Source organism: Myxocyprinus asiaticus, chromosome 36, assembly GCF_019703515.2.
Source record: "Myxocyprinus asiaticus isolate MX2 ecotype Aquarium Trade chromosome 36, UBuf_Myxa_2, whole genome shotgun sequence".
In the NCBI taxonomy this organism is placed as follows: Eukaryota; Metazoa; Chordata; class Actinopteri; order Cypriniformes; family Catostomidae; genus Myxocyprinus; species Myxocyprinus asiaticus.
The window spans coordinates 15361365-15505543 of record NC_059379.1 but is presented as its reverse complement, the minus strand read 5'-3'; the positions used below and the strand labels follow the sequence as shown (position 1 = coordinate 15505543).

Here is a 144179-nt window from a genome sequence, read left to right as displayed (position 1 = left end):
GGTCTGTCACTGCAGTGCATTGCTTCCTTTAGATTAGTATGCTGTCAGTGTTGATCCTGATGCCAAAGAGCTAGTGCTTCGCTATCTTGTCCTTATAATATTTGTTAAAAAAAATAAATAAATAAAATTAAAAAAAGAGATCATTTGTTCTAATTATTCTAGATCAGTTTATGCACTCTCTCTAAATGCTAAATTCTGTATTCATCAGACATTTTAAAACTGTCATCTCAGCATGTAAATGAACTCAAGATGTCCCTCACATTTACAATGACTCTGTTAGTGTAAAATAATTTTGCAATTAGATAGTGAGCCTCAAATACAGTCTAAAAATTAGAGTTTCAAAATGTTTTTCAGGAGTTTGTATTGTACGATACTTTATGTGTCACTATGCATGTAAAATGTATGTTTTAGGGTAATAAAATATTTTTCGATAAAGCTGAATATTTTATGTCTGATGTCAGTGAATTTGTCTGACTTCAATACCGCCTATCAAGTAACATTAGTTTATTTGCTTATAAGCCATACCACATGGTGGCGCTCTAATGTCAACTTCACTGTATAAGAGTGCGATTAAAGTAGACACAGTAGTTCTTATTGATCTCTCTCTCTCTCTCTCTCTCTCTCTCTCTCTCTCTCTCTCTCTCTCTTTCTTTCTCTTCTTCTTCTTCATCTTGAGTTCCAAGTACCTATTGTCTCAGTCTAAAACCTGTTAATCAGCTTCCTTTTAAAGGAATAGTTCACCCCCAAAATGAAAATTCTCTCATCATTTATTCATTCTCATACCATCCCAGATGTGTATGACTTTCTCTCTTCTGCAGAACAAAAATGAAGATTTGTAGAAGAATTTCTCAGCTCTGTAGGCCCATACAATGCAAGTAAATGGTGGACATGAATTTAACAACTGAAGTCATATGGATTACATTTACTTACATTGAATGGACCTACAGAGGTGAGATATTCTTCTAAAAATCTTCATTTGTGTTCAGCAGAAGAAAGAACGTCATATGAATCTGGGATGGCATGAGGGTGAGTAAATAATAAGAGAAACATTTTGGGTGAACTATCTCTTTATTGCTGAAGCTACTGTATAGATGTGATTTTGGGCTATTGGATGATACAAATTGTGAAATAATAAAGTCAAAATTATTAAATGTTGCAAATCAATTCATTTCATTTGATGTATGTTTCCATGAATGTGGCAGAAAAAAGTTATAGGTAGCCTACTACACCAGGTAACAACTTTTTCTGACCAAAACATTATCAAAACAGTACACAAAATAATTTTAAGTACCAAAAAAAGCAGCATGACATTACAATGGCTTGACATTACTTGTTCTGTGATAGTACTAAGGTACTCTTTGAAGTAGGCTACCTCAGAGTGTAAATACCATAGTATATGAAAATGGTAATAATTCAGTACCAAGGTATAAGTACCATGGTACCAACTAATATGATCACTGTACCATGTTATTATTAATGCCAAAGAAGGCAACTTTTTATTTTTTTAAAGCAAAGAGACCAACTACTGTGAATGACAGTATTTTTGATATGACATGAAGAATCGTTATCCTTTGCCGTTGGTGTTTTCAGCTTTCGAAACCCTTGCAGGTTGGATCAAAGCAATGCTTATCACCTTGTTCAGATTAGGGAAGGGGATGAGTGGAAGACGTGCTTCGGTACATGGTCGACTGATTTGTGTTTGTTTACTTAGATGATATTCTGATCTTCCTCCAGAATATCAAGGACCATGTCCAGCAAGTCAGGCGGGTGCTTCAGTGAATGCCAGAGAACCGGCTGTTTGTAAAGACGGAGAAGTGTGCTTTTCATGCACAATTGGTTCCGTTCCTGGGGTTCTTCGTCTTGTCCGAAGGAGTGCGTATGAATCTGCTTAAGGTCAGAGCAGTTTCCGATTGGCCAACCCCAGATTCCTGCAAATCCTTGCAAAGGTTTCTGGGGTTTGCACATTTTTATCGCTGTTTCATTAGAAAATACGGATCTGACGGATCTCACCTTCACCCGTAGTGACTTTTGCTGGTCCCCCTGGGCTGAAGCCGCGTATTCTAAATTGTACTGTCACGGTCTCGGTGAGTCCGCCGGTTTGTTCCATTTGGTTTATGTTCTCTTCATGTGTTTCAGGTGCCGTTGGCTGGCGGAATCAGCGTTCCCACTCTGTTTCGTGTTCATTGCTAGATTGTTGTTGTGTGTTTAGTTACACACCACTCTCTCTCTGCCCTAGTTGGTCCTGTTGCATGTTTTCTATATTGGTTGCCAGTCTTCGCTGTAGTGCCTGGATTGTGGTTACCATCCTGTTGATCGCTTCGCATGCCTTGACGCTTCACCTGAGTATTCCTTATTGGTTACCTCTCTACACTGGATCGGCTCTTCACACAACCCTAAAAACACACTATCCTCCAGAGGATTTCATGGATCTGCTCTTCACACTACCATGATGCACACAGACCTATGAACACACTATCCTCCAGAGGATTCCTCGCAGATCTGCGCTGCACACTACCACAATGCACACAAGCTTACGAACACACTCTCCATCTCCATTCTGCAGTCGGTGCTGGGTTCCCCTCACGCTTTGCCAGCTCTGCTGTGTTTTATTATCAATAAAATCTGTTACTTTGCCTCCACACTTGGATCTCTGGTCTCATCCTTCTGACAAACACACTACAGCATCTCTGCTTGGGAGTGGCAACAGGTGGTCGCACACGCTCCATTTCTCTCTCTCTCTCTCTCTCTCTCTCTCTCTCTCTCCACACACACACACACACACACACACACACACACACACACACACACAGACACACAGACACACATCCATCCTTGTTTCTCCAATAACCTGTTAAAAACAGCCCAAGCTGTGATACTAGTTCTAAAGTGACGTTTTTGAGAGGCTTGGACACATTGTTTGGTTTGAACTAGCAACGACAGATTCTGATCCATCGCATAAGAAAGTAGTTCCATGCACAAATGCGTTTTTTATGACCATACTCAGTTTTTCCTAATTTTTTTTAAATGTATTTGTTTATTCATCTGTTGTATATAAGCAATATCACACTCATAATCATGCTATATGGCACTAAATCAGCACTGCTGTGATTACCTATGGCACTTGGCCTGCAGCCTCGTGCTAATGCAGTGCTGATATAGGGCCATATCACACTCTTGCTCGTGTGATATTGCTTAAAATATATATATATATATATATATATATTGGAGTGGGACGTGGTCGTGTGTCTGTCAGTGGGGAGAGAGGAAGCGGTAAGAGCCATCACCTGGTGATTATTGATGCTAAACACCTGTGTCTCATTTCAGTGACGGCGGAGACGGACTTCTTCGAAAGAATTGGTATGGACCTCGTGTATTACTGCCCACTTTGAGCTCGAAATTACTCTGGCAATGACCCTTTGAGGTTACATGGCGAGTCGGGGATCTCGATTATGAGGTTACATGAACAGATAGAGGCGGAGTACATAAAATTTTCCACCTCAGCCTTATTAAATTGTGAAGAGAAGCGGTCCCCATGTCCATGGCGACGGTAGTTCCGGAGAGGGCGGAGCTCGGGCCGTAGGTGAAGTTCAAAGCCGATCAATTTACCCCGGTCCTTTGTGGAGACCACCTCTCACTGTCCCAGCTCATGGAGGTGGCCAAGTTGCAAAAGGAATTTGCGGACGTGTTCTCTCCTCTTCCCGGTCGTACGAACCTCATACAACATCATATCGAGACTCCACCGGGAGTGGTAGTATGTAGTCAGCTGTACCACTTGCCCGAACACAAGAAAAAAGTGAATCGTGACGAATTAGAGACAATGCTCGAGATGGGGGTAATAGAAGAATCGCACAGCGATTGGGCCAACCCTGTTGTTCTCATACCTTAGAGTGATGGGTCAGTCTGGTTCTGTGTAGATTATCGAAAAGTCAACACGGTGTCTAAATTTGACGCATACCCAATGCACCAAATTGACGAACTGCTCGATAGGTTGGGTTCGGCTCAATTTTCTTTGACACTGGATTTAACAAAGGGGTATTGGCAGATCCCCTTAACTCCATTATCCTGAGAAAAAAACAGCATTTTCCACACTGTTCGGATTACACCAATTAATCACTCTTCCGTTTGGTTTGTTCAAGATTCTCCGGCCGCACGCTGCATATGCCGCTGCTTATTTAGATGACATTATTATATACAGTAATGACTGGCAGAGGCATATGCAGTATCTGAGAGCTGTCCTGAGGTCGCTGAGGTGGGTGGGGCTCATGGCAAACCCGAAAAAGTGCACAATTGGACGGGTGAAGCACGGTATCTGGGCTTCCACTTGGGTCATGGGCAGATATGGCCCTAAGTTGATAAGAACGCAGCGATAGCGGCCTGCCCACGACCCAAGACCAAAAAGGAGGTGAGACAGCTTATAGGGCTGGCTGGCTACTACCGAAGGTTTGTGCCTAGTTTCTCTGATGTCACCAGCCCCTTGACTGATCTCACTAAAAGGGGGTGCCAGATCCGTTCCAGTGGACGGAGGCGGGCCAACAGGCTTTCACAAGAGTGAAACCTGCAGTCTGTGGCCGGCCGCTTTTACATGCTCCAAACTTCTCTCTCCCCTTCATTTTGCAGATGGATGCATTAGAAAGGGGGTTGGGGGCCGTGCTCTCACAGGAGGTGGAGGGGGTGGAGCGGCCTGTGCTGCACATTAATCGTAAGCTCTCTTCGAGGGAGACTAAATACAGCATGATCGAGAAATAATGCCTGGCCATCAAATGGGCTGTCCTAACCCTCCGCTATTACCTGCTGGGGTGGGCCTTCATCCTCTGCTCGGATCACGCCCCGCTTCAGTGGCTCCACAGCATTAAGGATACCAACACGTGGATCACTCATTGGTACCTGGCACTTCAGCCGTTCAAATATAATGTGGTCCACAGGCTGGGGCTGCAGATGGTTGTGGCTGATTTCCTATCTAGGAATGGGGGGCGGGGTTAGCAGGCCGGACAGGGCCCAGGCCTGAATCGGGCGGATCAAGACATCACCTGGTGATTATTGATGCTAAACACCTGAGTCTCATTTCAGTGATGGCAGAGACGGGCTTTAAAAAGGCCGCTGGATCACCAGAGAGAGTCCGAGCCACACACACATCCTGAAGTTCCACGCTGAAAAGCCGTTCATTGAGTGACTGAAGTTTGTATTGACTGTTATCATTGAAGCTGTGTGTGCCAAGTAAAAAGACTTGCTGGAAAGCATCTTGAGTTCAGTTCTGAAAACAAAATTAGACTTACGTGGACTGTACTGCCGACTCCTGCGTCCTCCTTTCCCCCGATCTCTGAAGAACGTTTTATATATATATATATACATATATAATGTAGTAGCTTTTGTGCAGTGTATGTACTTTTTCCATATTGCTTGTAGTATAACTACTTTTTCTAAAGTGTAGCTTTCATCTTAGCTTGGCTAATTTGTCTGTAGAGTAGTTGGTAGATTAGCTAGCTTTATTTATTGATATGTCACTTTTTTGTTCTGAAAGCAGTAGTGGAAATATAAAATGAGACTGGTTAGTATACAATGAAATAAAATACACTGTTAATATTAATCATATTATTGGGGCTAGATGTGGGGAAGGGTAAATGTGCATGTACCAGGATGCATATTTAGCCTAAGCATGCGTATTCAGCAGTTAGACAAAGCGTTGATTGTTTTACTTTACATTTAGTCATCTGGCTGTGCCTTACACCCTAATTGTCATCACCCTGTGTGCTATGATTTAAATATATCAATACTTTTATAGTCGACATGATGTCTGTCATCCCACCCCCTCCCACCTTTTTGCCCACCCGGATCATATCACTCTCTGGTACTATGTTTGGTTGCCATTTGATGACCAATGTAAAATCTGGGTCCTGAAACAAAACCAGATATATTGATATACAAGCAGTGCAACCTTCATAAACAATAGCAAAAGACTGGTTTCATAGATTACAAATCATCCAGAGGGAATTTGTGAAGTACATACTGTATAACTTTTGTCGTAATATATTTATTTTTCTCAGCGGCGCACTGAGAGGTGCAGCCATGGTCCAGGACGTTCTGTCTGCACCTGGAGCAATAAGGGCCAGGTGGGATGCATGTGATTCAGGAAGGTCAAATGCTGTACAACATGGATGATTGTCCTCTTTTGTCTTTTTTACCCATTCATTAAGGCTAAAAACCTTGCCCCTGCACTCTATTTTCAGATCACATGAGCACCAGTCATTTTATATTCTGTCTTCATAGAGATGCAAAGGAATGTGCTAGTTATGCAAAACGTCCAGCATTTGTATGCAGGAGTGAATCATATACAGTATATCCAGGGATGTGGGTGTGTGAGATATCTGGAGAGTACAAAAGAGAAAAAAAAATGTTGATGAGGTCACATACTCCAGCAAAGTTTGTACATATACAATGTTTTATTATTGACTTGCCAGCAAGACAATACTCTAACGGTTCTAATGGTTGATGTGTAAAAGTGGATAAAGTTGACTAAATCTGCTTTTACATGCCTGAGTTTTTGTCCTTGTGTGATAAAGTTGTTCAGTCACACCTTGAGAGAAACTTTCTCAACTCTGGGCACATTTTTGATCAATATTTTGATAGACGGCCTTAATTCACAGCTTTAAACCAATGCACATTGAAGCAGTTGAACTGTTTTGCTGAGTTGATATCTGAGACAGATAAGAAAACTTTATGAGATAATTTATTGAAGGCATAAGGAGCAAGAGATTTGCTGAAAACAATGCATTAAAGACCAAAGGTATTTGCTTGTCGAGCTAGTTGGTTGCAGGTGGTATTAAGGGACATTCTCATTCTAGAGACATTTATTCTTTTATCCAGAGCAACTTACAAAAAGAGGAAGAATACAACATAAGCGATTTATCTTAAAGATGAAGTGTGTACCTTTTTTGATGTCAAAAAACTTTCTATTATCCCAGTGTATTGTTCATTGAAAACTTGTAAGTATCTGTGGGTTTACCTCCCCTAAAAGTGTAAACACTGAGCCTCCCAGGCACTATCAAAACATTGATGTTTATATTTTGAGTGGGCGCTCAGCTCCACCCATCCCTTTCTATCTTAATATATAGCATGAGCTTGGGGCATGGCTGCTTGTAGTAAAATGTTCAACCGGGAGAATATGAACATCCATGGCAGACGTGTTACAGAGGAAATTAAACTTAGCTTCCCCAAAATTCGAAGACTTGCTAAAAGACAAAGAGACAGAGAACGGAGTAAAACCAGAGTGAACATTTACAAGGTAGAGACTTTGAGGGAATTTTTGGGATTCGATTCTTGCCGAGTAGCTTCTCGACAGGTACAGTAAGCTACACTCTGGTATTGCCACACAAGTTAGCTCATTACTGTCGAGCGTCAAATAAATTTGTAAGATACTCAGAGTATGTATCGTTATGCTTACTAGTAACCTAGAACTATCTACCACTTGTGCTAGATCGCCCCGCACACCAGCTGCAGTTCAATCAGGCGATGTTATTGGACGAGCTGATTCCTCTGCAATGCTTTCTGTCTGTTGTGTTTATGTTATAGTGGTCTTTTACATTACGACGATATACGTATATCACCTTTTATTTAGTATGGCCTATTTGTTCATAGGGAATTAAAGAGTGTGAAAGGTGTGATGAGTCTGAGGGGTGTTGGCAAAGGCTGTTTGAAAACATATTTTATTTTTGTAATTCCGTTTGGTGCCACAAGTAGGGTAGAAATTACACACTTCACCATTAAGGAGACAGTAGTATGAAAAGTGCTGCATTAAAAAGTTTCAGTTGCATCAGAAAAATACTCTCCAAGACAGAGATTAGAGTGCAACAAGAATAATATATATATATATATATATATATATATATATATATATATATATATATATATATATATATATATATATATATATATATTATATTATATTATATTTTGAGATCATAGGGGTCTTAAAAGAAATATAGCCATTATTTCCATCTAGGCAAAATTAAGCAAGATAAGTGCCAGTAAATACTGACAGATATATGCAATCTGTTTTATGGATTCTGAGGTGTAGATATGTAAGAATGTGAAATGTGATTGTTCACGATGGTGTGTTCCAACACTGCCATAGCATACATGGTTCAAATGAGGTGAAGGACTCACATTTGTATCTTTTTCATTTTCATTTTATTTTTCAAACACGCAGCACAGCAGCGATCTATCCCTACGGGTCTTCATGAATATTCAGCTCCTAGTTTTTATGAGAACAGATGCAAAAGAATAACTATTATACATGTACATTCTCGGAAGCTTTTATATACGTAACTGCAATGCATCACAAATGTCTATTGTAGAATAGGCTACAGGGGCTGTAAAAGTCACATAGCTCACATTTTTCTTTACATTTGAAATGGAATGCATTGTAAATGTTAGGCCACAGCTGAATGTGAGACCCGCATACTGTAACAGTGCCTCAAATTCGATGAACGAATAGAAATTAAGAGAGCATGATGGAATAGGGTTAAAGAGATAGTTTACCCAAGAGTGAAAATTTTGTTATCATTTACCCTTTACGTACTTTGTTCTGTGGAGCACAAAAGGAGATGTTAGGTAGAATGACAGCCTCAGTCACTATACACTTTCATTGTATGCAGACGCAAAGGTGGCTGTCATTTTGCCAAACATCTCTTTTTGTGCATAGACAATGGAAGAAAGTCTTACAGGTTTGGAATAACATTAGGGTGAGTATTTTTGGGTTGTTTTGGGTGAATATCCATTTAATGAATTTGTTTTTTTACTACTTTATTACTTTATGTATTACTACATCGACCTCTTTCAAATCAATCACATGTTCATAAATGCAAAATAAGGCACTTAAAAGATGACCATGATTCAAGAAAAGAAGGAACAGCAAGGGGTAGAGAGCAATGTGTGTGAATTATGAAAGACATGGTGCGGTTCTCAGGGCTAGTACACTTCAGAACACACTGCTCCCACACAGGGAGTGGTGTTCTTTGGCACGCTGTAAATCTAGGGCATCTACTCGGCTGTCCGGCAAAAGCACATATATATGCACATGCAGATTTAAACACTCTCAGCAGCTCCATGGACAGCAAATGCATATATGAAGGGCCAGGGGGCCCAAACATGGAGGCCCTGTTTCCATGGATATATCTCGCTCTGTCATTCTAGCCGGTGGGGTATGTTAAGAGCGTTCTCTGGAGGGGGGAAGGGCAGTATAGAGTAGGACACTACTCATTAGATGGATGTCAGCATACATCAACACTGCAAATTTTATTTATATGAGGATGGATATCTGACTAGGTTATAAAATGTCACTCAAAAGCCGTGTCTGAAGCTTGGGCAAGCTGCCTAGTCAGTCAGTAACATCACAGGCTATGTTTTGTGTATGAAGGAAACTTGTAAAGAAACTGGTTTCAGCCAGACTTCCAAGACACCATAATGTCATGTCTAATGATCTAAAACAAATTCAAGGGAGCTTTAGGCATAACTATAACCATAATTAGGGACTACCAACTTGAAATTTACAGCTTGCAAAAGTTAATGTACCCCAAAAACAACCTCATTTGCCAAATTACTGACTAATGCCACCCCCCATCAGAAATGTTTGCATCAATTCTAGAGTAAACAAGCAACCTCCAAGACATGGGTTCTGGTCCCGTGGGAAATATGATGTAATCACGTACTCGTAAACAATGGTAAACACGATTCACTCAGAAATTATGCTTTTAATCCACTAATGGGTTAAGTTTAGGCTTGGGTTTTGTGTTAGGTCGTATAGGTTTACTAAAATATGCTTTTCCTGTCAATGTTATTATGTCATCTACAACTAAAAATACTATTCGCTTTTGGCACAACTCTGTGGACATTTAATTTGGAAACTGATGTTCACACGTGCCTATATGTTCAACAACACTTTCAGCTTCAGCCACTGGGGGGCACTGATTCAAATTTCGGTAAGCACATACTGATTTCAGCAGCAAAACAGTTCAACCTACTGTTGCTGAATCCACAGTATGATCAGTCTGGTGACTAAAAGGCTTATTTCTCAGCATAAATTGAGTTATACATTGAAAACAATGAACATTTCTAAACAAATTTACTCCTTTCAAGTACTCCTTCAAACACAATTTTATTCTTTCCACCAACGGTCGAACCACACACAGGGTTGTGGAATACCATAGGAATATCATATATTGCCTTCAAAAACCAACCAGATGAAGGCATCTTGGCAGACAGGATGTTATGCAACCATTGGATTCGAGCATGCCTTGACGCCTTCCTACCTCTATGTACTGCCTGCCAATGGCAGCATTTACAGCTTTCAGACACAGCTGAAGGGTATCAAAGGACATGATCTATTCACACCAAACAGATAGATTGAGCACTGGTGGCCATTGGCTCATGATAAATTTCTCTGTGTTAACGGGCACAAGGACGACCCTCTTAAATACTGAGCTATAGCATTGAACATGTTTTAATATTTCCTTAGTATTACCTTATTGGAACCATGAGCATGGGCTGTGAAACACTGATTTAATAGATGTTTGGATTCCTTACATCTGATTTTTTTACCCTAAAACATCATCATGCTTTAGGGGTCCACACCTTTCAACTTTGTAGAATAAGTGTTGTATTGATTTTCAGTTATAATACGTGTTCTTGTCATATTGCAAGAACACTATGTCTTCCCCTGCTAAATGAACACTTTTCTGTTTCTCAGAGAAGCACCAGGGAATGAGTTAGACCTATATAAAGGGAAAGACATTGAGACTTTGACTTTGATTTTCTTTTTCTCCCCTTTCAACTCTCTACCACCCCATCCCTCTGCTGGAGAGAGTCAAAAAATAGAGAGAGCTGATGTTATTTCATGCATAAAATTACATATATGCCCACTCACACACTAAAGCTTACACAATCTGTCAAGGGGGCTGTGTGGTTATTATTTTCAAACCAGAACACAGACCAGATTTCGATAATGCTAATAATAATAGTGTCTAAGCACTTGCCCTCATTATGACTCTCTCTGCTGACCCAGAAATGTATTTATATTTACAAACAGCATATATATGTGCAGACAGGAGCAAGTGGATGCAGATAGGGAGCGATGGAGAGATTTATATGACTGATTTCGTATGACATGTCTAATGATAGATGCTGACAGCGGATCCCCTTTAACTACATGCCGGACTTGCAAAGGTAACTAGCTGAGACATGTTTCTTGCATCGGATGAATTGAACCAAGTTGATGGGCACATACGGAACACAGTGGGTACTACCAGAGAGCAAGAAGTAATGTGGGTAAACTTACAGAAGTGCACCTCTCTATGGACTGACCTCATGTTTGCACAGCTACACTTCTTGTGCCTAGTGAAATCAGGTAATTCCCTGAATAATCTAATGATTGGCAATCCTGATCTGTGACTCATCACATCTAGTGCTGCTGATGATAAAAATGCGAGCTGATGACACATTGTAAATGTCAGCTGACCCTCCTGTTGTATCTGTCAAAAACAAAGTTAAAAACAACAGATTTTTGTTCACTCTCTCCATCGTCCAATTAAAACACTAGGGAAAGTCAGGAGGGGGAGGCATAAAGATAAAATAACAAATGTTCTCTTATTGCCTCACTGCATGCTCTGAAGTTGAGACTAATTGAATTAGCTGAGCTGAGCTGAAGGCTTTCGACACAGGCTCTAAACTGAGGCCAGTATATTTTGTGTTGGAATGATTGCCCAAAACTGACATGATCCCAATTATTAGAAAGACAGGAAATCCATCCAATGCATGTGGAATATTGTACATATGCCAACTTCTGCAACTTTTACTTGTGCATATTTTGTTTGTGCAGGTATTTCATTACATTTTTGGCCTACACTGTAAATGTGAAAATGTACCGGTATGTACTGGTTTTGTTGGTGTAACCCTTTATAGTCAGGTTTATATACTTTTTTATAAAACATTTTTGACTTCATTAATTTGTAAATTAAGTCAAAAAGTTAATTTCAAGCTCTTTTTTGGGTTACCTGACAAAACATTGTGTCATTGTATTATTGAGTTCAAATACATTAAAAATCTCCCTAATTATGGTAACTGAACATGCTACAGTATACAGTATGGTGGAGAAGCATTATTATAATTAAAGATTCCAACAAAAACAATGACTGTCTCTGCTTTTCAGCACAGGCCTCACTCAAATGATGTGAATGTCCAATGTTGTTATGTACATTGCATGTCCTCCAATATATTTTGAGCATTTCTGAAATGCACTTAAGTATTCTGCATTAATTTCTTAAACTCTCTCTTTCTGTAACAATCTGATGTTTTTAAGACCGCACCTGAAAATCAGGGATAATGTCACAAACTTTTAGCACCTTTGTGCTCTGTTGAGCTTTAACTAACGCCACAGATTTTACTGGATGTTGACCTCATAACAACAGAAACAGATGCTGTTCTTTAATTACCAAGCTGCTGCCAACTGCATGTTTAAAGAAAAACTATCGCCTCATACTGTAGTTAAGTGGACTAACTAGGCTATTCTTAATATAAGTGCTGTGTTTCCCACCCCCCCCCCAAAAAAAGGAAGGTTTCTCTAAGAGTTGTGATATTTTGTGGGCAAGAGAGCCATATAGTGATGCCAAAAACTATTTTGATACCTAATCCACACTTAAAAAATGTATGAATTTCGTTGCATTAGAAACAAAATATCAAACCAAATGGCATCTGAAAATGAATAATGCTAGACCTTTGTTTTCTTATCTCCCATTTTTGCATTACTTTAACCAACTTGGCATTTTAAGAGAATGTATGAACTCTGTTCATCTCAAGTTCACATGGGTGTTGCAGAATAACCACATGTAGTTCATTGCATTAACTTTGTTCCACTAAGTTTGATAACTAAAAAGTGTCCTGATAAGTTTTGTCTTAATTTTGAAAACTTTGTTTAATGTTTTATCTAAATGTATTTAAATTTTAAATTTTATTTAAAACCTAACAAACTTTTTTGAAACATTTTGATTGAAAAGTGTGAGTGTGCTATCTTTCTTTAAAATAAATCCCTAAAAATCTAATGCATTGCCATTTATACATATTTTTTTGTGGTGTGAATTAAGTGTCCAAATACTTTAAGAGGCTACTGTATAAATACACTCTGATAATGCTTTCACATTAAGCAATGTTTATGTTGATGCAAACTAGAATACTTCCCCAACATTTACGAGATAAATCCCACTGAGCCATCAGCTTTGCTCAGTAATATGGTTCAACTGGTTAATAAGCTCCTCACAAATCAATAGATTGATTCTGATGTGCTATTGTCACTGAAGTGGAGAGTGAGTGTTTAATAGATGCTAATGACCCATGTAATGTTCAACTCTCTTCTGTAGTGAGAAGAGGAGCCTGTCTGGCCACACCTTCACTATTCAACAACCTCACAATTACAACATACTGTACAGTTCACGAAGCTGATTGTTTGTTAATACTGCGAAACAACTATTGGTGTGTATTTTACTATTGCCCCAGGAAAGCAATTCCCTACTGTTCTGTTCTAGTTTCATGTCTCCCATATCAATACGCAGTCTGTTTCTTCTTACATAATTATTATTATATTTTTGTCTCAAATCATTATTTCATGTCCGTATATTTATTATGTTTGTGGCAAGTAGATGTGTAACAAGCAGGATATAGTTCAGTCAGCCAGTCATTATCGCAACATAAACCCCTTAATGGTGATATGAGACCCCATTTTGTGCTGGGGTTCTGATCACACTTGTCTGGATATATTTTGCTATAATGACTAACATTATACTGTATTATAGTTTATTTGGCATTGGTAGCTTACTGGCAGCAATTCTGCTGAATAATTTTGACTGATTTTAAAAGGCTTAATACAGAACCTGACAGTAGCAATCAATGGAAACACAATACTTTTAAATATTGAACACATTATTTAATTTAATTTCTGCAGACATATCAGTTGCTATATTTTACTTCTGTATGTTGGAAAAGCCTTTTATTTGTGTTCTTTTTCCCCTTTCTTGCACCTCTTCTCAGGGGTTGCCTACTTTTACTATTCTCATTACATGATTAAGTAAAACTGTGCACAGCTATCATTGCACTTCAGCTGCCATCAGCACTGACACTTGCATGGTGATGTAAATTCTGCTCACAAGCACTCTTTCACTCTCTATGAAGAAAGTACATTCTAGCTTCTGTGCCAAAATGCAGGGTGTAAAACTATCTGCTGAATTATAACATTCTAATGCATCCAGAAATGTACAGATCATAAAGAGATTGAAAAACTGTCATCACTCATTCAACCTCAAGTTGATCCAAACCTGTCTTTCTTCAGTGGAACATAAAATGTTTTTTTTTTTTGGGCAGAATGTTAGCATCAGTCATCATTCATTTTCAGTGTATGGAGAAAAAAAGAAGAAGATGAAATTAAAGTGAACAGTGACTGAAGCTAACATTCTGCCTAACATATCTTGTTTGCAGTAAACATTCACGACTTCACTGGTTCATATAGTCCTTTAGCGCATTTAAGTAAACGGAGTTGGCGTGTTGTCCATAATGCAGGGACTCAAGCACGGGCCAGGGCTTGAGCTCTGAGATCCTCCCGGACTGTCTGACTAAAGCAAGAAACAGAAAGACAATTTTGAATAATAACTGGAATAGGCATTATAAAGATGGAAATGATGAGGTGGAGGGATGTCGGAAGAATCGTCTCTGGTGTGAGGGTGCCATGGAATATGATTGGCAGGCCTAGAACAAGCTCCTCCCGAACAAATGTTTGGAACTTCATTTATTATACCATTGTGTGTCTTCCAACTCCAAACTTAAAGAGTAGGTCAGATGCAAAATACATTTTAATTGACTTGCTTGCCTCAAAACCACACTACTCCATTCTTCACTTGGTAGTCAACATTTGAATTGAGTTCTTTAAATTAAATCTATGAGTCATCACTTCTTAACTGACCAAACAGTACATTATATTCCTCTAAAAATTAATACAGTCAGCCACAAAGAGCCTTTTTTAACATGGTCTCAAAACTCTTATGGTGTGCCAAGAGGGAAGGAAAGCATTACACATAGAATGTATTTAAAGAGCCCACTGCACTCTTTGAGAACTATTGTAATCAGTGAATCATTGTGAAATCTGTTAGGAACAAAAACTGTGGGAAGAAGTGGGTTAACTCTGATTATAAGCCAAGCAAATTGCCTCTGGCATGGAACAGATTTTTTTGCCTTCAATGTTTTAGTTTTGGAAGCTCTAATGACTTGGTTGAAACAGATAGAATTCCATAAATTTTGTTGAGAAACTACTTGTCTTAACTAGAGGTAAGGAATTGTTTTAGCCTTCTGACACTTTTACATGCATGATTACTGAGCTATCTCTTTGATTTAGATTCCATCATATCACAGCTGCAATGCTCATTCAAGCTTCATACGTCTTAAAAAATTAGAGTGAGGTCCATTTTCAAGGGTCTGTTTGCTTGCGAGAGTGAATGCGTTGGGGTGTACAAATGCACCATAGTTCTTGTGCCATCTGTGTCAGTGCATCTCCCAGCAGACATGTTCTCATACACAATTAATGACTCTTTAAATCACAGAGATGTGGCTACTGTACAACAAAAGCCCTCCATCACATGCTCTCTCCTAGATGCTCTATGAATGCTTGTGGAAGTTCTCACCCTCTGACCCGGTGCCCTTACATATCATGTTAACCTCTTTATCCTCTCAAACTTTGTTGACCTCTAACCTCATTTGACCCAGCCCTTTTGTGTGGTGGAACTGGTTTGTCTCTATAGTAACAAAGATGTGGGGCTGGCCCATGTAACAACATCAACTGTGATTCACTTGCCCAGGTGACATTGCCTGTCACTTAGCCAAATCATCATCTCTCAGTCACCCCTGTTGCCTTGCTATTTCACTGTTGCAGGACATGTTTTGCTCTTTAAAAGTTATTTGAATCATTTATGCGTTTTTCTTTTTAATTCTTCACATTCGTGATGCTCTTTTGGACTAGTAAAATGCTCTTCATATTCAGCCAGTAAGGACCCAAACACCACTTAGTCATTTATATATCTATATATATATATATATATATATATATATATATATATATATATATATATATATATATATATATATATATTAATTTGGCTGATCAGAAAGCATCTGATCCCACAGATTATGACTTGGAATCATATATTACTAATGCAACTTACATCAACATGCACTCGGTCAGTTGTGCACCTACTCTTTCCTATACATGTAGTGCTGCCACTGGTCTGTTGTACATTCACTGCTTTGGCTTACCATCTGACATTTAGCTCTTCCTTCTGCCAAAATCCTGAAATACCAATGTATCAAAATGCTGTTATGCTACTCATGCCAAACAAGACATCAACTATCTACAGTGTTATCTCTCTGTATTATCTCTCATACACTTGCATTTTTTTTTTACACAGTCTTCTTAACTTTACCACAACCTTATGCCTGAGCTGGTCATCTGGTCTTAGCTGCTGGTCTAAGGTCTCACAGCTTGATCAGGCTATTATTATTCCATTTATTTTGTGTGAATTTATTTCAGGTGGGTTCTGCTGTTCCGTATATATATATATATATATATATATATATATATATATATATATATATATATATATATATATATATATATATGTATGTATGTATGTATGTATGTATGTATATATACTTATTTTGTACCCCTTCCCAGTAAGCTTGCATAGTAATTTGTATACACAGCGTGATTTCATTCTGGGATCTGACATTCACAGAGCTGTGCTGAAAGCTTGATGCCCGATCCAACCTGTCGTCACATCAGTCTGCACCCTATTGTATTTTAACACTAGCACAATGGATGTTCCCCAGAGAACATTCATTGGTTCAGGCAGCTTCTCCAAATGGATGCTGACAAATATTTAACTGGACTGTATATCACATGTGACAGTTGACAGGCACTTCTTGTTTGAGACAATGCTGTCAGTCACCCTGAGCCTCGAGAGGAGGACCCGGACAAAGAAATATCAGACTGATGACAGACAAACCGTGTTGAATATTTCCCCACGTTTAAAGGGGTAATTCACTCAAAGTTCTGTCATTTACTCACCCTCATGTTGGTCCAAACCAAGGTCAGAAATGAAAGGAATAGTTCACCCAAAAATGAAAATTCCCTCATCATTTACTCACCCTCATGCCATCCCACATTCAGATGTGTATGGCTTTCTTTCTTCAGCAGAAAAGAAACAAAGATTTCTAGAAGAATATCTCTGCTCTGTAGGTCCACACAATGCAAGTGAATGTTGACCATAATTTTGAAGCTCCAAAAAGCACATAAAGGCCGCATAAAGGTTATCCATAAGACTCCCAAATGTTTAATCCATGTCTTCTGAAGCGATCCAATCAGGTTTGGGTGAGAACAGACCAAAATATAACTATATAACTTTTTCACTATATATCTTGGCATCAGCATTCTCATTGGTGATCATGATTTCAAGCACCCTCATGCCATCCCTGATTTGTTTTACTTTCTATCTTCTGCTGAACACAAATTAAGATTTTATGAAGAATATTTCAGCTCTGTAGGCCCATACAATGTAAGTGAATGGTGAATAAAACTTTGAAGCTCCAAAAAGCACATAAAGGCCGCATAATGGTTATCCAGCATTTAAGTAATCCATAAGACTCCAGTGGTTTAATCCATGTCTTCTTAAGTGATCTAATCGATTTTGGATGAGAGCAAACCAAAATATAACTCTTTTTTTCACTGTGCATCTTGCTATTACAGTCTCTAGGCATGATCATAATTTTAAGCTCAATTACACTTCCTCGTGCTTGACACATGCACAGAGTTCTAGAAAGTGTAATCGAGCTTGAAATCATGATCATCAATGAGAATGCCGATGCCAAGATATGTAGTGAAAAAGGAGTTATATTTTGGTCTGTTCTCACCCAAAACTGATAGGATCACTTCAGAAGACACGGATTAAACCATTGGGAGTCTTATGGATAACCTTTATGTGGCCTTTATGTGCTTTTTGGAGCTTCAGAATTATGGTCAACATTCACTTGCGTTGTATGGACCTACAGAGCTGAGATGTTCTTCTAAAAATCTTTGTTTGTGTTCTGCTGAAGAAAGAAAGCCATACACATCTGAATGTGGGATGGCATGAGGGTGAGTATATTAATTTTAATTTTTGGGTGAACTATCCCTTTAAGAGGGCTTGTAGCAAAAATGCCACCAAAAGTGACAAAAATGCTCTTGAAATTTTTATTGCTTTCTTTTTCTTTTTAAATAAAATCTTATTTAGTTCTTAATGTTCTATTCTAAGCCTAATTATACACATTATCACATAAAATATGATTTCATGTTGATTTCATGTTATGGGTAGGAGGTAATATATTATCAGTGTAATTATTTAGAACTTATGTAAATTAAATTGATTAAACATAAGTATTTTAATAAAAGAATGACAGTTTTTTAATTATTTATTTATTTATTTTTTTAGTTTATAAATGCCCCTTAAAATCAAATCCAGGGGGCAATTGTTGCCCTATTATGGAAAAGTTAATTTCTGACATTGGTCCAAACCCTTATGACTTTCTTTCTTTCGTGGAACACAGAATGTCAACATTCACTTTCATTATATGGAAAAAACAAGGTGCAATGAAAGTAAATTGACTAAGGCTAATATTCTTCCAAACATCTCTTTTAGTGTTCCATGGAATACAGTTAGTCATACAGGTTTAGAACATTAAGTGAGTAAGTGACAGATTTTTCATTTTTGGGTGAACTATCCCTTTAATTTGGATTTCTTTTAGTTAAATATGTACACTCATGGAAAGACATTCACCCTTCATCTTGTCGAGCATGACCTGACATGGCACTTATTGGTATTTCTTGCATTAAAGAATAAGCAGTCTGTGGTAGAGAAGAACGGGTACAACTCTATCCTAATCCAGCAATTCTATTTTATTTGCAGGCTCCTCGCCACATGTGACATCATTAATTATAAGTCAGTCTCCCTTTTAACTGATCCAAAGAATCTTGTGAGCTATTACGGTTAAAGGATCAGAGATCTTCCTGCCAATTTTTCCACTGTTTGACTAGTAAACATTTTGGATTTAATCTTCATTTAATCATTTCACAGTTCATTCAGTCAGTTGCACAGACTGTTTAACTCTATAGCCCCTTTCAAACATGCAACCTGGTAACTTGCAGTAAAATTGTTGCATTACTGGTAAATGTACCACATCTGCTATTCATGCAATGGTTTCTCTTTTTTCCATTTTTCGACCATTCACACATCAGCACAAAAATGGCATTAAACTCTGAGATACAGTTAAAATATGAACAGAAAAAATACTAAGTATCACACACTTACCAACTATGTTAATGTGTACAGACAAAAACTGTGCATTACAAACTAAACGGAGTGTCTATTTACATTAAGTACAAATAGTCCATCTTGTTGGCAGAGGCTATTTACACTAACTCCGCCCACCACTGCTCAGACCAAATTCAAGACAGCCACGACGGATTTATTTGGGGTCAACTGTGGGTGGGCATATTAGAATTTTTCGCAATGGGGCAGAGACATTAAACTGGTTAATGGGTTAGACATTTAGTGGATTGAGAGATTGGATAACTAAGTGACTATTTGCTTCTTATTGTAGTAACCATGTGTTTTGGTGGAAACTATATAGTTCTGATGTACTAACCATGGTGTTACTACAGTAACATGTTGTTAATAGTAGTTAATAGCAACCATGTTTCATTTTGTGGTTACTATGATTTTACTAGAAAAATACCATGGTGATACTATGGTTACTGTAGTAAAACCATGGTTAATTTTTGTAAGGTAGGGTTAGGGGTTGGTGTAGGGTGTCTATGGGACTCCAAATAAACACAATAAAAATGCTGCAGTGATGCCACTATAAAGTATGTTAGTATTTAAACAGGGGTGTAAGAGTATCTGCCACTATTTGCACTAGAGTGTACTATTTTAGCATCTAAAGCTATTTGCACTTTGTTGCTTTTTACACTTAGTGCAAATAGCCTTTGCCCAAGCTAAATGACTGAGGATCACTCCGTCTTTTAAGTCAATCCGATCACAAACTCATGTGGAAACACACGCCCCTGTTTATTATAATTATTATTATTATCATTATTTATTTATTTATTTATTTATTTTACCATGGTGATGAACCTTCCCTCAGTCCTTTCAATTTTAGCTTTACTGACTTACCTACATCAAGGCAGGAAGGCCTGACCCAAAGGGATGCATTCTGTTTTGATGTGTCTGAAAAAACTATTCACACAATCCAATACAACAGAATTTCTTAGAAATTTCCTAGGAGGAATTATTTCATCTAGCCATAAATTGAAACAGTTACAGGTTTAATTACGCTTGGCTAGTTATGCTTTTAATGCAACAACGACTGGATCAGGGACCTTTCAGCATTCTCCAGGGCAATTGCTTTATAAATTTCAATTAGCATGCTAATACATCCATATTGAATAGCATTGTAGTGTAACCGCATATAATGAGTCTCAGTGATAAAAAACAAAACAAAAACAAAACAACAACAGGCACAAGCACACTTCTGAAAAAACATAAGGGCATTGCATGAAAGCTAGCAGCTGTTCCACTGCTGATAAAACAAGCAAGTCTTTAGTTGCTTTCATTAAGCAAAGTAGGTGACAGAGTAAAAGTTTGTCCCACGGCATTACAATCCAGAGACCTAGCATGATGGTGATTAGTGGGTGGTCTGCTTGTAAAAATGTTAGCTCTTATAGTTTTAAGAGGAATTTAAGAGGGTGACAGACTTACAAGATAAACCACATATATTACATATCGGCCATACAGACATGCATATCTGTGCAGTGTATACATTCAGCTTCTAACCTTCTTTCTAACCTAGAAATATAAGAAAGCTCTTTATGGCATCACTGTCATTTTTGTTTGTTTTGGTTTCTCTGTTTAACCTAACTCATTTTTGTCGCAACAAAGTGGCAAAAAGGGATAGTTCACCCAAAAATTATAATTTTCTTATGATAATTTATTCACCCTTATGCCGTTTCAAACTTGTATGACTTTCCTTCTCCTGCGGAACACAAACAAAGATATTTTGAAGGCTACATGATGTGTTTTTGTCCATTTAATGCAAGTCAGTGGGGTCCAAAACTTTCTTGAGTGGTTTAATCCATACCTCCTGAAGCAATACGACTGTTTTTGGGTGAGAAACATACTTAAATGTAACTCCTTATTCACAATAAATCTTGACATCAGCCATGGGCAGCGCTATGGGTGGGCTACCGGGGCTTAAGGAACGAATGTTTTCATTAAAGTACCAAATGTTTTTTATCATCAGGTAGCGATGTCATAAGTACCAGTGCTATGTAAAAAGTATTATAATAAGTATATTTAAAGATTTACTATACTGTATAAATGACACCTCACAGATGTAACATTTAAACTTGTATTATTAAGTGTATTATATTCCAATATTTCATCAAAGGATGGCCCCATACATATTCACAAAGGTCTTGGCTGTATAATATTCACTGAAATAAAACTAGCCCTGACATCAGCAGCAATGTCGGTCCACCCTATAGGCAAACTAAGCAAGTTGCTTAAGGACCCCGATGCATCAGGGGGCCCCCACCCTATCAAAAACATTATCTTATGAACATAAGTGTATGTTGCGAACATACTGACGGGGGCCCCCACACAAATTTTTGCTTAGAGCCCCCAAAAGGGTAGGACCAGCACTGATCAGCAGTGTCCATGGCATGTTCATGAGAGAAGCTCGTTGACATTTCCTCGAGCTTGACATCTGGTTCTCACCAAAAACGATCATATCGCTTCAGAAGACATGGATTAAACCACTCGAGTCCTATGGATTACCATGCATATTCTGCCATTATATCCTTTTTGGAGCTTGAAAGATTGGGACCATATTGACTTGCATTGTATCCACCTTTTTCCTGAATGTGGAAGTATTCCACAATTTGACTGTTTTCAATTTCCGGTCTCCAGTGTTTTCACTCGAATCGGCGTATATTCTTAGTGGGTAATGTTATATTTAAGGTATTACATTTGTAAAAATTGTCAAAAAACATGTCGATACTTCACAGAGTCGATATGACCGTTTTTTTATAGACAGTGCCTCACCTGAGTGTGTAGATGACATGAAGCGATGCTCCGAGGTTAGTTACGTTGATATCATTAATTATTCTGAGTTGTTATGACAGCCAACAACAGCACAAGTTGAGCCTGAAATTAATTTTTACTCCAAGTAACACTTAAATGATTGTTGTTCTCCTCTGGATCGCTCATTTTGGCAGTTTTTACTTGCCCTCGAGACCAGAAATACAAAGCAGACAATTAGAATAATCATGGCACCGCCCAGTGGTTGCTAAGGAAAATTGTGGATAGAGATAAACACATACAGTATACAATGATCAGCCACAACATTAAAACCACCTGCCTATTATTGTGTAGGTCCCCCTCGTACCACCAAAACAGCACCAACCCGCATCTCAGAACAGCATTCTGAGATGCTTTTCTTCTCGCCACAGTAGTACAGAGCGGTTATCTAAGTTACCGTATACTTTGTCAGTTTGCAGTGGGATGTCATTCGCAGAACTGCCACTCACTGGATGTTTTTTGTTTTTGGCACCATTCTGAGTAAATTCTAGAGACTGCAGTGTGTGAAAATCCCAGGAGATCAGCAGTTACAGAAATACTCAAACCAGCCCGTCTGGCACCAACAATCATGCCATGCGATTATCTAATCAGCCAATCGTGTGGCAGCAATGCAGTGTATAAAATCATGCAGATACGGGTTAGGAGCTTCAGTTAATGCTCACATCAACCAACAGAATGGGGAAAAAATGTGATCTCAGTGATTTGGATCATGGCATGATTGTTGCTGCGAGATGGGCTGGTTTGAGTATTTCTGTAACTGCTGATCTCCTGAGTTTTCACTCTCTAGAATTTACTCCAAATGGTGCCAAAAACAAAAAACATCCAGTGAGCTGCAGTTCTGTGGACAGAAATGCCTTGTTGATGAGAGAGGTCAACACAAAATGGCCAGACTGGTTCGAACTGACAAAGTCTATGTTAACTCAGATAACAGCTCTGTACAATTGTGGTGAGAAGAATAGCATGTAAGAATGCTATTCTGAGATGTGGGTTGGCGCAGTTTTGACGGCACATGGGGGACCTATACAATATTAGGCAGGTGGTTTAAATGTGGCTGATCAGTAAAAAAAAAAAAAAAAAAAAAAACATTGTACGAGTTTGAGACGGCATACTGTAAGGGTGAGTAAATGAGAGAATTATAATTTTAGGGTGAACTATCCCTTTAAACATAATTTGAAAATGCTTTTAAACTCATTTGAGCCTAATTTTGGATTTGGAATAAATCTGCATTTGAATACTTTTATTTTTTTTGTCCTGGCATATTGAATTGCTGTTTCTCTGTGCCATGTGGCTTTCTAGTTTATATAGTAGTTGACTACTTTATATAGCTATTAAATAACTCTCCAGTATTTAAAATGAAATGTTGACCAAATAAATGATCAAAACTGACCCCTCTCTCTATGTCTCTCCTTCTTTGTCTCTCTCACACACGTGCATAAACATTCCCACAAACGCAGACATTAGGATGAGTAAGAAACGAACACTCTTTTCAGTATGGCTTTTAAGCAATAACAGAGTGGGGTGAAACCCCCTGATGTGATTCTCCAAAATGCGCTGTTTGCGAAGGGTAAAACCTGGTTGCATGTCTCTTTAAATGAACGCTGCAGCGGTGATGTGCCCGCGAGCTCAGCTGGTTACAACCATTTCCACCTCTGCAGTGGGGAGTCTCTACCGCGCGCTTAACAGCGCCTCTCACGCGACAAATGACATCCAGTTTTCTCTCTCACTCACTCACTCACTCACTCACTCTCACTCTCTCTCTCTCTCTCTCTCTCTCTCTCTCTCTCTCTCTCTCTCTCTCTCTCTCTCCTATCGCTTGGTAGATCCCACGTTAAAGTGAAAACTTATCAATCGCCTTCTGGGGGGACGGGAAAATGTACCAAGGATTCGGGCCGTGATGTTTTTGGTAACTTGTTTGCTTTCTTCCCCTCATATAGACTAATGTTGCATCAATAGGAGGTATCCTTAGACCGGTTGTTTGTCTTCCATAGAAATGGAGTATATTATTTGCGCTCACGCTTGTCAAGTCAATCAGACAATGGGAGGCAGAGATGGGGTACGACACCAGTTGCTCTTTTTAAAATAGGTAAGGATATATGCATTAAATGTAACGTTTTACTACATAGTAGCTATAGTGGCAGCAGAAATAGCATCATCTCGTTCCGTTGCTGCATGAAGTGAAATTCACAAAATAGGGAAGCTCGTGAATTCAGCCGCCTATAAACATTTGCCGATGAAAGTCTTGAGTGTGCCGCTTTGGTATAAGGTAAGGGGTGTTGGCTTCGTTTGCTCAGTCATATGGATTTTGGAGAAGGCAGTGGAGTGTGATGAGATGAACCGTTCTTCAGGCTCTCAAATCGAAGGAAGACTATATTTTATAATGATATTTAGTCTGCTCACGTCATCAAGAGGTCATCCTGTTGCTGTTGTTTTCCGGATGCTCTTACTTTATAATTCGCACAAGCGATATTTCCATAGTCTTTCTTACGTCACGGCGAGCGCGTGAAGAACGAGCGCACGTGCCCAACGGAAATCGCCGCACAAGACTGAAGTTTGTGAATTCCACACTGACTTTTAACGTTCACGGAGGAATGATTCGTAGTGATATTCGTTGTGTTTTTTCTTGGATGTTTCCAGGACCCGAGCACCGCAGCCTCGTGCTGGAGAATGACCCCTTCCCCCCCATCCCACTGCCTGTCGGAATGCCGTTTCTCTCCGCGTGCACAAGGGCCGCGCGCCAGATGGCAGCATCATAACCGACTGTGATACTTCATTGACACTATTGCACTAAAACTGGACCCTTACTTTGCAGATCTGATGGTGAGTGAACGATGAACTCCAATTCACCAAAGCACATCATTTATATATGTTGTTGTTACAGATAAAACTTAGCTCTCTCTTCATGGTTTATCCACAGCCATAAAACTTTTCAATGATGATATAACCCATTTGTTTCTCCTTTTAATGTTAGTGACAGATTTTTCCAAACAAGCTGGCGTTTACGGTGGGCATTAGCATTGATCTCGGACTATTGACAGGATGTGTTCCACAAAATTAAAGCGATGCCTCACAATGGCATAACACCATAGATTATCGCTACATTCCATCAGCGGCAGAGAGAGAATACATTTGATGTAGTGCCAGACTCTTGCTCAGTATCCCTGCACGGTGAAATTAAATTTATTCAATTACATAGAGTCGGTAAGCTTAAAGCATTTTGTCTTCGAATAACTGAAAACTGTTAGAGATGGTGTAGAAGGGATTTAGTCAGAGGGTAACTGCACTGGTGGCTCTGGAAGCTGGAGAGCGCGTGCAATGAATATCAATTGTCGTTGTCAACTAATCATCACAAGGGTCTGTTGCGTGTCCGTGGCCTTTGTTATTCCCTCGTCGATATTGTCTCTGAGTCAAAGGCTGTAGTGTATGAGCGGATGAGAGTGAATGAGCGGTTCTATGACGTGCATGGCGGTTTTAAATGTGTGCGGCTCGACGTTACCTGCTCAATGACGTCTGTATTGCTGTATGACGTATGTTGTCGCCGCTTCCTCTTTTCAGATATCCAGCCAATCAGGTCACTTGTGTCAGCCAACCAGGCAAAAGTCCCCCCCCCCCATCCCACCCCACCCCCACACCCACACCCCACCGACCAGCCAAGCACGTAAGATCATCACGGCACCATGGAGTACCTTTTAGCGCATTATCTGTTTTAAGCACCAAGGACAGAGACCCCGACACGAATCCAGTCAATTGCTGTGTTAGAGACTGCCATAATCTAATCATTTAAGAATAGAATCTCAGAATGCATTTAAATGTTGGCCTATGGGAAGCAACAAGTTGAGACAAAGACAGTGTTACACGTATTTTTAACCAAAAACTATTGGCCAAAACATAGATTTTGCCACTTTATTTTACCATCAGATACTGATTTGCTTAGGAATTATGCTTTAAATATGTATAAAGTTACAAAAACTATTTTGTTGTTCTAACAATCATTTCCATTGAACATTGGATTTGTTGAACATATGACAGGGCAAAATTTAAAGAGAGCCACAATGAAAGATAAATAATAAATAAAAAAAAATTGCACTTTAAAAAAATTGCCCTTCAGTTTTTGCTGTTCTTAATAATAGAACTCAGATTTTACATACAGTATTATGATAGACTTGATAGAACATTACAAATTCATACTGTGAATATTTCGATATGCTTTAATTTTTCTGATTTCATTTATTTTGGTGTTTTATTATATTACACACAGAACAAAATATTATACACATACATGTACAGAGCAGCTATTTGAAATGGCACACAAATGCACAAATGTTAGGATTATACTGAACATTATAGCTCCCCACCACCAACATTGCTGCTGAAAATTGAATTGCATGCTGAAGTCAGTTTAATTATAGATCATATGGTAATTCTTTTTAGTTGTTTATACGAAATTAAAATCTTGAATTTTAAACAGTAGTTGTGGAAAGAATACAGGCAGTTGTTATATAATAGGTGTTTTACTGCTTTTTGTTTTGTGCTCTGTATGAGAGTTAGAAAGAGAAGAGAAAGAGAGCATGCATGCATGCATGCAAGCCTGTGGGCCTTGTGAGTGCATCTGTGCATTACTTTTACATATCGTATATATTTGTAACATTTGTTTGTGTCCACATTCATGTGTAAATATGAGTGTGTGTACCATATATATTTATGAAAATATCTGCAAATGCCTGCAACAAATCCATGCAGTCATTTTCCTTTGGAAAGATGGGTCTGTTCACTGGAGCAGACTGACTGACCAAGTTCAGTCTCTTGATATGCCTGCGCACTGAGGCACACAGAGGGAGAAGCCAAGAACACTCTTAATGCTCAAGATGCATTAAAACCCTAAATATATCAATTTTATAACTTCATATTTGTAAGAATTGATTTTATTATATTGAACATTTTCAAGTTTGTAAAGGCGTTTTGTTGTTCAATCAATTTAAATGTCTCAATTTTATCACTTTGCTTATAGGACTGTGAGAAAAGACAAGTGTCAATCACAGTGTACTCAGAATATATGTTGTACCTGATGGAAGGGCCAATGTATCCTTTTCCTATTGTTCTGCTGCTTCCATTTGCTTCAGAATTGGATCTGTCAACTTTCATTTGATCACCCTTTAAAACCTCCCAACAATTCGTCTCTCGATGGCTCATGCTATAAAACTGATTTTAGTGGTCATGTTTGATAGAGCTATGGCATTCATATAATAGATTTAGTTTTTTCTGGCCAAAGTCCAAATGGCAGTATTATTTACACCTACAAAAATGTGGTTTCGAGACTGGTCTGGAATGTTAATCTGCAAGCAAAAAGAGGGTCAGTACACAGACTGATAGCAGTTCCTATTGAGTGAGCAATTATCCTCTTCCTCTCTGCATGCTCGTTGGCCGAGACCTGAAATGGCATTTCTTCAGAGCTCACTTTTTGTTCACTGACCTTTTTTCTACTCACATGGTGATTGGCTAAGACCAGGCTGGAGTTGGCAGAGGCCAGATCAAGAAGCGAGTTCAGCAGGTCCAGTCCTGCCGCAGAGACCGACCTGTGATCTACCAACATTCATTAGGGTGTCTTTTGAGGACATATCACAAAAAGAAGTGGCATGGTAGATGGGGCTAGGTATCAGCACTGACTTCTCGATTAGACTGCAGTCCGATTCACACACTTTCTAATTGATTTTATTCTATTTGATATGGATTTATTTAGCTTGGTCTCAAAGGATCATGTTACTTTACCTACATTTTTGCAAAACGATTTTTACTTGGCTCATTGAACGCATTGTGGCAGTTTCCTGGTGAAAACAGCAGATTATTAGTTCATAAACACTTACTTTTCACTCTGTTCCTATAAGCTTATTCAAGGACAATCAAGCTGCACGATAGCTCAACTGATAGAGTATTGCACTTGTAACGTGAAGGATCGGGATACAAGTCCAGAAGAGCATGCAAGTAGACTTCAGTGATTACGTTTTTCGCCTCACATTTGTTTTAATGACACTATCAGTTTAGTTTAGGTTCAAGGTTTAGGATAGGGAGGTAGGTTTTGTTGATTTAAAACTTGATAGAGCATTAACGTTAAAAGCCTCATCTGTTTGGGAGAACATTTAACACTCTTAGCGACAGAGATGGCAGAGTACTAATCCACTGTGAAGCGTGCAGCACATGTAGACAATACATTTGTATAATTAAATCAAAGCTCTTGTGCTTTAATGATCACACTGGACCATCTAGCGAATTGTTAATACGGAAAAGTGAAGCTTCTAGAGGTAGACCGATATATCGGTTTTACCGATTAATCAGTGTCTATAGTTGCTTTTTGGAACTATCAGTTATCAGCAAAAATCAATTCAGAAAGTTGCCGATAGTTTTTTTTTTAATTATTCCAACATGTTCCTCTGTTGCCAGCACTAGAGGATTTTACAGAACATGTTGGTTCTACAGTATAACAGTGGCCTCTAGAGGTGAAATATTGGGATTTTGGTTGGAAATATCTGGATTTTATTCATTTTGGACTCTTGCTGCCACTATGTGTCAGTCAAAGTAAGGAAAGATTAAGAAAATGTTTTAGCATTCTTTATATTTTTAAAATCTATCAGCCAATTAATCAGTTATGTGCCTTTCCCACCACCTTTTATCGTATCAGCAAAATCCACTATCGGTCAATCTCTAGAAGCATCCATCAAAAACACACGTCAAAATAAAAGATCACGTCAAAATAAAAGCACAATTCAAAATAAAAGCTAGACAAAAATTAAACTGAAGAAATTGCAACAGAAATATATTACAACTAGATAGTAAAATATTAAATTCACTATAGTAATATTAATAATAATAATGATCAATCAACAATAATAGTAAAAATAATAATAATAATTCAAATTAAGCAAGATATCACAAGCAAGAGTGCTGTTTTACTGAATAAAAATGTGTTAAAAAATGCATTGGTATGTTAGTAACTGTTTTATTTACACTTTTTAAAAGTTTTAGGAATTAATTTGATTAGACACCATTTTGAAAATAAATAAAACTTAAAACATGTAATTCTGGACAAAAAAAGAAAGAAAAGGAAAACAGGATTTGGGAAAAAATAAAACACATTTCAGAAGGGCCCTACTTAAAAACACTTAAGCAATGCATACTTAATTGAGAAACACGTGAAAGAAACATGCATTTCTTTTAATTTATTATTTAAATTGAAATTTAACTAGGCTAAAGGAGTGTGTTCAATAGCAGATTACCATATTAGCATATTTTTGCTGTGATGTGAAAATATCACCACAGTCACGTATTTTTCATGAGATAAGGCTGGATTTATCTGGGAATACTTGTTACAATGTCAACAAGTCTGTTTCAGTGATTGTATCAATAGCTTGATCGCGACATGCGGCACAATTCATAACATGCATTGTGAATGCATACCTTGGGTTCACTTTATTTTCAAGTTTGCGTATTTCCAAATATGTTTGGCAGCTACAGGTGGCCATACCAAGCCAATATCGTATAATGTAACAACATGGAGGGGATGACTGAGATGCCAACGTTTCTCCAGATTTAAAATGAGGAGCATATTAAAAGAATATTATCAACTACACACAGAAACACAAAGGTCTTCCTTACAAATAACAACAATAAAAATAATAACAAAGTATGTGCTTTGTTTAGGGATTCAGTGTTGGTAGAGTTACTGTGTTTTGCCTTTGCAGGGCAGATTCTGCTGGACAATAAAAATGTTATATTTTTACTGAGCCCTAATGTTAGATTGTAATTTGACCTGATTCTTTGAGGCTTCTTACAAGCAGATGTATTCATCTCTGTTTTAACTAAAAGAGATTTGGCTGGCTCCAATGATATTGATTAAATGTCCTACAATTTATACTAAAAGAGTGACCAACACTGCTTTCAATTAGGCCTACCCTGTACAGGCATTCAGTGAAATTACAAGCATATATTCGTAGATTTTCGTTAAGTGACTGATGAGATCTTTATTTTTAGATGTACAAGCTTTGACTAAAGTGTACTCCAAATCCTTGACAAAACAGTCATTTACTGATACACTGTTTGGGATTACTTCCTGTAGGATGCTTTGGGGCACTTATAGGAGCTGATATTAATCAGCATTAACTTTCTGTGCAACACTGGTTCGATGTCTTGGTCATTAAAAGGTACGGTATCTTTGCTCAAGAACCGAGGTCAAAAGATCAATAATGTGACACTGAGTGATGCTTTATGGGAAACTGATTAATGGGCAGCAATTGTGCTGATGCCACCTTGGATTGAAGCAGACATGCACTGTGGGAGATTAGGCACAAAGGTTCCAAGTGCAACAAATTTAGTCGTAATTACTATAAAGCTAAATCATTTAATTTATTTTGAATTAAGTAATTTTGTAATTATGTTTGATTCAAATATAACAAGGACATTAACATATAAAAATAGCCATTTTTATTGTTGAAAGGTTACGTTGATTTTGATTTCATTTTATACAACATTAAGATTTGTTCCTGTAATCTGACTGGATAAGTGGTGCCTCACTGTTTTTATAACTCCACTTGTCTGTGTTCATGCCTTTCCCAACATGCTGTCAGTCTGCATTGTTTGGCAATGGTTGATCATTCTTTTGTTTGGAACTATTTTCATTAGCAGAGCAAAGATAGACAAAATAACTGGCTGTATTTTGTCTGCAACGCAAGTTACTTGATATGAACGTCTTGTTTTTAGAACTGTTAAAAGCAAATAACACTCACAATTATGCTGTTGTACTGAATCTTTAGGCGGAATCACAACCATGCTGATATTTAGGTCAACAGCACTCTTGCTTATATCATATTAATTAAATTAAAGTTGCTTTTTTCCACAGCTAAAGCCTTCCTCGGCCCTAAACTGGCCCTCCAAAGGGCCTGGTTTTATCACAGCCCTGCAGATTTGCCAAATGTGTGAGCACAAGTCAAATGTATATGTCCTGGTGAAAGGATGTCTATTAATTTTTTTAATGGGCAATCTGTGCATTATAGCATACTGCTGATTGCCTTTCCTTGTAGTCAATTTCTTTTTTACAACCTAAGTCTAGATATATGTCAGACATTTCAGGATTAAGGGTAAAGTGAAATTGGCTGTTGTAGTATGGAGAGAGTATTCAGTCTGTCAGAGTGCAGAGACATGCATGCACATCTGTGGTGCTGGCTGCCAGAGGGGAAGGAACCCTTCAAGCACATAACAAAGGGGATCTTCCAGCTGGGTGATAAAACAGACATGCTGAAAGAGATTGATGCATATGGGGGCGTTGTCTTTGACTCACAGGGACAAAGGTCTCCTCTTCCATTGTTTTTCTTTCTCCCCGTCTCCCCCTTCCACTCACCCCTCATTTCTCCCTCTTATTTCACATCCAGAGATATAACTTGTTTTACAGGTCAGTTTCTCAAATCAAACTGAATTCAAGTCATGCATCTCTGCTGTCATGTATACTTTCTGTTCTGGGCACTGCATGGACAAGGCGGTACAAAGAGTCAGTTTGAAGTCTGGAAGTGTTATAATCATCTTCTCTGATTCTGATTCATGTGCAGGATTTGAAGAGGGTGCTGTCCTTCCCTCCATATCCAGGGGACTATTTGCACCCAGTGGTGTACGCCTGCACTGCAGTGATGTTGCTCTGCCTGCTGATTTCTATCATGACATACATAGTACACCACAGGTATGTTTCATCACCAGTTAAGCTGTGACATAAATTATTAAATACATTTAAACAGGACTGTGGTCCAGTGTATTTCTAATTTGTCAAATTTCAATGAAGTTTAACATTCAAATATACAGGATTCCCATAGTCCAGGGGAATTTTAACACTGTGATTCCCAGGCCTGTAAAAGTCATGGAAATTGATAGAATCTTTAACAGTAATCAGAAATCATGGACATTTCCATATTTAATATAGATTTATTTAGTTATGCTCAGCTATAAAATATTTAACTAAATATATCAATAAATCACTCTTTGTTAGGCTTGGGAAGTGAGATAATTAAAAAATATATATTTATGAGTATGATTTTTATGACTTTCGAATTGGTTAACAGTTCTCGAATGTGAATTCTTCCGCAAATGCGGTTACAACACCTTACTAAAATACTCTGTCTGACAGCAGTGCTTCCAGCTACCACTCAGTGGCACTTCAACAACGCTGCTATTGAATCAAAAGTGCAGAACAGGGGGTCACGTGACGCCATGCGAGGCTCGGATGTGTGAACAAAACAGGGGGTCACGTGACGCCATGCGAGGTTCAGATGTGTGAACGGCGAGCTCTGTGCACTTTGCAAGTTTTGATACTTTTAATGATATAAACCGGTGAGATTTGATACACCCTGATCCATAACTGTTCTAGCAAGACAACATGTTAAAGAATTCAAAATCTTCGGGCTCTGGAGACATTAAAAGACACTTACGTCCTCTGGAGGCCTCGGAGTGGATGGTTTCTGGACGGGCACTTTCCGAGTCTACTCGACATAACAGGCCATTAGCTGGAAATCAAGCGAGCTCACGGAGTTCCGGCTTGGCGATCCACTGAGGGAGACAAGCCCTGATCAGTTTCTGGCCAAATTTCTGAGATCATCCGATAAAGATCTTGTGTTACGTGAGGCGAGGAGTAAAGGAAGGCTTTCTTGGAAGAACCACATTTTCTTGTTCCCAGAGAAACGTGATCGATTCAAGGAATACAAGAAATTCTTACATCAATGGAAGGTCGCTTTTGCACTGATGTTCCTGGCCAAGTTGAGAATAGATGCTAAGGATGGCCGCAAAGTATTTACATGTCCCCAACAAGCATTGTCCTTCATAAAGTCAATGGAGTGAGTGGGTTTTTTGTGTGGTGCTCGCATTGCAGCCGAGTGGGCCTGACTCACTGAACATTCACTTGACCGTCTGAGGAAACTGGGCGCCTTTTTTGTTTCTTTGTGTTCTGGTTCCACCTAGCGGCTAGAGTTTGTTTTGTGTAGTAACACTCCTTCGGCACAGTGTTGTGGATGAATCTGCACGTTCTTTGTACTTATGCCTCCTATTGGTTGGAGTTTGTTTTGTGGAGTGTTTCTTGCAGGACATTGGAGTGATTGGGTCATCTGTTGCACTCACGTAACAGTCAAATGGGCCGGCTCACTGAACATTAGTTTGAATGCCTGAGGTAACTGAACGGCTTGTTTTGTGGAGGAACTCACCTTCGGCACAGTTATGTGGATTAATCTACATGTTCTTTATGTTTTTCTCACCTATTGGCTGGAGTTTGTTTAATAGATTTTCTTCTGTTGTGTAATTCTGTCTCACAAAATTTGTATAGAAACACCAGTCTTGAGCAATCCGACGGCAAGTTGTCACGGGGGCTCTCGTAGGAGTACATGGACTGTTTGAGTTTAGAGGGATGGACGCCGGTTGGCGCACATTTTTATTTTTTCTGTTTGTTTGGTTCTGGGTTTGATTGTTGCACTAATGTTGGAATTTGGTCTTTATAATTTTGTTTTTGACACACAATCTATTTTTCAAAATGTCAAATGTTAGTATGAGTGGACTGTCTCTCTCCACATGGAATGTGAGTGGTTGGGGCACCCCATAAAAAGAAGGAAGGTTATTTCTCTTCTTAAACGTAAGAAATATGATATAGTGTTTCTTCAAGAAACGCATTTTTCCCTGCAGGAAGCGGAAAAATTTGGGAAGATATGGGGTGGGCATGTTTTCTTTAGTGCTGGCTCAAGTAAGAGCAGAGGAGTCATTACACAAAAAAAATAAAGATAAATTAGGAAGAGTCATTATTATTTTCAAATTCAGGGGCAAAGGTTGATTTTGGCTAAAATTTACACACCTAACACTGATGATCAGGGCTTTTTTATAGATCTTGAAGGGATGTTTCAAGCCGCTGGCACCCCTCATGATATAATATTGGGAGGAGACTTTAATCTATTGATGGACTCAATTCTTGATCATAGTGAAGCAAAAGTGTGTAAGCCCCCAGAGCAACACTGACGCTTCACAGGATGTGTAAAAATCTTGGTCTTTCAGATATTTGGAGACTTTTGAACCCATCTGGTAGGGACTATACATTCTTTTCATCAGTCCATAAGATTTATTCTAAAATAGATTTTTTTTATTTTATATCGAAGTCCCTCATTTCATCAAGTTTAGAGATGTTGCCACATACGGAGAAAAAGAATGATATAGTTGGCACTTTAATGTGTCCCTTGAGCTAAATCCTGAATTCCAACAAATGTTAAAGGCTGAAATAAATGTTTATATGGAGACCAACTGGTCCTCAGTATCCTCTTTGGGCGTGGCTTGGGAGGCATTCAAGGTGGTTCTTAGGGGTCAGATCATACAGTATGCCTCATTCATCAAAAAATCCTAAGCACAAGAACTCATGGAGTTGGAAGGGAATATTAAAAGTGCCCAGGCAGATCTGAAGTGCCAAATGTCGTCTGATGGCCTCAGAGAATTGACCCGATTGAAATACAGATATAATACTATTTTGTTGCGGAAGGTGGAGTTTTGGCTATTCAGGGTAAGACAGTAATACTTTGAGTCGGGGGACAAAGCAGGGAAGCTTTTGGCTAAATATATAAAGCAGAGAGAGTCTTTTTCTATCATTCCCTCAGTGAAATCTGCTGGTGGTGAAATTTTTACCTTGGCCATTGATATTAATAATGCTTTTAAAGAATTCTATCTTGATCTTTATTGTTCCACATCTTCGTCTACTGATGAAGATATTAGAAACTTTGTGCATTAGAACTCCCTAAACTGACAACTGAGCAAAAAAATTATCTTGATTCTGAGATAACCTTGGAAGAGCTTGGCGAGGTAATTAAGGCCTTGCCTACAGGCAAGGCTCTGGGGCCAGATGGCTTTGCCGCTGAATTTTTTAGATCTTGTGCTACAGAACTGGCTCCACTTTTGTTAGAAGTTTATACGGAATCATTAAAGAATGGAAAGCTTCCGCCAACCATGACACAAGCCCGGATCAGTCTGATTCTTAAAAAGCACAAAGAGCCAAGCAAGTGTAGGAGATACCGTCCAATTTCCCTGATCCAGCTAGACGTTAAAATATTGTCAAAAATTCTGGCTAACGATTAAGTAAAGTTATGACATCTCTTATACATATAGATCAGGTGGGGTTTATTCAGGGCCTCAGCTCTTCTGATAACATTAGGCATTTCATCAATATCATGTGGTCAGTGGTGAATGATCAGACTCCGATCTCACTTGACGCTGAAAAGGTGTTTGATATGGTAGAATGGGATTATCTTTTTAAGATTTTGGAAATATATGGGTTCGGGAATACTTTTATTGGATGGATTAAGTTACTTTATAGACAGCCGATGGCAGCGGAACAAACAAATTGATTAATTTCAGAATATTTTACTCTGGATTTTACTTTCCCCATTATTGTTCTGTCTTGCCCTGGAACCATTAGCAGCCACGATAAGAAAGGACGATGATTTTTCAGGGGTGGTGGCGGGAGGAATGGCGCATAAGCTTTTGCTTTACGCTGATGATATTTTATTATTCGTCTCCGACCCCATTAGATTTATGCCTTGCCTCCACAGAATTATTAATTCCTTTTCTAAGTTCTCAGTATACAGAGTCAATTGGTCTAAATCCGAAGCTTTGTCTCTGACAGTGTACTGCCCAGTAACGGTTTTTTCAAGAAATGTGGGCAGGTGGGCTTTATTACATTTATTTATGATTGGGAAGGTTAATGTTATTAAATGAATTGTATTCCAGAATTTAACTACCTGCTACAATCTCTCCCTGTAGATGTCCCCCTCTCATATTTCAAGCAATTTGATAGCATAGTGAAGTACTTCATTTAGAATGGTAAGCGTCCCAGATTACATTTCAATAAGTTGCATAGGCCGATTGACAAAGGGGGGCTAGGTCTACCCAAGATTTTGTTTTATTATTATGCATTCGGTCTCATTGGTCGCGTCCACCTGAGAGAGCCCCTCCATGGGTTTGTATTGAACAGGAAGTTCTTGCCCCTATTTCGCCATTGAAAAGCCTTTCTATCAAACTAATCGGAGAAGTTAAGTTACACCCTGTTATCTCACTTTTGCACTCGGTATGGACAAAAGTGTCCAGAGCGTTTAATTCGGACATTTATTTAAATGTTGCCTCGAGCATATGGCAGAACCCAAAATTCTGTATTAATAAGTCCCCTTTCTGCTGGTCAGAGTGGATTGTGAGGGAGGTTAATACACTTGGTGACCTATATGAGAGTGGAGTGTTGAGATATTTAGGAAATATGGTTCAACATTTTGGGATTCCCAGGTCTCAGTTTTATAGGTATTTACAGCTGCACCACCTGCTCTGTACTATTTTGGGAGTAGCATACGCCCCCCTAAAGCGGCAGATACTCTGGGAATGGTGATTACTGCTTTTGGAAAAGGTCATGAGGCCTCAGTGTATTACTCCCTGATAATTCTGTCTGGGGGACATAGCTTTAACTTCTATTAAGAGATTATGGGAGAAAGATTTAAACTTGGTATTGGAGGAGGGAGTGTGGGCTAAGATTCTAAAAAACGTCAAGTCTGCAACTAGAGGTACATAGATTTTATTGGACCCCCTCTAGATTGTATAGGCTTGGTCTTAAAGACACACCCATCTGCTGGCGATGCCAATCGGAGGATGGAGACACAGCCCATGTTTTTTGGTGGTGTGTTGAGATCCAGGAATTTTGGTTGAAGGTTCAGAGTTTTGTGTGTGACGTGTTTAGTTTTGCCCCAGACTCTGTGTTTTGGACGATGGGGCGGTCATCAATGTGGGGAATAAACACATAAAGAATTGGGTTCTGACCAATGTAATGATCGTCAGGCAAATTATTTTAAGGGGATGGAGGTCGGCTGGGGCTCCCCCATTTCAGGAGTGGTGCACGGAGATAGGGAGGGCTTTTGAGGAAGTGTCATTTAGAAGATGGGGTAACTTAGATTTGTTTGTTGGGAAACGGGTCAACTATTTGGAGTTTTTGGAGGGCTCTGGAAGTGGCAGTGGAGAGAGCGGTAGAGGTATAAATGTGTATGATTATATATATATATATATATATATATATATATTTGTTTGTTTGTTGCTTCTTTTTTTTTTTCTGTATATACTCATGTGTGACCACAGGAATTTTCATTGAGGGTCAGGGCGAGGTTGGGGATTGGGAGGGGGAGGGGTAATTGCGGGGTTTAAATGTTGATTCTATGTATATATGTTTTGCTTTTCTTTATTTAGTGTAGAAATCAATAAAAATGTTAACAAACTGAGCGACTAGTAAAAACTGATTCCCGAACAAATGACTCTTATGAGCTAGTACATTTGAATCTACAGCGTGAAACATACAGTGCGACCAGTGTAGTCTGATTCCCAAAGGAATTACTCTTATGAGTAGGTTATTTTTAATCTTCACCACAAAACATACACAAACGCTTCCTACCAAACAAATAACTTTTTAATCTGTTCATTCACAGCTCGTGCCTTTTTTAAAAATAGCCAGTAGGTTTTAGTTTATATCGTAGCCCACACAAACATATTCCCCATGTCCACCGTACTGCTGCTAGAGAGTGAAATTGGTAAAGAATCTGAGGAGCCATCTCAATACCAAGTCCAACCGCTTTTCAACTGACTTGAGAATTGAAAGATGATCATATGGACCACGTTACTACATAACCAGCCCACAAACAAACACTGTGTATCCTGGTCTTTATGAACGACGTGGCTGGAGCCGGTGTTCAAGTCGATGAAGATTAATGAGAAACAAGCAAGTAAAAACATCACAATATATCAATGTTTTCAATCACAATACACTAAACATAAAGAAAAAAGATCACCTACTCATGCTGTACATCCCAAGAAGCCTCTTAAAAACGGCTGCATTAAAAATAAATTCCAGACATTTTCCTCACGTCTAACTCCTATGTGATTATTATTGGAAATTCTGTTTGGAACAACCCTACAACATGGATGTGCTACAGTGCTCCATTTGAAGTGCCCTGCAAAGGTATCATCAGCGCCTGTGAGAACACAGCCATATGTACTGAGATGTAGGGGGAGGGTGCGTTTTTGTTCTAACAAGTATTTGAATGGACAAGTTTTCTCAACCTCTATGTGATGTCATGGATGTTCCTGAGTCTTATTAACTGGAAGAGAGAGACTGCAGATTCCAAATGCTTATATCTTCTGAAAACAAATTTTGTCAACGTTTAGAAGCACACCAGCATATAGATGACCTTACAGCTAATAGATTTGGACTTAAAGCAGAAAAACTTTCATTATGATTTCATGGGGTCTTTAAAAAAATAAAAAATAATTATCCAGTATTAATATACAACTGGTAAAGTAATGAAATTGTAGAGATTAAAAGGTGTGGCATCCCTGAATGAAGTATTATATTACACAGTCCCTTTTTGTACTGTTAGACTGTATGGTTCAGTTTTAAGCAAATTTGCTTAAAACTTCCTTCCACTTCCAACTGGTATAAACATAGCCATTTGTAGTACAAGTACTCACACTGGAAGTTCACAGTAGGAAATATTTTTGGGACAAATTCAGATGAACCTGAGTCAGACCTCCAGTATTTATAGTATCATCCCCCTAACTGTCACAGCTATTCTCAGTGAGTAATGCTTGCACTGTGGAGATGGGGCCACTTCTATCCTTAGAGGGACAAGGCCAAATTTAGTGAGCCACACAAATCTGAGATACTTTGCAGATGGGGCCAGAAAGATTCTTTAGTCATAGTATTGTGCTTCAAAGGCACTTGCTTGTTTCATTCTTTCAGTTGTAAGCTGTTTATATATTACTCATGGCATGATTGTCTGTTCATCTAATATGAGTCTGTGTGTGTGTCTGCAGCATAATCCGAATCAGCAGGAAAGGATGGCACATGCTTCTTAACTTCCTCTTCCACACTGCCGTGACGTTTGGGGTGTTTGCGGGAGGCATCAACCAGATCAAATACCCTGTGATCTGTCAAGTGGTAATTCTCCCAGTTCCACACCTTGTTTCCTTGGCCTGAGTAAACCACATTATTCATTCCCTATGTCTGCGATACAAAGTCATTTACATATGGCCTCTTTGACTCCTGATCTGGCATAGCTGCCATTTACTGAGGCATGGAGGGCTCTGTTTGACAGGGATGCTCAGAGATGGGCAGCTAATGCAGTGGAGCACTAGGATTGGTGTAGCCTTTCAAAATGAAACACTTATTCCTTCATCACTCGCAATTGCCAGTCTAGACCAGCGAATTTGATTATGTTTATAGCTGCATGGTTATTAAACATATTTTGGTTAATGACAGCAGTCAGTTCACTGTCAGTTAAGCTTTAGATTTATAAACATCAGATTTATGACTAGATGCATACTGAACATGCATTTGAGATATTATACACAGTATATCCATGGCACTGAATGTAAAATACTGCATGTTTACAATGGAAGTGATCTCACCCCCCCAAATATTTTTTCTAATATTTATTTCTAAAATATTTACATTATCCTAAATGTATAAAATTTACAATATAAAACTATACAATTTTCAAGACATTCAGAGCCATGCTGGGGGAAAAAACCTTAAACAAGCTTAAACTGTTTTACTGAGTTTAGCTGGTTTGCCAGCCTGGTCAGATTGCTCTGTTTGCTGTTTTTATAGGGGTTTTAGGCACTTTTCAGATGGCCAGCCTGGGAGATCAGCTAAACCAGCTGAGCACCAGCTTAGCTTGGCAAGGCTCGGGGATCAGCTTAAACCATCTGAGACAAGCAAGCCAGCTCAGGCTGGTTTTATGATGTTTTTCAGTAGGAAGCAAATAATATTTTGCACCCCATATAAACCTCATATATATCATGTATGGATGAATGAGTGAGTTTGTTGGACACAGTGTGTTTGTTGGATGCAGTAAGTGTGCATTGGAGCAAAGAGGACAACAGCATGACCTCACTGTCTGAGGAGGATTACCTACACACATATGCACACACACAACAGAGCTGCTTCAGATTGATCAGTATGTTTCTGTGCCCACTCTGCTCTGTATGAGTGAGCTTTTAATGTGTAATGTTTCTTTTTGTTCGTTGGCAGGTTGGCATTATCTTGCACTACTCCTCCCTCTCTAGCATGCTATGGCTGCTGTTTACTGCCAGGAATATCTGCAATGAGGTGTCCAAGACCCCACCCATACCCTTGGACAGAGACCCTCCCAAACAGCCACGCCCTAAAGCCACCATTTTCAGGTAGACAGCAGGAATTCCCATGGGTTTGCTTACAAGCATAGGGTTTGGAATCAAGAATGGGTTGGGAATAAAATAAGAATTGTTTTCCAAACTTTGCCTATTCTTTCTTCCTTAAAATGACTAAAAGAACTATTAAGGAATTGTAATCAGAATCATGACCAGAATCATAAAAGGGGGATTTACCCAAAATAACTTTCTGTCATCATTTACTCACCATCATGTGATTCCAAACCTAAATGAGTTTCTTTCTTCCGTGGAACACAAAAAGAGATGTTAGCCTCAGTCATTTTTCACTTTCATTGTGTCTTTTTCCAAAACGATAAAAGTAAATGGCGACTGAGTCTAACATTCTGTCTAACATCTTGCATCTTTTTTTTCCATACAATGAAAGTGAATAGTGACTGAGGCTGTCATTCACCCAGAAACAACATGAGTAAATTATAACATAATTAGAATTTTTTGGGGAACTATCCCATTAAATTCCTTACGATTCCTATCCCTCGACAAGCGCATCATTCAGATAATATATTAAATATTTATAAAACGCATTCCTTGTGAGACCTGCTAGAAAACGTCATGGTTACTTGTGTAACCTCCGTTCCCTGATGGAGGGAACGAGACGTTGTGTCGATGTAGTGACACTAGGGGTCACGCTTGGGAGCCTGAGACAATTCTGGTCTTTGATAAAAGGCCAATGAAAATTGGCGAGTGGTATTTGCATGCCACTCCCCCGGACATACGGGTATAAAAGGAGCTGGTATGCAACCACTCATTCAGGTTTTATGCTGAGGAGCCGATATAAGGTCCAGCCATTTCAGCGGGTAGTTCAGCATTGTGGCAGGAGGGACCATCAGGGAATGGAGGTTACACGAGTAACCATGACGTTCCCTATCTGTCACTCACTCGACGTTGTGTCGATGTAGTGACACTAGGGGTCCCTATACGAAACGCCACAATTGGCTGAACTGTGTTATGTGAACTGGCAGTGTGTGGTGGGCAGACTACTGTGTGCCTCATAGCCAGCACACCAGGTTGACACGTAACCTCCCCCAACATAGTTATGAGTCTCGAACGGCCCTTTGGGGACAAGTCGACTACTCAAGAGATAGAGACAGGCTTAACCCAGTCATGGCCTCTTTTCCCCTTCTCTTTTTCCACTCCCTAACAAAGAAGGGGCATTATCCGACTGGGCCGCCAGGTCTAGTCGGGGGGGTGTCCCTCCCAAGGGGAAGACACCGTGGAGACCACACCTTGCCCAAAGAGAGGGGGGGATATTTAAGTGGAAGAATACATCACATGGTCTTTCCGACCATGTGGAGAGTCTTCAAGGTAGATCCTACCCAATGGGGGAGGAGTTACTACAAACATGGAGACTGGGGCAGAGAGGCTGTGCCCAAGGAAGATGCAGTTTGCCAACAGGGAAATGAATTAGCAGAAGATATATATCGCATGGGGTTAGCCTTACAGGGAACCGCCACATGCGGAGCACCTACCCCAGAACAGGGCTCTTAGTTAGCATGTGTACTGGGCCGGCAGCGAATCTCTCCGAAAATTCGACTGCCACAGGGCTCGGAGGAAGTCAACCAGGGAACAAACTTGTGAACACTACTGGGAATTAATGGCACACGTCTTCAGCTCAAAAGGAGGTGGAAGGCGCTATGTGCAAGTGATATACCCGGCCGGCTATCCCGGGCTTATCCACTTGTTGTGTGCCACTACCTGGGACGAAACCGGTTTCACCCGGAGGTTGTAGAACCTTGCAAAGGTGTTGGGTGTTGCCCAGCCTGCTGCTCTGCAAATGTCTGTTAGAGAGGCATCTCTGGCCAGGGCCCAGGAAGCCGCTACACCCCTGGTAGAATGGGCTCGTAGCCCTACCAGGGGCGGCATGTCCTGGGCGAGATATGCCATAGTTATGGTGTCAATGAGCCAGTGTGCGATCCTCTGCTTGGAGACAGCGCTTCCTTTCCGCTGTGCACCAAAGCAGACAAAAAGCTGCTCAGAGATTCTAAAGCTCTGCGTGCGATCCAAATAGATGCGTAAAGCACGCACCGGACACAGCAACGACAGGGCTGGGTCTGCCTCCTCCTGGGGCAGCGCTTGCAGGTTCACCACCTGGTCCCTAAAAGGGGTGGTGGGAACCTTGGGCACATAGCCCGGTCGGGGTCTCAGGATCACGTGAGAGTAACCCGGACCGAACTCCAGGCACATTTCGCTGACAGAGAACGCTTGCAGGTCACCTATCCTCTTGATGGAAGTGAGAGCAGTTAGGAGGGCAGTCTTCAAGGAGAGTGCCTTAAGCTCGGCTGACTGCAAAGGCTCAAAGGGGGCTCTCTGTAGACCCTGAAGAACTACAGAGAGCTCCCATGAGGGAACGAGGCGCGGTCTGGAGGGATTCAGCCTCCTGGCGACTCTTAGGAACCTGATGATCAGGTCGTGCTTCCCTAAGGACTTACCGTCGACTGCGTCGTGGTGTGCTGCTATGGCGGCACAAGGTGGAAGGGTGAGGAGCGGGGAGCGTGAGGTCCGAGAACCACATCTGGGTGGGCTAGTAGGGTGCTACCAGGACGACTTGCTCCTCGTCCTCCCTGACCTTGCACTGGGTCTGTGCAAGTAGGCTCACTGGGGGAAACGCATATTTGCGCATGCCAGGGGGCCAGCTGTGTGCCAGCGTGTTTATACCGAGGGGACCTCAGTCAGGGCATACCAGAGCGGGCAGTGGGGAGGATTCTTGGGAGGCGAACAGGTGCACCTGTGCTTGTCCGAATCGACTCCAAATCAGCTGGACCACCTGAGGGTGGAGCCTCCACTCTCCCCTGAGGGTAACCTGTTGTGACAGCGCGTCCACTGTAGTGTTGAGGTTGCCCGGGATGTGAGTGGCTCGCAGTGACTTGAAGTGCTGCTGACTCCACAGGAGGAGACGGCGGGCAAGTTGTGACATGCAACGAGAGCGCAGACTGCCTTGGCGGTTCACATATGCTACTGTTGCCGTGTTGTCTGTCTGAACTAACACGTGCTTGCCCTGGATCAACGGCCGAAACCTCCGCAGGGTTAGCAGAATTGTCAACAACTCGAGGCAGTTGATGTGCTAATGCAGTCACGGGCCCGTCCACAAGCCGGCGGCTGCGTGCCCGTTGCAAACAGCACCCCAGCCCGTTTTGGAGGCGTCTGTCTTGACCACGATGTGCCTGGAGACCAGTTCTAGGGGAACACCTGCCCGTAGAAACGAGGGGTCGGTCCAAGGGCTGAAAAGACGGTGACAGACTGGCGTGATGACCACGCGATGTGTCCTGCGGTGCCATGCCCATCTCAGGACTCGAGTCTGAAGCCAGTGCTGAAGCGGTCTCATATGCATCAACCCGAGCGGGGTGGCCACCGCTGAGGATGCCATATGCCCCAGGAGCCTCTGAAAAAGTCGCTCGGAGAGCGAGGTCGGTCGCCGAGCGCAGCTCCTGCATCAATCCCGGGCGGAACTACCCTCGTGCAGTTCCTTTAGCGCCTTGGCGGACTTGCAGGAGAGCCATGGCATGCAGGGGGAGGCGGCTTGTTCAGCGGCACCGTAGGCCTTTTACGGAGACGACGTAAACCTACAGGCCTTGGACGGAGGCTTTGGGCACCCACACCAAGTGGCGGCGCTCTGCGGGCATAGGTGCACCGCGAGCGCCTTTATCCACCGGGGGATTGCCGAATAGCCCTTGGCCGCCCCACCATCAAGGGTAGTGAGGGCGGGGAAGCTGAAAAGATTGGGACCGGACAGTAAAAAAGTGCCTCCCACAACCTTGTCAGCTCTTCATGCACTTCCGGGAAGAAAGGAACGGTGGTGGGGCGTGGCTTTGAGCGGCGCCGCGAGCCCAGGAACCAATCATCGAGCCGTGAGGGTTCAGGGAAGAGCGGAGGGTTCCACTCTAGCCAATGCTCGCGGCTGCCCGGGAAAGCATGTCGTCATCTCCGTGTCAGCTGGTGACTGGGCAATCGTCCCCGAAGGGAGGAGCCCAGCTGAGGCTTCCACATCCGACTGGATGAGCCTGCTCTCCGATGCTGCGCTCGAGAGCTCATCACTTTTGAGCCAGCGGACTCATCCGGAAGCCCGATCAGGGCAGACGAGCGTGCTGGGGAATGGGAGGTCCGCGGGGGGATACCCGGTGAGGCGGTCCCATTGGGGTCTGTCTGTTTTACCCATGGGTAAAAGGACTGAGGCGGGGAGCCTCTGGGGTGGCTTGCTTTCTTACGAAGGTGAGCCACGACCGCATCGTTGCCATGGACATGTCCTCGCATTCAGAACATGACCATCCACGAATGCTGTCTCGGCGTGAGCAGTGCCCAGACACAAAAGACAGTGATTGTGACCGTCAGAAGGCGAGAGATAACGAGCGCAACCAGGAATAACACACAATCGGAAAGTCATCTTTAAAAAGACGCGCCTTTAAAAAGATGTTCCGTGTGTGCAGCTCTTTTAGAGAAATATAATCTTTTAGAGAAATATACTCTTTTACTTCTGCCGAAGCACCCAGGGGCGTTCTCTGCAGTGCACCAGTGCAGAGGTGGGAGAAGCCGCTGAAATGCGCCGACAGATCCAGCAGAAGTGAATGAACAGTAGAATTCAGCTCAATGAGTATGACCGTTCAGCTCCGAAGAGAAAATCCTGAATGAGTGGTTGCATACCAGCTCCTTTTATACCCGTATGTCCGGGGGAGTGGCATGCAAATACCACTCGCCAATTTTCATTGGCCTTTTATCAAAGACCAGTGGTGTCTCAGGCTCCCAAGAGTGATCCCTTGTGTCACTGCATCGACACAACGTTGAGTGAGTGACAGATACCAGATTTTTTTTTTTTTTGTCATTTTTTCACCTCATTTTCTCCTCTTTGACCTCTTGTCAGGTTTTATCTAGTGAGTGGTGGAGTGCCCCTAATCATAGTGGGAGTTACAGCTGCTGTAAGCTTGGATAACTATGGTAGCAGAGATGATGCCCCTTAGTAAGTATCCTATTTGCTGATGATTCCAATTAGCTGCCAGTTGTATATGTTTACTTTTTAGTGAGCCTTTAAATATCACAATTGTCACTGATTCTGAGAGATGTATCTTAATTAATGGTATAAATTACCATGAGGTCTGTAATTAGATGGAGAATAAAAATGGCACTGTCAGTTTAATAAATGTCTCTGTTGCAGTTGCTGGATGGCCTGGGAACCCAGTCTGGGAGGCTTCTATGGTCCCATTGCCTTCTTGGTTTTGGTAATGTGCATCTATTTTCTATGCACATTTGTGCAGCTAAAGCAGCACCCGGAGCGCAAGTACGAGCTGAAACCCATGACTGAAGAACAGCAGCGTCTAGCCGTGGCTGAAATCGGCCACTGCCATACTGTCAGTGGAGAGCCAGGAGAGCACGGTGACCATTCAGGCTGCACAGCCATCACGGCCTCCATGTTGGCCAACGAGCACTCTTTTAAAGCTCAATTAAGGGCCACTGCCTTTACACTCTTCCTCTTCCTGGCCACTTGGGTGTTTGGAGCACTGGCTGTATCACAGGGCCATTTTCTGGACATGATCTTCAGCTGTCTATATGGAGCATTTTCAGTCACGTTGGGGCTTTTTCTGCTTATTCAGCACTGTGCAAAACGTGATGATGTCTGGCACCGGTGGTGGGCCTGTTGCCCCAACAAACTAAAGGTGGAGGTCAACGGGGAGGCAGCTGGGAATCCTGGCCACAGCCATACACCATCCCATGGGCAGAACCAAATCCACTGCCAGGTAGACACTTCCTGCACAGATAAACCACTGCTCTCCCCACACCTCCACTCTCCATCTCCGCACTGTAAATTGGGTACCTTACCCTCCACCCAGAACCACACAAGCACCTGCTGCGCCACCCTGCACAGTTCCTCACCCTTGCTTGGGAGCTGCCCACAGTCTCTCCCCGATGAACTGCCCCGCCCAACCCTGCCCCTGCAAAGCTGCCTAAAGGATAGGTCTAAGACTCGCTCCTTCAACCGTCCTCGGCCCTGCCTCAGGGACTATTCTTACCACATGACCTCCACCAGCATGGACGGCAGTGTGCACAGCTCCCACCTGGACAGCCCTCACAGCATGCACCTGGACAACTTGCTCACCTGCCATGCCTCACACTTGGATACTCAGCTGTCTTGTCACAGCCCCCACCCCGACAACCAGCTGCGCTGCCCCAGTCCCAGTCCTCACCTCGAGAGCCTGGCCTCTCACAGCCTGCACGACAGCATCTCCTGCCATAGTGCACACTTGGACAGTCAGCTCTCCTGCCACGATGGACACACCTGCCACAGACACATGTGCTGCGCCAAAGCAGACCCGTTTTCAAGCATATGCTGCCCCAAAACTGACCCCTTTACAGGGTCTTGCCAGGCACGGGACCCTGACACGGGACCACTGATGTATAGTTGTCCTAAGATGGCTGATAAAGAGGAGGATGTAATGCTGCATTTGGATATGACCCCTCCACAGGTGACTCTGTCATGCTCCCAGGCCACGCTCAGCAGGAAAGGCACCCTCAGCCGGAGAGGGACAATAAGCCGGAACAATAGTCAGCACGAGGACTACCTACTTACTTCTGATTCCACAGGTAACATTAGGACTGGACCTTGGAAAAATGAGACCACTGTGTAGGCCTGTGACTGAGAGCAGGCAACCTGTTTCTCGTCAGAGCTAAACTACTGTGTAGTCCCAGGGCTGTTACCCAAAGGCCCTCTCTCCTGTGAGCTAAGCTACTGTGTAGTCCCTCCGCTGTGACTTCCCTCTCTCATCTGTCGATACATTTTCTTCCCCTTCAAAGAGGAGTTAAATCCTCTGCTTACCTCTTTCAGATATCTTTTCACAATCAGCTCGGCTACATTTAGTTTTATCCTCTTGCCATTCTGAAATGGCAGCAAAGAACACATGACATGCATTTAATTGGGATGATCTTTTATAATCAAACTGGTTTTTGTACATGTATTTTTGGGTACGGTTACATAATGTGCAATTATGTCATTGTGGACTTACTGTATGTGTGTTAAGTGTGGGTGAGAAAACAAAGAGTGCATGTGTTTATATGTCTATTTGCATGTGACAACATGCTCGTGTGTATAAACCCGATAACAAGATTTCCAGTAGTGCAAGATGAGTTCTCTCTTTTGGAGCCAAAATCGCCCACATTTCCTGTTTGCATTTTAGTAAAACTCAAAATTTGTCACCAAGTGGGAAAACACCAGCACTTTTCACTAGTAGCAGATTTTCAATTTAAAAACAAAACAGAACAGAAATTGAGATTAGTCAATGAACATGGCTATTTTTAAGTTCAGGTCTCGATGTGATTTATATGTGCCAAACGTTAGAATAATTAAAACACAACCTTTAATCTACCCCAAAAGTACCAAGTAGTCTGTGATACGTGGATAATGTTTTGTGGCTGCCACAACTAAACTGTCATTTTTTCATCTTCAGCGATAAAACAGCAAACAAATATGCTCCCTGTGTTTCCATGGTGACAAATCACGAAAAGAGGTGCCCAGCAGAATGCATTTTGAACTGCACATGTGATGTATGCACACACAATATTTAGTTACTGACAATAAGGTGCAGAACAGTTGAAGTCAATGGCCTTATAATAATTATCAGTTATACATTGATCAAAAGTCTAAAGTTGCACTAAAGCATTTAAACATGTTCGCCATAAAGACAAATAATTTGCTACTCACCTAATGAGCTACATACAGTCTTATGATTGGCAACTTCATGGAAACACTGGAGCTTGTAGTAACCCCATGTGTCATTACTCATTTTTATACTGAGCCAATTACGGAGGGCTTCACTTTCCAAGTTTGGAGGAAGGAGACAGGTTCTCATTAACAGATTATATCTGTCTAGTCACTGTGCCAACTCACTTTGCACACAGGAATCAGCTGATTTACTGAACATACTGAAGCTTTTAAGATCTAATATTTTGCCTGGACTGGAAACTTATGTAGCTGTGAAACAGTGGGAACAGCAGTGGGTAAATTATGACAAACACATGGTCACAGAGGTATACATTTGTCTGCGCTCATTAATGTTGTGATCATATTTGTCACATTTTGTTTTTAATATATTGTGCCATTTAATGAATGAAAGTGGCAACAGAAGATACTGGAGTGATGTGAACTATTTGAAAGATTCCTTGTTTATGTTGTTTCTTTGTGAGCTCAGGGATCATGTTGCATCTTTCACTTGTAAAACCACACAAGAAATAAATCTGCATGGAATTTATATTGCTATTTACCCCAGAGTCTTTCACCAAATTAGAGTAAGGCCTTTTTTACTCAAATGCCCCTCAACAGAACCATGTGTTCTGGTGTAGTACATGGATACTAATAAGCCCTTCCTTGAAGTCCTGGAGGACATGAAATGTATCTACCTGCCTGATTTACCAAGTCTTGTGCTTTATCTTCACCCATCTGCCATTTACATGAAGAGAGCTGCAGCGTTTTTTGGTCAGTACATGTGATTTCTGCACTAACCTGACCCAAAGCCAGTTGTTGTTTCTTCTTTTTTCTTCTTTTTTTTTAATACATTTGTCACAATTTCCAATAAATGTATTTTATCACCAGATGCTGAGGTCCTGTTCTTTCTAGATCAAAGGCTCACCCAAAAATGAAAAGTCAGTCATTTACTCACCCTCATGTTGTTCCAAACCTGTATGACTTTACTCCATGAAACACAAAAGATATTAGGCAGAATGTTAGCCTCAGTCACTGTCATTGCATCTTTTTTCCTTGCAATGAAAGTGAATGGTGACTAGGGCTGCCAACTTTCTACCAGTCAATTACGGGACATTCCAGCTCTAAATAAGGGAGTTTCTTTTTTCAGTGGGGCTCCTGCGCTAGACGCTGCACAATGGTTAAAGAGGTCCACCTAGAGCTGCTGAAAAACAATTGAAAACAGCGCTGATAGATGCAAAAAAAAAAAAAAAAACAGTGAACGCCCCTAATACGCTTAAAATGAAAACTGCTTCAAAACAATGACCAGGAAGAACCAAATTTCTGTCAATCTTCATTTTTAATAAACAATTTTTACCAACAGAACAAAGCTGAAATCAGTAGAGAAACAATGTTTTTCTGTTTTAAACAACCACGCATTATAATGGATTTTTATGGGAGAGAAAAGGCATAACATGAAAATACTGTATTTATCCTTGGATTACAGTGTCATTGTTTTGTCAGTAAATAGTGTTTATCATGAGAAATTTTATAAAATTGCATTAAGCATTTTAACTAAACCTGTACTGTGCTAAAAGTACTGCAGTTTTTCTCATCGTCATTTAGCTAAGTCTCTCTTCCAGAATGAGCACTGACATATCCCATATATGTAATGTCAGGTCATGAATAGGTGCATTTACTGGTGTTCTGGAATCATAATGGTGAGAAACTTTAAGCACTTGAATGCTATATGCTCAATAAAATTAGTTTGCTTCTGACAGAAAACACGACAGAAAATGTGTGCTTATTGTCATTAATCTTACCCTTGGCTGCTTCTTTCAAGTGTGGCATCCGTGCAATGTAGCAACAGCCGATATCTGACACAATATATGCAAAAGGTTTGTATTTCAGGTTAATTTCTCTCAGTTTGTGAAACTTTCTCAGCAGCTTGGGTGGGAGACACTAAAATACGGGACAAATGTTGTGCCGAATGGGATTCATGCGGAATGCACTTTTGTTCCCTTAAATATGGTATGATTCCATATTATGGCGGTTGGCAGCCCTAATGGTGAGGCTAGCATTCTGGCTAACATCTCCTTTTGTGTTCCACAGAGGAAAGAAAGTCATATCGGTTTTGGAACAACACAAGGGTGAGTACATTTTGATAGAATTTTTATGTTTGAGTAAACTATCCCTTTAAGAGACATGAGTTGAAATAAATTGCAGCACAATGCCCAAAAGTTGCCAGAGTCGTATACTTAACTGAGTTTTACTGAGTTTTTTTTTTTTTTTTTTTTTGTAAACCTGCTTCCCTAACTAGATCTGTTTCTCACACGATCCTTTCATAGTGTTAAGTTAAGGCCAGTGTGTAATGTCAAACTCATCGCTAAATTCAGTAGGAAGAAAAGACACCACCTTGGCCTTGAGTCGGGCATGTGCTTATCGTGGCTGCATCTCAGCTCTCTTGCTGACAGTCTACAGAGCTGCAGGGCTTGGCCGATTGTTTATTCATCAGTCCTCCCCATTCTGCAGCTGATACCTTCTCACGCATTCTGTTGTCAAGGACATCAGCTCCGATCTGTAGGAACCAAGAGATGATGAATTACTGTCCTATGAAGGGCTTGCATATTTGGATTTGAGAACTTGTACAATAAATATTTGTACTTGTAAGTTGAAACTTACACTTACAGCACCGATGTGAAAACTTGTAAAATAAAAATTTTAAGTTGAATGTTGCAATCTGCACTCACAGACAATAATTCAAAACTTGTGTTCTGAATTCACAATTGCAGACAAGTAGTCACAAATGTGAAAAATGACATCCACATAAATACATCTACAGACACAAACTTGTATTACACATTAACTTTTGTAGTTTAATTAATTTTCGCAGTACAACCACAAATCGGCACTTACAACTTCTCAAATCTGGCGCTGCAACTTCAAATATTCATGCCTTGATTTTTGCAACTACTTTTGCGAAAAACCTGTAGCAAAACTCACTTGTGCACTTGTAAATCAAGATGTGAGAGAGAAAGACCAGTGTTTGGGTCAATTAAGTCATTTTATTGGTTGATGCCTAGCCAATGAATGCCACCGGTGTGGATCATGTTAACTGGGGATGTGCACATGCATGTGAATCATTTTGCTTACCTTTTCAGCAGATTTGTTCAATGTGAATTGTCAAGGAGCAAAGAAAATACATTTTGCACATTATAAAAACAATGCTGGTATCATTATCAACCCGCTTTGTTTCATTGATGTCTGTTCTAATGAATTTGACACAGTTTAAGAGCGATTTTAACAGCTTCACAGGGTAACATGGTTACCTATGTTAACGTGGGACATTGGTTTGAATGGGAACTGGCGTTTACACTTGTTAGAGCAGTAAATCGCAAATGGAATTATTTTATTTGCAAAAGTAAAGCATCATGGGCTGAAATGTCTCAATAATTGGCCTATACACTTAAATTACAATTATTTATTTATGAAAATAATATTTTGATAAAATGATTTTTTTATTTTTTATTATTGGTTCCATTGGTCTAGTGGTAGTGTGATTGCTAATCATGCATATGGACCTGGGTTGAAATCCCCAGTAAACATTTGTATTTTTATTTACATAATTTTATTACATTGTTATAACAGCATCCTTTACTTTTCAAAGGTTATGTGCATGACAGTGTTGTATGTTTATAACGACCCATGACACTGCCAAAAGCTCTTTTTTTTTTTTTGTGGAGAGCAAGTACAAATGCCAAATTGACCAATGGATGAGAATAAATGAGAATAAACTCTTGAGAAAACATGAGAAATTTCTTCAGAAATGTAATCATTTGTTAAACTATGTAATAATAGTTTGTTTGGCAAAATCTTAAGATTTTCAATCTTTTTTTAAGATTAACATTTTTATTTGAGTCATAGAAATGACAAAGAAAAACAAAACATATATACAATGAATTAACATTTAACTCCCACTACTACCCCTCCTCCTCCCCAATCAACAACCCCACCCGACCCCCTACGAACATCCTCGTGGTCTCACATAAGTACACACACACACACGCAAAAAAATTTATAAAATAAAATAAAATAAAAAATATATAATAATGATACACATCTCAAACTACGCCTCTCTCTCCACAATCCCTCCCTGAGAGTCCCCCAAAAATGTCAAATAACTGCCCCATTTCCCATCAAATGAATCAGATCCCCAGGCTTCTACATGACACCTCCTCGAAAGCTGCCACCCTGCCCATCGAAACGAGGGGGCTCCAGCTGACTTCCATCCTCTAAGGATAACCTGTCTACCCACCATAACAATGGCCAGGATCCAATTCTTCATGTACTTATCTCCTACATCAATGACCGCCCCGTCACCCAAAATACAGAGCCTAGGGAAAAAGGAGATCCGATTACCCAATACGTCGGCCATAAAATTCTGGACCCTCAACCAGAACTCCTGTATCTTACGACACCCCCAAAAAACATGGGTGGTGTCTCCATCTTCTAAATGGCATCGCCAGCAGGTGGGTGTGTCCTTAAGACCAAGCAAGATTTTCAATCTTAAATTGGTTTGACAATTTTTAAAAGACTCTTAACTATGTATGGAAACCGTAGTTCATATTTTTTTCTCAGTAATTCAAGCATTCTCAGGAAATTCAATAGATTATACTGTAATTGCTGACTGTCAGATTCAGTTACAATTTTACTGATGTATTTTAAACAATTTTATAAATTGTTTGTCTGTGCATGTGTGTTTTACAAAATTGTTTCATTATATCTGTTAAAAATACATCAAAATCTGCAACAAAGCTACAAATGCATCCAGCTTGACCTGGATTTGAAACCAGATCACTGAATGTACTGCCAGTATGCCTAACCACTGGACCGGCATCCCAGCCCTGTTTCAGCTGTCACTTTGTTCATTTTCAGCTTAATCAAGTCATTATTCATTATAAAGAAATAAAGGCAATTTAAAGTATATTATTGACACATATCAGCCTATGATGCTTTAATGTTGCAAATAAAATAATTCCACTTGTGATTTACTGCTCTGATAAGTGTAATCCAATTCCCTTTCAAACCAGTGTCCCATGTTAACATAGGTAACCACGTTATCCTGTGAAACCGTTCACACTGAACGCATTTTTGCGTCCGTCCACGCTGTTTTTCAATGTAAAGCAGCATCTCGAGAGGGAGCTTGTTAATAAGGCTCATTCCTATAATTCTGTGACATTTAAGTCACCAGTAAAAGTGTGTGTGGTACTTATATTGTTTAATTGTATTATTGTTAAAAAGAATAAACTATTTATAATGTTACACATGTCTGTGGGCTTAAAAGTTCAATTTTAAATAATTGAAATCCTTTGCAATTGTGTGTCCCTTGATTTATTGCCCACCCTGTTATGTCATGACACTATGACCTTTCATTGAAGATATACTGTATATTATGAAATGTCATCATACATACTGGAGATGGACATAAAAAAATATTTTGAGTTTTTTTTTAAGTTTGTAACTCTTTTGTGTTATTTATGTTTTCCTTTATTTTGTGGTATTAATCATATGTGGTGAAGCATAAAATTTCCACCATGTAATGGGAAGATAAATGAGAAAAAAATCTTAATTTTAAAATTTCAATTTACAGTATTTATGTTAACAAATAAAATCACCAATATAAGTTTACAAATATGTTTGCTAAATATCAGTCACAGACCTTGAAGTGGCTAATTTATCCACTGAATGTCCACCCTATTATTTTTCACCCTGACACTGCCCATTTAACTGGATGGACATCTGATTTTTTTTTTTTTTTTTTTTTGTCATTTAGCTTGACCAGTATGACTAATGCAGTCTTTAGCATGTCCCTGTAATTATGAAACATGAAGATAATTGTAAAAGTATATTTTATTTTTCAAAAGTTTCAAAGCCGGGGGAATAGCTCAGCGAATAAAGACGTGCTGAGTGACTCCAGCCAGGACTCCTAAGCAACCAAATTGGCCTGGTTGCTAGGGAGGGTAGAGTCACATGGGGTAACCTCCTCGTGGTCACTATAATGTGGTTCGCTCTCAGTGGGGCGCATGGTGAGTTGTGCATGGATGCCGCGTGAAGCCTCCACATGCGCACGGTAACGCACTCAACAAGCCACGTAATAAGATGCACAGATTGACAGTCTCAAATGCAGAGGCAACTGAGATTCATCCTCCACCACACGGATTTAAGGCAAGTCACTACGCCACCACAAGGACTAAGAGCACATTGGGAATTCCAAATTGGGGAGAAAAAGGGGAGAAAAAAAAAGTTTCAAAGCCAGAATGTCATCGAATTGTAGGAATGCACCATTTACGATATGTACAGAGTTGCAGTTCCGCCACTCCCAGAACCCCCCATTTTACACATTTGTTCCTACTTGTCTGCAATTGTGAATTCAAAACACAAGCTTTGAATTATTATCTGTGACTGCAGGTTGCAACATTCAACTTCAAATTTTATTTTACAAGTTTTCACATCGGTGCTGTGAGTGTAAATTTCAACTTACAAGTACACATATTTATTGTACAAGTTCTCAAATCTAAATATGCAAGCTTTCGAGTTTTGCTACTGATTTACCTTCATACTGGCCTGTCCCTATGGAGCCTCTCTTGGAAGTCTAGGAGAATTTGTAGCCTCCCAAATCAACAGCTGGGAGAGGTCACTACTGGTCGATGCTTGGAAACTTTTCAATGTTTTATACTGAACATTTGCAACAGTTCGTTGCCCGCAAGGTTTCCTGAGGTTTCCTCCTCATTATGAGACTTCATGAAATGCACCAAAACCCTTTTATGTTTAATTGAAGACCCCTTAAGTCGGATTAGATAAGAACAAGAATTCAGATCAAGAAGAATAGGAGAAGAACACGAGGGCAAACTAAGGGCATTCGTTAAAATGGGTGACAGACAGCAAAATCCATTCAAGCTGCACAACTAATTCACACGGCCTAATGGGGAAGAAGTAGAAGTAGTTTTGGGTTCACTGAGTGACCCATTGGATGCTGTCCTTAAAATGTTTCATGGAGATGAGCGCTTTCAGTTCCAATTGTATCAGAACTGCAGGGGCTCTGCTCCTCACTGCCATCTGCTGGCGGATATCCAAACTCTCAAACATAATATAGGCTTTACAGGCTGCAGTACAGGTAGTTGTTTGGGCTTCTGTGTCACAAGATGATTTGCTGTCTGAGCTGATGGTTTTGATGAGTCTGTATTTTGGCCTGAGACTGCCTTTGTGGTTATATGACAATATACAGTATGTCTTTCTCTGATCCAACTCTATACTAACATAAGGACACAACCTCTGAATTACTTCCTAATACACAAATTAGTTGTAAGATTATGGAAGAAATGATTGAGCCCACTAGCTTTGACACACCCAGTTGGTTCCCAGTTTTTGAGTACCACTAAAAGGATTACAATTGCTTCACCCTTTTACACATTACTTATTTAGTTTCATAGGGGCTGCATGACCTATTTATTTTGAGTCTTACATAGAGGCAGGCGGGCGGTTACTCGGAGTTTCTCTGGTGTGCTGTTTCTGCTTTGAGTGGTAATGGACAGAATGCACATCTCAGAGTGAGATGACATAAGCTATTAGAGAAAGAGAGGGGAGGGAGAAGAAGGTGCTGGAGAGAAAGAGAATAAATAGATCCATAGGAGGGGGGTGGCAGAGGATGGTAATAGCACAGCGTGGTGAGCTGGATAAGCTGGCAGGTGTCATATAAATAGCCCCCAATACTGCAAAGGGTGTTTCTTTTTTTGAAAATGTTGAATTCTTGACCATGTGATGTCAGACTTGTAGATGTCACAGATCCACTTTATCTTTCAAAAGGTCTCAACTAATGTTGCCGACTTGATATAAATTTGGTCAGTTATTTTATGAAATTACTTTCTAACATTAGTGAAACATTATTAACTAGAACATTCTGTCAATGTAAATCTATGGGATTTTTTCATATTTTTCACTGTCTGTGTGAAAACTGTAAATCCAACAACCTGAATGTCTGTACCAGGTTTGGTGGATGTAGCTTAAAAGGCCTAGGAGGAAATTTTAATCTCCGTTTATGGATTTTGGAAGAAAAAAAAACCTTGCTTGGGTTCCAAGGTACTTAAAGGAATAATAATACAAGTTAAGCTCAATTGACAGCATTTGAGACATAATGTTGATTACCACAAAAAAAAAAAAAATAAAACAAACAAAAAAAAATTTCTTTATTACTTTTCTTTAAAAAAAATATCGAGGTTACAGTGTGGCACTTACAATGAAAGTGAAAGTGGCCAATTTTTGGAGTGTTTAAGAGCAGAAATTTGAAGCTTATTATTTTATAAAAGCACTTGCATTAATTCTTCTGTAAAACCTCATATATTATTTGAGCTGTAAAGTTGTTTAAATTGTCATTTTCAATTGTCAATTGTCAACTGTCATTGTCATTTGGGCAAACCAAAATTAATTTTTGTGGTAATCAATATTATGCCACTAATGCGGTCAATTGAGCTTAACTTTTATTGAACCTGGAATATTCCTTTAATTATGTATTGGGGAAAAAACAAAAAACAAGATATCACTGCCACTACTAGTTAATTTGTTTAAAGTGCAACAAAATTTTATTTGATTACCCTATCCAATCACACACAAAAAAGACCTCAAATTTTGGGCTACTTAGCTTGTATGCTCTACAAATGCAAAAGCCGCAGTACTTATGTATTACGTAGCCCTCAATGAGCCATTCGGTTAAATATCTTAGTTAATTTATCCCTAATGAAATGTGCAACAAAATGGTACATGTATGACAATAGTTTAATCAGAAATGTCTATCTCTTTCTCATCTTGTTGCGTTAATGTTTCATTTCTCAAGGAATGGGCTGCCATCCCTCCTCCACGCAGTCCACTCCATGGCCTGCACCACTTTAATTGCAGGAAGTCAGAGGCAGTCTGCAGACAGCACTGGTACAAGCCTGACCTATTTAAATCCTGTCAGAGCAGGTGAACCTGTCTCTTACTTGTCTGCTCAGCACAGGTCCACAGGTTTACTTAAGCTTAGCTTTGAATAACAGCAAATACATTCGAACTTTGAATCAATCAGTCAGTATCTGTGATCCTTTTGATTGTGAATGTTATGTGATCCAGTCAGCCCATTTACTGTGTGTATCTCAAATATCCTCATCATAACATGGATACTCACAGCAAATCATAGCCTGGGTAGAGTTTCTGCCCTTAATTATCATGGAAGAGCCTTCACTCAAATGGAGGGTGAAAGCCAAACCAGAATTTGGTAAAGCCTATGTATGGAACAGTGTTATTTGAAAGTGTAATAAATAAATTCATCTTGAGTGCCCTGCAAACTTCATATGTACTGTATATTATGATATAAGCAAATGTAACACTAAATTATGAAATAGACATTAACTAGAGGCTGCTGTCCATATAAGAAGTGACTATTTGTGAGAACTAGTGAAGATTAGACACTTTCCGTGACTGCGAGCGATGAATGGATTATAAAAATGTTTCGATAAACTCACAAAAATAGCTGAAGTGGCTCATCTGTTATCCAGCTCAGCTTTGTTAAATCTCAATATAATAAAAGTAACAATTTGACATTCTTTTTAGAATATTCCTGAGTATTAGACTTGTCCACACACTGCAAATGATGCATATATTAACATACATTTGTTCTACTAGGAATGACTGGCTAGAAATATGTCTACACATATAAAATAAATAAATAAATAAATAAATTGTTCTTTCAAGAAAAAAATTACCCTTGTGTTTGATGCACTATACTGTTGAATACCAATGAAGGCAATCTTGTGGCATTGTGCCAATGTAGCAATTTCCAAAAGACCAGTACCAAATAACTAATCCAATGCAATACTGCCACCAAGAGTGAAAGATCCTAATAGCAACATTTCCCTGAGAAAAATGTCTATGTCTGTTCATTTCAGTAAATTTAAACACCAAAAACAAATACAATTGGCAATTCCCGATGTTAAAAGTGTCAAGCATTTTACAGTCATAAAAAAGTCATCTTCTTTAAAGGTATTTACATTTATTAAAGAAGGAACTGCAAGGAGGTAAATACAGTACAATATAGTGTCAACCTGGTGCATCACATTTTAGGCACTTAGCATAAAAAAATAAACTTGTCTCTCAGATCCCAATAAAACCTGTGTGACATGGACAATACAACCAGAAGGAAGGACGTTTTTTTTTTTTTTTTTTTTTTACCTCAGGACAATCATTATTTGGTTGACAGAAGAGGACTATATGTTTGCTCATTCATGGCATGACATTACTTTTTCAAGCAGAGCCATTTGAGCTGAATATTAGTCAACTGTCATGGTTTGCATAAAACTTTGACTACTTCACATGTATAACAGTGAATGTAATGTCACGTAGGGTGAGGGTGAAACAATTGTTTTCAGAGACAAAACTTTCTATGTTAACAACATAGTTCTCATGTAAACTAATTGTTTGATACCTATTTGTTAGGAAAAATAGATTTAAAACATGGAACGCTACTTAAATCAAGGATGGATTATTACCTCTCTGCCATCAAAGCTTCTTACACTGTAAAGCACCATGGACAGAGAACAATATGGACACAGACAAATGAATACATTGGTCATAAGAATTACAAAATTCTCTGTGAGATTTCAGTGTGGCAGAACAAATCAATTATGAGGTGTTCGTCCAGGTTAATAAGAAACAAATTGTATAAAAAAAGAACCTCTAAAATTTGCAGATTGACAGATCAATTTAAAAGGACCACCGAGCACACTTTATAGGTTCTCGACAGCATTAACGGAGTTGACCTTTTTAAAAAACAATGGTATCCAATTACCAGTAAAGCATGCTTTTAATGCAAAGTATATATACCGAATGCTTTAACTCTGTTTTAATGCTTTTTAACCAATTGTTTATTTGGATCCTTATTGTCAAATCTCATTGTAAACAACCATAGTGAAGAGGACTGATATTGGGGCAACCAACTGTTTAGGTGAAATATTCGCACGTCTGCTAAGCACACAAGAATCTTACAAATCTGGACTTTACTGTGAAAAGAAACAGACCCTCTGGTTAAAACTAAAAGGCAGAATGAGGCACTCATGTACAACAGAAAATGAACATACAGTTAGTGTTTGGTTGGCTATTTGAGGTTTGTTGGGTTGCATCTCTAAACATGCGGTCTTATCTTTTTTTAGGTAAAGCATAATTATACATTTACAGGTGCATTTCTTCATTTCAAAAGAAGAAAAGAACAGAAGATAAACAAAAGCACAGAAGCAATAACCAACAGATGTAGGTTTAGAACATCTTAACAGAGAAAAGTTTCAAACAATTATGAAGTCCATTATTGCTACTGAAATGACACCAGGTCTCATTTGAAGTAATGAAGGGAGATGCATAGCACCAGAGAAAAGTAATGTGACTCAAACAAACAGTATGAGAACTAATGCACCAAAATACAAAATACAGCATAATAATGGCAAACCACCTCAATGGACATAATCGTTTTAAAAGGATGGCTTCCACAGGAACCAGATGGTTTGTTTTTAGGTGAATTTGTTGTGTCTGCCACAATTCCTAAAATAACTCTTACAACTTGCAGGTATACCCACACACTTATTTCTCCATTCATTTTGAACATTTAATAAAATAGGAGGACATTAATGGGAAAATACATCGTGTTCACTAGGTTCCATGAACTCTTACAATGTAGGCATGACATGTAGCCAACTCAAACTGTACTTAAATGGTGCATAATATTTAGTTAGACAATCAAACACAGCTTCAGACTGAAAATAATTACTTTTTTATAAGCTGAACCATTAATTAAAAGATTATGGAATTACCTGAGAAATCTGTTCAATTGTCTGCATTAAAAGAGGTCTATAAGAGACAGCACCTTCTTTTCATACCAGTGATTTCCTGCGTGCACCATAAACATACAGTGTGTCCAGTTTTCACAGTTCCGTTCTATACAACTCAAGGGTTTCGATTTAAATATGCAAGGGTTAAAACTATTTACATACAAACTGGTTTCAAACAGGTATCAAACTCTATTCTATTACACTATACCCTTTAAAACTTCTGAAGAAAAATCTATGGAAAAATAATGTAGACAGGTTTACTGTGTCTTACTCTACTATTAAAAAAGGAAATAAATGTAAAAAATCTGTTTTCTACAATGACGGAGGGCATTTGGCCCAATCCAGGGGCTCTGTGTTGCATTAGAACAGCTTGTTCCAGTCTTTTGTTGCCTCCATAAGATGCCGTTGACCATGGCCAATCCAATCCTCTTGGTTGTTGAAAAGTCGCCCACAAAACCAGCAACAAAACCTTGACTGCTGCTCAAAACCAGCAGATGAGGACCTCACCACCTCATACTTATTTCTACTCGTCTTTTTTAACTTGAGTTTTAATATAAATCTCTCTTGAACAGTGACTCCTACTGGCCTGGATGTTGCACTGCCACTGCTGTTGGAAGCCTTCTGCTTTGAAAGTGTGTTTGAAGGATCAGTGAGGCTCAGCTCAGAGAGGGTTTTAACTGTACTCTGCGACAGCACCACTTTGAAAACTTCACCTCTGTACTTGTTCACTGACCTCATGATGCTAGCAACTTCAGGAATGTCGGCATCAGGGTGGTTCAGCACGACCACAGGCTGGTTTCGACGGGGACATTTGATTTCTTGAAGTGGACTAAAGGGACAGAGTCTCAGCCTTCTCTCGACATCTTTTGCAAAAGGCTCCCAAACTGAGGTAGCATCTTTCTTAGCTGATGTATTGCTTGAGATTCTCCTAGTTTTAGAAGAGCTCTCCTGCATTTCCTCAAACAAAGCCTTTCGCCGCCTCTTCCTTTGGCTTAGTGGACGGGTGAGACAAGGAACAAGTGGTGACTTCTGTAATGCTACATCCGGATCACCCCTGTTTTTGATTTGAACATTTGACTGGGGTAGAATAAGCTGTGCTGGAATCAGTTTATGAGCAAGACCCTGGGAACTGACAGATGTTTTCAGGCCTGCCGACACATTGCTCAAAGATTTACTTGAGGACATTAAGAAGCAAGGTGACTGTAAAGAACTTGTAGCAAGGTATAGAGGCTTTTTGGCTGAGGTGGTGGTGTATGGAGCACTAGAGAGAAATCTGGTGCCATTAGGACCTCTAAGAACCTTAAGGAAAACCCTGTTTTTGCCACCGTCATTTACTTGGTTGCCCTGGTTTGAAGCTTTTCCATTGGAATTATTCAAAAGTATACCTGACTTAGCTGGAGCAATGTATCTAACCAAGTAAGCTTGCCTCCCAGTCTGCAAGGGACTAGTTTTATCAGCTGTACTCACAGGCATTGCCAATACAGGACGGGTTGCAAGCACAGGCTTGGAACTTGCACCAATGGACTCACTGCTAACTTGGGTAACAGAGACTGGCCTCTGAACTAAATAACAAGTCTGTGGCATATCGGTTGCCTGTTCTCCTGATGAGGACTTCACGGCACTTGATAAGAGAAGAGAACCTTTAAGAGCAGCTGCGTTGACAAAGTAGCGATTTCCACTGCCGCTTGGTGCCATTTGAACAGTTGCTTGGCCTTTAGATTCCTCATTAGAACTTTGCGCAGACATTCCAATTCTGCCTCCGTTTAAAGTGAGAGCCAGTCCTGTAGTCTTGCTGTTCGTTTCAATGCCAGGTTTCACATAAGACACATTAATTTTGGGAGAACACGACTTAGTAATGAGCTTGAACCCAGCTCCACTTTTAAGCTGAACCGGCACACCATACGGAGTCTCTGCAGTTTGAAGGAACATCTGCTGTTTTCCTTCAGGTGTTTGCAAGATCCTAAGTGTTGTTCTGGTTGGCCTAACAGGTTCTTGTACTGTAGTCAAAGACTTCATCCTTTCTTTCTCAAGTTGCTGGCTAATGATGGCATCCGAGTGCTTTTCAAGTATTTTGCCCAAAACAGTGGCATTCTTCAAACTTGCTGGTGCCCTATCATCCTGTTTCTTCTCTGACAATGATGAGCAAGCTGTTTCTTGCATGCTATCAGGAAGCACCGGAACGACTGAATCGTCAACAGTAGCTATACACTCATCAACCTCAATATCGCTATCTGACACTCGTTCTAATGCATTTTCTCCACTATCTTCATTTGCCCCTGTCTGTTTGTTACCTTTTAAATCTTCTTCAGATTGTTCTGCTGGAAAAGGAGGAGATGCAGGCAAAGTTAAGCTCCAGTCTCCAAAATCTTCTTCACATTCCTCTTCCTCCATCCCCTCTGTTGGATCTTCCTCAGGCTGGAGGGAATCAGGTGAGCTGCCTGAGGTATCTTTAGAATAATTGTGAAAACTAAAGACTTTTTGACTCAGGGAACTGAGGGAGTTATTTTCAACCTCTGCGCAATATTCTTTGACATCAGTCGATTCACCTGTACTAATTTTATTTTGTAAACTAGAGTTTGACTCTGTGTTTTCATTTGTAGTTATTTTAGGGGAATTGCAATTTACAACTACACTATCCGAGTATGAGGTCTTACTTGTGTTAGGAGCACAGCTAACATTTGGGAGAAACTGAGAGCTCTCTTCAAACACTGTTTTAGAGGACAAGGCTTTAATTGCAGTTGTCTCAGATAATGTCTCAAATTTATCAGAATCATTCTCTTTTTCAGCCACTGAATCAGAGACCACATGACTTTCAGTAGGGGGGCTTTGTCCGGATTTAGTCTCGCATGGTTTACAATCTAAAGAGAAAACATTTCTGAAGCATTTATTGTTTTCTAATGTAGCTTTCTGGATAAGAGATTCCTCTGCAATTGTTTTAGATGGAAGTTTAGATTGCAGGATATTTGCACTTTGAGACGTGTCAACTACGGTCATTTCAGGGTTTGATTTTGCATGGGAAAGTGCATCAGAACATGTGGTTCCATCAGCAGCCAACTGTGATACTGGAAGTCCATCGATAACTGAAGACAACACTGTCATCTGGTCTTTAGATGATTCTATTTCAGCCATGGGCGATTCAGAAAGCGTGGTCTCGGAAATAGCTGAGGAAAGCTCTGAAGATGAAATAGAAAGTGTGACGGATGGATTTGCTGGCTTGATGTCCTCATTGGAGCTTCTTTCACAGAGCAAAGATATCTCATTAGGTGATGATCTACCATTGGACTGACTACTCTGACACTGGGATGGGGATGAATTTTGTAATGTTGAAGATGGTATGTCAACATTATGTGAGGCTGAAAGGTTGACTTTGTCTGTGTTTTCGGTATCTTCATTATAAACTTGCCCTATTTTCCATGCCCTCTCGAAACTAACTGCGTGCTCCTCTATCAAGGGGGGTTGGTTGCCAATGTGATTTTCAACTTCCTTTGACTTCTCTTTAATTGAAGACTTCACATAGTTTTTAACATCAGTCTCATTTGATTCTCCAGACTCTAAACTGAGGAGAGACCCTACACTTGGTGAGAATGAGGAGCAGGGGCTACTGATTTTATCTTCATCCTCACCACTGTGTGAATCAGAGACCTCATTGTCAGTGGAGTCCTCTTGTTTTGTTGGTATGACTTTAAGTACTAAATGTTTTTTACCATCTACCATCTTAAAGCCCATGACTTTAGTGGTGCAGTTAGGAGGAATGGAAATTTTATTTTTCACCATGAGAACGGTCAGTCCATTACTGTTGGTAGGATTCAAAAGTCCACTTCCAGGACTAAGCTCATGCTCTTGTAACTTTGGTTGAGGTGCTGTTGCTGGAATGGGGTGCAGACACTGCGGCTCAGTCTTTAGGGGAGACTTTGTCCATTTATTACTCTCTTTTTTAACCCCAACAGCTCTTTCGAGGAAGTGCTGGGTCTCCTCCAAGGTTTTTTCAGGATTAAACAACCTGCCGTTGTGATCAAGCAGTCCTACGGCAGGAAGAGAGTTAAGTTTTGACATCCACTGCATTTCTCTGGATCCTCCAACTGGAGGAGACTTTTTAAGCAACAGTTTTAGTCCAGGTGAATTAACTCCAGTATTGTCCTCAATTGCTTTCCGTTTGATTGTTCTATCCACCTCTTCACTATGAGCCACCGTAAGATGTTTGTTCAGGTACTCTCTGCGAGCTGCGCTATAGCCACATATCTGACAAGAAAAAGGAAAAATCCCTGAATGCACCAGATTATGCCTCTGAAGCTCCCCCTGTGTGGGGCTAACAAGTGGACATTTGACACATTTTTGATTAAGTTCATTGTGATGATGAATGTGTTGAACGAAGGTTCCTGCATCTCTGGTTGAAAACTCGCACTTTTTACAGCGGAAATGTCCATTATGACTGTGGCATGCTGTAAAGTGCCTTGTTAGCAAAAGAAGCGAATACTGCACCCCATCATTGCAGATCTCGCATGTGACCAAAGTGTTTCGATGTCCAATGCGATGTCGCTGGAGAGCAGAGAATTCATTGGTGACAAATGAGCACAGATCACAAGGATAAGTTGGAAGGGTTCCCTTGTGAACTCCTTGAAAATGTTTAAGCAAGTCGTTAGGGCTGTAAGTGGTGTCGTCTTTGCATTCGGAGCAACAAAAGCTCAGTATTTTTCCAGAGAAGATTGCACCCTGCAGTGTCTTACATGGAGACTTTCCAGAAGCTTTGCCATGTGTGTTGAGATTATCAGTGCCTGACTCCTCAGGGGGTGCTTCATCTTGGTCACAATTCTCATTGCAAGAGGCTGTCTCTGAAAGCTGATGTGCCAACTCAAGAGGCAAAGTGAGGTGGTCCAGTGAGGTGTCATCATCTTGGCCCTGGTCATGGCTTTTAGGGGGATCATCTGATGATGTCAGGTCAACCTCCATGCTTTAGAATAAAAGTTCCTGCAATATTTGGAAAACATAATTAACCTACAATATTTGATTAATAGCATTTTTGTACAGCATTGAATTAAATTGACTCCTTGTTAAAATAACAGGGTAGTCGATACAGAACATTTCCAGTTACTTTTTTTTTTTTAAATCAACATCAAGCTTTTAGGTAAAAATGTATATGAATATATATGGGAAAGCATTTATCTTAAGTCCAGTAACTGGTCACCATTTCTTTTAAGTTTTTCACCACTTTAATCAAACTTTTGCCTTCACTAGTTTATTTTAAATGGTCCTGGAGTGTGACAGATTAATTTTAACAGTACATATTTCATTTAGTATCTTAAATACCCTGAAGTCATAAAAGATGCATGCATAATAATTGTAAACGAATGAGCAAAATGGCTTTTAAAATAGTTTTAGATGGAGTACAGCATGTCACACCACAAAACACATATTTCCAAAAAATATTTCATGTCATCTACCCATCAAACAAAACAATAATAATAATAATAATAATATCCTTACTCATTTTTGGTCTCAACCATAGATGCAACATATTAAGTATATAGCTTAATTATTACACAAATAATTGAGTTTATCTTCAACTGGACAGCCCTACAGATAACTTTTCACATAGTAAGTATATACATGCTAAATATTCACTCCAGTGCAGTCAACAACTGATGTTATCAATTGTTTAAAAAAAACAAGCTATACTATCTTGCCTTGCATGATTGTTGTCTTAGTATTACAAGTTTGGGTCAAGACAACAGAAGAGAAACCTTTCAATATATTTGCAATACCACATCAATTTCTTGTTTGAAAAACTGACTGTCGCATTATGGCCTTTTACAGCCTAGTTGTAAATAACAGAATGAACAGTGTTAATAACTTTTTTGACCAATGAGTTTCCATGACCTATCCAGTGTTTGTGATTACTGCTAAAGGACATTTGCAAATAATTTTATAGAGATTTCTGTGGCTGATTTCAATTTGTATGTCTGATTCAAATCCCTGGAATGAATACAGTAAATTTAAATTAATTTATTCTACTTTTAAGTGTATAAATGTCTCCATCCTCAATAAGGTGAAAAAGTCCTACGATTGAAACGCAGCACAGTGGACAATCTGGCTTTCTTTCCTTAAGGAAAATCACTTTGTTTCTCATAGGAAACAGACAGTTATATTAGCTTGTAGCTAATATCTACAGACCAATGATGCATCACACAAAATAATGTGCAATTGCGTGTGAGGAAGTTTTACTCTACACAAGAACTCACAAAGAGCAATATATAGCCAATGAAATATTGCAAAGCATAACTAGAAAAAAAGCATATGCACTATAGAAATTTCCATTAATTTTAAGATTTTATTTACCTAATGACATTTTTTAATTCCCTGATATTTTCAGGTTTTGCATGAGCGTGGGAATTCTGTTTAAGCTCCTGTGAATGCTCAGATAAAAGCAATGCTTTGAAATATAGGCTTAATGGAAAATTTTATTTGGAGTCATATAATCTCATTCTCAACAACAATCATATCTGTGTTTCAGAGGCAAAGAAGCACACAGTGCTAAATAAGTATTATGGCAAACATCAAAACCCCAAGTAAGCTTTAAAAAGAAGTTCCAAACCTTGTTACACACACTTGCACCTGTGTGTTTTCAGTAGGAAATCAAACTGCAATGAGGAAAAATAAATAAATAAAATTGTAAGAGTGTTATCATGAAAAATGCTAATGTACTTAACAGTCTGTACAATCTAGGACTTTTAAAATTAATAGGTCTTAGCTTCCAAAATAATAATTAAAAAAAAAAAAACAACAACTACAACCTATTAATTTGTTAGATTTAACAAATGTGTTCAGTAATCATACAAAGATCAGTACTATTTCAAATTCACCATTTAATGTTTGTATAACAACCCCGAGTCCATGCATAAATGATTTTCTTTGGGTATACAATTTTGAAATTGAGAAACCATATTAAATTCCAGTCCAGCCAGAAAATAAGTCTCAAGTGATGCCTTAAAGAGGGTGCATGGCACATCACTTCGAAAGCAAACTCATGTGTTAGTGCAGTAAACTTTCATCAGAATGATCATAATCTCACACAGAATATATACATATTCATGTATTTAATGTGTGTCACAAACTGCCTTGATTTATGTTTATTAATTTTCCAGAACTGCTGCATATGACAAACTTTTGATCAGACTTAAATGCACATGCAACTTAAAATGCACTTCACAATCAATCAGTAGATGCACAAACAAACTTTTTTTAAACACACAACACAAATTAGCCATGCATCTACGAATGATTAAAGTCGGCTATTTGAATTGACTTGACATTCACCAACTTTGTGCAACGCGGACACGCACAATGCACTGTGCACAGCCAACTAAAGGAAGTGCAATGTCAATCGACTCAACACGACAATCATGGCCGTGCATTTTTGAATGCAAACCGACTATCCCGCGACTCCTTACCGAATACATCTGTACGTCACTGAAAGTAATTCACCATAACATTTATTTAAACAGATCAACAACAAATAAAGCAACTCGCCCCCACCCACGCGAGACATAATCAAACGATAAACAACAACGAAGAAGTCAAAGTAACAGCGCACTACTCACAAAAGTGACCGTTACAATAGTGTGCAATGTCAATACGTCCTAATTAAGACCGCCGCTTCAAATCTACGCGGTTTAGACAAATTTACCTCTCTTTTCTCTTTAGACTGGCAGGTCGCTGACGGCAGCCATGACCGTTCCATCCGGGTTCCGCTCCCTCCACTGCGCGTGAGACAGGAACACACAGCGGATGAATATGGATTACCTGAAAGACTCATTAGATTATCTTTTACTAACATGTATTTCTCTTTTTCTTTCAGAACAGATTCTCCAAGTGAAATAAAACGTCTCTTTGGCTAATTAATATATATTGCTGTTGAAATTATGTCCATTATACTAATGTCTATGTAGCTAAAATGGTCATGCATAGTGCTGCTTTGAAGACTCCAGAGACGCCATGACTCATGATCATAGCGCGCCATCTTGACCTACTATGTCATTACTCTAATGCACAGTTACAATAACGTTTATCAGGTTTTCCTTATTATAAATTACAGATATGCCGTAAAAAAGTGAATAAATCATTGAGATATTATGTTGTTGATGGTGATGATGATAGTTATTCCATGGTAGGTATCTTACAAACTTATGTAATGAATGTCCATAGCCCACAAGTAGACACACTAAATAAATATATGTACATATAGTATGTACTGTATATACCTATACAAAATATTACAACAATTGTTAGTGCAATAAAATTTGGTGTTAGCCACAACATAAAAAAGAAATTTAACGAAATGACAGATTCTAAAAACATGGCTTGAAGATCACATTAATAATATAGCATTGGCTATAATGTTTTACAGAAGTAACAGTTACTGTAACTATGGTATTTTGAATGAAACTATTCAAATTTTAAGGGGGGAAAAATGATAAAGTACTATAGGCCAAATGTGCTCTTATTTTCATGTGTGCAATTAAAAATATATATTTTTGTAAATTGCAAATCATAAATCACAATTTGCATTTTGTAAACCATACTAATAATAATAATAAAAAAGAAAATCCCTAAAAATAAATCACATAATTCCCCTCTGAAGACCACTCCTCATTCAGTGTAGTAAAGTATTGAGGTAAAACCCTCAATATGAACTAATAGTTAGTTCGTATTAAAGTACTGCATACTGTTAAGCCCTTTATATAGCCTATTTATGGAGAAATGCCTGAATTATAATATTGGAACTTGAGATACACAGAACATCCATCACAACAATGTCTTCATATATGTGAATATATGAATGTATATGTATGTGTGTGTGTGTATGTATGTGTGTATGTGTGTGTATATATATATATATATATATATATATATATATATATATATATACATATATTGTCTATCTATTTTTTATTCAATTTTAATTATGTTTTAAAAGTCTTGTTGCTGTTTTTGTATTGTTGTGTACTGGAAGCTCCTGTCACCAAGACAAATTCCTTGTATGTGTAAGCATACTTGGCAATAAAGCTCATTCTGATTCTGATTCTGGTTCTGACTGATCACACGGTATCAAATAAAAATTCAAGGAGGCCATTATAGATCATTGGTAGATACGAAATGTAGAATATGTACTATATTTAAGCAAGATCGAACAATGCACATAGGTGAATTGCTAGTTGTGTTTAAGATTACATTTTCACATTCATCTTAAAGCATATCAAAGAATTGTGAATTGTGATGCATTAAAATAAGAACTGTATGGACTACTATAAAAATTAGTCGGATTGTCATGCTCCATATAATAAATACAGATTTTAAACCCAACCTATACCAACTGGCTCTTGTCTCAGAGCAGTAGTGACTTAGTGGGATATACATGGAATATACATATAGCCATACAAAATACAAGATAAGTACCTCCTACATGTAAATGTTTGATAATAAGTAGATAATATACTATGAAATAAAATTAAGAGAAGAAGACAAGGATGACGTGAGTCTATAATCAGAAACACAGTTTGGCTTTATCATCAGTAACAGCAATTATAATGTGAGAGCTGTGTAAGCTTAATTATTGTATTCATTGTTTTAATAAGAACATTTCAGTGCTGTTTTCAAGTGGTCATAAGTAGCTTATGAAAAAATGAGAGTGCAATTAATCATAACACTTTTATTATTGTCAGAAGGGCTAAGTGACTGGGTCTATTCATATTTAGATAGGCATATTCAAAACAGCTGTTAAAAGGTATGAATCTGCACTATAGCATCCTTTGTATAAGTTGATGGGGACATATCAATCAAATGGCACATTCATCAAACCTGTTTGCACTCATCAGTAAAGCCATGTGAGCTTTCCCTTTGATTAAACAGAACATCACAAAATGTTGAAAGGTTAGTACAGACGAGGATATTCTCCTTTCCTGTATGGAATGAGACACAGACAATCTTATTTTATTTGTTATGCAAAAATTTATATACAACACAAATCCTTGTTTATGATTGAGAGAATGATGGAAGTGTTTTATATGATTGGCTGTACAAACATTGCTGTTTTTGGGCCACAGAATTAAGTACAAGCTACCTGGCTTTTAATTTAATGTATTGATGGAGCATAAGGAATAAATATATATATATATATATATATATAAATGGAACATTAGGCTACATGTTAAATGTAAAATTTCATTGCACCACAAGAGATGGAACATATTTTTGTACTTATACATTATTTTCCTTAACTCTCTGTAGTTTTTTCAGTATATTACTTACATTTTAAAATTTCAAAATGCATAATTCAGTTTTTCACTCATGATGAAATTAAAATATAGAATTTTCAAAATAAATTTGGATGCTAATTCACATTCATAAAAATACATGAATCAATCAGTATCAATTTTATTGACTGTATAATATTTATATTTTTAAGGTATGTCTTGTAAGGTTTAATAATTTATATTTCTCTTAAAAGTTTAGAAGTAGTAAGAAGGAAAACTAAATTAGTAATTTTAAATTAGTAATTTTACTAAGTATTAAACTAATAATTCATAGGAATATTTCTATAAACAGTCTTACAAATTGCCTTGACATGTCTGCAACTTGATAATGTGTTTATGATGACCAACAAAGGAGATGGATGAATGACCTGTGAATTAAGGTGTGGCATGTATGAAGGTGTGAATTTGCCATTAGAGATCATAGAGTTCACTTAATCTTTAAAGTTTAGAAGTGTTAGGACAGCCCACACTGGATCTAGGTGGGCGGGTAGAAATAGTGGCAGCCTTCAATTTTTGGTCAGTAGCACAAGGAGCAGTTACAAGTATCCAACTTGACCTACTCATATAGAATTATATTCTACAAGTGACAAACAAAAAATTACTTAACAGACATGTGGGCTGACTGCATTGGTAAGAATTTCTTTCCTTTTGTTAACTCTTTGTTTTGATGACTTGATGTTTTCAGAGATTTTTTAGAAACTTTTGGAAATGCAGTGTATCAGTAATAACACATTTTTTAACCCTTACAGTTCAAGATGGAAACTCACAGGCCAGTAAGATAGCAGGCCGCAGGAAAAGAACCTGTTTCACCAAAGAACACTTGGAACTTCTACGAATGGCTTTCAGTGTGGACCCATACCCTGGTATTAGTGTTAGAGAAAGTCTGTCTCAAGCCACTGGTCTGCCAGAGTCACGCATTCAGGTATGTCAATGTCGATGTATTAATGCATACCGACAACAACAATAAACATAGATATAAACAGCTTTTAATGTAATATAAATATTAATATGTAAATGTTTTGGTCTTCCAGGTGTGGTTCCAGAACAAGAGGGCCAGAACCCTAAAAAACAGAGCCACTCAGTCCTCACCACAGCTAGACACAACCTCTCCTCTGCCTAGCCCTTTCCTACCTCCTGAGAGAGGCATTCCAGAGGCATCATTCAAAATTCCTCAATCTCAGATGCCTCAAACATCTCCACAGCACTTTATCTTTCCACCAAGAGACTACAGCACACCTGCTATCAAGCCACGACAAAGCAGACTGATGGGAACCAGCTCTTGTTCTCCCACTATTCCCTCTGATCTACTAGCTTTGGCAGACAGCTGGAGCTCTGGAGGAAGCACCCAGTCATCTCCTGAGTCTACCTGGAGTCCACCAGCGCAGAGTTTTGGGAACTCCTACAAGGATGAGAGTCATATGTTTTTTTACCCACCACCTCCTTACCCCATTGGAAGTGCCAAGGTTGGGTGTGACCTGGAGTCACCACCAACCTCCCCGGCCTCTCCTGATTCTGCATTTTGGGACATTGGACAGGAAAAATGCTGTCCTTCTGTGCCATACTCTCACTTTAGCAGCCCATGGGACAGGCTTGTTGAGGAGCAGCCTGTGGCCCCACTCCCAGTTCTGTCCACTCAGTGTCTGGATAATGTCCTTGGGGAAATGGAGCCAGCCTGGTGGAACTTCAATGGCCAGATGGATCTACAGTAATTTTTAAATATCCAGAATGTAGGATTTGTCACCACTACTGATGACAGTTTTACACTGTTTTAGCATTAACAGGTAGGGTTGGGATTTAAGTTGTATCTTTTGAACTGTATTTATTTAAAATAATTATAAGGACAGCATGGTATTGTGGAAGTGCAGGTTACAGAGCAATATCAGACATCTACATTGGACAATAATTTAACAGACTTTATTTATCTAGAATTTCTACCAAGGAGTTGATTTGAAACAGTTCCTCTGTAGCACCAAAGTAATTCTGGGCTTATTTATTCTTAATGCTCTTTTTTAAAGTATTACAGTGCAGTTGAAATATTTATTTACATAAGGAAGCTTACACAGCCTTTACTGCCTTTACTTTTTAATCTATATTTATTTGAAATAAAATATTGTTGAAAGGAATTTGCAATCTCTGGATTTCTTTACACGTTCATCATATATATTTTTTTACTCTGTTAATTTTTCTAAATAATTTAACGAAAGACAAAAAACAATTCATACTCAAAATACGATGTATAGGCCACATTAATACTGAAAGGGATAGATCACCTAAAAAATAATATTCTCTCATCATTTACTCATCCTTATGCCATCCATGGTGTATATAAATATCTCAGTTCTGTTGGTCCATACAATGCAAGTGAATGGTGACCAAAACTTGGCAAAAAGCTCTAAAAATCACATAAAGGCCACATAAAAGTAATCCATAAGACTCCAGTAGTTTAATCAATGTCTTCAGAAGTGATGTGTTAGGTGTGGGTGAGAAACAGATCAATATTTAAGTCTTTTTTTATTTTTTCTTTCTTTTTTACTATAAATCTCCACTTTAACTTCCACTTTCACATTCTTCTTTTGTTTTTAGCAGTTCACATTCTTTGTGCATATTGCCTACTACTGGGCAGGGAGGAGAATTTATAGTAAAAATTACTACAATATTGATCTGTATCTCACCCACACCTATTAAATCTTTTCTGAAGACATGAATTTAACCACTGGAGTCATATGGATTATTTTTATGCAGCCTTTTTGTGCTTTTTGGACTTTTAAAGTTCTTGCCACCATTCACTTACATTGAATGGACCAACAGAGCAGAGATATTCTTCTAAACATCTTTGTTTGTGTTCAGCAGAAGAAAGTCATACACATCTGGGATGGCATGAGGGTGAGTAAATGATGAAATATTCTTTTTAGGTGAACTATCCATTAAAGAGTTAAAAAGTCCCATTTCATGCTAAACAAACAATGTAGGCCTTCTTTTTTAATAACTTAATTATATATGGAAGACCTGTTATCCATAAGATTGGTCAGAAAACCTCACAGAATTGCAAAAGTACTATTGTACTAAGACATGGTAGACTTCATGTGCCACTGCCCGAACCTTGACTCAGGATGGACTTCACTCAGGATGGACTTCACCAAAATTAACTGTCATAAGTTTCTGCAATGCCACTCACTGAATGTCGCCTGTATCATCTTGGAGGATGGACTACATGCTCTTAAAATGAAATACATATGTAATGGGAACCAGCTTGTACGTGATAGCTGTGCAGTATGTGTAAAACCTCACTCCCCTAGCCTCAAGAGGCACACTAGTGACTGACACTAGTGCCCATAGCCTTTAGCCTCCTTGTTAGCACGCCTCCTATGCCACAGACACCGGTTTGAATCCCGCTTGAAGTGGTTAGAGCAGGACTGGTTACACAGACAATAAATTAATTGCCAACTAAAGATCAGCCAAATAACAAAGAACAATGCATCTATGCGTATTTCCACAGTTAATTCAAGATGAACTTCAAAGACTTTTAGTACTTCATCATACGGTTCATACAAAATCTTTATTTTTTTTTAAACACTGGTCCCTTAAATTTACTCAGTTTACTAATATAATCCATGACTTGTTCTACACATAAATAACTATTGGCATTAAATTCATACTGTTTTAACCAGAAGGGTACTTTTTTCTCCCAAGGTTATTTTTCTCCATAAACCAGCCTCTTATGGAGTTTTTTTGTTCCTTGCCACAGTCGCATTTGGCTGGCTCACTGGGGGTCTAAACACAAATATTATTTACTTATTAAGGCACAATCTACAATCACATTTTTGATCAAATCAAACAATGATGACTCTTGAGGCATTACAACTTCATTTTATGTTAGCATTATTTCCTGTAAATCTGCTTTTAAATGACGTCTGTGGTGGAAAGCGCGCACAAATAAAAATGACTTGACAACTGGACGGAAGAAATCTGTAAAATCAATAAAGCAACGAGAATTGTTAATATTGGTTTGTATAATTTACCAGAAGGCAAACTTTCTTTTTTTCTTATTCGTTTCTTTTGTTACCCCTGGATATTTTTATCAGTGTATTCTGTTTATTGAACCTTGAACATTATAAATATGTTTGTTGTCAATACACAAATCCTTTTATCGGGAAAGTTCATTACAGAGGGTCCACGGTTTGACACCGACAGACTCTACGAACGTAACCACTTCCGCCTGTAACCGGAAGTGTACCACACATGTAAACAGTGGAGTGAGTCACGTTGTACGGCTAGCTGTGAGATGATAACATGAGTTTGGTGTTGAAGTTTGGTATCACATGTTCGACGGTTCTGAATAAAGTGTGAGCGCAGAAGGTGAGGCTCTATTTTCTATGTCTGTAAGTGCACAGTGTGGACGGCATTGGTGTTGATTTAGAACAAAACGACGAAATAATACAGTAGTTGTAGTTACCCTGTCAGTGATTTATGATAATGAAATAGTCAAGATCGTGAGATGCAGAGTGTCCGGAGCTTTTTTCCTTTTAGTTTCTAGTTGTTTAAATGCTACCAATGAGCTCGGTTGCAGCTAAACATTGTGTTAATGAAGTCTGAATATAAGGCATTTGATTGAACATTCACCGACATAGTTAATGACCAGAAAGTCATGCTGTTGCTGGATGTCCTAAAGATCTGGTTTGTCACAAGTTGTCAGACTTTATACAGGAGAATATGCGATGTAGAAAGTGCTTTGTGTAAAGAGTTATTCAGATGTGTTCCTTGGATCACTGGTAATTGACAACTCCTTTAAAGAGTTCATGACATGCCTTTTTATTATTTTAATATGTTTCTTTAGGTTCAGTTATAATATTAGTAAACATTCTTGAACATAAAAAAACAGTCATATTTTTTATAAAATATGATCATTTTCCACCCTTATTCTGACACTTAGTTTTGGTGCTTCTCTCCTTTAAAGGTGCAATATGTAAACATTTTTTTGCCAATGTGTGAACTGCTTGTAACGCAGCTTAAAAAATGAGCCCTTCTCGGGCTTCCCTTAAAGTCTGTTGACCGATTTTAATGCGAAGGGAGTGGGTCGCTTTTGCCAGGAAAATCCAAAGGATGTGACGTTTATGCGTGCTTCCGAGAGCCTTGCCTCAGACAGTAATAGCTTCTCTTCTGCTATTCAACAGCGACGACAAACTGCAACACTAGGTAACATTATCTTAGTGGTGGAATCCTGCAAACGTCCAGCTCCCAGCACAACACCTACTCCTACACAAACTCTGAGTAAGCCCAAAAATAAATAAAACATTTATCTACTGAATCCCTTCTGGCTAAGCGGAAATATGATTGTGGTCGAGTGAAAATTAGAGTGAACATCGACAGGGCATTTGATTCCTGGAGGGACCTTTGTTCGGTTTTGGGGATCAAATCCGACCCTGAATTGGAATTCTTCTTATTGGATAGGTAAGCTTACATAACTGCAAAGCATGTGAAATATAGTGCCACAAGGATTGATCTGTGTAATTTTAGCTAACTTAATCTTGCCTGCTGAGGAATTGCAAGCTACCTTGCTTCGTAACTTTCAAATAATATCAACTATCTTCTCTTTATACTAAAAGTCAGGTTAATGTCAATGTTAATCTGTGATTATTCAGCAAGGTAAACTACAATAACACATGAAATGAATGCTAGACAATGTTCAAGATAATGCAGAAAGACCCATTCATTAGTGTAACGTAACTTGGTTATACAGAAAATATATACAATCTGTTATTATAAAACAATAGCGCATCGATATATCAAAATGACAGTTGTGATGGAATCACATCAATACTGAATTGTGTCAACATATTTATAATGTACAGTCAATTTTATAAACAGCTACTGTCATCATCCACCAAATTTAGCTAACAGATATCGATAAAGCTGGCTAGCTAGCTAATGCCGACATAGGCTATCATATAAATGCAGTCAATGTATCATGCAAAGAAAAGTGATTACTTCAAACTACAGTCTCGCATAGTCAGACCTATATCCAAACTTTGTTTTAGTGCTGTTCCAGCAATGGAGAGTCAAATATAATATGCAGTCTCAAAGTTTGTAGTAAAACAATCATAACTGTGTAAATTTGATAATGCTACCTCGTCTGTCTGCATGATGACGGTGAATCACGTCTCTTTGTACGTTATGTCATTGTTTTGGTCAATGCTTGCTTGCTTGCTTGTGTCCCTATGGAGTGTGTGCGTGATCACGAGCAACAGGTAGCTGGCTGCAGTTCACTTAACGGCCACAGGTGTCATTAATAACAAGGGTTTCTGAATCTTACATACTGCACCTTTAAGACTTGACAGTAAACTCCCACTGTTATAATTGGCTCTCTGGGGCGTTAGCCTAAGTAACTCGTAGACCAAGGGCGCCTATGGTTTCTACGATCAACTTAAGCTTATGATGCTTTTGGGAAACGCAGCCCTGCTCTCTCCTTGCCATCTCACTACTCACTGCTACTGGGTGGGGTTATGGAATTAATAAGGTGAAGTAAGAGTTGATGTGTTATTGTGGAGATGTCTGATGCAGATGTCTACCACAGTGTGACTGTAACCAGTCCTACTCAACCCGCTCCGAGCGGGATTTATCATGATACATTTTGTCCGCCCGGATAATTGAGTCCCCATGGGGGTAACCATTTGTAATGCCTGAGCAAAAACTTATCATGTTATTGTGGTAGCATGTCATTGAAGTCTAGGCTAACTGAAAAACACAAACAACGACACATCTTTATTTTCACAATGTATAACTTCAGTTACATATTATTATGTGTAACATACGGTTTAAAAGACATTAAATGTTGTATTTACATAGTTAAAACTGCATATACCATAAAGTGAATTTCTAAGGTTTTTAATTGGGCTTTGAATAGAGTACCAGTTACTAGCTCTTTGAGCCAGTGGAATCGCTGTGATGTCATATGTGGACTCGATTTACCAGGCTGCAGCCTCTAGCATCAGTCGCTAGTGTGCCTCTTGAAGCCAGGGGAGTGAGGTTCCCTTATGACTCCGTACACTTGACATTGCGTTTGCTGACGCATATGGGAGTGTCCTTCCACATGACCTAGTTGAAACTTCTCTACAATAACACCAATATTCTAATATTGTCTATGGTGTTTGAGCCCCGCCCTTTAGGGGCAAAGCTGTCCGCTATAAAAGCAGGCATACAAACAACATTCTTCAGAATTTTCTTCCTTCAAGACAGCAATTCATCTCTCATCTAGAAGCCCTCTACTGCTTCACATCGACTACACGAGTCTTCACAGGATCTTCGCGGCAACAAGAAGACTCTCCGCTCCCCTGCAATGTTCCGGCGAACATCACTCCGCCTCGCCGCTTGACGCTTCACTGGTGAACAGGCCACTTCAGCATCCTGATTTTCAAAAGGCATAAAGTTAAAGATGAAACATTCTTTTCAACATTTTAAGAAAGATCAGTGTAGTATTTTGTTTTGTAAAATTTTAGAGTGAAAAAAAGGAAAGGAGCACCATGTAAAATTTTGGGCACCCCAAGACATTTTAGTTCTCAGATAACTTTTACCAAGGTCTCAGACCTTAATTAGCTTGTTCACAATCATTGTTTGGAAAGGCACGGTGATGCAAATTTCAAAGCTTTATAAATACTCTGACTCTTCAAACCTGGTCCCAACAATCTGCAGCCATGGGCTCCTCTAAACAGCTGCCTAGCACTAGAAAATTAAAATAATTGATGCCCACAAAGCAGGAGAAAGCTATAAAAAGATAGTAGTGTTGTTTAAGTACGAGTCTTTAAACAATTGAGTCAGAGTCATTTAATATAATATAATTAAATACATTTAATAAATGGTAATATTAAAACATTTACCGGGTACGGCTCGGGACCCATCTTTATGATGGTAGCCCGTGAAAGGAACAGTGGCACGCTCCTTCCCTCCGTAGTGCTAGGGTCGTCTCCTTGGGCAAGAGAGAACAACCCTCAAGTCCCCCACCCCCGCTAGGATTTCAGCAAAAAGTTTTTTCCATCACTCTCGTAAAGACCTGGAGTAAAATAGATCCTTATTTTCCCATTTCTATTATAAGAAATAAGGAAAAGGACGACTCGTTTGCCGTGAGTTGCGACCCGTGTCGGTGGAGGAAGAGATCCTGGTCCCTGAGAAATGTGGTTTGCTGCGGCTTCCACTATTTCAACACCGTACTTTGGCTCCTACTTCACCTAGGCGGAAGGTTGGAATGGCTCGATCCAATCAATCGGCTGGTCAAGACATGCCCTGGGAATACTCTGTGATAGCTGAACATCAAATATCTCTCAGATTCCCAGTAGGCGTTGGCTAAGGTTCAGTCAAGTAAATTGAGCAATTGTTGCTCATTTTGCATGAGCATATCATCCCTGTATCCCTGATGTATAATCTGGGAAAGATCCACAGCGCTGTGCATCCCTTACTTTTGGGCTCCAAGGTGGGTGGGGAGCAGAGATGACTAAACTTAAAAACCCAAAACATGGCTACAAAACACACCTCAAAAAAACGTTTCTTGGACCTGGATACCGACAATACCTCTGAAAATAGACGTGCTCTTGTGCTGGGTAATGATGACTGGCCAAAATTCATCATCATTGAAGCTGCTGCTCCAGATTCTCCAGTCATTAAGCTTTCCCCTTTCACTATACAAAAAAGGTATTGCAGGAATAGCGGGAACAGTAAAGGAAGTGAAAAAACTACGATCTGGACAGATTCTTGTGGAATGCAGTAAAAATGCCAATGCTGAAAATCTACTACATGCCAGCATGTTAGCTGGAGTTCAAATAAAGACATCTCCTCATCCAACTTTGAACTACAGTCAAAGAAGGAATCCGAACTAGAGTTGGATGATGTGGATGAAGAAGAAATAACGCATGAGCTCAAAACCCAAGGAGTAATGAACATCACAAGAATAATAATCAAGAGAGAAGAGCGAACGATTAAAACTGGTACGTACATCCTCACCTTTAATAAACTGCTAAACCCAGATAAACTTCGAATTGGATACTTAAGTGTTCCAGTGGACTTATTTGTACCCAACCCTCTGCGGTGTTTCAACTGTCAAAAATACGGCCATGGATCTAATGGCTGCAACAACAAACATACCTGTTGTAACTGTGGGGAGGTAGGCCACGACAAAGGAAGCTGTGAAAAACCATCAAAATGTTGTAATTGCTCAGGTGACCATTCAGCTGCATCAAAACAGTGTCCCATGTGGATCAAAGAAAAGGAAATACAGAAGATCAGGTGTACTAAGAGAATCAGTTACCTTGAAGCAAAGAAAATGGTGGATGTCGTCTCTGTTTTTACGCTGAATAAAACCTTCGCCACTGTTGCAAAAAAAAGCTGTGAGAACAATAGACTGCCAGACAGATATCACCTGGATGCATAAAGACAAACCCCAAACCGTTAACCATAGTAATATTCCCCCAAAAATGAAGAACACAGGAACACAGAGCGAAAATCTTCTAAATGACATTCACTCCAGTCAGAGCTCAAAACAGGAAACCAAAAGGCAAATAAAAACAACGTTAAGGCAAGTTCTTCATAATCAAAAGTATCCCAAGATGAAGCCTCAAAGACAAAACAAACAAAAGATGTGGAAATGAAAGAGAATGAATACCATAGTAGAAGTCCATCCCCTAAAGGCAGAACCAAGAAAACTGTCCCTATTCTCCCTAATAGGTAATGGAAAATTATATCATCCAATGGAACTGTCGTGGTATCAGGGCAAATTTTACGGAGCTGCAGCGTCTAACTGCAATTATTAACCCTCTAGCCATATGTCTTCAAGAAACACAATTACCACCAGATGGTACTCTCTCTTTTAAAATTTTTACAAGTTTTAACACTTTCGGTCCCAGTGATAAGCGGGCTTCCTGTGGTACAACCATTTTAATAAGAAAAGATGTGATCCATAGTCATATAAATATTAATAGCAACCTACAGGCAACAGCAGTATGCCTGACTTTTCAGAAAACCATTACAGTCGTACAGTCGTCTTATCTACATTCCTCCAAATTTTAACTTGACACACATGGACCTAGATCACCTTATCGCTCAGCTCCCATCTCCTTTTATTCTCATGGAAGATTTTAATAGTCGTAACACTTTGTGGGCCAGTAATCACTGTAACACATAAGGAAAAATGATTGAAGATTTTATAGATAACCACACCGTATGTCTTTTAAATAATGGATTGAATACCTATTTACATCCAGGACATGGAGACGTACTCTGCAATCGACCTAACAATTTGTCAGCCTGAATTATTTTTTAGACCTCGTGGAAAGTTTGGCATGACCTCTGTGGAAGTGATCTTTTCCCAATTGTAACCATCAAAGGCAGAGAGGAAGAAACAAATGTACAAAGAAGCAAATTGGTATCAATTTCAAACCCTCTGTCATGAGAAACTGACACGGTTTCCAGAAGACAGCCCAGATGCTATGCAAAATTTCACTGAAACGCTCATATCTATAGCTAATGATACAGTCCTAAGAACATCTTTAAACATAAAACATAGACGACTTCCATGGTTTGATGATACATGTAAGGAAGCTATAAAAGAGAGGAAAAAAACTGAAAGACTGTTCTTCAGACATCCATCCACTGAAAATCTTATCAAACTTAAGATGAGTAGAGCACGAGCAAGACAAATTATAAATGAATTAAAAAAGGAAAGCTGGAGAAGATTAGTTTCCAACATGACAACAAGTACTCCATCATACAAAATATGGAAACTGAAACGGAAAATGAAGGGAAAAAACACAATCAACACAGCACACTCTTGACTTCAAAACAAGAAATTGCCAACATTCTAGCAAAAACTTTCGAAAACAATTCATCTATTGAGAACTGCCTTCCTGCTTTTCGAACTTTTCTTGCTCAACAAGAAAAAGAAAAGATTAACTTCGGCTCCAGTAACACAGAGCCATACAGCCAACCTTATTCTTTGGAAGAACTACAGTGAGCCATTAAAAAATTCCACGACACAGCTGTTGGACCGGATAAAATCCACTAACTAGAATTTTTAACTCCATCTGGATATCGGGAAATATCCCATCTGCATGGCATGAAGCAGAAATAATGCCAATTCCAAAGCCAGGAAAAGACCATAATGACCCCATAAACTACCACCCTATAGCTTTAACCAGTTGTTTATGCAAAACAATGGAAGGATGGTCAATGATTGCCTGGTCTGGATACTGGAATCTAAACACCACATAAGTAACGCCCAATGGGGTTTCAGCAAAGGTCGAAGCACTACAGATCACCTTATTTGTCTTGAAAGCTATATTCGTGACGCCTTTATCAGAAAAGAACACGTTGTAGCTGTCTTCTTTGATTTGGAGAAAGCCTATGACACGACATGGAAACATGGATTTTAAAGGATTTGTACCAAATGTATTTTAGAGGTTGACTGCCAGTCTTCATTGAAAGTTTTTTATTGAACAGACTTTTTAGAGTTAAAATGGCAAACACCTTGTCTAACCTACATAAACAAGGACTTGGAGTTCCTCAAGGAAGTATCCTATCAGTAACCCTCTTCAGTATTAGAGTAAATAGCATTGAAAAAGTCATTGGCTCTGATGTCCTCTGTAGTTTATATGTAGATGATATCTGCATTTGCTACAAGAGCAAGTACATGAATACTATCGAACGAAAAATCCAATTGAAGATAAACAAAATGCACTCCTGGTCAACACAGAACAGTTCTCACAAACAAAAACCATCTGTATGCATTTCTGTCAGCTTCGTTCGCTACACAATGAACCAGAGCTGTTTATGGATGGAGTTGTTAAAGAGAACAGGTTTCTTGGTATCACTTTTGACAACAAACTGTCTTTTATTCCTCACATTAAATCACTAAAAAAGAAATGTTTTATAGCTATGAATGTTTTAAAGGTTTTATCCAAAACCAAATGGGGAGCAGACAGCTCAACCCTCATGAACTTGTACAGAACCATGGTACGCTCAAAGCTGGACTATGGAAGTATCATTTATGGATCAGCTAGGAAGTCATACATACGACTTTTGGACACTGTACACCACCAAGGTATACAACTAGTTTTGGGAGCCTACAGAACATCACCAATCCAAAGTCTCTATGCGGAAGCCAATGAACCTTCCTTGGAAGTCAGACGCCTAAAGTTGGTCTTACAATATGCAACCAAACTTAAAACAAATAAAGAAAACCCAGCCTATTCATCTGTTTTCCCACTTCAGCATTCAGCAATATATGAAAAAAATAAAGTTTCATTTGTCCATTTGGCCTACGTATAAAAACCCATCTGGAGAATCTGAAAGTGGATCTAAACAGTGTGCAAAATTTCTCCATGGGATCTCAAAAAGCCTAAAATCCATCTGGATTTAACAAGGAACCAAAAATATAAAACGCCATAATTCCATAAACAATTTCTGGTCATAAGAGCAGTATACCCATTACATATCCCAATATACACAGGTGGATCTAAATCTGGAAATAAAGTGGCAGCAGCTTTTGCAACAAACCAACTGTGTCAGGGTATCTGCATCCCTGACCAATGTTCAGTTTTCACTGCAGAGGCAAACAATCTACTACTGGCACTGACGTTTATTGAGACTGCTCCACAACATTTTTTTTTTATAATAACTGATTCAAAATCATGTCTTGAAGCTGTTAAAACTGATCACCCTACAATCGTGAAGATTTTAATCAAATCATCTCTTGAAGCAAAGAGTTTTAATATTATTTTCTGCTGGGTACCTGGATGCTCAGGAATCTCCGGTAATGAACAAGCAGACAGAGCTGCCAGAGAAGCACTATCTAATGAACCAGTAAAATGCCCTATACCTTCCACAGATCTGAAACCAACTCCGAATGTATATATCAAAAACAAATGGCAGTCGGAGTGGGATCAATGTTTAAACAACAAATTACGAGAACTAAATCTTGTTGTCTTGTTACAAGATATGTGTTCCCTTTTAATAATCGCTGGGATCAAGTCATTTATACACGATGCCGGATAGGACATACAAGACTCACACACCAATTTTTACTATCAGGAGAAAATTCACCAAAGTGCTCATCTTGTCAGAACCCACTATCCATTAAACATATTTTACTGGACTGTCATACCTCTACACATCTGAGGAACCTGTATTATTCAGTTGATTCTTTTGAAAAGGTTTTTAATCAAATGAATCCAAATTTAGTATTAAGGTTTTTAGGCAAAATGAATCTTAAACACCATTTAACTTATTTAACTATTTTAAATAACTAAACCTGGTTCCCGCCATGAATATAGCCATTGAAGCTGGCATGGCGTAAAAAATGAAAGAAACAAACAAATTAAAACATTTAATAATGCCCATAAAATTAAATACAACAACATAAAATAGAAACAGAAAAGTTCAGATACCATTAAAAAATATTTATATACTACAGTACTACACTTCACACTTTTCAGTCCTGCTGCTGTGTCCAGGTGTAGCCTGCTTCCTTAAAGTCAAGATCAAACTCACCTTGGGCTGACGTTTAGTTCTTTTCACATTATATTTAGTATGGAAAATAGATGAATAGAGACTTCTCCCCTCACTTGTGTTCTTCATGGTATTTTCTGACTTTTTTGCCATTAAAACGTAAGTGCCAGCTTTACAGGTAACACACAGAGATTGAGCTACATATATGTGATGGTCTGAGTTGTATAATTTCCATCATGGTCTATTTCATCCATCATATTAGTTTAAATGTCCCTGATACGTAGTAAATTTGATTTTGTCTCGATATTGTCAACATTTTCTGTTAGAAATTATTTTGGGTAGTAAGCGTGAGTCTGATAAAACATTTGTTCTATTTAATAATTTGCAGAGTTGGGGAACATACGTTTTTAAAGTGTACTTATGTTATTGATATTTCTGGATGAGAGCGGCAGAGCACGTCTGGCGAATGGCGATCTCTTTCCCGCACACACATACAGCACAGGCGTGTGGGCGAGAGAGTTAAAAAGTACTTTGAAAGAGTGCGCGCTGCTGCTCTCAGCCAGAGTAATCACACGTAAGGACATATACGCGTGAAAACTGATGTACAGTATATCAAATACACAATGTATGATAGTACTAACTGTAGAGATCACATCATTATGAAGACAAAGCCAAAAAAAATTGCCATTTAGAGGCAATTTTTAAATCCCGGCCGGGCACTTTTTTCAGGTCTGAAAAAGAGGACATGTCTGGGCAAAAGAGGACGTATGGTCACCCTAAGTTCCGTTTGTTTTTTTTTTCACATAAAAAAAATTTCATTGCATCACAAATGCCAGGGACTCAGCCGGACTCGGAAAAAAATCCCAAATCCGAAAGGCTCAAATCCGCTTCAAGTACGAGGAAAAATGCTTAGAGTCTGAGTCCGAACTGGAGTACCCCAACTCTAGAAGATAGCAAAGCATTTTCAGATAGCTGTTTCCTCAGTTCGTAATGTAATTAAGAAATGGCAGTTAACAGGAATGGTGGAGGTCAAGTTGAGGTCTGGAAGACCAAGAAAACTTTCCAAGAGAACTGCTTGTAGGATTGCTAGAATGGCAAATCAACAACCCTTTTTGACTGCAAAAGACATTAAGGAAGATTTAGCAGACTGGAGTAGTGGTGCACTGTGCAGCGACATCTGCACAAATATGACCTTCATGGAAGAGTCATGAGAAGAAAACATTTCCTGCATCCTCGCACAAAATTCAGTGTCAGAAGTTTGCAAATGAACATCTAAACAAGACTGATTCTTTTTATGAAATTCTGCACCCTTTTTTCTCCAAACATACACTGGCGGCCAAAAGTTTGGAATTATGTGCAGATTTTGCTGTTTTGGAAGGAAATTGGTAATTCACTAAAGTGGCATTCAGCTGATCACAAAATATAGTCAGGACATTACTGATGTAAAAAAACAGCACCATCACTATTTGAAAAAGTAGTAATTTTTTTATCAAATCTAGACAGGCCCCATTTACAGCAGCCATCACTCCAACACCTTATCCTTCAGTAATCATGCTAAATTGCTAATTTGGTAGTAGAAAATCACTTGCCATTAAATCAAACACAGTTGAAAGCTATTTGGTTCGTTAAATGAAGCTTAACATTGTCTTTGTATTTGCTTTTGGGTTGCCACAGTATGCAACAGACTGGCATGTCTTAAGGTCAATATTAGGTCAGAAATGGCAAAAAAGAAACAGCTTTCTCTAGAAACTCGTCAGTCAATCATTGTTTTGAGGAATGAAGTCTATACAATGCTTGAAACTGCCAAAAAACGGAATACTTCATACAAAGGTGTACACTACAAGGACAACTGGCTCTAACAAGGGCGGAAAGAGATGTGGAAGGCCAGATGTACAACTAAACAAGAGGATAAGTACATGAGAGTCTATAGTTTGAGAAATAGATGCCTAACATGTCCTAACAAGCTGACAGCTTAATTGAATTCTACCCGCTCAACAACAGTTTCATGTACAACAGTAAAGAGAAGACTCAGGGGTGCAGGCCTTATGGGAAGAATTGCAAAGACTTTTGAAACAGAAAAAAAAAAAAAAAGGCTAGAGTGGGCAAAGAAACACAGACATTGGACAACAGATAATTAGAAAAGAGTGTTATGGATTTTAATCCCATTGAGCTTTTGTGGGATCAGCTAGACTGTAAAGTGCGTGAGAAGTGTCCGACAAGACAGCCACATCTACGGCAAGTGCTACAGGAAGCGTGGGGTGAAATGTCACCTGAGTAACTGGACAAACTGACAGCTAAAATCTGCAATGCTGTCATTGCTGCATGTGGAGGATTTTTTGATGAGAACTCTTTGAAGTAGTTTAATTTTTTTTTTCAAATTGTAATTGTAATTTTTCACGTTATTAATGTCCTGACTATACATTGTGATCAGTTGAATGCCAGTTTGGTGCATTAGAGCAAAATCTGTACATTATTCCAAATCTTTGGCCACCAGTGTATGTTTGGAGAAAAAAGGGTGCAGAATTCCATGAAAAGAACACCTCTCCAACTGTTAAGCATGGGAGTTGATCGATCATGCTTTGGGCTTGTGTTGCAGCCAGTGGCACTGGGAACATTTCACTGGTAGAGGGAAGAATGTATTAAATGAAATACCAGCAAATTCTGGAAGCATACATCACACCATCTGTAAAAAAGCTGAAGATGACAAGAGGATGGCTTCTACAACAGGATAATGATCTTAAACACAACTCAAAATCCACAGTGGACTACCTCAAGAGATGCAAGCTGAAGGTTTTGCCATGGACCTCACAGTCCCCCGACCTAAACATCAAGTGGATGGACCTCAAAAGAGCAGTGCATGCAAGACAGCCCAAGAATCTCACAGAACTAGAAGGCTTTTGCAAGGAAGAATGGGGGAAAATCCCCCAAACAAGAATTGAAAGACTCTTAGCTGGCTACAAAAAGTGTTTACAAGCTGTGATACTTGCCAGAGGGGGTTTTATTAAATACTGACCATGCAGGGTGCCCTTTTCCTTTTTTTATGATTTTGAAACTAAAAAAGATGGAAATAAAAAAGTAATATTGCTTAAAATATTAAAGAAATGTGTAATCTTTAACTTTATGCCTTTTGGAAATCAGGCCATCTTTTACTCTCTTAGCTATTCAAGAGCAACAGAAATTTTGATCAGGGGTGCTCAAGCTTTTGTATTTCACTGTATATCTAAAAGAGTTGCTTACGTGTTTGCGTCTTTTTAAAGATGTCGTTCTGTAAGTGTTCCTTGTGTGAGAGGCACATCCCGCTGTCAGATCAGCACGAGAGCTGCATTCTCTGTCTGAGCTGCACCCACGCAAAGTCAGCTCTCCTATAGGAGTGCACGGCCTCGTCTCATTCGGCGGTGGATCGCAACGGCATTCTGTCTTGCATGGGTTTTGTCCGAGGAAGCGCCAGTGTTACGAGCTGAAATACACAATCTCCTTGGGAAAAGCGCGATAGAGGTTGTTCCAAATTGTCAAACCCAAAAAGGGTTTTACAGCCGTTATTTTCTTGTCCCAAAGAAAGACGGCGGGCTTTAGCCAATCCTAGATCTGAGACATTTCAATCACGCTTACACTTACAAAGCGCCCATTCAAAATGATTACTCAGAAAAGGATCTTATCGCATGTCTGCCCACACGATTGGTTTGCGTCAATAGATCTGAAAGATGCGTACTTTCACGTCCAACTAGTACAACATCACAGGATGTTTTTGATATTTGCGTTCGAGGGAATGGCGTATCAATTCAAAGTCCTGCCCTTTGGGCTGTCTCTGGCTCCTCGCACGTTTACAAAGTGCATCGATGCGGTACTCGCCCCTCTGAAACTGAGTGGCTTGCGCATTTTGAACTACTTCGATGATTGGCCATTACTGATCCAATCAGAGGCTCTGTTATGCCAGCACAGAGACTTACTGCTTCAGTATCTAAACAGCTTGGGCCTCAGTGTCAAATGGGCAAAGAGCACGCTCTATCCAGCCAACAAATCTCCTTTTTGGGAGCCCGCCTTGACCCTGTGAGAGGGCACACGCACCTCACAAGCGAGCACGTTCAGGCCATTCTACAGTGTCTGTCTCAGTTCAGACTGGGAAGAACACTTCCACTGAAGCTGTTTCAAATAGCATTGGGGTTTATGGCGGTGGCATCTGCGGTCATTCCATTAGGTATTTTACACATGAGACCTCTTCAGTGCTGGCTCAAGCGCCATGTGCCACAACATGCTTGGCGCCATGGGTGCATGCGCATCACTATGTCTTGCCGCTGTATAGCTGCTCCAGCACCTTGGACAGCTCCTGCCTTTTACCAGCGAGGTGTCATGCTGGGGCAGATTTTCAGGTGGAAAGTGGTGACTACGGATACTTCCAACACAAGATGGGGGGTGGTGTGCGATGGACGCCCAGGCTTTCGGCACCTGGACAGGTGCGAGGAAGGCATGGCACATCAACCTCCTAGAGCAATCGGCTGTATTCCTAGCCTTGAAGGCTTTTCAGTCAGAAATAGCGAATTGTCATGTTCTGGTTCGCTCAGACAACATGACAGTTGTGGCGTATATAAACCGCCAAGGCAGAATTCATTCACCGCCATTGATGAGACTGACGCATCACCTCCTCCTGTCGTTAGTAATTCCAGACTTACTTCCTGTACTAACCTACGTTATTTGGTAACAAAAAACCCGACTCTGGTCTTAATTGGCTGCTCGCAAACAGCTTTGACCTGCCCTCAAACACTACACTAAGCGGTAGACCAATCACAACAGACTGGGACATCTGACCAATCAGAGCAGAGTAGGCTCTCTGAAAGGAGGAGTTTAGAATGAATCCTTTTGATTGAATTCCAATCGATCATTGAACGAGTCGTTTTTGACACTGGGGAAAAAAGGTAATGCTGCAATTTAAATTATGAGCAAATTAAAGTGTTTTTTGACCTTGGATGCATGTAAATCTATTGTATGAGACCTTTAAAACAAAATTGGACACGTTTAAAAACCATAATAGGTGCTCTTTAACGCAAAGGGAGAAATTGTGGGGAACAAAATTGTGCTCAGTGATGTCACACAGTGGCAGTTTATGATGACCACTTCTTCAAGCTTCAAAAGGAAGCAAAAGTATAATTCAGAAGTCTTAACAAATGATTATATGCGACTCATGTCTTTTTCTGAAGGAATACGATCTGATGTATTATTAAGTGAAACTCTTCACCGACCATTGATCTACTGTGCGTGTTCATGAGACGGACTGCACGCAAGCTTTAGAGCTACTGGCACGAGAGCAAACCCTTTAATATGGTGTGTTGCTTTCTCTATGATTAATGACTATTTGTGTATTGTTCATGAGTACCTGTTTTGTTCTGAGCTGTGAAGCTGTCCACTTCTCTTAAGAAAAAACTGAACATTCTTTGGTTTCCAAACATTTTCACTTGTTGAGTTGCTTGAATACATGGATCGGCTTCTTTCAGCTCATTGTTGAAAACACATTTTTGCATTATTTTGGGCTTTGCGCTGACTGACAGGACGACATAGAGCGCAAGCGCTAAGTGCATGACGTCATTGCCATGGTAACCAGATACATTTCAGCTGATTTGCTGAAGACGAGAATGAATGTAACATCAAATCAACGTGCGACGCAACTAAATTGATTTTCTTCTCTGCAAATGATACCAGAGACAGTAGCGAGAAGGACAATGAGGAGATTTAATTTAAGAAGAAAAAAATCAGTGACCCTACCAAAAACCGGTACTGTCCTGTGTAATAAACTTGGACTTCTGGTCACCCAATCTATAATTAAATTATAAACAAAACATTTAGCTGGCCAAAATTATTTCATATTTCATTGTGCATTTTATTGTGGAGAAAACTGTAAAAGAACATATTTTAAGCAGCTCGTCAGTGCTTTTAAAATATAAAAACAATAAATAGGTTTATCTGTTTTTCGGAGTTGCAGTCTGTTTTAGCAATAATTTTTTTTCCCTGACTATTTAAAAAGTTAGTTAATTCATCTATTCAAGCTATTATGGACCGATGTGAGTGACTTGACTTAATGAAGTTCTTAACCACAATGAAACCACGATGCGAGCACTGTCTTGGCTGCACAAACACTGCATGTGATTTTATCAGTTGTCGGGTCTTGTGCCATGCGAAACTGCCTTGTAGTTTCTAGGACATTGGCTACATACCTGTCTTTATGTGTTCGTCATGCCAGCCACCTCGGTAATCGATATTATACAGCAGGCTCCACAGTAATATTCAAGTGTATTAGTTGACTGAGTGTGCTGCTCTGCAGGTGTGTTTGCTCAACACGGTGAAACAAACTCTGGCTATATCTACGACATCAGGGGGTGCTACAACTGCTTGTAGACAGTGTCCATTTATTTCTGTTTCTTTATTTTTATATATTTATTTTGTTTATTGCATCACAAATCGTATGCCATGGTCTTGGCTGGACTCGGAAAAAAATATGTCCCAGAGGCATAACGTTTTTTGGGAGTCAAGTCCGAGTAAAAATGCATCCGAGTCTGTGACAAGTCCAAGTCCAATAAAGTTGGAATCGTGACTTGGACTCGAGTCCGAACACGAGTACGCCAACTCTAGTTTAGAGCACTTGCTATTGCCAAACATATACTTATGCCACTCCCTTTAAGTATGGGCTCACCATCATTTTACTCAACCGCCTGCATTCAAGCTGTTGTAATTTACTATAAGTCACAAGCACTTACATTTTAAGTAAACTCCCACCCTGAGAGGGTTTGTGAAGGAGTTAATTCATACTATATGAATATAGTTCATAAATTCATTCTGAGTGCTCACCTCCTGGCTCAACATGAGGGTCACTCACTTGGTGGCATACTCATGTCGGTCGCCGTCCCACGGGACTGCAGCATCATGTCGTGTGGTGCGGCGTGATGGGATTCTGTTCCCCATTTGCGTTAGCAAACGCAATGTCAAGTGTACTCATAAGGGAATGTCTCTGTTACGTATGTAATCTCGGTTCCCTGAGACGAAGGGAACGAGACATTGCGAATACTGGCCACACTACAAGATTCAGAGTTCTTTTGAGGTGTGAGCGATGCGCTCCTTGTCCCTCAGTCAGAAAATTCGGAGGAATGGTGTTTGCGCACCTGCTTTTATAGCGGACACCTTCGTGCCTAAAAGGGCGGGGCTCAAACACCATAGAATATTGGCATTATTGTAGAGAGGTTTCGACTAGGTCGTGTGAAGGACACTCCCATATGCGTTAGAAAACGAAATGTCTCATTCCCTTCGTCTCAGGGATCCGAGGTTACGTATGTAACCAAGACATTTTACACATCCGGCACAGCTATCACATACCAGCTGGCTCCCGTTACATGACATCACAATGTGGAGGAAATAGAGAACGATTCGTTGTGGCAGCTTGGTTTCAAAAAAGTGAGGAGTACGTTTTGAGTTCTGAAACTAACAGTATGTTTATATAGTAGGCTACTCATGTCTACTCATACTCCTTTAACTTTACATGTTCTTCCAAGAAGAATTTGAGTTTGTAGATACGTTTAAATCTGCATTATCCTCTGCTTTAGAAGAGTGAAGATGGAGAAGAAAGAACAGAAGTGGCATCAGCAGAAGCACAGTGGCCCCAAAGCACAGAAGAACAGGAACAACAAGAAAGGAGCATGGCACTGAACAAGAGCAAGATGAGCGCAAGAGGAACCCACGAGCATTTGCTGTCAAGTCAGCTGTGCGCATGGCAAGGACCTTCCATAGGTCAATGCTCAGTGCCCAGATGTCTGTCTGTGTGTCTGCTGATTTCACTTTCAAAGATTTTGGTGTGATTTTGAAATTATTTTGGAAAAAGGATAATAGCAATATTTAGGCTAATAATGAATTATTTCTTTATTCATCCATTTCATTGACATAAATTATTAAAAATACATCCCTGTATTATAAGTATGTACTGTTTTAATGCATTTTGCTGCAGTAGCTTTCATTCACCATTCATTAAAGTTGTAATATGTAAATTTTTTTTAATGTAATATTCGCCTTTTTTTTGCCAATGTGTGAACGGCTTGTAAAGCAACTTAAAAAATTAGCCCTTCCTGGACTTCCTAGGTTGCCTATTAAAGCCTGTAGACTGATTTACATGCAAAGGGAGCGGGTCCCTTTTGCCGGGAAAATCCAAAGGATGTGACGTTTATGCGTGCTCCTGAGAACCTCGCCTCAGTGCTTCTCTTCCGCTATTCAGCTACAACAAACTGCAACACTAGGTAACGTTATCTTAGAGATGGCATCCAGCAAACGTCCAGCTCCCAGCACAACACCTACTCCTACACAAACGCCAAGTAAGCCAAAAAATAAATAAAAAAATGTATCTACTGAATCCCGTCTGGCTAAGCATGTACATGATCGTGGTCGAGCGAAAACTAGAGTGAACATCAACAGGGCATTTGATTCCTGGAGGGACCTTCGTTCGGTTTTGGGGATCAAAACTGACCCTGAATTGCTGTTCTTCTTATTGGACAGGTAAGCTTACATAACTGCAAAGCATGTGAAATATAGTGCCATAAGGATTGATCTGTGTAATTTTAGCTAACTTGATCTTGCCTGCTAACGCTGATGAATGGCAAGCTACCTTGCTTCGTAACTTTCAAATAATTTCAGCGATCTTCTCTTTATATTAAAAGTCAGGAATACAGGATAAATTTAAGCAAATACACTGGTTTCTTGATCGTAGTACAACATATGACATACAAAACATGCTATAGTGCAACATAACAGTGCAGTGCAACAGTAAACTGTGTGGTATAGTTCGGTAGTATGTATCTGTATGTGTGTATCAGTATGCTATGTTAGCTGATAAGTAGTTTTAGTTTAGTCACAAAGTTTGTAGTAAAACAATCATAACTGTGCAATTTTAATTATGCTACCTCATCTGTCAGCATAATGCCGGTGGATCACGTTCAGTCTCTTTGTACGTTACGTCATTGTTTTGGCTGACGCTCGCTCGCTTGCTCGCGTCCCTATGGAGTGTGTGCACAAGCATGAGCAACAGGTAGCTGGCTGCAGTTCACTTAACGGCCAAAGGTGTCATTAATAACAAGGGTTTCTGAATCTTACATACTGCACCTTTAATTTTCATTCACAAGTGAAGGAGGTTTGGATCCCTTTTAAATGCGTTATTTCTTTTGTTGGTCTTCCTTTTAGAGCTCAAGACATTAAAACAAAGAGACATCACATTCCTCTGGTAGACTGAACCCCTCTGGAGCCTCCACCTGTTGTTGTAGTTGTGATGGGACCTCCAAAATTGGGCAGAAGTACCCTGATTCGCTGCCTGATCAAAAACTACACATAGCAGAAGCTTTCTGACATCTTTGGACCTGTGACTATAGTATCTGGTCAGTTTCATAATGCAAAACTGCCTTTTCCTCATTCATGTACAATAATTATAGTGACTGCTAGTGATGACGGAGCATTAAAACATAGTAAAGTTCAGATTATGCTAGAATGTTTTTCTTAATTTCAGTCTGTAAACTGTGTGGTGACATTCTCTGTGTCAATATTTCTTGGGAAGAAACGATGCCTTCGTTGAGTGCAACAATAACATCAACACCATGACTGGTTTGGCAAAGGTTGCTGACTTGGTGAGTTCAGACCTGCATTATCTGCTGCACTGACAACAATTAGACTCATACAGTGACTTATAAGTGTATCAGATATACCTTAAAGTGATAAACCCTGTACATATATGTGGTGTCTACCTGTTTGTAAAGGCAGTAATAATCTAGATGAAATTTGGAGCTGCTGCTTTAACCTGCTAATTATGGTTCATTAACTACAAAAGTGAAATTATAAACATAATATACAGCTGAAGTCAGAAGTTTACATATGCTTAGGTTGAAGTCATTAAAACGACTTTTTAACCACCACAGATTTCATATTAGCAAACTATAGTTTTGGCAAGTCGTTTCACCTCTAATTTGTGCATGACATGAGTCATTTTTCCAACAATTGCTTACAGACAGATTGTTTCACTTTTAATTGACTATATCACAATTCCAGTTTTAACAGAAGTTAACTGTGCCTTTAAGCAACTTGGAAAATTCCAGAAAATGATGTCAAGCCTTTAGGCAATTAGCCAATTAGCTTCTGATAGGCTAATTGGAGTCAATTTGTGGTGTACCTGTGGATGTATTTTAAGGCCTATACCTTCATTCTATAACTCAGTGCCTCTGATTGACATCATGGGAAAATCAAAAGAAATCAGCCGAGACCTCAGAAAAAAAAACTGTGGACCTCCACAAGTCTGGTTCATCCTTGGGAGCAATTTCCAAACACCTGAAGGTGTGTTTTTCACAACACACATCGTTTCAAAGCAGCTTTACAGGAAATCATGCATTAACAAAAACAAAAAATTAAACTGTAATATCTATAAAGTCTTTGAGTGATCATTGTGTAGTTTGATTAAATATGATTGTAAATTGTGTATAGAAATTAAATAATAAAATTATAATTGTATTTAGAACCCCTGTGAGCAAGCTCCAGAAACACAAAACTCCTTAAGATGTTGGTTAATAGAGAAAAATAACCTTGGCAGAAACCAGGCTCATTGTGGGGGCCAGTTCCCCTCTGGTTAAACAACATGAATATAATGCCAATATTAGTTATTTGTGTGCAGTGCAAGTCATGGTTTTAAATTTGTAAATTAAGCTTTAAGGTCCAGTGTTTTAAAAAATAAATTTAAAAAAGATATATATATTTTTAACTAAGATTAATGACTAATGTCTTTGAAGTCCATCCTGGATTAACTGCAGAAGTTCACATAGATGCATTATCCTTTGTTAGTTGGCTGATGAAGGCTTTTGTTGGCAATTAAATTGTAGTCTATGTATTCCATTTCAAGAGTGTAGTCCATCAATAGACAAAGTTGATGCAAGCAAATATTAATGAGGTGCATCGCAGTTCAACCTGCAGGTCATTTCGGTGAGGTTCGGTGGGGTCCATCCTAAGTCCAAGGTTCAGGCAGTGGCATATGAAGTATCCTATGTCTTACAGTTGGAGTTGGCATCAGTTCATCCTCTGAAGTCAAAAGACTGAAGTGATGTCTGGCTGGCACTGGCTGTAGTTTGTCATCATCTCTCAGCGGCACGTAGCAGTGGAGTCTGACACCAAGCAGGAACGGAGCTGGATCTGGCTGGCTCTGGTAACCTTGGGATATGAAAGACATGGAAACAAATAGAATAATATTATTACAAACATTGGAAATGTAATTTTCAAAGGACAGATTGGTATAAAATATAACACCTAAGTTATTTGCTGTAGAAGACGACGTAACAGCACATCCATCGAGAGTCATGATATTTTAGATGCTTATTTTTAGATGTCTTTGGTCCAAACACTAGTACCTCTGTTTTGTCGGAATTGACTAGAAGGAAATTTCTGGCCATCCAATCTTCATTGATACATTCTGCTAATTTGGAGAATTGTGGATTTTTGTTGTGTTTAGAAGAAATATAAAGTTGGGTATCATCGGCATGACAGTGGAAACTTTTCCATGATTCCTGATAATATCTCCCAGGGGAAGCATGTATAAGGAGAAAAGCAGAGGTCCTAAAACTGATCCCTGTAGCACTCCATACTTCTTGTTTTATTTGACAATTCCTCATTTACACATACAAAGTGGTAGCGGTCTGCTAAATAGGACCTAAACCATGCTAATGCAAGTCCACTAATGCCAACATAATTCTCCAGCCTATTTAAGAGAATGTTGTGATCTCTTGTGTCGAAGGCAGCACTAAGATCTAAAAGCACTAGAATTGAAATGCAGCCGCAATCAGATGATGAGAGCAAGTCATTTGTAACTCTTAAGTGCAGTCTCTGTACTGTGATGGGGCCTAAATCCTGACTGAAATTCTTCATATATTCCATTTCCCTGTAGAAATGAACATAGTTGGGAGGACACTACCTTTTCTAGTATTTTCAACATATATGGAAGATTTGAAATCGGTCTGTTGTTAGCCAATTCTCTAGGATCAAGCTGTGGCTTCTTAATAAGCGGTTTTATAACTACCATTTTAAAGTTTCTTGGAACATGTCCTAAGGATAGCGAGGAGTTAATAATATTAAGAAGAGGTTCTGAGATTACTGGGAAATACCTCTTTTAAGAGCTTAGTTGTTTTGAATCTAACATGCATGTTGTGGCTTTTGATGTTTTGATAAGTTATGTTAGCTCTTCATGACCTATGATAGCGAAGGATTGAAGTTGTTCGTGAGCAAAATTATGAGACACTGTTTTCTGAGGTGCTGTGACAGTTGACTGCATAGTTCCAATTATTTTATCAGTAAAGAAATTCATGAAGTCATTGCTATTGTGCTGCGACGGAATATCTGGTTCAGTCGATGCTTTATTCCTAACCAATTTAGCCACAGTACTGAATAAACAGAATGCATCTATGATTGTTGTGGTTATTTTCTATGAGTTTTCTAAAATACGCTGACCTGGCAGCTTTTAGTGCCTGTCTGTAGCTACAGACACTATCCTTCCATGCACCGTGAAATACCTCTAATTTTGTATTCTTCCAGTTGCGCTCCATTTTCCGAGGTACCACACTCATCCGTACAAACAGTAGTATGCAAGTGTAAACACCATGGGATCACACAGCCATCGTACCGCTCAGGAAGGAGGCTCATTCTGTCTCCTAGAGATGAATGTATTTTGGTGCGAAATGTGCAAATCAATCCCCAGAACTACAGCAAAGGACCTTGTGAAGATGCTGGAGGAAAAAGGTAGACAAGTATCTATATCCACAGTAAAACAAGTCTTATATCGACATAACCTGAAAGGCTGCTCAGCAAGGAAGAAGCCACTGCTCCAAAACCACCATAAAAAAGCCAGACTACAGTTTGCAAGTGCACATAAAATCTCACTTTTTGGAGAAATGTCCTCTAATCTGATGAAACAAAAACTGAACTGTTTGGCCATAATACCATTGTTATGTTTGGAGGAAAAAGGGTGAGGATTGCAAGCTGAAGAACACCATCACAACTGTGAATCATGGGGATGGCAGCATCATGTTGTGGGGTTCTTTGCTGCAGGAGGGACTGGTGCACTTCACAAAATAGATGGCATCATGAGGAAGGAAAATTATGTGGATATATTGAAGCAACATCTCAAGAGGTCAGCCAGGAAGTTAAAGCTCGTCGCAAATGGGTCTTCCAAATGGACAATGTCCCCAAGCATACATCAAGTTGTGGCAAAATGGCTTAAGGACAACAACGTCAAGGTATTGGAGTGTCCATCACAAAGCCTTGACCTCAATCCGATATAAAATTTGTGGGCAGAACTGAAAAAGGGTGTGCGAGCAAGGAGGCCTACAAACCTGACTCAGTTACACCAGTTCTGACTGGAGGAATGGGACAAAATTCCAGCAACGTATTTTGAGAAGCTTGTGGATGGTTACCCAAAACGTTTGACTCAATTTAAACAATTTAAAGGCAATGCTACCAAATACTAACAAAGTGAATGTAAACTTATGACCCAGTTGGAATGTGATGAAAGAAATATTAGTTGAAATAAATTATTCTCTCTACTATTATTCTGACATTTCGCATTCTTAAAATAAAGTAGTGATTCTAACTGTCCTAAGACAGGGGAAGTTTTGATTAAATGTCAAGAATTGTGAGAAACTGAGTTTAAATGTATTTGGCTAAGGTGTATGTAAACTTCTGACTTCAACTGTAACATATAATTTGTTCAAAATGATCAAGAGACTGTGTTATTTAATTGTATCATCAAAATTTTAATTTACAATAAGACTACTGATATATTTGACTTCATTAGGGTCTGATGCTGATAGATGCAAGTTTTGGCTTTGAAATGGAGACTTGAGTTTCTAAACTTTTGCCAAGTTCATGGCTTTCCTCGCATCATGGGGGTCCTCACATTTCTGGACTCTTTCAAGAACAACAAGGTGCTTCGAAAAACAAAGAAAGGCCTCAAATCGGTTCTGGACTGAGGTTTACCAGGTACGTCCACAGCCCTGTGTGAGATCTCAACTTGCATATAATAAAAAGAGAACTGAATATTAAAGTGCTCCTTTTAATCCATAGGGGGGCAAGCTGTTTTACCTGTCTGGAATGGTTTATGGAGAGTACCAGACACAGGAAGTGAAAAACCTTGGGCAGTTCATCTCAGTGAAGTTTAGGCCTCTTGTCTGGCAGACTTCTCACCCTTTTGTGGTGGCTGACCGGTGAGTGAACTGAAGAAAGTATTTATTTTATTCGTGATCCTGCTAAGTGTACTTTTGCTTTACCTTTATAACTGCCAGTTGTTCTATCCTTTTTTTCTGGACAGTATGGAGGATCTTACTGATCCTGAGGCCATTATCAAATCAAATCAAATCACTTTTAATGTCACACAGCCATATACACAAGTGCAATGCTGTGTGAAATTCTTGGGTGCAGTTCCGATCAACATAGCAGTCGTGACAGTGATGAGACATATACCAATTTACAATAACATCAAATTAACACAACACAATTTAAAGTCTAATATACACATAATTACACACAACACAATATGCAAATAATAACATACACTGTACAGTATACAATACACACAATATAAATACACATTCAATAAAAAAAGTATATATAGTATATATAGAATGTACAGTAGGTTGTATTGTACTGTATTGACATTCAGGCTGTCGGTTGATAGTAAGTTGTTAAGAGAGAATATAATATAATAATAATAATATAATATATGACAGTCCGGTGTGAGATATAAGAGTAAGAGTAATGAAGTGCAGTGCTGATGTATTTTGATCGTGGGAGATCAAGAGTTCAAAAGTCTGATTGCTTGGGGGAAGAAGCAATCATGGAGTCGGCTGGTGCAGGTCCTGATGCTGCGATACCGCCTGCCTGATGGTAGCAGTGAGAACAGCCCATGGCTCGGGTGGCTGGAGTCTCTGATGATCCTCCGAGCTTTTTTCACACACCGCGTGGAATATATGTCCTGGAGGGAGGGAAGCTCACCTCCGATGATGTGTCTGGCAGTTTGCACCACACTTTACAGTGCTTTGCGGTTGTGGGCTGTGCTATTGCCGTACCAGGCGGAGATGCAGCCAGTCAGGATGCTCTCTACAGTGCAGGTGTAGAACCGTGTGAGGATGTGGCGGTTCATTCCAAACTTCCTCAGCCGTCTCAGGTAGAAGAGGCGCTGATGAGCCTTCTTCACAGTGACTTCAGTGTGGATGGACCATGTGAGTTCCTCAGTGATGTGGACACCCAGGAACTTGAAGCTGCTGACTCTCTCCACTGGTGCTCCATTGATGGTGATGGGACTGTGTTCTCTGTCTTTTCTTCTGAAGTCCACCACAAGCTCCTTTGTCTTGCTGACGTTGAGGGAGAGGTTGTGCTCCTGACACCAGTGTGTCAGAGTGTGCACCTCCTCTCTGTAGGCTGTTTCATCATTGTCAGTGATCAGACCTACCACCGTCGTATCATCAGCATACTTAATGATGGCATTTGAGCTGTGTGTTGCCACACAGTCATGTGTGTACAGGGAATACAAGAGTGGGCTGAGAACACAGCCCTGTGGGGCTCCAGTGTTGAGGGTCAGTGATGAGGAGGTGTTGCTGCCTATTCTAACCACCTGGCATCTGCTTGACAGGAAGTCCAGGATCCAGCTGCACAGCGAGCTGTTTAAGCCCAGAGCCCGGAGTTTCTCATCTAGCTTGGAGGGCACTATGGTGTTGAATGCTGAGCTGTAGTCTACAAACAGCATTCTCACATAAGTGTTCTTTTTTCCAGGTGGGAGAGAGCAGTGTGTATTGTAGATGCAATGGCATCATCAGTGGAGCGGTTGTTGCGGTAAGCAAACTGCAGTGGGTCTAGAGAGAGAGGCAGCACAGAGCAGATGTAATCTCTGATTAGTCTCTCAAAGCATTTGCTGATGATGGGGGTCAGAGCAACAGGACGCCAGTCATTTAAGCAAGTGATTTTTGATTGCTTTGGAACAGGCACAATGGTGGATGTTTTAAAGCATGTGGGGACTACAGACAAAGAGAGGGAAAGGTCGAAAATGTCCGTAAAAACACCAGCCAGCTGGTTCGCGCATGCTCTGATGACGCGGCCCGGAATGCTGTCTGGGCCCACGGCTTTGTGGATATTCACCCATCAAAAGGATCAGGTTACATCCGCTACAGAGACGGAGAGTGAACTAACCTCTGTAGCTTCGGCCGCGAGAGCTCTCTCCGTGAGGGCGGTGTTATTTCCCTCAAAACGAGCATAAAAAGTATTTAGCTCATCCGGGAGAGAGACAGCGGTGTTCATTAGGCTAAATTAGGCTAAATCCCAAATGTGACAGAACCGTCTCTTTGTACAGCTACCTGCGTGGGATGTTTTTAAAGAATAAATGCCAGGTCCACATTCCTGGTGAGTTATCATTTATGTTTTGCAATATAACGTGGTCCAAAACAAATGTTATACATTTTTTTCATTACAAATTATATTTTTAGCATACAATTTGCATGAAATGTTGAATTGAAAAATAGTGATGACGTGAGTAATAGTGAGTAAATATTTCTTATATTATGTCATTGTACTCATGTAATCACTAGCACGCAAACAACAGTGAGAGAGGAGCAGGCTATTTTATTTATATTTAGTTTTTCGCACTGGCATTCCAATCTACATCTTGATGTAATCCTTCCTCATGATCACACAGCATGTTTTCATCAGCTGAATGGGAGACTAAACACTATTAAAGTGTGACGAGACTCACGCTGCGCGTGCAAGCCATTCAAGGATCACAATCTGATCAACTATTTATCCCTTTTCGGTGCATCACACCTGCAGAATCCTAAAACCTTATTTCCAGGTTTCATTTATATTTTGAATAGACTCCGATTTTTTTTTAACCCCACGATGTGGGTTTATGTTTTCTCTTTTAATTGTATAATTTAATTATGAGTGTTACCATGGTTTAAGGAGGATGTACCTGTATGCTTGGTTGGAAATCTCAAGGATTAATAGTGGTGTTTTCCTTACTACAAGATGTGTTGTTCTGAAAGCAAAAAGAAACAAATGAAACAACGAATGTAGGCTATCATCCGCACAGCCCTACCGAAGCAAAGCGGGCGCATTTACTCGCATGAGTAACCGAACGTGTTGCGCTGCCGGCTCGTGGTGCCTGAATGGCTTGCATGCGCTGCATGAGTCTGTTGGGTTTACTGCAGTCTCATTTTATTTTGTCACATATTAACTTTTTGTTTAGCCTCCCATTCAGCTCATGAAAACACGCTGCGTGATCATGTGGAAGGATTACAACAAGTTGTAGACTGGAGTGCAGGTGCGGAATTTATATAAATAAAATAGTCTACTCCTCTTGCCGTTGCTGGCGTGCCAGTGATTACCCCTCCGCGTGCCATAGGTTGCCAAACCCTTCCCTATTGCATTGTTTCACAGATGTTCAGTGATTTATGTTGTGTAACTCTCTTTGCAGGCGCAGGGGACTTTTCTGTGTTGGATGTTAGCTTCCTCCCAGAACTTCGCCCTGCCCGGAGACGCTTAAGAGCGCTGAATGAAAAGGAACAGTTACTGTATGCTCCCATGGCTGGTGTAGGGGGGAGTGGTGTATCATAAGGATGCTGTCTACATCGATTTTCCCTGTGGTCTTGCCAATCAGTAGCAGGTCAGAACTCAATCACAGCACGTCCCCTATGCAGCATTACCTGCAGCTGATTTAATACCAGACACAATAATGTCTGCCGTTTACAGGGCAGACACAGCTTATTAAACGGTGTAATAATACAAAGCTTCATTTCTTTTTTTCATGTCTTGATTTGTGAGGGAATATGACCTTGAGTTTTTAAGATGATTTCTGATGTGATGAACATTAAATGTTTTAATGGTGTGGAAAAATCTGTCCCAGGAGGAGGTGTGGCCCACCACTGAACTTATTGGCACTCAAGCCACTTTGGATGCAAAAATGGCTGCCAGCAAAGTGTCACTGTTCACAGGCACTGCTGCATTGACACCAGAGGATGTGCTGGAAAATGGGTGAGTTTTGCTAAACAATTGAAGGAATAGTGCAACATAAAATGAAAATTTTCATCATGTTGTCACCATAAACCCTTATGACTTTTTTAATCTTCAGTGGAACACAAAAAGGAGCGTCACCACTGATTTTCATTGTATTTTTTTTCCATACTATGAAAGTGAATGGTGACTGAGGTTGTCATTCTACCTCAGTCACCATATAAAACATATTTTTGTGTTCCATGGAAAAAGTAAGTCATACAGGTTTGGAACTAAACCAGGCTGAGTAAATAATGATAGAAGATTCACTTTAAAGGAATAGTTCACCTAAAAATGAAAATGATCTCATTATTTACTCACCTTCTGGCCATCCCAGATGTGTGTGACATTTTTTTCTTCTGAAGAACACAAAGATTTTTACAAGAATATCTCATCTCTGTAGGTCCATACAATGCAAGTGAATGGTGGCCAGAAGTTTGAAGCTCCAAAAAGCACAAAGTCATCATAAAAGTAATTCATATGACTCGAGTGGTTTAATCCATGTCTTCAGAAGCAATATAATAAGTGTGGGTGAGAAACAGATCAATATTTAAGTCCTTTTTTTACTATACATCTCCACTTTCACTTCCACATTTTTCTTCCTTTGTTTTTTGGCAATTCGCATTATTCGTGCATTTCGCCACCTACTGGTCGGGGCTGGTCAAAAGTGGAGATTTATCATAAAAAATAATATAAGTATTGATCTGTTTCTCACCCACACCTATCATATTGCTTCTGAAGACATGGATTTAACCACTGGAGTCTTATGGATTACTTGTATGCTGCCTTTATGTGCTTTTTGGAGCTTCAAAGTTCTGGCCACCATTCACTTGCATTGTATGAAACTACAGAGCTGAGATATTCTTCTAAAAATCTTCATTTGTGTTCTTCAGAAGAAAGAAGGTCATAAAGATCTGGAATGGCAAGAGAGTAAATAATGAGAGTTTTTATTTTTGAGTGAACTATCCCTTTAAGCAATTTCACACGTGCAAGAGGGCTCAAATGGGAGTCACTCGTTTTATATAGTCAAAATGCCCATCCGTAGGTAAAACGATTATGGTTACATTTTGCTGGAAGTTTTGTAATGCTCTTATAAGGTGTTCTTTGAATTATTTAGTGGAAAGCAGAACCCTGAGGAAAGTCGTGTATGTGACGGGAAAGCTCAGAGGGAAAGGAGAAAAGCTTTCTTTGATGATGAAGAGGAAGATTATGAAAGTGACGAAGAGGAGGATGAGGAAGAAGAGAGTGAGGAGGAAGATGATGAGGAGAATGGAGAAGGAGAAGCAAAGCAGAACAAAGTAGTGGAGGAGGCAGCACCTCCTGTGAAGAAGCAGAAGTTGGAGAAGGAGCCAGTGATGGAGATGCCAGCATTTGCTGATAGTGAAGATGAGCTGGAAAAGAGTGTAGATGACAGCAAAGAAAAGGAGGATGGTGATGAAGATAAGGAGATAGAAGAAGGGGAAGCTGCAAAAAGAGGATCAGGTCCAGACTCTGGTCACTGCTCAGAGGAAGATGATGATGAGGAGGATGATGTGGAAGATTCAGATATGGAGGATGAAGGAAATTATGTTGTAAAATCAGAGATGTCATTGAAGCATCCAGAAGAAGAGGAGATGGACATGGAGGAGGATGCAGAGATGTGCTGTAGGGGTGGGTAAAAGTATTGTTATTCCAGATGCATCACTATCTTTATTTGAACGATCTCGATTCTTAAATCCCAAGATCGATCTTTCACTCAGTGTGCAGGTTTCCACTACAATGAGAGGAAATCACTCGCATTTGCAACCAAATTTCATGCTATGCAACTAAAGTGAATATATTTGGCAACTGGCTGGTAAATGTTTACATTTCACTCACCAGTGTGTTGAGAGTAAAAGTGGTTCCATGTAATGTATGTCCAAGATGAGATCCACGCAACCCTTTTGTCATTGAATACTAATACCTTTTCTGTTCTTTACAGTCAGTTATTGATAAAAAAAACAAACATATAATTCTAATCACGCTTCGCACAGATGAGGTAAAGCCACTCGAGTCCTCTCTAGTTAACGTGCTCATTTAAAGAAGCTGTTTACAGAATACCGGTTTTCTTAAAGAGACGTACCGGTTTTAGCGCGTGTTCAACAAATCAATGTAAATACTTGTAAATAGTACAAATGATGCAATTTATCAATAAATATGTAAAATAATAAAAATAATATATGAAATATAATATCTTATTTATTGATTGAATACATGTATTTTTTAATTTTTAAAAAGCCAAAATGTGACCAAAATGATGAAAAAGTAATAAAATATAATTAGTAAAATTAATATTTTCCTTATGAACCTAGTTAAAAGGTCCCCTGTATAATTAACAACATTAGCTGGTAGAGAATTTCTTTTATACAGCTCTGGAAAAAGCCGGTGTGGTTGTTTCAAGGAGCACAATACTTGTTGACCCCTCTCCAAACATAGCGCTTATGGTTGTGACCATAAAGCTCTATTTTGGTCTCGTCACAACAAATTACAGTGTGCCAGAAGCTGTGAGACATGTCAAGGTGTTGTCAGGCATATTGTAACCGGGCTTTTTTGTGGCATTGGCTTCTTTCTGGCAGCTCGACCATGCAGCTCATTTTAGTTCAAGTATCGTCGTATTGTGCTCCTTGAAACAACTACACCGTCTTTTTCCAGAGCAGTCTGTATTTCTCCTGAGGTTACCTGTGGGTTTTTCTTTGTATCCTGAACAATTCTTCTGGCAGTTGTAGCTGAAATTTTTCTTGGTCTACCTGACCTTAGCTTGGTATCAAGAGATCCCCGAATTTTCCACTTCTTAAGTGATTGAACAGTACTGACTGGCATTTTCAAGGCTTTTGATATCTTTTCATATCCTTTTCCATCTTTATAAAGTTCCATTACCTAATTACGCAGGTCTTTTGACAGTTCTTTTCTGCTCCCCATGGCTCAGTATCTAGCCTGCTCAGTGCATCCACATGAGAGCTAACAAACTCATTGACTATTTATACACAGACACTAATTGCAATTCAAAAAGCCACAGATGTGGGAAATGAACTTTTAATTGCCATTTAAACCTGTGTGTGTCACCTTGTGTGTCTGTAACAAGGCCAAACATTCAAGGATATGTAAACTTTTGATCAGGGCCACTTGGGTGATTTCTGTTACCATTATGATTTATAAAGGAGCCAAACAACTGTGATAATAAATGGCTTCATATGATCTCTATCCTTAAATAAAAGACATTTTTTGCATGATCAGTCATATTTTCAAAATCAATGCCAAAATTTCACAATTTCTGCCAGGGTATGCAAACTTTTGAGCACAACTGTATGTAAGCAAAAGGGACATTATAACTGAAATAAACGTATGTGAATTGATATTGAATCGGAATCGAATCAAGAGCTTGTGAATTAGAATTTAATTGAATTGGGAAATTTCTATCAATACCCAGCCCTGATGTGCTCTGAAACTGCAGGTACTTTGCAGGTCTTGCATGTTTAATTTATTGCTAAGAAAAAAAAATAGTCTCTTTATTAATTTTTACAGTATTTTAAAATGCAGAAGAGATTCCCCAGAGCTCCCACATTATCAGATTTTATTCGTCCTCATTGAGTTTTTAAATTTGAGAATTATAAAGCAAATCAGGCTTTATATTATGTTTGTTCACTCTTAAAATGCTCCCCTAAGCTGCCTTATTCCTATGCTTAATTTTCCGAGGCTCCAGTTGGTGCCTGTTGTGTTACTGAATTTTACTGGTCTGCAAGCCCCTTTTGGGTATGCTGAATGCATTTATGTAAATGTGTATCTTGCAGGAGCACTACAGTGGAAGGAATGGTTGGCCCAGAAAGCAACAGAGGCGTATTTAAGACAACAGCGTGCAGCCCCTAATTTGTGCAAGTTAGTTTACAGCTCAGGTGAGTGCAGGTGGAGTCCATCACTATCAATATATAGATGCCTTTTTTAACTTGCATAAAATTCAGGCTCAAGAGTGTCTGCATTTTAATGACTCTGATATGTGTGTGTTCCTCAGTGGTGGTGGAGGAGGAAGAGGATCCTAAGAATGTGGAGGAAGAACTAGGTGGTTTGTTTACAGGCAGTTGACCAGAAAAGAGTAAGAAAGTACGAGCAGATGCAATGGACTGCTCTTGCTTTCAGCCAGACAGCAGCCATGACTGGGACCAGGAGGAGGTGAGAGGCAGTGTAAAAACCGAGGAAATTTTCATTATAATAGTGTCCAAATGTCTTAGACCTCAAGTGAAAATATTTGTTTTTCCTCATTGAAAACATCTTTTTTATATATATATATATATATATATATATATATATATATATATATATATATATATATATATAAATTGAAATGATATTATTAAAGGAATATTCCATGTTCAAAACAAGTTTAGCTCAATCAACAGCATTTGTGGCAGAATGTTGATTACCACAAAGATGAATTTCGCCCCTTCTGTAAAATCTGGGTTACAGTGAGGTACTTACAAAAGTGAATGGGGCCTTTCCGTAAACATTAAAATACTCCATTTTTCAAAAGTATAGCCACAAGATGTAAACAATATGCGTATCAACATGATTTTAGTGTGATAAAATTGCTTTTCTGTTTAAAGTTAGATCCAGTTTTAGATCCACAACTTCGATGCCATGACGACGTAATGCCATAAATCTTAAAATGACCATAAAAATGACGGTTTAAACAACTTTACAGCTCAAATAATACACGTTTTAACAGAAAGTAATGTAACAGCAAGTGTAATAAAATTTTTCCTCCATTTAGAATTTTTTGAAAAACCTACTTTTTCAGTCTCCTCCTAGGCCGTTTGCCCGATCATCTACAGACCCTTCTGAGAAAAAGGTTATCAAAATAATTTTGATATATTAATCCATTCAGAATATATTTGGGATACAATTCCTAATGTAGAACACAACTTCATTAATTGATCAATATCTACAGTACTCAACGGAAAGTCCAAACAACAAAAACAAGAACAAAAACGTAGTCAACAGGCCATGTTGAGGATGCACGCAAATTTTCATTCAGTTCTGCCCATAAGGGGCGCTATAACTAAAAAACTGTCATTACTCTGCAGTTGTTTGGTCGACTAAGTTCAAATTAAATATGCACCTTCTTTGGTTCAATTGCTAACATATCCTTAACATATCGATTTGACAAATCAACAAAATTGGCTGCCAGCAACCAATCAAATTTCAGCACCTAATAACTTGAGTTGTGATTGGCCAATGGCCCTGAAACTTATGCACTAGGAGGGTCTCTACATGAAGCTGTATATACAGTTTTGTGAGAATCAGCCACAAGGTGGTGCTATAATAAGCTAATTTGCATTTTTTCTAGTAACTCAGGAACCGTATAGGCTAGAATATATTTTCTAGTTTCTCCAAATCATTCAGTGCCCCCAAATCTTATTTCATCATGCAAAATTTCATCAATTTGTAATGCAAGGAGGCGCTGTAACTTAAGAAAACCCCATTTGTGCTACTTTGATTAAGGCGGTAAGGGTTTGAGTTAGGGTTCCACAGGATCATTCCTGTTAAATCTGATTATTTTGGTTATCGCCATATGTTCTTGGCCCCCATTAATTGCTGCTTGCAGCTATTTTATGTCATAACTTTTTTCAAAGTTTTAAAAATACTAAACATTGTTGTTCATGTAGTTTTACATGCTGTTCATGTTTAGTTGTATATTGCATGTTAATTTGTTATTTTTGTCTATGTCAGTTGTAATTTCTTAAGAACTATGGGTTTTCAGATGCTAGCCTCAATCATGGACTGTTTTGTGACTGGAAAATGGGAGGAGGACAAAGATGCTGCAACACTGCTGAAGGAAGATGGTAAGTAAACTAACACCAGCAGCAGACAACATGAGCCACACTTTTGAAATGCTCTCTTGTCTTTCTAGATGAACTCTTTGGAGATTTTGAAGGTTTGGAAACTGGGGAAGTTCACAAAGCAAAGACTGGAAATAAAGACCATACTGAGGTGTTTAAATCAAACCAGTTTTTAATGCATTATTCATCTGGACTGCATCAAACAGCAATGTTTTTGTGGTATGGCTTCAGGGAGGGAGTGATGATGACATGGATGTGGAAGAGGAGGAGGAGGAGGCTCCCCTTGTGAAAGTGGATGATGATTCAGCTCAGAAGAACAAGCGATAGGAGGTGGCTGAAGGAGAGGTTCAGTGCAGAATACAATGATGAAGACGCCACATACTTTGATGACCTGAATGAGGAGATGCAGAAACAGGCTGAGGTCAGAGGTCAAAGTAGAATCATAATTATGGTTCTTAATTATGGCACTTTACAGCAATGTAGGTTGAATCAAATACTGTATTGTAAAGAGGAAGTATACCTTCAGTTGTTTTTCTTTTTTTTTTTTTTTTTTTTGTATAGGAGAGCATAATTGTAACACTTAGTTATTTGCTCAATTATTCAGAACATTTTTAGTCTTTAGTTTTTCAGTTAGATACTGTATATAAAAAATTGAAATAGATGTACACAAAGGCAGATGCTACATTCATAATACCTAGGCTGTATAGTTGTAACAAAGGTACATGATATTTCTAACAGTAAATAAGCTCTGAAATGTGAATAAATATATTTTGTGAATACATACTAATGTTTGTCAATACAAACCACATCCTCAAACACTGTGATGTGCACAGAAAGGAGGCAGCAGGGTTGCAAGCCCCTGCCCCTTTTGTTCACAGATCTAAAGGTGCCCTTTTGGTCGTCCAGAAAAAGGAAAGAAATTGTAATAATTTAATTAAAATCTCGTAATAATCTCACAATAACAGTAATAATGTGTTATTATGAGATTTCTTTTAAATCTTGGGTGAATGAAAGAAAATTAAGGGGAGGTGGCTTTAAAAGCGCGCGCTATAGCAGATCGGGGGCGGATTCCAATCGCAAATGATCCTCCCTGTGCCCTATACTCAGCCTGAAGTGTAGAGCCCTTGAAGTGGGTACTCTGAAGGAAACGTGGCATTACTGTATGAATGTACCCTTTGCTAACAGTCTTATGGAAGGGCTCTTTGAGAAAAAATACATTTTCTCACTTTCGTTTTGAACGAGCTTTCGAGTGGCATCCCCTCCCACAGCAGTTCCCTTCAGGGAAGCAAAAAAATGCAGTTTTGAATTTGCAACAGAGCATCGAAGAGCTGTTACCTCAGACAAGTAACAAGTTAGATTAAAAGTCTGCTCCATGTATTCTGTTGTAAGTTCCTAAAAAGAAAAAAATACTCTATTGCTACCGCATTTCCAACATCACTCACCTGCAGTGTAGACAAGATTTATTAATTATAATGGGAGTGGGCACATCACTTTCAGTGATAGAAATTCAGTTTGTCTTTTATAGAATACTGACATAAACTGAAGGAGCTGTCTGGTTCAGCCAAAGCCAGTTTGTTTTTTGTTGAAACTAAAAAGCCATTAGATGAATCACTTTCAGAAAAATACCATAGCATTACCATTTTTTTAGTCATGTAGTCTACCATGATAACCATTCAAAACCATGGTACCATCTTGACACTGTAATACTATGTTACTGAATTATTATTATAATCATTGATGATACTGTCATGGTACTCCAAAGTGCTTTAAAAAATACCATGGCCTTACTATGACACATGTCAAAGACTTGGGGTTATCACAGGCCATGTCTGAAAATAAATAAATAAAACAAGTGTAATATCATGGTGCTTTTTGTGATTAAATGTAACAGAATAGGCTATTGTGATAAAGGAAAAAATTGAAAATGTATGTTCTGTATACAATACAAGAAAAGTGCTCAAAAAGCAAAGAAATTAGTTAAGTAGATATAATTTTTTTTTTTTAAATCAGTGCCCTTTTTCATCTTTCTGCCCTTGTCCCTGCTAAGGTCTGTGCACGTCACTGCTCAAACATGAAGTACAGGCTTTATTTCATCACCTCAGACTACATAGCAAGCAAGACAAAGAAGTTGATATGGCACATTTATTTAAACCCACAAAATACACTTTTTTAAAAGGATAACAATGTTATTGTAACAGTAACAATTTAAAATCTACCTCTCATCCACATTTTAATATTAATAGTTATGGTAAATGCAGGGCTAACTTCAAGGCATCATGTGCCGGATTTGGCAGAACACATACGCTTGCTGACATGCTACGTTTGGGCAGACTGGAATGTAGCAGATGTTTTGTAATATATATCTTATTCATGCTAGTGCCATCTTTGGTTTTTAATGGCAATGACAACAAGGCTGTGGGGAATTGCCTTACAGTCTCTTCAATGGGTTTAAAGTGTTTTTGGATCGTGGCCAAAACATTGATAAAATATCTGTCCAAGAACATTCAGTATACAAAGAACTATAGACAACATGAGTTGTGGAAAATCAGATATGATCTAGGAGCTTTATACAGCTTTATACCATTTGTGCCATTAAAGAGATGGTAAGTCTATCCCTCACAGCCTCGTTGTCATTCCCATTAAAAATCATAGATGGCTCTAGTGTGAATAATATCTATTGCTTACAGTTTAGGCTTAAATTTACAAATGTACATTTTGAAGGAGAGATAACTGTTTAAAATGATGGATGATTTGGTTATTGTGAATACATTTATGACCCTAAAACCAAAATTACTTAAAGGGATAGTTCACCCCAAAATGAAAATTCTGTCATAATTTACTCACACTAATGCCATCCCAGATGTGTAGGACTTTCTCCTGCAGAACACAAATTATGGTTTTTAGAAGAATATTTCAGCTCTGTAGGTCATGCTCCAAAAAGCACATTAAGGCATCATAATACTCCAGTGTTTTGATCCATATATTCAGAAGTTATATAATAGCTTTGGGTGTGAAACAGATCAATATTTAAGTCATTTTTTGCTAGAAATTCTTCCCGCTGCCCAGTAGGGGGCGATGTGCATGAAGAATGTGAATCAGCAAAAACAAAAAGAAGAATGTAAAAGTGAAAGTTAAAGTGTAGATTGACTTAGCAGGGAGGATAATTTATAGTAAAAAATGACTTAATTATTGAGCTGTTTCACACCCACGCCTATCAAATCGCTTCTGAAGACATTGATTTAACCACTAGAGTCTTATGGATTACTTTTATGCTGACTGTGATTTTTAGAGCTTCACAATTCTGGCACCCCTTCATTTACATTGTATGGACCAAAAGAGCTGAGAAATTCTTCTAAAAATAATCTGGGATGGCATAAGGGTGAGTAAATGATCAATTTTAATTTCTGGGTGAGCTATTCCTTTAAGGAAACATTTCACTTAAAGAAACTTTTACTAAACTGTCGCATACAAGTAGTCCTGTACAAAATTCACGCCAGTGGTTCAGCCAGTGTTTTTATGTCGAGCCCAGTCGGCTGTTCAAACAGACAGATTACAATTCCATTTGATACAGAAATTGCACACTTCCCCTTAACCATGCAAACCTGATTATTAATGAAATTGTCCATTATTTAAAGAGGAGGTAGAGGTTTGAATTGCACATGTACAGACATGAAATGGCTATGTAGAGTGCATTGTGTATGACGTTTTTACCAATGTTACATTTATCGAGTGTTACATTGACATTCTCACTTTTTTATGCTGCTAAATACGCAAGAGTTTGAAGACATGGATGATGAAGTTCGGGTTCAGTATGAGGGCTTTAGGCCAGGCATGTATGTGCGTGTGGAATTCCCTGCATTATCTTGTGAGTTTGTTACCAACTTTGACCCCCACTATCCCATTATTCTCGGCTGTTTGGGATCGAGCGAGGGCAATGTAGGCTACTTGCAGGTAAGTCAATAAGGACTTATTTGAATGTGCATTTGCATGTCTCCCTAGAGGACAATCAGATATTTCCCAACTTCCTGCTGAGTTGATAACCTTTAAGTTAACCTTTATAGTGAATCAATTGAAAAGCACCTGATGTAACTCAAATGTCATTGCAAAGCCAGACACAGTAAAGAAGTTCTGCCCCTTTCTCCTCCACTCAGATGCATTTGAAAAAACACCATTGGCACAGTCGGATCCTTAAAACACGTGACCCTCTCATTCTATCTTTGGGCTGGAGGCATTTTCAAACCATCCCCCTCTACTACATCGAGGACCATAATGGACGTCATCGCCTGCTCAAGTACACATCCGAACACATGCACTGCGGTGCCACCATCTGGGGTGAGAGACTAACCACACAAACAGCCCTCCCACATGCTAGAGCATGTGTGGGGAACGTAAGGCCTCAGGGCCGTATAAGACCCACGAGACCATTTTAAATGGCCCGTGAGACCATTTGAGAAATAATTTGAAAAGCAAAAAAATGGCCTTGATTTAGTTATTTTAATAAAATTAAAATAATGATTAAACATTATTTTAAATGATAACAATGCAAAATATTGTATAATAGACAGACCATTTAGTGTTTTTTTTTCTTGTTGTGTGAGCACGTAATGGAATGCGTATGTGAATTTCAACCCACAATCAGAAATTGCAAGCAATTGTATTGCCCTCAAATAATTTCTTAAATACTCGAATGGCCCTTAATGGGAAAAAGGTTTTCCCACCCCTGTGCTAGAGCATGGCCATGTTTATTAGTTTGGATATCTTGGTTCAAGCCATTAGCCCTTTCCACAAATAGGGTACAAAATAGGGCCTGAAACTCTTGAGGGGGGAAAAAAACTATTTTTCTCCCCGCAATAAATAGACAGTGAAAGGAGGTGCTGAAGTATGTAACTTTCTGTGTTAAAATACTATTTTCCCAGCTTAATATGCAGACAACTATAAGTAAGCCATTCATTGCTTCATTTTCTCTGAAACTGTAAGCATTGTCTTTCTGTGTCGCTTAGAAAGTGCTGTGTGTTTTGAGCAACTTAGACCCGCCCCAACAGCATTACTCAAACCAACTCAACCCTAAAACGACTGTAAAAATGACAATTTAAACAACCTTGCAGCTCAAATAATACATGAGAACAGAAGAATTAATGTAAGTGCTTTTATAAAATTATAAACTTCACATTTCTGTGTTTAAACCCTCCAAAAATTGGCCCCATTCACTTCCATTGTAATTACCTCACTGTAACCTTGATTATTTTTTTTTTATTATTTTTTTATAAAGAAAATGAGGGTCAAGTCGAAATTAATTTTAGTGGTAATCAACATTTTGCCACAAATGCTGCTGATTGAGCTTAACTTTTATTGAACCCGGAACATTCCTTTAATTGTGCAATACAGTCTAGAAATTCAAGATCTTTGAGTTGGAACGTGCCAAAAATCACAATTGTAAGGGCATTTAATGTATTTTAAAGTAGCTAGGTTAATTCTATGTAAAAAAAAGAAAATAAATAGTTGATCAAAGATATCTAATAATTCTCACAAAAAAAGAAATCAGATTTGTGCCTTTAATGCTTAAAGAAAGTAATGACACAGCAAAGTGTTTTTTTTTTTTTTTATGGAAAGTGCCAATTGCTGTGTTCACGTCACATTAATTTACTGTTTTTGTCTCTCACTACTTTTTTCTCATCTTGTGCACACTCAACTCTATTTTCTATTGTTCTACAGGACCTATAACACCCCAGGGTACAGGCATCTTGGCTGTGCTGACTGTTCCAGATGTGCAGGTAAATTACCAGCATATGATGAGAGCAGAGGAGCGACCTGGGTCACAGCTCCATCCGAGTTCCATGCCACACAACTACAGTTGGATGAAAGTCTTCCTTTTTCTCTTTGACTCATCCTATGTTATTTCCCCTCAGGCTAGTTTTCACATTGCAGCCACTGGAGTGATTCTGGACCTGGACAAATCAGTTTCTATTGTAAAGAAGCTCAAACTGATTGGATACCCTTATAAAATCTTTAAGAATACCAGCTTTATCCAGGTAGGGAATTCTGCAGACCAAGTTTATTATCGAAAAATAAAATGAAATTTAAAAAATCATTTTCGTAAACTGAAATAAAAATAAAAATCAGCATAATTAGAAAAAGTGAAACTAAACTAAAATACATTTCCATGGCTCTGAAATAACTAAAATAAAATAAAAATAATTGTAAAAAATATTTAGTTGTCTTTTTTTTTTTTTTTGCGCGATTAGGTTTAAAACTGCTGTCACCTTAACATGAAGATACCACTAGATGGTGATAGCACTAGCAGATGGCTTTTGCCCACATTACATTAGCAAAGACAGAGTGGGAGGGAATCTCTACAGTACATCATGGAGAGAAGCAAAGCAGGTAGAAAACTAGGGTGACTAGAAGTCGATCCCGGTTTTACGAGGTGTGTCCCGTCATTTCTCTAAAAAATTTAATAATGTCCTGGTTTCAGCTGTTTGGCTCACTGATTTTTTTTCTTTTAAATTAAATATCATCAACGTCCTTATTGGTATCGTGTCTGGTATCGATTGAAGGGAAGGGAAGATATTTTATTGCATTGCACGAAGATTTGACGATGCTTTCATTCTATCAATCTGCAGCAATCCACTCAGAATCTATCTGGTTACCATGACAACGACTCACGCGCTTGGCGCTCTCTTCTGCTGTCTGTCATCATCCATTGCAAATTAAAAATGCCCAAATGAAAATGTATGTTCAACAAGCTGAAAGAAGCTGATCTGTTTCTTTGCAAAACACGTGAAAATGTATGGATGGCCACAGTGTTATATAAGAGATTGCAGGTCATATTCATACAGCTGTATTTAAAAAAAAAATAAAAAATAGTACAAGCACTTAAATGTGGAAATGTGGAATTGTATTTTAACTTTTAAGTTCCAGTGTATTTTGTAAATATTTTGTAAAAAAGTGTAGCTTACAAGAAATTTCAAGCACTGACAAGTCAAATCATTATTACACATGCAATATGACATCATATGGATAGAATAGACTATATGGAATTTGTTAATTTTACAAATATCTAAAATGTGGTTAAAATCATATAAAACAATATAAATTATAATAAAATAACATTTCACATACTAAAAGAGGTTTTATTGAATTTAGCTACATATTTGAATACAATGTATTATATATATATATATATATATATATATATATATATATATATATATATATATATATATATATATATATATATATATGCGCATGTACCGCGAACCCCCCAGGTGTCCCAGTTTGAGACTTTAAAAAATGTGGTCACCCTATATAAAATGTGCTAGCTGTGTCTGGGACATCAATTATGACACATTTTAACCTTTTTTATGACTGTTCGTTGTGTTACCAATGCATGATGTTAAAACAAAGAGAACAGAAACAATGTAATATCTAGTAATTTATTCTGCCTTTCTCTCTCTCCCACACACACACACACACACACACACACACAAACACACACACACACACACACACAGTCTTTTCTCTCATTCTGTCTTACACGCTCAATCAGTGATTTGATTTACATTTTATTTAGAATTGGTATAGAGTTTTGTTTGATGTTCAGTTTTCAGAGTTGCGACAAGACTTACTTTCTCATGTCAAATGCACTATGGTTAAAGTTCAATAAAAAAAGAAGCATTCTTAAATCATAATTATGTGTTTTCTTCTACTGTAATATCAGTAATGAAATTAATTTGGTCTTATTAAAATGAAGATTTTTAATATTATAAGTATTATTTACAAACTGTACATTTGGGAGTCTAGCTGTACAACCCGCATTGCACAAATGCCTGTTTTCCCCATTCTGTGTGTCACTTCATATAAAAACTAAAATAAAAACTAAATTTAATGAAAAACTAAAAAAAACTACAAAAGATTTAAAAACTAAACTAAAACTAGAAAAGAACTAACAAACAAAACAAAAATTAAACTAAATTGGAGCGAAAAATGTAAAATGAAATAGAAATAAAAACTAAATTAAAAATTTTAAACTATTATAAGCTTGTTGCAGACTCAGGAATTTCTCGCCCAGCACACCGTGGATGTTCAGAAATATGCTGTTCATACTCTCTCGGAATAATTGGATCCTCTCAGCCTTGGTTTTAACTCTCTATCTTTGTCCGACTCTAAGTGAATGTTTAACACCGTCCTGGAGGTAGCAAAGTTTGAGGGTGCGTCCATCTGCACAGTCAGTGGTATTAAAGGACAGATAAAGTAAGCCTTGTGCACGCTGCTGGGCGCCTACAGAGCCACGTTTGAGGACAGACTGCTGATGAGTGGTGAGTCAGACTTGTTTCTCTGTTTAGAAGGATATTTTTGCATGCTTTTGTTTTTTTTCTAGTGTTTATTTATTTGAATTTGTGTTTTAATGAGTTGTGCTCGGGAATTTAATTCAGTGTGCTTTATTTACAGAAAATTCTGTGTATGTAATGACTCCCAAGAAAGGCCATTGTACATAAACATCTTGTTACAATGAAGGAATTTTTTACTGATTATTATGGTCCTCTCTGGAGAGATGGGCATGTAAAATCTTGCATTGGTGCAGTTTGTGGATCCCAAGCTTATTAGGCCTACTGCATCTTTATTAGATGATGATTGTTTGTATAATTGTCTTTTAGATATCGTGTTCCTGCATTCCTAGTATCCCATCACGGTTCCTCAGCTTCATAATCCAGTAACGTCACTGCTAATGCCGGTTGGACAGAAGAACACATGGGCAGGTATGAGGACACTTGGACAGCTTAAACATGACCTGGGAATCCACAACAAACCCAACCAGGACTCCCTGTACAAGGTAAGCATTTTGTGTGAAATATTGTGTAATAATCCTGAGGTTGAGCTGCTACTAGTTTTTGCTTTCTTAAAGACATTCAGATGGACATCTTTAGACGCTGTGTTGCATATTTGGAAGTGTTTTTTTTTTTTTTTTTGAGCGTCCTGCTTTGAGCATTGTGTTTTTAAAATGCTGCATCAAGTTATCAAATGTCAATTTAAAAAACACGTCTCAACCTTGCATATTCTTTCATTCTGTTTCGCTCTTTTTGAATGCGTGTCATGTAAATTCTCCCTAATACAGGGCTTCCTTAAAGGTGCACTCAGTAATTTTTTTTCCCTCATTTAAAAAGTTTTACTTCTAAAGAAATTAATTGTAATTTTTAAACATATGTATAAAATCATGACCACTCATGTGAGATGAAGACTCCACTCATATCAGTAACCTTATAAAAGATCTCTTATTCTACATGGAGTGGGTCCCCTCATTGGGGCGGCCATGTTAGCATCCAGGGTTGGGAGGGTTACTTTTGAAATGTATTCCACTACAGATTACAGAATACATGCTGTAAAATGTAATTTGTAACATATTCCGTTAGATTACTCAAGGTCAGTAACGTATTCTAAATACTTTGGATTACTTTTAGATTTTTTCACTTGTTTTGACTATAAAAACTCTGCCAGTACAGTAAAACAAAATACACCTGTTAAAAATACATTCTCTGATAAACCTAAATATCTTATGCAGTGTTGTTTCTAAAACAAGATCAATCAAATTGATCTTGTTTTAAGGATTTTTAGATATTTTTACAGGAAAACAATACAAAAATTATTATCAAGAATACGATTTTTGCCCTAATATCAAAGGTCTTACTAGAAAAAAAGAAATTATGATCTAACGTGAAATATGATCGTGCCTGGTAACGTGCTTGTAAAATGGCTAGAAATAGCATTTTAGCTTAGCGTAAAGTTGACAATTTACACAAGGTTAATTTCTATGTCTTCTGCTCCAAACTTACTTCAAACTTACTTCTCTGTCTGCTTGTATGAATGTAATGCATAATAAGAAAGTGTTTCAACGCTGCTCAAACGCTCTTTGGATGATGTGCATTTATATGTATAAATGTTTTCCATCTGAAATGACTAAATATTAAATTAAACAAATGACAATAAAATGCAAAGTAATCTCTTCAGTAATCAAAATACTTTTTGAATGTAACTGTATTCTAATTACCAGTGATTTAAATTGTAACTGTAGTGGAATACAGTTACTTATATTTTGTATTTTAAATGCGTATTCCTGTTACATGTATTTCGTTACTCCCCAACACTGTTAGCATCACATGACCAGTTGAATACTACTCACTTAATCTCAGTAACTGCCCTGTTGTTGGTCACTTTCATTCATGGATTAAATTAATCCTGATTTACTTTGCATAGTGAATTTCTACAATGGCATTGGTAACTGAAAACCACTGTTTGAATGATACAGCATCCAGGCCACTAGAGGGATTTTCACACTTGAAATCATTAACCCAGGGTAAATAGAATCCCGAGTCATCCTCTTTCATGTTTCACACTGTTTATACTTTACCCTGGATTAATAATGAATCTTGGATATTCATGTTCTGATGTTTCACACTGTACATTTGTAAACCCCGGGTTAACGTTCTTATTTGCATATTTGCTGTGTCAATAACAATGATTGGACAAATACAGCTTGCGACGGACATGCAACATGTCAATGGATCTGCTCTGCTCTTCTGTGGAAATATCGCCAAGCAAATCAGCTTTGTTTGTCTTTCATCTTCTGAAATATGCCACAAAAACACAGAATACTGTCTCTGCATCACGGCAGTTGTCGCGTTTGCCACCACTGTTTGACACTTTACCGGTTTCCCTCAGATGGGAAATGTAAAAACAGCACGTGAAAGTTTCAGCGACTGTACAAAACGCATGAATATTTAATGTGGTAAGCACTGAGGCATTATTGGTTTTCTGTTTCTAAACAACTTTCTTAAACATTCTAACACCACATCGTTTCTTACTGAATACTGTATACGCAAATGCGGTGCTAAACCTGCTTCGGAGCAGGGTGTCATAACCCCGGGTAAAAAGTGGTGCTAACCCCCTTTCGACATTTCAAGTGTGAAATGTTGCTTTACCCGGGGTTAAAAATGGGGTTTAGATTAAAGATAACCTGGGGTTATACGCAGTGTGAAAAGGCCTTAGGTGTCAGTGTAAGCCATACTGCGATATACTCCAAAAAATTACTGAGTGCACCTTTAAGACCGATTAGTCAACCTAGTCGTTCAGGCAACCCACTGACTAGTGGAATTTTGCACATCCCTGGATAGTCCTTAGCTTTACACATTAAATTGTAATTTAGAGCTCTGTGGTTCGACTACCATGAAACAAACCAGAATCCACAATGAGATCAATATTTATCTCAGAGTGTTTTTTTTTCTGTGTATTAACCTCCTCATCTTCCACACTGTCCTTGTATCCCTGCAGCCATTTGCGAGACAAGTTCGACACTTCAACCCCCTCCACATTCCCAAGGAACTGCAGAAGGCTCTGCCCTTCAAGAGTAAACCCAAACAGCAACAGCCCAAGGGCAAAACCCCATAGGACCTGAAGAGACCGGCTGTCATACGAGAGCCCCATGAGAAAAAGGTGAGAGCTGTCACATATGCTTTGGCTTTATGACTCACTGAGCTTTTTCACTGTCATTACACAAAGACACTTTTAATATCCACTATTAGTCTAAAGTTAATCCACCAAGGAAGCCTCCAGGGTGCTGGCTGCAAAATATTATATTTCTTTAATCCCTGTCCCTGGCAAATACCACAGACAGCTTGCTGGCCAATTTCTTAACCAATCCCCTTGAAATCCTCTTGCCTGAAAGATGACACAGGGGATTACATTTTTACATTATCTTAACCCAAGGTTAAGAGCCCATAACGCTCCAGTGTTTTGGTCAGTCCCCACTTGATTTGTACCTGCTATCTTTTTGTCAGCAGACCATTAACCATTAAACTCCAAAAAGTAGATCATTTGTTGGTCCTCACTGAACAGCAAGTATGTCTTTAGTCACATTATATCCTAACAAACTAAATGTTTTGAGGTTTGATTCTAGTGTCCATAATCTTGATCATAAATGTTGCAGGGCTCATTCCACATCTTATCTTATCCACCAGGTGGCAGCATTTCTCAGTGCTCTAAGCTCAGTCTACACATACAAGAACAAGGCGGCTCATGCAGAACATCATGCCAAACACAAAGAATTCCTGAAGTAGAAAGAGAGACAGTAGGCAGAGAAGCAGAATAGGCAGAAGGAAGAGAGAAAGAAGATATACCGTGCCATGGGACAGAAAGAAAAGAAGAAACTTAAATCAAGCCTGAAAGGAACATCCAAGGGTTTTTGAGCCCACCTCATCTCCTACCTGATTCTGAGAGACTATGGCTCCAGGCTCATTGGATCTGGGGCTGTTACATTCTTTGTTAGAATGTATGAAATATACCACAAACTCAATCCCCACACCAGCTGGGCTGTTGATGTTGCATGACACTTGAAAACTCCTTAAAAGATACTATTTCTTTCTATTTACCAGGCACATGAAATGGCTTGTGTGTGTTTTAACATTGTTTTCTATAAAAATAAAACTTTGTCTGGATAAAAGGGAAGAAATTAATGTTTGTTTTTGTCTTTAAATGACAGGGTAAAATGCTTGTAAAAATGCAATGGCATCCGCTATGGATTCTAAAGCAGTGGTTCTCAACTGGTGGAGGTTTGCTCTGATAAGGTCGCAGACAATGATAAAAACAATGCAAATAATAAAACACAATTGACCTTATAGTGAATAGTTTGTATAGTGAAAAGAATAAGCTTATCAACTTTTGAAAGGGAGGAAATGCTTCCCATACCTTTTGTTGATGTCATGGTCTGTGTGTCCAGTCAAACTCTGCGGTATTACAAAGCAAATTCAGCATACGTGCCAAAAAAGCAGATGCCAACATGGACAGGTTGTGTGACATGCCCTCATCCTCAAAATATGAGCAAAACTAAGCACAGCAAAATAACCCACAAAGATTTGTCTCAAACCTTGATTTGAAGCAACAACTGAGTTGGAGTGTATATTTGTGCTGCTGTGAGCTATTGACTCAGAGAAAATCCATTGACTGTTGCTGAGCTGACTTACAGAATTACAGTTTTGTACACTAAGCTGAAGCCAAGTTGATGATAAGCCTATGAATAGTGACTGTGCTGTGATATATCAGTATCAGGGATTGTATAGACAGATGTTCAATAGTGGGAGTGTCTTTATATGCTTAATCGAGATTTATTGATGTTCGCGATTAAACAAGTGACATGTTTTGGTTTCTTGGAAGTAAGAAGTCTTCAAGGATGCTGTGATTGTCCTGCACAACCAAGGACTATTGGCTTTAATTGACTTCTAAGTGTCTGGCCCAAAATTATCTCCAGTCTAAATGTTTTTGTTCTTTACATGTTTTTCTCAACTGGCAAGTGAGAGCAGTTTCTTGGAAGAGCTGTCAACTTTCTGCAACTAAATCGTAATTAAATGGTGTTAACTGGGGGCAAGCACTATAGTTTTTAGCCCCTATTGCTTTGATTTTTTTTCTTTTCTTATTATTACACTTTTGACTCCTATTCTATGGCAACAAATAAAACCGTTTGGACAAATGTTGTGAAATTTGGCATTTGGATATTGGTGGCTCCTAGTCCAACTCTAATAGCCTTAAAGTCATGTAATGTACCTGTCCCCCTTAAGATTGCTTGTGTCCACAGAAACAAATTTTTTGAAGTTCGGCCCTGTTTGCTCCCACAAATTTGTTTAATTCTCATGAAATTTGTCTCAGATTTTCTTCAGACCATTTTGCTGTAGCAGCGAGATTATTTTCTCAGCTATGCTTTTGTGTGCTGGCTATTACCCTGTCTTTTCAAATCAAATCAAATCACTTTTATTGTCACACAACCATATACACAAGTGCAGTAGTGGGTGAAAGTCTTGGTTGCAGTTCCGAGCAACATATCAGTCATGACAGTGATGAGACATACACCAATTTACAAAAACATCAGATTTACACATCACAGTTTACATATCTAATATACACATATTTACACACAACACAACACAATATACAAATAATAATATACAATGTACAGTATACAATGCACACAATATAGAATATTGTGCAGTATACAATACACACAATATAGAATACACATACAATATAGAATACACATTATACAATAAAAATAGTATATATAGTATATATAAAATATACAGTAGGTTGAATTGTACTGTATTGACATTCAGGCTGTCAGTTGATAGTCAGTTGCCAGTGTGTTGTTAAGAGAGAATATAATTTATGACAGTCCAGTGTGAGATAATAAGATTAATAAAGTGCAGTGCTGATGTATTTTGATTGTGGGAGATCAAGAGTTCAAAAGTCTGATTGCTTGGGGGAAGAAGCTGTCATGAAGTTGGCTGGTGCGGGTCCTGATGCTGCGATACCGCCTGCCTGATGGTAGCAGTGAGAGCAGCCCATTGCTCGGGTGACTGGAGTCTCTGATGATCCTCCGAGCTTTTTTCACACACCGTGTGGAATATATGTCCTGGAGGGAGGGAAGCTCACCTCCGATGATGTGTCTGGCAGTTCGCACCACCCTTTGCAGGGCTTTGCGGTTGTGGGCGGTGCTATTGCCGTGCCAGGCAGTGATGCAGCCAGTCAGGATGTCCTCTACAGTGCTGGTGTAGAACCGTGTGAGGATGTGGTGGTTCATTCCAAACTTACTCAGCCGTCTCAGGAAGAAGAGGCGCTGATGAGCCTTCTTCACAACGGCCTCAGTGTGGACGGACCATGTGAGTTCCTCAGTGATGTGGACACCGAGGAACTTGAAGCTGCTCCATTGGTGGTGATGGGACTGTGTTCTCTGTCTCTTCTCCTGAAGTCCACCACAAGCTCCTTTGTCTTGCTGACGTTGAGGGAGAGGTTGTGCTCCTGACACCAGCGTGTCAGAGTGTGCACCTCCTCTCTGTAGGCCGTTTCATCATTGTCAGTGATCAGACCTACCACCGTCGTATCATCAGCAAACTTAATGATGGCATTGGAGCTATGTGTTGCCACACAGTCATGTGTGTACAGGGAATGCAGGAGTGGGCAGAGAACACAGCCCTGTGGGGCTCCAATGTTGAGGGTCAGTGATGAGGAGATGTTGCGTCCCATTCTAACCACCTGGTGTCTGCTTGACAGGAAGTTCAGGATCCAGCTGCACAGCGAGCTGTTTAAGCCCAGAGCCCGGAGTTTCACATCAAACTTGGAGGGCACTATGGTGTTGAATGCTGAGCTGTAGTCTCAAAGCATTTGCTGAAGATGGGGGTCAGAGCAACAGGAAAGATACACCCTAAGATACACTCACACTTGCACGTAAACACACACCAGTCTTATCAATAGCTGGAGTGGTGGTGGCATAGTGGGATAAAGCACATAACTGGTAATCAGAAGGTCACTGGTTTGATACCCACAGCCACCACCATTGTGTCCTTGAGCAAGGCACTTAACTCCAGGTTGCTCCGGGGGTATTGTCCCTGTAATAAATACACTGTAAGTCGCTTTGGGTAAAAGCGTCTGCCAAATGCATAAATGTAAATAGCTGATGACAATCGGAAACACTTTCTTGACTGGAAATATATAGGTAAACTGAAACTGCTTTTCCCATGTTTTTTTTTTACCGTTGTCTTATCTCGGTTTCTCTGCCTGTCATCCTGCACCCCCCTGTAAAGCTGTGTTTGTCAGGGCTTTGTCAGTGTCACTAGCTGAAATAGCTCCTTCCCCTTGAACAATGTGCAGATTAGCAAGGTCAGCCATGCACTTCACAGGAACCTGATCCTCCGGTACTCCTCTGTGTGAAAGTGCGGGAAGGCAGAGAGCTAACTGAGGTGGTGATGTTGATACTCAGGGACATGGAACAGGCAAGATCATAGTGGGGCACTTTTATCTGTCTGTAAGTTGGAAATCGGTGAGACTGACGAAAAGACTAGCACTTGAAACTTTATTCACTGTGATGCGCTTTATCAATGTGTGCAGCTTGAAGCTTAAACAAGCTTAAGGGACGGTCACACTACACTGTTCCATTAATACTCGTGTGAGTGTAGGAGAGCGAGAACACAAACATATCCATAGATGTTTCATCTTTTGCTGCGTACCAACAAGGAGATATAAAATACCTGGATTAATGGGAAATACATCAGCGTCCCCATTAATCTCAATGGCAGTTGCTTAGCTGGTGCAAGTAGCCTCAGAACTATGCAACCCAGAGACATTTTTTTCCATGAAAGTCACCTGAGCCGTTAATGCCATGAATCTAATCACTCTATATTAGAACTCCTTGCAGTGTGTCATGTATATAGAGTATATATACTTTATGTATATACAGGTGCATCTCAATAAATTAGAATGTCATGGAAAAGTTCATTTATTTCACTAATTCAACTTAAATAAATTCAATGCACACAGACAGAAGTAGTTTAAGTCTTTGGTTCTTTTAATTGTGATGATTTTGGCTCACATTTAACAAAAACCCACCAATTCACTATCTCAAAAAATTAGAATACATCATAAGACCAATAAAAAAAAACATTTTTAGTGAATTGTTGGCCTTCTGGAAAGTATGTTCATTTACTGTATATGTACTATACTTGGTAGGGGCTCCTTTTGCTTTAATTACTGCCTCAGTTCGGCATGGCATGGAGGTGATCAGTTTGTGGCACTGCTGAGGTGGTATGGAAGCCCAGGTTTCTTTGACAGTGGCCTTCAGCTCATCTGCATTTTTTGGTCTCTTGTTTCTCATTTTCCTCTTGACAATACCCCATAGATTCTCTATGGGGTTCAGGTCTGGTGAGTTTGCTGGCCAGTCAAGCACACCAACACCATGGTCATTTAACCAACTTTTGGTGCTTTTGGCAGTGTGGGCAGGTGCCAAATCCTGCTGGAAAATGAAATCAGCATCTTTAAAAAGCTGGTCAGCAGAAGGAAGCATGAAGTGCTCCAAAATTTCTTGGTAAACGGGTGCAGTGACTTTGGTTTTCAAAAAACACAATGGACCAACACCAGCAGATGACATTGCACCCCAAATCATCACAGACTGTGGAAACTTAACACTGGACTTCAAGCAACTTGGGCTATGAGCTTCTCCACCCTTCCTCCAGACTCTAGGACCTTGGTTTCCAAATGAAATACAAAACTTGCTGTCATCTGAAAAGAGGACTTTGGACCACTGGGCAACAGTCCAGTTCTTCTTCTCCTTAGCCCAGGTAAGAAATACGACAACTGTAGCCAAATTCAATGACATGTCTGTGTGTGGTGGCTCTTGATGCCTTGACCCCAGCCTCAGTCCATTCCTTGTGAAGTTCACCCAAATTCTTGAATCGATTTTTCTTGACAATCCTCATAAGGCTGCGGTTCTCTCGGTTGGTTGTGCATCTTTTTCTTCCACACTTTTTCCTTCCACTCAACTTTCTGTTAACATGCTTGGATACAGCACTCTGTGAACAGCCAGCTTCTTTGGCGATGAAAGTTTGTGGCTTACCCTCCTTGTGAAGGGTGTCAATTATTGTCTTCTGGACAACTGTCAGATCAGCAGTCTTCCCCATGATTGTGTAGCCTAGTGAACCAAACTGAGAGACCATTTTGAAGTCTCAGGAAACCTTTGCAGGTGTTTTGAGTTGATTAGCTGATTGGCATGTCACCATATTCTAATTTTTTGAGATAGTGAATTGGTGGGTTTTTGTTAAATGTGAGCCAAAATCATCACAATTAAAAGAACCAAAGACTTAAACTACTTCAGTCTGTGTGCACTGAATTTATTTAATACACGAGTTTCACAATTTGAGTTGAATTACTGAAATAAATGAACTTTTCCACAACATTCTAATTTATTGAGATGCACCTGTATATATATATATATATATACACACTGTATATCTCTTTCAGGCTGTTAAATTAGTCCTTTGAGATTTTTTTTTTCTATGTTGCTTGCAAAAAAAAAAAAAAATCAGAAAACTGTAAATGGCTATACTTTTGAATGGCTTTTAAAGGAAAAACATGTTTTTTGTCCACATAATGCTGAGTTACAGCTTCTACCAGCATAAGCTGATGCTAACCAGCCAAACATTGACCCACAGTGTACCAAAGTTCAGGTTCAAGCAAATCCATATTGCAAAAAGTCCATATCCATATTATTGCATAATTTGACAAAGACTGAAACACTGATATTTGATCTAAATATCATCTTTTTACATCTCAATAAGAAGACAAACTTCATAGCTGCATGATTTGCGGTGTTGCGGGTGAGTTTACATTTTTAATTTTTTTTATTATTTATATCTTATTAAAACAAGTCCTGAAGTATTATACATCATATCCTGTTACCCATATTTGTTGCAGGGTCCGAAATAATCTCAAATGCTTTAAGTTGTGTGATCACCCCTATCACCTACAATTACTGAATAATCAAATTGTGGGAAAAGCTTGACCAACCACAAATAAACCTAAATAAACTCCTCCTGGAAGAACAGCAGATCATCAGCCAAAGACATCAACATCAGTTCTGGGACAGACAGTCTCAGCCAGACATTAGCAACCTAATTAATTCTCTCCATCAAATGCACAGATGGAAGGACAGGTGTGCTCGCCACGTCTACGTAACTCTTGCCCCATGGGTTCTATGACTGCCCTGTGAGCATGTTTGTCAGCCATGTTACACGTGTAGACTACTATTCGGAGAGCAGAAAAAGGTTCCAGCAAAAAGTTTTGGAGTAACAAGACAAAGTGTCTAAGAGGGTTTTGCGCCATTCCGAATTGAGAAGGCTTTTCAAATTCCAATTTAATTGCTGAATTTGAATTCGAATTTGAATGAAGTACAATTGAAATGAATTTAAATTCATATAACTATGATGTGAGACATGGAAGAACCAATGAGGTTTTAAGTTAACAACTTACAGTACCTGCCATATTGGGTTTCAGTACTGTTTATGGATTTGATTTGAGAATCAATAACTTAATTTGCAGTCTGTTCATCATTCAAAGTAATTGTATACCTTCAGAAGTCTTTATATTTATGACGCAGGTGTCACGTGGACTACTTTTATGATACTTTCGAGTGCTTTATTAAACGTTAAAGTACTGCCATATACTGCCATGGTATTGAATTCAGCCAACCGGACAGTCAAATTTGAGATTTTTTTGTGTGTTCTGCAGAAAGAAAGTCAAATGGATTTGGAGCGACATGAGGGTGAGCAAATGACAGAATTTTCTTTTTTGGGTGAAATATCCCTTTAAATAAAATAGGCATGTTTTGAAAGATGGGAAAAAAAGTTTATAGTGTTATAGGCCTTACAGACAGACAAATAAATGGATCTGTTTTAAATGCTACCTATAGAAATTTGAATTTAATTTACATACGAAGAAGCCTTTTTTATTTTGTCACACATTTATACATTTTCACATATACAGTGTAAGGGTCAGCCATGATACGGCGCCCCTGGAGCAGATAGGGTCAAGGGCCTTGCTCAAGGGCCCAACAGTGGCACATTGGCGGTGCTGGGGCTTGAACCGCCAACCTTCTGGTCAGGAACCCAGAGCCACCACTGCCCCATACATTGCAATATATATTTAATTTAATGAATGAACTCATTTTATTCACCAGGGTGGAACACCATTTCATTTTTCAGAATGCTGTAATATACCACAACATTTTTATTTTGTCACAATGACATGAAAGTCTTCTGCTGAGTGATTTGTTGAATTTCTTTGCAATTCAGTTCAGCAAATTCCTCTTCCTTTCATTCCAGTTCAAGTCAACATCAGTGGGGTGAGGCCAATTCAATACAAATTTCAACTCATGAATTGAAAGGGAAGTATGTTTTTAAATTTAGACTTTGCTCAAGCCTAGCATTCTGAGCTTACCTTTTAAAAGTCGATGAGGTCAGCTAAAGTGGCGCACAGGTTCTGGTCAACACCTAAGAAGCTGTAATAATCACCTGAGGTGTTGATGAGGAAATGCTTGAAGCCGGAGGCGGTGTGATAGGACACAGTGTACCCCCAGATCCTCTCACTCACTCTGACCAGGAGAAAGCCCTCTGTGGCATTCATCACCTGCCATGATATTATTCCTGCAGAAGTACAGAGAGAGGAGAGAGGTGACTGTGAGAAAGACAAATGGTGATTGAGGAAAAGCCAGAGACAGAATGAGGTGGAGTGACAGATGGGTGGAGAGAGATATGCAGTGAGAGTGCAGCTGTGAGTACCAGGAAGTGCAGGTGTTTTGCTGTGATCTTAGAGGGGCGCTGGCACTGCTCTCATGTGGCCTGGTCAAATAGCATCACTCAGACACTCGATAATCTTATCAATGTCCAATCACAGGCCACTTTTTGTGGCTCCAATCAACCTGGCACAAGCTGTGAATTATCGAGTCTGCCTGTCTGACTCTTCCCCCCGTCTGACTCTTTTATTCATATTTTCTCAGTGTAAACAATCTACCTTTTTCCTAAGTCCCTTGATGCTTAGCGAGAAATATGAGCGTTACTTCCGTTGTCAAGTTAACACAGCTGTTGTTGTGGTGTACGTCAATTCATTCTTTCGTTGTGGTGTTGGGATTTTGAGGAGAGCTTGTATGATTTTGTATGGACATACATCAATCACTGTATCAGTGTGTTACTGAATGATAATAAACTGCTAAAAAGTCATAAAGACAAAGAAAAAGAGAACAAAACCGGCACGCTGTTTCTCTCAGATGCAGCTGAGATTTAATCTAAGCACAAACGCAACATTTCGAGCAAAATTATTGGTTGTTTTAGTGAAATACCTTGTGCGTGCTTGTCATCTTGTCACCCTACATGTTCAAATCAGACAGACACACTGAAGAGCTGTGAAGTTATCATACTTGGGTATGTAATCACTTTTTCAAGTTTTCCGATCGGACGGTTATTTCCTTTTAAATCCGCATGAAAATGTAAACTTTTGTACGGTGGGTGATTGACTGGTGAGAGGTAGTGCTTTGGACGCACCAGGACGCCATTTTAAACCTCAAATGCGATGTGGTTTTTGACTTCCTCTGTATGTGTTTTTTGTGATCCAATCACAAAACATTTTGTACCCCGTTTACAACTATATTTAGCACTGATCTTTGCGATTGGATCATCTGAAACGCATCTTATTACTAGCTGTAAACAGGATCTTAAGATGACTGCAGCCAGAGCTAGGGAATGCTATAGAACGACTTCCGGCGGAAGACCCACCCATATTCGTTTCCCCCAGTATGACCCCCAGGAAAAAGGTAGATATCTTTCCCTCATTGCAGCGATTAAACTACTGCTTGTACCCATTAAACTATGATGACTTTTCATGTGGAGGGATTTCTGCCCTTTTGTTCCATTCTAACTTCTTAGTCAATTTCCAAAACAAAACAATAAAAGCCTGTAACACTTCTCAGTGGAAGGAGGCGAGAAGCAGATTTCCTGGTTCAGGTAAGTGTTTTTATTTTCCTCTTTGCGGCAGATACACACTCTCAGGGCTTTTCCGTTGTTCAATAAGTCAGTCTGAAAATACACAAACTACTTCACAAAACAAACTCTCAACTTTGCAGTAAACTCTTCGCTCCACAATAGGGTCTCTGGTGCCCAGACTCTCTCTCGTCTACCTGCGGTGTGGCTCTATTTATGCCGCTCTCCCCGTGCTCACTGAAATTAGAGACAGGTGTTAGACATAATTTAACTCAGGTGTAAGCGCCCTTACTGCTTTCTCTCTCTCCGGAGAGATGCTTGACCATGCCCCCGCTGCCACATATCCCCACCACCCGACTCAGGCCAGCGGCATCCGGCCTGCCTACCACTCCCCCCCATTCCTGGAAAGGAAGTCGGCGACAGCCATCTGCGCCCCCGGTCTGTGGACCACCTTGAACTTAAACGGCTGAAGAGCCAGGTACCAACGGGTGATCCGGGCATTGGTATCTTTCATGCGGTGGAGCCACTGGAGTGGGGCGTGATCGGAACAGAGGGTGAAGGCCCGCCCCAACAGGTAGTATCGGAGAGTGAGGACCGCCCACTTGATGGCGAGACACTCCTTTTCTACGGTGCTGTACTTGGTTTCCCTCAAGGAGAGTTTACGGCTAATGTACAGCACCGGGCGCTCCCCCCCACCACCTGCGAGAGTACAGCCCCCAGCCGCCTGTCTGAAGCATCTGTCTGTAAAACAAAAGGGAGAGAGAAGTCAGGTGAATGTAAAAGCGGCCCCCCGCTAAGTGCAGCTTTAACTTGCGTGAACGCCCGCTGACACTGCTCCATCCACTGGACCGGGTCTGGAGCTCCCTTTTTAGTGAGATCAGTCAGCGGGCTGGTGACATCCAAATAATTAGGCACGAACCTTCTATAATAGCCAGCCAGCTCCAGGAACTGTCTCACCCCCTTTTTGGTCTTGGGTCTCGGGCAGGTCGCAATCGCCGCTGTCTTGTCAATTTGGGGACGCACCTGCCCGTGGCCCAAGTGGAACCCCAGATACCGTACCTCCACCCGTCCAATCGTGCACTTCTTTGGGTTCGCTGTGAGTCTCGCTCGGCGCAGCAATCTCAGAACTGCCCTCAGATGTTGCATGTGCCACTGCCAATCATTGCTATAAATGATGATGTCATCTAAATAGGCAGCGGCGTAAGCTGAATGTGGTCTAAGGATTTGGTCCACGAGATGCTGAAACATAGCCGGGGCTCCAAACAAACCGAACGGAAGTGTCACAAATTGGTGTAATCCAAACGGTGTGGAGAAGGCGGTTTTTTCACGGGAAATTGGTGTCAAGGGGATCTGCCAATAATCCTTCGTCAAATCCAATGTCAAATAAAATGGAGCAGTGCCCAACCGATCGAGCAACTTATCAACGCGAGGCATTGGATACGCATCAAATTTAGACATCGCGTTGACTTTCCTATAATCCACACAGAATTGTACAGACCCGTCGCTCTTAGGCACTAGAACAACTGGGCTGGACCAATCGTTGTGGGATTCTTCTATTACCCCCATATCGAGCATTGCATCCAATTCTTCCCGAACGATTTTCTTCTTGTGTTCGGGTAATCGATAGGGCAGCTATGTACCATGACCACCGGCTCGGTCTCGATGTGGTGATGGATGAGGTTTGTACGTCCCTGTAGAGGGGAGAACACATCCGCAAACTCCTGTTGCAACCTAGAAACCTCCGAGAGTTGACTCGGTGAGAGGTGGTCTCCTCAAATGACCGGGGTGAACTGTTTATGTTTTGAACTCACCTCCAGTCCGAGCTCCGCCTTCTCGGGAACTACCATAGCCAACATCATGGGAACCGCCTCCCTCCACAATTTCAGGAGATTGAGGTGGTATATTTGACGTGCGCCCCCTCTATTGGTTCGCTTCACCTCATAATCGAGATCTCTCATTCGTTGTGTGACCTCAAAGGGTCCTTGCCACTTGGCGAGTAATTTAGAGCTCGATGTGGGAAGCAATACAAGCACTTTATCTTCCGGTGCAAATTCCCTTAGCTGAGCTCCCCTGTCATACAGTCGGCGCTGTCGTTCTTGAGCTTGGAGCAAATTCTCCTGTGTTAGCTGCCCCAAAGTGTGGAGTTTTGCTCTAAGATCAAGAACGTATTGAATTTCATTTTTACTGTTTGAAGGTCCCTCCTCCCAGGCTTCTCGCAATACATCAAGCACACCGCGTGGGCGTCGCCCATACAGCAGCTCGAATAGGGAGAAGCCAGTGGAGGCTTGCGGGACCTCTCGTACAGCAAATAACAGGGGGTTGAGCCATTTATCCCAATTTCTAGCATCGTTGTGCACGAACTTATGAATCATGTTTTTGAGGGTTTTATTAAATTGTTCCACCAGGCCATCCGTTTGAGGATGATACACGCTGGTGCGAATCGATTTAATACTCAACAACTTGTACAGCTCGCATAGTGTCCGTGACATAAACGTTGTGCCCTGATCGGTGAGGATTTCTTTCGGAATCCCCACCCGTGAGATTATTTTGAAGAGTGCCTCCGCAACACTGTGTGCTGAGATGTTGCGAAGAGGCACTGCTTCCGGATATCGCGTTGCATAGTCCACTAGGACCAATACAAAGCGATGTCCGCGTGCTGACCATTCTAATGGCCCGACGAGGTCCATTCCAATTCTCACAAAGGGGACCTCGATCAAGGGAAGAGGGCGCAATGGCGCTTTTGGGGTGGCTGGTGGGTTAACCAGCTGGCATTCACGGCACGCCGCACACCACCTGCGAACATCGCCGCCAATGCCCGGCCAATAGAAGCGGGCTATTAGACGGTTCAGTGTTTTCCTTTCTCCTAAGTGACCTGCTATGGGATTATAATGAGCCACCTGGAATACCATTTCCCGACGGCTCCGTGGAATCAAAAGTTGGGTTGTATCCTCTTTAGTCTGAGCGTCCTGCGTCACTCTATACAACCGCTCATTTATAATCGCAAAATAGGGTTATGAAAGGATGATGTCCGGCTGGAGTCATTGACCATCGATGACTCTCACATGGTCGAAGGCGTGTTTGAGGGTTTCGTCTCGTGACTGCTCCAAAGGGAAATCCCCCTCAGGGAATTCCCTGAGAAGGGGAGGGGCTGCAGCCTCTTCCCCTCTCTCGTCATTATGACGTGGAGCTGTCGAGGACGGCCCTGGCTCCGCCTCCCCTGCCAGAGCATCGCACATTTCACATCTCCCTAACTTCATACAGGACCCATCCGCGCAAATTCCCTTTAATAGAACTCTAAAATCAGGCCAATCAGTCCCCAAAATCAGCGGATGGGTGAGGCGGGAACTAACCGCGGTCTCCACTCTATACTTTTCCCCCCGAAATTTAATCATCAGGGTCACCACCGGATACTTGTGAATATCCCCATGTACACATTTCACCTTCACCGTTTTAGTTGTGACCAATGCCTCGGGTTGGACCAAGTGTTGGTGGATAGTGGTTTGATTACACCCGGTGTCCACCAACGCTTGGTGAGTACCCCCTTGACACTTACTGGTGTCCGGTACGCTCCGGCCCGGTCGGGGGCAGCCTGTGGGAGGTTAGAGACCCGCACCACCGTCCCCAGCTCCATCAGAGGGCACTGATCCTGGAAGTGGCCCGGGTCTCCGCACTTGCATCGGTGGGCGCCCCCCCCCCCCGAGGGGGAGGGCGGCGGGGCATTGGGATAGGGGAAGGTGTCGCCTCCCTGCACCCGGGGAACTGGTCTCAGGGGCTGAAGTCCTCCTCGTCTGCGTGGGGCAGGAACGGGACCTGGAGAGAGAGCAGAACGAGAGGGGAGAGGGATGAGACAGAAGGAGGAGAGAGAGTGTAGGAGGGCTCTTCCGCCCTCGGGATCGCCACCATGTGGTCCTCCGCAAGCCGGACGGCTTCCTCCAGCGACGCCAGGTGGTGGCACTGGACCCACTCCGCCATCCCTTTTGGCAGATGATGTATTAACTGTTCTAGTACCACCTGGTCGATAATCCCGTCAACGTCGCGGTCCCCCGCTAGCAACCATCTTCGGCAGGAGTCACGGAGCCGCTGGGTGAAGGCAAACAGGCGGTCGGAGCTCTCCAACTTCAAGCTCTGGAAGAGTTGACGACTTTCCTCCGGAGTCCGACCAACCCGTTGCAGGATGGCTCTCTTTAAATCTCCGTAGGCTAGGAGACTTGTTGCTGGCAGTTGTTGAGCCGTGATCTGGGCTTCCCCGGACAACAGTGGGATAAGTCGGGCCACCCATTGGCCAAGCGGCCAGCCCCAGATCTCGGCGGTCCACACAAACAAATCCAGAAAGGCCTCGGGGTCGTCCGCTGTCCCCATTTTCTGTAATGCGGGTGGGGGTAACGGCGTGTGAGTGTCCGGGGTCACGGCTGGGGACGCCTCCTGGCTGAGGAGGCTCCGGATTGCCTGCCGGTCCTCGGCTTGAGCGCGTAGGAGCTCGACAAACCGGCGATCTTGATCTTGTCGGAGCTCAAGCAGTGTTTGCTGATGGCTTTGATGTAGGCCAGCGAGGGCTTGGAGGATCTCCGCCAACTGGGAGAACTCTATGGGGCGACTTTCATCCATCTTCAACCAAACTTAATCCCAGGTTTCGGCACCAGTGTAAGGGGGTTCAGTGGAAAGGAGGAGGCGAGAACCGGCTTGACAACTTAAATAATAATTTAATAAACAACTTAAACAAAAACACACCACCATAAACACACAGTACAGCTGCTTGTAATTCTCTTCTCTCGACCCCTCCGCGTTCCTGGGGGACGGCAGGGCACTCCTCCGCCCCTGGCAGTGGCTCCCTCACTCCAGGCTGTCGGGGAGTCCCGTCCCCACTCACCTCACGGATGGCGGCCGTTCCCCGCGTCCGGGTGGTCGGGCTACTCCGTCCCCCGTCGGATGGCAGCGGCGCTCCCCTGGGTGAACGGCAGTGTCGAGGACTCTGCGACGGGAATCCCTCCTCCTTCCCGGGTTTCAGCACCAGTGTAACACTTCTCAGTGGAAGGAGGAGGTGAGAAGCAGATTTCCTGGTTCAGGTAAGTGTTTTTATTTTCCTCTTTGCAGCAGATACACACTCTCAGGGCTTTTCCATTGTTCAATAAGTCAGTCTGAAAATACACAAACTACTTCACAAAACAAACTCTCAACTTTGCAGTAAACTCTTCGCTCCACAATCGGGTCTCTGGTGCCCAGGCTCTCTCTCGTCTACCTGCGGTGTGGCTCTATTTATGCCACTCTCCCCGTGCTCACTGAAATTGGAAACAGGTGTTAGACATAATTTAACTCAGGTGTAAGTGCCCTTACCGCTTTCTCTCTCCCCGGAGAGATGCTTGACCAAGCCCCCGCTGCCACAAAGCCCTTTCACATTACTTGAGTAAGCATTGTCCAATGCATTAAACTCTATATGGAATGAAGCATCAGCTACAGGGTTACCCCAGGGAATGTTTGTAAGGTACATTTACTGTAACTAGTAATTGTCAACATGTTACTTTAACAGGACAAAAAGGTTCAACTTCGCTCAGGCTTGGTTGCTGCCCAGCCTGAAATGAGACTGGATCCTTTCATCATGTGCTTCAGAACTAATTAAACTAATTAAATGTCACTAAGACCTTAGCTGGAACAATATCATAAGATTTGTCACAACTTCACAGAAACGACATCAGGGGTTAGATATGGGCTACTGGAGATCACAGAGGCCAAATGAAGCCAATCACTATCATATTTTTTAGTAATGCCCTCTACTTGTTCCCTGTTGGCAAGATATGCAAAATAATTAGGTAGTTATCTTCGGGTGGTAATTCCTTTAAATAGTGATACAATGCATTTGGGTAACATTTATTTTGATAGGAGCGGCTAGCAAAAAGATGATCACATGAAAATGGTTAAAACCAGAGCCACTTACATTTGATGATTGGAAGATACAATTGTCATGTAGGGAATTTCCCCATGTGGCCAATAGAAGTCGCTAGGAAGTTGGACTTTTATTATAAGGACATGTTTTGGGGTCTTGTCTCTGTTCTGTTTCGCTTTATTGCTCCCTGGTGTGACTCATTTACCCAATTAGTCTTTGTGTATGTAATGCCCTCATGCTCTCCTTGCCTTTGTCAGTGCTTGTCCTTTATAGGCTGCAATGGTTTGTTTAGTTTCATTAAAGCTGCTCTTAGATCCACTAGGTCATGGGGGCTATGTCATGTAGGGACTTTCCCCTAGTGGCCAATAGAGGTCGCTAGGAGGTTGGACTTTCATTTTGAAGCAATATTTTGTCTCTGTTATCTTGTCTCTGTTCTGTTTCCCTTGATTGTTCCCTGGTGTGTCTTGTTTATCCAATTAGCATTTGTGTAGGCTATATAAGGTCCTCATGTTTTCCTTGTCTTTGTAATTCTTGTCCTATAAAGGCAATCATTTTGTTGTTGTGTTCGTGGTTTTTGAATTCTCGTGTTTGGTTTCCAGTGTTTCTTGTGTTTGCTTAGTTTCATTAAAGCTGCTCTTAGATCCACTCCCTTGTCTCATATTTCTACACACTTTATAACAATACACAATAAAGATATAATGGAAAAACTTGCTTTTTCTTGAAAGATTCAGACAGAAGAATTGTGATCGGACTGAGTATATTATATTCATACTGTCAGATTTTCATTCAACTGTTTGGAAAAAAATTATGGATCGTTCGTTGAGTTTCACTCAGGAATCTATCAACTTATAAATCTTAAGTTATAATGTATATAGTTAGTGTTAAATGAGGGAGAAATCTATTAAATCTATGTAAGTTTATGAAACCTGAAATCAGGATTAATGTTTTTCATATATGGTAACAGTTTTTTAACCATGCCATTCTTTCGTTGCTGTAGGCATATTAATCTTGATTAATGAATGTATTTTTTCCCTGACTTTTTTTTAAATATGTAGCCAAGTGGAGAAATTTAATGTAATTTAACTCTGGTCATAAATTGGGTGTGGCCCCTTTAAGACAGGAGCGTTGTGACACCAGTGTTTTGCAATGCCTGCTTTCCAGTACTCTCTAGTGATGGAGATGTAAGAGCATACGTGGTGCAGGAGAGCTCCTGGTTTTGTTCATCGGTTGAGAATTCTTTGGGATGCTTATGGATTGCATGTGTGGAGTTTGACCACGTTTGGTGCACACATGTGTAAATACTACTGTATTTCATTGTACCTTATTTCATTACCGTTTTTCATTCTACAGTGCTTCATTTTGCTAAATTTACCATTTATTTATTTTTATTTATTTTTTTAAATACAATATACAGCCATCAGAATAAAACCCCAAAAATATATTTTTGTGTTCTGTGGTGATTATTTTCAACCCACCGGCTACAAACAGTATATACTGTATATATATATATATAATCACCAATAGCATCCCGAGATGGTAAAATTTTATGAATTCTTGTCAGTCGGGTCTTACTGAAATTTGAGCAGAAGAAATTTGTGTAAATTGTTCATAAATGCAATCTTACCTTAATTGTCAAATTGAAGTGAATGTGACAAACAGTATATGTGACATTCACATAGGAGAGGTTTTACAAACTATTTCCACACAGATTTGTTCTGCTCCTTTTTAATTAGTAAGGCCAGATGAATACTTTTTTTTATTTATTTTTTTTATGTATCAAAGCAATCGGCAGGACTTAGAACTTCTGTTTTAAGCTCAAATACCTGTTTTTATTGTCTACTATGGACACTTCTTGATTTCTTGCTGCGGAAGAAATGTGATAAATTCACCCTTCCATTGAATGAATGCTTTTCATGTGGAGGTCAGAGCGACGTATGACTCTTTTATTGAAGCAAGTCATATGAAAGGGCCATTATGCAAAAAGAGATGTTGTGCAAAAAAAAAAAAAAAGGAAAAAAAATCTATTGATTTAGCTGTCCCCACCATGGAACCAGGGTGTGATGGAGTTGCTGCTTCGCTCGCCTCAGTCTCTGCTCCTCTTTAAACCAGCAGATGATAGATTCATGAGAGTTTGGCCTGGGTGGACAAATCCAAACTGGGCTGAATGGAAATAGGAGAAAATTGCACAATAATATGCTCATGCTCTGGAACCACATCAGAATATTGAGTAAAACAGCTTTTAAGACAGAAGGTAAAAACATTTGGGGCAGAAAGTATAATGTAACCTGGGCAGCAGGTGTTGCTTGTATCCATACATTTACATTAATGAACCCTCAATATTTGGACAAGGAAATAAATACAAGGGGAATGGTCTAGATCATTTATCACTGCTTATTGATTTGATCATTGATTTTACCATTCTGTGAGCGACTGTGTCACTGGACTGCTATAACGATGGTTTTGTCTGCGTTGGTAATGGACCGAAGTAAGTGGGCCAGCACTGGCTGCTGTTGAATGGCTGGTATTAGCCGGATAGGCCTGATGTTCGATGACTGTGCCGTAGCGTCGGTTGTGACCTGAGCTGTTCAGACGAGTCTTATGAAACAGTTTACTGAGCCCAGCCACCAGGCCCTTCTCGATAGTCTGCAGAGACTGGCACTTGTTTTCATCTCTAGCCCACCGTGCCTTGCATTTCATCTCCTCATCTGCCGCCTTGGAGTGTCACACTGTGGGAAGCAGAGAAAGATTTGAGTAGAAATAAGCTGCTTTATATTAGAGCAGCCATCTACTCATTTTCTTTCCTATTACCTCTGTTTCTCTCACACTGGTCCTGCCATTCTTTGTCATCGTGTTCGCTCCTCTTTTCCTCCTGCTTCAGAGAGATGTACTGCTCCTTTGCTCTCCGCTCCTTCATTTGGCGGATTTCTTCCTCACCTGTCTGTCTCTCTTCCTCCTCAAATTTCCGAGAAAAAGAAAATGAATCACCTTGGTTAGCACAAAGGCACAGAAGTTTTCACTTTAGATTCCTTTAGTTGTCCCATTTTCAGTGTCATTAAACATGCAATCTTAATGATTAATTTGGTGGACAGTGTCATTAACCCAGACCTCAGCACTCTCAAATCCATTCAAGATCAGCCGTACAAATGTTGGCCTTGTTTCTCAGAGATCGCTATCTACATTCTGCAGGGTTGCCAACTTTTAAATAATTCACTCTTAGAACATGGAACACATAGTAATTAAGCCTCTGTCTCTATTATGAGACCATATTTAAAGGCCTTTTTGAAGACTAGATGAAAGAACCCTTTAGTATTTGACCTCTTGGGCAATGTTGTCACAATTGAGGCAGTGAGATATACATACATACTGTCACACAGTATGCAAAAAGCTGTGCGGCAAATGAGTAGAATGTCAGAAAACTCAATATTCATGGTACAGGAGGTGAACAATATGGCATCAGATTTACAAACACATTTAAAACACATAAAAAATAATATAGTGGAACAAATATAAAAAATCAGAAAAATGAAAGCAAAATGCAAACAAATTAATGTTTTCCTTATATATACTACTCTGATTTTTGCTCTCCCTGCCATTTTTTTTTTTTTGCTCATATTTTCATGTTTTGTTTGCGCACAGTGTTTTTTTGTGCTTCTGTTTCCAAGTTTCATGCAAAACACTCTAACTGTAACATTTGGAATCACAAGTGGAGAACTTGGAAACAGGAGCAAAGAAAAAGAGTGTATAAAAAAATAAAATAAAAATAAAAAGTAAAATATGAGCAAAATATTGCTTTGTTTAAATTTTTATGATTTTGCTTTCATTTTTCAATTTTGTTCAAAATAAATGTGTTTTTAATTTTATGATTTATGTTTTTTTTTTTCTGCGACCGTAATACATTTGACGTAAAATTGACGCCAAAGAAAAATACCCCAATGACATAATGAATCTGCTTGGATCCTGCAACCAATTGAGACTTGAATTGTGAGCTAAGAAGCTGCCATATTTAAAAAGTTGGGAAAAAATGGTGGAGAAACCACACGGCAGTGCTATCAGAACAGGAAATTTGTTCCTTGTGGTTAAACTGTACTTGTTTAAAATCTTTGTAAATTGTTTTTTTGGTTGCTGTTAGGAGGATGTCAAAGGACAGTGCCAACATGGTGGATGTAGTATGTCTGGGAAATGTATTTACACTATACACCTGCATACATAAAGAACATACTTCATCTACAGCCAAGAAGTTAATCAAATTCAGTACATACTTTGAAAGTAAGGCAATTAGATCCATGCTTTGCCCATTTGATTAAGTTTTGATTAGAACTGTGTCGCCCTCTCAAAATATCCTTTTTTGTTGTTGCCATATATTCAAAAGAACTGGCGCACCAGTCAGACCCACCTTCAGCTCCTCTCTAATGCAGTCTTCCTCTTCTTCTTGCTTGGCTGCATTTCTGTCATTCGTCTCCTCTCTCCATTTCTCAGCCACGAAGTGAGCCTTTTCCTTCGTCATGGCATCTCGAAACTTCTTTTCAATCTCTGCCTCCTTCACATGCCTCAGGAAATTCAGCAGGGGATGAGTGATGCACTTTCCATCTCTCTGTACTTCTATCATTATTACTTTCTCTCAATCTTTAGCTGAATTGCATCTTTCACTCTTTACCAAATCTTATCATTTCTAGTCTCTCACAGCCTCCCCTCGACCCCTGTCCCACGGATTTCTCACCGGAGTTCCTGTGCCTCTTGCTGGGCCTGCATCAACTCCTCCACAATGTCTTCAAAGGGCTTGTCCCCCAGGACTTCCCCCATTACCCACACCAATCCCTCTCCATCCAAGCCCAGAAGCCACTGAATGCCTCTGTGTTCACCTGGGCGTAGACACGAAAGGGAGAAAGTTTGATGATAGCAAGCAAGGAAAGCATCTTCCATCTACTTTCTAAACCTATCAGTGCATATTCAGATAAGATAAAGACAAAATAATTTGAATAGCGTGAACATAACGCAACAAGATAATGAAAGTGCATTTGAAAACAAGGGGACATTACCTGTCATTGCAAAGATTCAATCAGTGACACTCTTTTATTCAATCATACATAGTTTTAAAGACGCGTCTTTTTAAAGATGCCTTTCCGTTTGTATGTTATTCCTGGTTGCGGTCATTATCTCTCTCCTTCTGACGGTCACGATCGCTGTCTTTCGTGTCTGGGCGCTGCCTACACGGAGATAGCGTTCATGGATGGGTCATGTACTCATTGCGAGAACATGTCCATGGCAATGATGAGGTCGCGGCTCTTCGCCCTGGTCCTTCTACTTATGGGTATGAGGCCAGCGCGGCTAGCACTGGGGGCAATTTGGGGACCCCAATGGGACCACCTCCGCCGGGTATCCCCCCACGGACCTCCCATTCCCCAGCACGCTCGTCTGTCCCGATCGGGCTTCCGGATGAGTCCGCCAGCTCGTCTCACGGCGAGTTTGACCTGTAGGTTTACATTGTCCCTGACGGCCAAAGCCTACGGTGCCGCTGGACAAGCCGCCTCCGCCCTGCACACCATGGCTTTCCTGCAAGTCCACCAAGCCAAGGCGCTAAAGGAACTGCGCAAGGGTAGTTCCGCCCCGAGATTGATGCAGGAGCTGCGCTCGGCAACCGACCTCGCTCTCCAGGCGACGAAGGTCATGGCGCGGTCTCTCGGGCGGGTGATGTCCACCTTGGTGGTCCAAGAGCGCCACCTTTGGCTCAACCTGGTCGAGATGGGAGAGGCTGACAAGGCACGGTTCCTTGGCGCCCCCATTTCCCAGGTTGGCCTGATCGGCGACACCGTCGAGGACTTTGCCCAGCAGTTCTCGGCGGTGAAGCAGCAGACGGAAGCTATCTGGCACATCCTGCCCTGGCGTGGCTCAAGATCCTCTTTTTTTTGGGAGAGAAAAAAAAATAGAGGATAAGAGGCCACGACTTGGCTAGCCTGTCTCTATCTTTTGGGCAGTTGACTTGTCCCTGAAGGGCTGTTCGACACTCATAACAGCGTTGGGGGAGGTTACGTGTCAACCTGGTGTGCTGGCTATGAGGCACACAGTAGTCTGCCCACCACACACCGCCAGTTCACGTAACACAGTTCAGCCAATTGTGGCGTTTCGTATAGGGACCCCTAGTGTCACTACATCGACACAACGTCGAGTGAGTGACAGATAGGGAACATCATGGTTACTTGTGTAACCTCCATTCCCTGATGGAGGGAACAAGACGTTGTGTCCCTCCTGCCACAATGCTGAACTACCCGCTGAAATGGCCGGACCTTATATCGGCTCCTCAGCATAAAACCTGAATGAGTGGTTGCATACCAGCTCCTTTTATACCCGTATGTTCGGGGGAGTGGTATGCAAATACCACTCGCCAATTTTCATTGGCCTTTTTTCAAAGACCAGAGGTGTTTCGGGCTCCCAAGAGTGACCCCTAGTGTCACTACATCGACACAACGTTACACAAGTAACCAGGACGTTTTTTTTAATGTAATCTTGACCAACCATTTTTGAGATTTCTGTGTTTTCCCATTCAACTAGATAGGAGCTGCACTGTCATGACTAGAAATATACTGCCATGAACATTCCAAAATGGCCGACAGTGAACTGACTTGCTAGAAAGACTTTGGATATACTGATTCATGACATAGGGAGCTGTTTCAGACACATGGGGTGTTTCTCAATTCTAAGAATGCAGATAACGGACTTGTTTTCTTATGAAGACCATCAGTCTTGCCAAGCTACCTTGGAAGAATGAATTTGGAAGGACAGGAGGACGTAGAACGCATCTTCCTGTTGCACAATTAACTGTCACAGAACATTTGAATCCAATGAGAGAACTTCGGGACTCACACCAGTGACAGCATTAATATCATCACACCAGTGAGGTTTTGCAGGACTAGTGACACGTTAAAAGAATAAAGTCTGTAAACACTCGTTTTCTCCATGTTTATTACTGTATTAAAATGATGCCCAAAAAAACAACAAATGTTGACGGAGTATAACGACTTTCACGAGCCGTCAGACTTTCGCAAGCTTACACCGGGAAACTCTTGAGGAAAAAACAAAACAAAATGATAAATGTCCTTTGCCTGCCACCATAGTACCAAGTTCTTGCCCATAAGTCACCATCCAATTAGTGATGGGAAGATCAGATAATTTTACTGACTTGGATCTTTGAGTCTCGTTCAGCAAAATGAATGAATCTTTATTCAAGTCATTTCGTTCATTTCGTTCATTTGAGCAGAATTAAATGAAAATATAATATTTTCAGTAGCCAAATCCCCCCCAACACGTCTACTCACACAAACTTTGATTATAGTACCAATAAGGAAAATATTATAATGCAGCCAAGGACAAATTATGAGAAACAGAAAGATTAGTTCACCTCTGGAATCTTCTTGTCCGAGTCGGCTGTCATGTGACAAAAGAACAAACGACTCGGACCTGATGACTAGAGAAGTTAACTAATAATTTCTGTTTCCTGTGTGAGCAATGCATAGCATTATACGGCTGTCACATGACAAAAGAACGAATGACTCTGACCAAAAGAATTGAAAGGTGAACTAATAATTTCTGTTTCCTGTACAGCACCTATGTGGTTTTCACGTAACAAACCTGAGGTTGTGCAATGCGCATGCATGGCCAACACAAAATGAACGAATCACTCTCTGAGACTACTCGTTCTTCTGAGTCACATAAAAGATTCATTCAAAATGAATGAATCGTTCATGAACGACCCATTACTACATCCAATGCATCCTTGAATTCAAGGACACATCCGGGTAGTTTCTTGCGTTCTCGGTACTCGGTCCACGAGAACGTAAGAACACAAAAGAACGCACATCGAGAAACAGACATGGTCTCACTCTTTCTCTCACAGAATCTGTGAGGAAATAGTTTTCTCAGAGGCTGTGAATGTCACATTGTATGTCACAATAACTACTTTAAATGGCAAAATAACACCATTTATATGCAAGCAATTACTTAACCAGGTCAAAACTTGTCTTGTAATACAATTTGTATGCAAATATGTCTTCATTTTGCATTATACGGTGACCTCAAAAATATTCAGACGCTTTTTGCTACTTAAGCCACACTTGAAATGTATGAATTGTATTGCATTATATAAACAAAATATCAAATCAAATGCTATCTGCAAACAAATTCTGCATTTGAGAACTAATTTCTCTTATAACTTCATTAGTTACTTTTAACTAACTGGTCTCAAGGTGATTTTTAATGGATGTATGAAGTAAGGTGTAGTTCATTACATAAATAAAGACATGTTTGACTAAGTTTGACAACCAGAAAATGTCTAAATACTTTAGACTTGATTTTGAAAAGTACATTGATTGTTTCATTATTTAAACCTGAACAAACTTTGTGTAGTGCTTTACTTGAAAAAAATATGCTTGTGCTATCCTTTAAAATAAATGGCACATATTTTGTTATTTAATGCAATGACATTCATACATTTTTTTGTGTGACTTAAGGGTCCAAATTTTTTGGAGCCACTGCATTTAAATACAAAACTTTAAGCATGATTAATTCATTATAGCAAGTTGAACAAAATTAACTGTGAACTCACTCTTCTTGTGCACAGCTGGTCTGGGTCTCTGCTCTCACTCTCATTCCAACGTCGCACCTGCTCCTCTCTAATCTTATAGAAAAGGATCTGTTTCTGTTTCTTGTTGAGCTCAGCCAGCAGGTCAGGCTCAGTGTACAAATCCTGTACATTTTGCTGCATCATCTTGACAGTGATCCTGTGATGGACAGATGTAAAGAAAGATCAGCAGGTTTATTTCCCTCCTAAGTCTTCTGATCTGAATACCTTTGCCTAGAAAATACAGACTGTAAGCCAAAGTGTCTGAGTCCTTTACAGGATGGTCTTCACTGACCGAGGAAGGCCCAGGATGTGCCCTGAGTAAAGCCTTTTTTTGAGAGTGGCATAATTACTCTGTCATCTTTTTAAAGAGCTCTGTTTGTTTGCCTGTTTTATACTTCACATGTCCTTTATCTTTAGTTCTCCCTCCTGTATTGTTTCCCAGCTCTTGAAGTATGGTCTCTCTCCACTGCTAACTTTCTGCTATGATGAAATAGGGTAAGGCCAAGTCCCATATCTTTAGTTCTCCCTCCTATATTGTTTC

The 144179-nt window shown here is 39.7% G+C and overlaps 3 protein-coding genes and 2 pseudogenes across 4 annotated transcripts; 3 read left to right on the top strand and 2 right to left on the bottom strand.

Moving 5' to 3' along the window:
- Positions 1–24235: 24235 nt before the first annotated feature.
- On the top strand, positions 24236–49094 carry LOC127427475 (adhesion G protein-coupled receptor A1-like). Its single transcript, XM_051675110.1, has 7 exons — positions 24236–24336; positions 24888–25070; positions 31841–31968; positions 39138–39261; positions 40357–40508; positions 45385–45480; positions 45676–49094. The coding sequence occupies exons 2-7, from the start codon at positions 25068–25070 to the stop codon at positions 47141–47143; spliced, it is 1971 nt and encodes a 656-aa protein (XP_051531070.1). The 5' UTR covers positions 24236–24336; positions 24888–25067; the 3' UTR covers positions 47144–49094.
- A 9162-nt stretch (positions 49095–58256) lies between these two features.
- Positions 58257–67889, bottom strand: LOC127427472 (zinc finger protein 518A-like). 2 transcript variants are annotated; one of them, XM_051675103.1, is made up of 3 exons: positions 67774–67861; positions 66682–66727; positions 58257–65057 (listed from the first exon to the last, which is right to left on the bottom strand). In XM_051675103.1, the coding sequence occupies exon 3, from the start codon at positions 65037–65039 to the stop codon at positions 60453–60455; it is 4587 nt and encodes a 1528-aa protein (XP_051531063.1). In that variant the 5' UTR covers positions 65040–65057; positions 66682–66727; positions 67774–67861; the 3' UTR covers positions 58257–60452. The 2 variants fall into 2 exon arrangements, with proteins under 2 accessions (XP_051531063.1, XP_051531065.1); XM_051675105.1 differs by lacking the exon at positions 66682–66727 and having other exon boundaries at positions 67774–67889.
- A 3121-nt stretch (positions 67890–71010) lies between these two features.
- Positions 71011–72108, top strand: LOC127426811 (double homeobox protein 4-like protein 4). The gene is made up of 3 exons (XM_051673850.1): positions 71011–71029; positions 71149–71321; positions 71431–72108. Exons 1-3 carry the CDS (start codon positions 71011–71013, stop codon positions 72106–72108), a joined length of 870 nt encoding a protein of 289 aa, XP_051529810.1.
- A 6794-nt stretch (positions 72109–78902) lies between these two features.
- LOC127426810 (ribosome biogenesis protein BMS1 homolog) lies at positions 78903–121315 on the top strand (annotated as a pseudogene).
- A 1560-nt stretch (positions 121316–122875) lies between these two features.
- LOC127426809 (SH2 domain-containing protein 4B-like) lies at positions 122876–143782 on the bottom strand (annotated as a pseudogene).
- Between the last annotated feature and the right edge of the window lie 397 nt (positions 143783–144179).

Bases quoted from the DNA above. Each gene is read 5' to 3' on its own strand.
- LOC127426811 (XM_051673850.1), top strand. The intron at 71,322-71,430 runs GTATGTCAATGT...TTGGTCTTCCAG, and splicing joins TGCCAGAGTCACGCATTCAG to GTGTGGTTCCAGAACAAGAG.
- LOC127427472 (XM_051675105.1), bottom strand. From the start codon at position 65,039: ATGGAGGTTGACCTGACATCATCAGATGATCCCCCTAAAAGCCATGAC.
- LOC127427475 (XM_051675110.1), top strand. The intron at 31,969-39,137 runs GTATGTTTCATC...GTGTGTCTGCAG, and splicing joins ACATACATAGTACACCACAG to CATAATCCGAATCAGCAGGA. The intron at 39,262-40,356 runs GTAATTCTCCCA...GTTCGTTGGCAG, and splicing joins ACCCTGTGATCTGTCAAGTG to GTTGGCATTATCTTGCACTA.